At 55.1% G+C, this 112,960-nt stretch overlaps 3 protein-coding genes across 28 annotated transcripts; 2 read left to right on the forward strand and 1 right to left on the reverse strand.

Annotated features, from left to right (window-relative positions):
- Positions 1-27,010: 27,010 nt before the first annotated feature.
- On the forward strand, positions 27,011-29,574 carry ATP5MC2 (ATP synthase membrane subunit c locus 2). 2 transcript variants are annotated; one of them, XM_087771449.1, is made up of 5 exons: positions 27,011-27,094; positions 28,075-28,243; positions 28,763-28,840; positions 29,054-29,214; positions 29,297-29,574. In XM_087771449.1, exons 2-5 carry the CDS (start codon positions 28,205-28,207, stop codon positions 29,409-29,411), a joined length of 393 nt encoding a protein of 130 aa, XP_087627575.1. In that variant the 5' UTR covers positions 27,011-27,094; positions 28,075-28,204; the 3' UTR covers positions 29,412-29,574. The 2 variants fall into 2 exon arrangements, with proteins under 2 accessions (XP_087627575.1, XP_087627574.1); XM_087771448.1 differs by having other exon boundaries at positions 27,015-27,094; positions 28,170-28,243.
- A 642-nt stretch (positions 29,575-30,216) lies between these two features.
- LOC104017532 (cyclic AMP-dependent transcription factor ATF-7) lies at positions 30,217-100,031 on the forward strand. 20 transcript variants are annotated; one of them, XM_087771099.1, is made up of 14 exons: positions 30,258-30,303; positions 42,337-42,382; positions 45,593-45,669; positions 51,462-51,530; positions 76,856-76,952; positions 80,097-80,215; positions 82,876-83,010; positions 83,649-83,815; positions 86,429-86,528; positions 87,756-87,869; positions 89,015-89,161; positions 90,493-90,690; positions 91,677-91,785; positions 94,508-100,026. In XM_087771099.1, the coding sequence occupies exons 4-14, from the start codon at positions 51,483-51,485 to the stop codon at positions 94,726-94,728; spliced, it is 1,455 nt and encodes a 484-aa protein (XP_087627225.1). In that variant the 5' UTR covers positions 30,258-30,303; positions 42,337-42,382; positions 45,593-45,669; positions 51,462-51,482; the 3' UTR covers positions 94,729-100,026. The 20 variants fall into 20 exon arrangements, 18 of the variants coding, with proteins under 18 accessions (XP_087627231.1, XP_087627222.1, XP_087627232.1 ...); XR_015707743.1 differs by lacking the exons at positions 42,337-42,382; positions 45,593-45,669 and adding an exon at positions 89,288-89,361 and having other exon boundaries at positions 30,217-30,303; positions 94,511-94,541; XR_015707744.1 differs by lacking the exons at positions 42,337-42,382; positions 45,593-45,669 and adding an exon at positions 89,288-89,361 and having other exon boundaries at positions 30,217-30,303; positions 94,508-94,526.
- Positions 100,032-102,214: 2,183 nt separating this feature from the next.
- On the reverse strand, positions 102,215-109,170 carry TARBP2 (TARBP2 subunit of RISC loading complex). Of its 6 annotated transcripts, none has more exons than XM_087771121.1 (9): positions 109,062-109,170; positions 107,231-107,412; positions 106,186-106,291; positions 105,470-105,553; positions 105,222-105,294; positions 104,201-104,318; positions 103,928-104,112; positions 102,865-103,054; positions 102,215-102,694 (listed from the first exon to the last, which is right to left on the reverse strand). In XM_087771121.1, exons 1-9 carry the CDS (start codon positions 109,112-109,114, stop codon positions 102,363-102,365), a joined length of 1,323 nt encoding a protein of 440 aa, XP_087627247.1. In that variant the 5' UTR covers positions 109,115-109,170; the 3' UTR covers positions 102,215-102,362. The 6 variants fall into 6 exon arrangements, with proteins under 6 accessions (XP_087627247.1, XP_087627244.1, XP_087627245.1 ...); XM_087771118.1 differs by having other exon boundaries at positions 102,432-102,723; positions 103,985-104,112; positions 105,222-105,358; positions 105,470-105,536; positions 106,186-106,286; XM_087771119.1 differs by having other exon boundaries at positions 102,432-102,723; positions 103,985-104,112.
- Positions 109,171-112,960: the final 3,790 nt, after the last annotated feature.

Genomic DNA, 112,960 nt, shown 5'->3' on the forward strand with positions numbered 1-112,960 from the left:
TTCTTTTTTTTTTTTTACCCTTCCCATGTGCATTTTTCCCCCCTTTTCTTTCCAAGCTACAAACCCCACATGCTTTCTCCCCCCTCGCAGGGATAACCCCAGCCCTCCATCAGGGGTAACCTCCCTCCAGCCCTGCCCCAGGCGGTTCCCGTGGGCCAAAATGTCTTTTTCAATGTCACAGGGGTAGAAACAAGTCAGGACCCCAAATCTGCAGGCCACAGGGGTGCCCAGGAACCACAACATCCCCCAAGGGTCCCTCTCAGCCATTTCTCTCCACCCCAGTCCTCCCAGCATGAGTGGGGGGCCCTGGGTTGCTCAGGGTGGGGGAAGCATTAGGGAGCCATCCCCTGCCAGCAACCAGCTTGTAGTTTTTAAAAGAAAAAGCCTGGATCTCTCCTGCTCAGGGGTTGCTTCCCTGCTCAGATGGATTAATCTAAAGCAAAGAAAGAAATTAATAGCAAAAAGCCGCTGGGAAGGGAATAGAGGGTGGAAAAGCTCTGTCGGTGGTCCCATCTACGGCAGCAAGTGGTTCTCCAGGGCCAGGGAAGGGATGTGGGGCTGGAGATGGGCTCTGCGGGGAGGAGGGTGGCTGCTATGCAAGGACAACATGGGACGGCACATCTGGGAGGGACGATGCTGTCCCCGAGCAAACCCATCGCCTGCAGCCGCAGAGGTGGGAAGGGGCCGGGACCGCCCCGGGAAATGCAGCCGTTCCTCTCCTAAAATAAAGTAATATTGGGTGTCAGCCCTGATGTGAGCTGGGCAGGAGGGCGAAGAAAGGCCATTTTCTGTCCCAGCATAATTCCTCCTTGTCACTCGCCGCGAGGAGCCGCATTCCAGCACCACCAGCCGAGGCAAGCTTTCCAAAAATATCTCTTTCACGAGGAGTTATGGTTTTCGGTTTCCTCTCTTGGGGCAAAATCATTCCCTACCCCCATCCCTCCATCACAGCATCCCTTCCAGACAGCAGAGAAATGAAACACATGATATTTGCCCCAGATCTCTCCAGCTGCAGCCAAGAAAAGACACGGCTCCGTTGGAGCTGAATGTGGCCCCTTTCCAGCTCCCATGAATGGGATGTTTGGAAACCAGTTACATTTTTTTTAAGGGATTCTCAAAGAGCAGAAGGAGGGGCAGGAGGGCTGCGGGGTTGGGTTTTTTTTGAGAGACATCTCCGACGTCATTTATTTTAAAAGGAGAAAAAAGGAAAAGGTGAAGGGGTAAAAAAATGGGTATTTATGCAATTGTTCTCTGCATGCGAGTCTGTGTGTCACCTAATAACTTTGAACCTGGAGGCCAATACCAACTGGATTAGGCAGCGATGCTCACATCTGCCAAATTTCATTGAATCAGCAGAGAAGAAAGATCCCCAAAGGATCTCTGTGGATCTCCCTCGACCCTCTGTAAACATCAGAGAATCCACAAGGCAGCTCAATCTCCGCAGTCGCTTACCGTGGACCCAGCGCTGCCCCATCTGCCGTTCAGGATCCTCTTCTTTCCACCCAGGATGCCTTTTTCTGGCGGCTGAATTTCAGAGAGAATTCCCTTGCCCAATCCCCGCCGGATTAGCCCCAAATCGCTGCTCTCTTGCATAAGCTGCATACCTCAAAGATGACACCACCGCCAATTAGGGATCATGTGTTCACAATTAAGCACGTTGGTATCATTGTGAAATAAAATAAAACTAAAATATCAAATGGAGCCCATTATATTGGCTAATTGGCTGGCGGCATGGAGAGGGTGTTAAAATGGGTCTTTTAACTGTGCGTTAATCTCCCCAAAGACAAACTGTTTGTTTTCACGTTTTTATGACTCTTACTCCCACACACATTGTATATTTTGACCCAGATGATGGACAGAGTTATGGGAGAGAACTGTAAAAAAGTAATTACAAATTATGAAAAACATATATAGCCTTTTCAGCCTGGTGGATGAGGCAGTGTGGCCGGTGTCTCACAAAGATTTAATGCTCTTGGGCTTTATTATCTCTATCTAACCATCCATCCTTATAAAGCGATTGCGGTACAGTATGCTACTGTAATAGCCCCAAACACTACAGCCTGCAAAAGTGATAAGGCAGCCCGTGCCCGGCCAATACTCAGGCGTCATTTTATCCGTTATGTCCATGTGAAATGGCCGGTTCTCCAAGGTCAAGGCATTTGGGACGATACCAAAGCCCCATCAATCCCCCTGACGTTAACGAGGTGGGAGATGCGGGCGCTTGACCAGGCTGCTGTTTGGCTGAGGATGAGGAGCCAGGCTCTGCGCTGGGGAGCTGAGATACGTCCCCATCACAGGGGGCTGGCACAACCCCTGTGGGGTCCCCCAGGTCACCGAATCCACGATGATGGCTTGCGGCCACCAAGTCAACACTGTTGAGTTGATGACACTGTTGTGTTTGGTGCTGGGAAGAGCAGCCAGGATCACCCAAAGGTGACCATGTGCGTGGTGCAACATGCGTGTGCAATGATCCTGGCCCCTGGCACATCTTGGTCCCACCACATGTGCACCGTACCGAGAGCTACGTACGTCCTTGGTGGTGGTAGAGATGCTCTGGGACCATCCAGAAACCACGACTCAACCTCCAGAGCCTGCCCTGGCGGTATTTCTGCAAAAAGCAATAAAAAAAGGGCACTTGGGGGAAACCAGTCAGTGGGGCAGCCCAGGCTGGGAGGTGCTTAACAGCAGTCAGGATGATACCACCACCCACTCTGGCAGGTCTCTCCCACCCGACGGGTGCTCCCCCCGCAGTCAGCCGCTGCCCGAGAGCCAACGAGGCCGGATGCTGGCAAGGAGCTGACAACGAAATGAAAAACATCAGGTTGGAGACGCTCCAGCTCCTTGACAAGGCGACTACTCACACGCAGCGATGCCAGATGAGCCCCGGCCAAGAGGCGAGGGCCAGCTCCCTGCGGGGACACTGCTCCGCGCCGGCCCCAGCCGCAGCCGCGGGTGGGAGGGGGAGGGGTTGTAAAAACACTGCCGCGCCTGGGATTTTACGACTTGCTTCCAAAAAGATTTAGGTCCTCCAGGAGGAGGTCTGGTGGCAGGCAGCAGGATGCCGGCTCCCTGTCCGCTGTGACGTGCAGGTGAGTTGGAAAACCTTCCAAAATTGGCCAGTTCAAGATCAATGGTGAAGTCTGCTCCAGGCTGGAGAGGACATTATCCAAGCCCAAGATGCGTTGGCTGGGTCTCACCTCCCTGATCTTCAGCAGCGGTGTCTAGCCAAGGGCATCCTCCAACTTGTCCCATTGGAGGGGTGTCTTTGAAGCCAGGTCAGAGGAACCACCATGAAGGTCCTTGCACTCGCCATTGACTCTAGCCCAGCCTAGGTGCTTGCATGAGATAAGGAGGATGGGAGCCCTGGGGAAAGTGGACGAGCTCCATCCTTGGCATCTCCATCCCTGAGGTCTTCACACCTTGGTCATGTCCAATGGTCCAAGGTTGGCTGAGAGTCCTTCAGGGTCCTTTCCAGCCAACACCGCTGGTCCCTGCAACCTCAGCTGAGCCCAGTCCCACTGTGACACCCCAAAGAGCCTCAACTAGAGCCCAGATTTGTCTCCTAGTTGGCACAGAGGGACCAGAGGTCCCTTTCTACCTCCTGCAACCCTGCATTGGCCTGCAAACCCTGCGGCCGCTCTCCAGGCGATGCCAGAGCAATGCAGCCACAGCGAGGTGGGACCAGCCACGCTCCCCAGCCAGGCTCTTGGCCGTACTCAGAAACACGCAGGAAAATCTTAACTCCCCATCTCCCTTCCAGATTGCACCTGTTTAATTCGACGTCTGATTTCGATATTGATTTACGGCACCAGGCCCTGGATCTGGGTATTTTCAAATTGATTCGAACCTGCTTTCTATTGATTTAGCTTAAGTCGGTAGACGATCGCTTTATGTTAAGCAGCCGTAAGGCGCTTTTAAATCAACGCCCCTGGCCAATGCAGTGCTGGCACTGGCAGCTTAATAGGGAGGTATTCCCGTAAAGTGCCGGTCATCTGGAAGCCAGCGTCTGTGCCATTGCTGGGCTGGAAGCAAATGTAATGGGATTTCATTTTACAATTCAAGACAAAGGTGGGGTATGGAGGCAAAGTTTTGCAGGGAGGAAGGGGTTGTGGAAGCCTTTTGAATTTAAGGGAGTGAATCTGGGGGTCCAGCCCAAGCTCCGTTGCTTTGGGATGGGTAGGGGAGACCACTGTGGTCATTGCTGGGCTGAGAGGTCTCCCCACCGTGTCGCCCTGCATAAGGAGGCATGTCCCCATCAATAAAGCCGCAGTGCCCAAATGCACGGGGCCAGGAGGGAAACTGAGGCACAAAGACCCACATCCCTCTTGGCCAGCCACAGTCTTCTGCAAGATGCCACCAAACGTCTCCGGGAGGTGATTGAGATGGGTTAAACCTCCGTCCACGAGCCCTTGCTTCCTCACACAGGTGGCTGCGGTGTCCCAGGTTCCTGACTTGCCTCCTGCGACATCCCCTTGTTCCCCTGCGGCTGGAAAACCTCGCGAAATTGTCTTCATTGTGCGGCCTTTATTGCGCTATAAAAAGGTGTGGACCTTCCAGTCCAGCCCGGCAGAGGAGGGAGAAAAAGATAAATAACACATTCCCATAAATCATGCCGAGATTAATGGAGAGAGCTGAAGATAAAGCAAATAAGGGCACGTGCAGGAGCAGCAGCGCCACGGCAGAGCCGCCGTGTCCTTCAGGAAAGGGTGGATGAGGCTGTCGGTGATGGGATGCTGCTGGCGATGGGATGCCGTTGGCGATGGGATGCCGTTGGTGATGGGATGCTGTTGGCGATGGGATGCTGTTGGCGATGGGATGCCGTTGGCGATGGGATGCTGCTGGTGACGGGAGGCTGTTGGCAATGGGATGCTGTTCACAATGGGGTGCTGCTGGTGATGGGAGGCCATTGGCAATGGGATGCTGTTGGCGATGGGGTGCTGCTGGTGATGGGATGCCGTTGGTGATGGGATGCTGCTGGTGATGGGGTGCTGTTGGCGATGGGGTGCTGCTGGCAATGGGATGGCGCTGGCAATGGGATGCTGCTGGTGATGGGATGGAGCTGGTGATGGGATGCTATTGGCGATGGGATGCTGTTGGCGATGGGGTGCTGCTGGTGACAGGAGGCCATTGGCAATGGGATGCCTTCCAGCGCTGCCTGAGTGCTAACTGCTCTGTGCCTCAGTTTCCCCTCCCCACCTCCATCTGCATGGGAAGCTCTTGGGGCTCTTCCTGCTTCCTCATCCCCCAGCCCCCCCATTCCCATCCATCCCTGTGCATCTCCCAGTTAACAACCAGAGCCCAAATGCCCTTTGGCTCCTTTGAAGCACCAAATCCAGCGCCAGGAGCAAAACCCCCGTAACCTGGATGCTCTGGCCAGTGAGCTGCGCTCCCACATGCGCTGAAAGATTTATCCCTGGGTAGTTGGCTGAGTTTCTAATGAGAGCCGAGACGGATGCTCCACTCACCAGTTAATAGGCTGGGTCTTGGATTAGTCACACTAACTGGCATCAATGCACTGATTTTCTTTTTATTGCACATTATAACTCATGCCTGGGGAGGCGAGATAGAGAGGAGTCTCGCAGCACCAGGGAGATATGGCTCCAGCCGGTTGTTCAACGCTCACCACCAAGGATTCGCCGCTTCCCGGCTGCCGCGGGTGGATGGCAGGGAGCCGGGAGGGCTCGGTGCCCCAAACCGGGGACCCTCACGGCCCACGGGAAGGGGGAGATGGGGATGAGGAGGGAGGGGAGGGTGTGGGAGGGATGCTGGGTGCAAGCATCCCATTTGAGGTGCTCTGCGGTGCCTTCGCCATCCTCTTCACCTCCTAAGGAGAAAGGACATGGCACCGTGCTGCCACCGATCGAGCCCCCATTGCATCTCCTACAGCTTCTCCTGTTGGGTTTTGGTGTTGGGCCAGATGTTTAGGGGCTGGGGGGATCCTCCATCGTCTCCCACCCCCAGGAGCAGCAGGATCCAAGTGGCCACAGGGCCAGGACAAGCCCTGGACCACAAACCCCCATCTCAATGGACCTGGACGTGCCGGGATGTGGCCGACAGGTGCCCATTGCATCGGTGCGGGGGTGCTGGGATGCATCTCCAGCACCCATCCATCTCCAGCTCATGGCTGGAAATCCCAGCTCTGCGGGGCCGGGGGAGCTCCAGCAGCCAGGCAGGAGCAGGCAGCAGCTCCGTGTGCTCATGCTAAGCTGTTATCTCCCCATCTAGTGACCACAGCACGCATAGCAAGATGCACGATGCTGCAAATTACTTGGGATGCTCCCAAATTATTTCAGAGCCGAATCAACACCGGACGGAACAAGAGCTCCCAGAAAATACCCCCTCAAAAATCAAAACCTTTTGGGTGGGAGCTTGGATGTTGCACCCATGCAATGTCACCCAAAAGCCGTGCAAAGGTGGGGAGGTCGCATCCCTTGCGTGTCCCCAAATTGGGGACGCATGGGGCGCGCTGAGGCATCCCGGCCCCGGGAGGCCTTGAGCACGAGGCGGCTCCAACCGCAGCCGCCGCGGGGTTTTTCCTCTGCTTTCCCCACTCAGCAGCTGGCTGTGATTTACGGCTCTCGCCTAAACGCTGCCACGTGGCCGAGCTCCCGTGGGCACCCGCCCCGAGCCCCCGAAATCCCAGCGGAGGCCGATGGGATGCGCAAGGGGGATTTTTGGCTTATTTTTTTTTGCGCCGCGCATGGTGCTTTTTTTGGCTTTAGAAAGCAAGGAAAAAAAAAGCAAAAATTTGCTTTGATTGCAAGGGTTGCTTCTGTATCCGGAGGGTGCAGCTGGGCTGGGAACGGGCTGGGGATGCACCCACCAGCTCTGGGCACCCCGGGCACCTGGATGAACCCTGATTTTAGGCTCTTCCACCCCAGTTTCTCCCCTTTAAGGCGACATGGGGATCGAAGGAGTGGTTTTCCTCTGGGTTGATTCATCCCAACCCGCGTCAGCGATGCTTGGGCCTGGCTTCCCCATCCCTCTGCCCGTCACCGAGGCGTCAGGGCACCTATTTTCCCCCCAGAACCAAGCCTTGCCTCTCTCTCCAGACAAACCCCGTCCTTCCAGCCTCCCCCATCCCTTTCTGACCTCATGGGACATTTCAAGCTTTACACCCCAAGACACAAAGGCTCCAACTCTCCCTGAATGCAATGCGGCTGCCGATGCTGGTGATTCACGAATCCTTTTTTTTTTTTCCAGACATTTCCATAACTTTCCCAACCTTTCCAGAGGCAAAACGCGGCCGATAATTGTTTTCATGCAAATTAGAATCAATTAAACCAGGATAGAGTTTACTGGAAGGCGAGACAGACTTTCCACGGAGCGAAACCTGTTTGAATTTCATCATGGCATTAATTAGAGGTGATTGCGCGGCCGCGGCTCGGGCGCACGTTGACCCCTGGCAGGTTTATTTTCATTTTCTTTTAAGGTTTTTATTCATTTTCATGCAAAAAAGCAAGCCACAGGACTTCTCCTGCCTGCCCGATGCAGAGGGGCTTCCATCCTGCCTGCAAACGGGGCGTAAGATGGAGGCAGGATCTGGCCCCGCTTGGGGCAGGCAGGGAAATTTGGGGCCGTCTTTTGGCAGGAATGCTGAAATCACGGGAGCGAGGAGGGGGTAATTGCTTTGCAGCCTCTGGAGCCTCGCGGAGCCCCAAAGGGAGGCAGAACCTCACCGACGCATCCGTAAAATATGCAGGGAACAAGCCGTGACAGGCCGAGCCGCCCAGGCTACAGCCGCCCGCTGCGCCCGGCTCGCCCCAGCTCCGCTCGGGATGGAGCACAAGGAGAAATGTACTCTCCCCACAGTTTTTTCTCCATTTTTTTTTGTTCCCCTGGGCATCCCCATGCAATTCTTGCAAAGAATCGCCCCACAGAGCTCGTGGAGAGGTTGGTGCGAAGCGGGTGCAGGTCTTTGCTTGGGTGCTCCTGTGGTGTAAAAGCAAAGCCAAGATGGGGATGCTCCTGTGGTGCAAGAGCAAAGGCAAGATGAGGAGGCTCCCCTGGTGCAAAAGCAAAGCTGCAACGTGGATGGGTGCAAAAGCAAAACCAAGGCAGGGATGTTCCCCCAGTGCAAAAATCAAGTTGAAGTGCGGATGCTACAGCGGCGCAAGAGCAAAACCGAGGTGGGGGTATTCCCGTGGTGCAAAACCAAGACAACAACGTTCCCCCATGCAAAAGCAAACCCAGAAAGGTCCCACACCAGCCCCGTGGCCTCTCCGCACCCCCAGCCCTGCACGAGCCCAGCCAGCGCCCGCCGCCTCCCGCCCCAGCATTTCCACGCGGGGACTTTTCCCCGTATGCCCTCGCACGTTTCCCCTCGGCCCGGCCGCTTTGGAAGGTGTACAAAGGAGCCCAACCCGCCGCAGAGCCCGAAACGCCGGCGCGGCAACAAGCTGGGACTAGCAGAGCCCAGACAGGAGGCAGCTGCCCAGAAAATGCACCCTGGAGAGGTAAAACCCTCGCAGATTATGCAAACCTTCAGACGCCGCCTTTCCACCGACCGCCCTTACAAACCCCGCTCCCTCCTTGCCTGCAGCGAGTCGTTTTCCTTTTGATCAGCAAATAAAATATAATTAGTCGGGGTTTTTTTCTGTCTTTTTTTTTTTTTTTCACTGTCAGCACAGAGACCGACAGCGGGATTTCAATCTTTTTCATTTTTATTTCCCTCCTTTTCTCGTCTTTTCTCCACCCAAAACATCTGGGTCCTGCGGCCGCCAGCGATGCCCCTCTGCAAACGGCGGAGGATTTTGCAGGATTTGGCCCTTCGGAGAGCGCCTGCGGCAGGATTCGGCCAGGCTGCAAAGCGCCGTCAGCTGGGATTGCTGCCCTGGGGCTCACTGCCGTCTGCTTGGCTTCTCTAGTGTCTAATACGAGGTTGTGCTCCGGCCCTCTGCAGAGGGCATCGGTGCAGTGTCTCCCCTTTTCCCAGCTGCCTCGTTTGGCATAATTTAGAGTTTTTCTCCCTGCTATTAACATAGCTAAAAATTGTCCAAATTCAGTTCGATTTTGGCGACGGATGAGCTACCTGCAGGAATGCTTGCTCGAAGTGTTAAGAAATGCTCTGAAATAAGAGCTGGGAGGGGGAGCAGGGGACCAGGAGCACCCCAGGGTGCTGGGTGCCGTGGGGGTGCCGTGGGTGCCGATGGCCGTGGGTGCCGATGGCCGTGGCATGCCGGTGGCGTCCCCGCTGCGAGCAAGGACACGCAGGGCTGCGGATGCGCGGACACAACGCTCCCCCTGTCGAAGACGGGCTGGAAAACCGGGATCCATCGGCGCTGCCGCAGAGACAGGGCTGCCTCTCCCAGCCACCCCAGGAGAAAACGGGGCTGGGGACGGGGGGCTTCACCCCCAAAACCTCATCGCCTCCATCGTGACCTGCCGGATCTGCCCCCCCCCCCCCGCCCTTTGCAAGGTCAGGGAAGGAAAAAAGTAAATTTAAAAAATGCTGCTCACCCCTGGGGGCTTTGGCACGGCGTTTCAGCACCCCCAAATTTTCAGTGTTTCAACTCTGCCTCATCTCGTAGATTTCCCCCCCCCCCCCCCCCCAAAGAAATAAACCCCTGGGGAGAGGCTTGGCCCCGGGGAAGCAGCTTCAGGGTGGGGAAGAGCGGCTGGGGGGGGAAGCCAAGCCAGAAAAGGGGCATTAATTCAGCTGACGGCCTCTTTTGGGCTGCCTGGAGGGATGCAGGGCTGTTTCTCCACCGATGTGGGGTCCCCGCATCCATATTCACACAGCCCCATGGGTTATATTTAATTACTAATTACTAATTTTCCCTTGATACAACCATTTAATTGGGTTTTTGACCCAGGCAAGCCACCCTGTAGCAGCCAACCCTGGCAAAAACATCCCTCTGCCACTGCCACCACGTGCGGCCACGGTCCCCTTCCCCAGCCACTGCCACCGGGGTCCCCAGGGCAATGACCCTCCCAGGGGTGACATTTTTCAGCGCAGCCACTTTGTCTCAAATAAGAAGCTTCTAAGTCCGGTGAATCCATATTTGCCACGATGCCTCTGCCCCGCCAGCAAGGAGCATCTTGTTTCCTGCTTGAATTTATTTACCTGCAGCTCCCCGGCCTGATTGAAGAGCCTTGGGCTAACGGCTCCTTTCTCCCGGCACAGCTATTTATAGACAAGGATATTTATAAACAAGCCAGAAACGCTCCGAACGGATCGAATAACCCATAAAACCAAAGAGATTTGCAAGGTGGACGCGACAAGGGCGGGGGGTGAAGCCCACCGAGGTCTGCAGCGTCGTGGAGCATCCCCTGGCCGCGGGGCATCGGGAGATGGGGGTCTGCTCCTTTTCCCTAGGGATTTGGCTCTTCAGGCTGGAAAATGGTGCTTTTCCACCCAAAAATGCCCCCAAGGATCTCAGCAGTTCTTGGATATGGGTGTCCCTCTGTGGAGCTCGTCACCGCTGTGTGGCTACTGAAAGCAGAGCAGTGGCCACCAAAACGCCTCTTCTGCCGCCTCCCTGTCCCCAAAAGGGCAAGTTTCACCCCAAATGACGCCCCGGGACGCGGCGGCTGAGCTGACAGTTGGAATTGCACAAAAAGGAGCACGAAATGCAAAATGGGGCAATTCTCAGGGATTTTGGGTCGCTCCCGAGCAGGGTGATGGGAAAGCGCCGGTCCGTCCGTCCGTCCCATCGCGTACGCGTGTCCAAGGTTGGCACCGGACTGGAGGGACGGGGATGGGTTTGCGGTTTGATTCAACCCTCTCCGATTAAATCAGGTGCACAAAATCCCACAAATTTCCATAAAATGGGGCCAAAAACATGGATATAGGGAAAAAATTGCCAGAGGGGAGCATTGCAGGGAGCCCGGAGCCAACCAGCCCTTGGCAGCAAAGCTCAGCAAGAGCCATAGGACGATTTCAGACCAGAACAAAACCTCTTTTTTTTTTTTTTTTTTCATTTCTTTTTAGTTTTATTAACAATATTTTTTCAAAAGCAGCGGATTTTCAAGCGGAACGCAGCCAACACGGTTTTTCTCCGGGGGCAGATAAATAAAGCGGAATGAAACCTGCGGGAAGGAGCATCGCCTGACCTTTTCAAAGACAATTAAAATCCTGACGGAAACGGTGTTTTAAGGAGAATAATCAAAGCTTTGTATGAAGAAAAAAAAAAAAATCAGGGTTTTTTTTTCCCAAGGTGGGTTTTTTCATTTTGCCAGCTGAAACCATGCAGCGAGCGGTGCTGGTTTATGGGGAAATAAGTGGGGTTTTGGGTGCTTTTGCACCTGCTGATGGTAATTGGGCGCAGTGCGGGGGCGAAAATTTCCCCAGCGTTTTTTGGAGGCGATAATGGGGTTGGAGGGGGGAGATTTCTGCCCGGTGGCTTTTTATTCCCCCTCCTTCCCCATCCCTGCAGCCTTGCTCAGGTTTATAGAGCATCTCTGCGGTGCTCATTACCACCGGATCTGTTCTTTCGGACTATTTTAACTTTTTTTTTATTTTATTATTTGATTTTACAACTCTTTTTTTTTTTTTTTTCCCAGGTAATACCAAAAAAAAAAAAAAGCACATCCCGCAGCCCCTTTGCCTGGAGGGATCCGATATAAAATACAGAACAATTTGTCAGTTACAACAGGAAATAAAAATGATATATTAGAGGGACAGAGCCAACCTCCACCCCGCTCCCATCGGCAAAAGGTTTCACCTCCTCTTGTCGCGAGGAGCAGAAATGCCGGCTGAAAAAAAGGCTGGAGAAAATACACTTTGGGGTGAATAATTGGGATTTTTGGTGATTTTCCAGGCTGGGGAATGTAAAGCTGTTCGTGGTGGGGATTTTTAAGCCTGGAAAAATAACCCAAAACCCAGCAGCCAGACTCTGAGGGGTTTCAAAAGCCACTTGGGCAAAATCTAGGACCCTAAAATGTCCTTTAATTCTCTTTCCATCAATAGAAAATGTAGATTTTGGGGCTGAAAATACACTACAGGGATCAAGGCTGCTGTAACCAGACCTGGATCAGCGGCCAAATTATCTTAAATGTTCCACCTTGAGGTTGAAAGTGGCCAAATTTGGGGTTTCTTCACCAAAAATGAGTCTTCTCTATGGGAAACGATGCTTCTAATGAAAATACCCACACCCAAAAATGAGGCGGAGGGAAAAAATGGTTGAAAAATGATGGGAAAAAATGCTATTTTGCCATCATCCTCCTGGGTTTTTTGATCTTGGCATTTTCTTGGGAGCGTCGCTGCGGGAGATGCTGGAGAGGAGCTGGTGCAAGGAAATAAGGCTGGGTTTTTTGGGAGCAAATGGAGCATCCCATCCCAGAGAAGGGAGGATCTTCCTGGGAAACGGAGCCGGGCGTCCTGCCCAAAATCCATCTTGCCTCATCCAGGCCTCGCCCGTGCCTGGGGAGCACCCATGGGAGACGGCAGGGAGAAAGAAGCCCCTGTAACGCCTCTGAGGAGCTGCTCCCTCCTGGTTTGGGCAAAATGTGATTAAATCCGAAGCCTCAGGAGGAAATGGGATCTCTCGGCCTTCACTCCCCCCCCGGCACCCATCCCCTGGCGGGTGCTGCTCCATGGACATTTTGGCCAAGCAACCGTTCAGAAGCTCTTCTCTGCTGTATTTTGGGGTGTTTCTAACCCAAATTGATCCGATCGGACAGTTGCTCTGGGGGGATGAAGGGAGAGGTGTGAATTGGGGGGTGGAGGCGGCGGGCGCCCCTCACTGTGGCATCTGGGCTGCATCCCCACAGCATCCCAAGCCTTAAAACCAAGGTGAAACCCCAATCCCGGCGCTTTGCACCCCCGCGTCCCTGTTGTTCCCATCCGTGTTTCCCCAGGAAAGCTGTGGGAAAAGGAAAACCTCTGTGGGAAGAAGAAAAAAAAGGTTAAAACCCCCCTTTTTGGGAGCGCGGCGCGGACAAAGGACTGCAGCGCCCGTGTGAAACAAAGCCCTGGCAGGAGGCAGATGTCTCCCGAGGAGCCGCCGTTATTAAATCACGGCCGTGCCGGTGCGGCTCTGATCCCCGGGGCTGGAAGCACGGGGGACATCTGGGGACGCCCCAGCCCGGTGTCACCCCCTGCGAAGCACCTGCGCTCCCCGGGGTGGGGGGGCTGCGGCATCGGCCACCCCCGGGGTGGGATTTGGTCCCTGTCCTGGCGTCGCTGGGGATGGAGGGATTAATACGGGTCCGGGGGTCCAGGTCTGGGCTGTGTCTGTCCCCCTGGTCCCTTCTCCGGCCGGTTCAGCTCACTAAACCTGCAGGAAACTGGTCGGAAACTGGGATGGGGCAAAGCCACTGGGATAAGGATGGGGGCACTGGGAGGCTCAAACCCACTGGGATAAGGATGGGGGGACTGGGAGGCTCAAACCCACTGGGATAAGGATGGGGGGACTGGGAGGCTCAAAGCCACTGGGATAAGGATGGAGGGACTGGGAGGCTCAAAACTGTTGGGATAAGGATGGGGGGACTGGGAGACTCAGCCCCACCGGCCTGGGGCACCCCAAAGGGGGAAATCGCCCTCCGGGCTGGTGTGGGTGCTGGTGGGGGACCTGCGGGGGCAGCCTCAGTGCTGGCCTGGGGCGTATGGGGAGGGGAGAGCACAAACCGGAGGGTGGAAGGGGAGGGAGGACAGAGGGAGAGGGGCTGGATGAATGGAAAGGACAGACGGAGCGTGAGGACAGACAGACAGGAAGGATGGGTGGGTAGGAAGGATGGAGAGAAGGATAGGAAGGACAGAGGGATGGATAGGAAGGATAGACAGAAAAGACGGATAAATGGATGGAAAGGGCAGACAGACAGCTGAGTAGGTGGATAGAGGATGGATGAAGGGAAGGGACAGGTAGACAGATGGAAAGGACAGACAGACAGAAAGGATAAATAGATGGATAGAAAGGATGGATAGATAGACAGACGGATAGATAGGAAGGGTAGATGGATGGGTAGGAAGGATAAATGGATAGAAAGGACAGACAGATGGATAGAAAGGACAGATGTGGGTCGGAAGGATAGACAGGGAGGATACAGGGGTAGGAGGGCTGTATGGGTAAGGACAGATGGAGAGAAAGAGGGGGAGAGAGAGAAAGGAAGGAAGGATAGGTAGGAAGGACAGACGGGATAGGAAGGACAGACGGGATAGGAAGGACAGACGGCCAGAAGGATTTCTCTCTCCTTGGGCACCTCCTTGTGCATCTCCTTCCTCCCTAGCACCCGTCTCCTTCACCTTGGCCTCGACTGCTCCCACACCAGCCTGGCCACAGCGCCCAGACCCCTCACACCTCCCTGCTGTCCCCATCCCCATCCCCGTCCCCATCCCTGTCCCCATCCCTGTCCCCATCCCCGTCCCCGTCCCCATCCCCGTCCCCGTCCCAGTCCCCGTCCCCGTCCCCATCCCCATCCCCATCCCTGTCTTCCTCGCCGGGGACGGCACTAAATAACAGCGGGGCCGCGCCGCTCTCCCACCTCCCGCATAATCACCCGGCAGCTACGCTCCTGCCTTCGCCTTTTTGATTTTCTGCTTGAATTTCAAAGGCGCCGCGCGCCCGCCTGCATACAAATGACAGCCTTTACCCCCAAATGGAGAAATGTAGATTTTTTTTTTTGGCCGTTGCCATGGAAACCTTCCCTCGGCTGCTCTTCAACTTTCCAAGCATCTCTGGCCAACGTGGCGGCCGTTCAGCTGGAAAGTGGTCCCTGTGGCACCCGCAAGGACTCGCGGGGACAAGCGAGGACGTGCCACGCGCTGGGCGACGGATGGGCACCCAAGGGCAGCCCTGAACGCTTGGGTCCTCAACACAACCGTGACCGTGACCTTGGGTGTCCCCTACCCCGGGGATGAGAAACGGGGTTTTGGAGTGGAGCGGATCCCTGCAGCATCCCCGGAGGTTAAACGCCACCAGGCAGCTTTCCCGCAGGGAAGGGTGAGACGGCGGCGTGGGCACCGCTCCCTATTTTGCCTGGTTTTTACCCAAAATGGGTCTCCCCGGCCATTTTGCAGCTCTGCTCATGTTGGCTTTACGACCTGCCTGTGTTACCCAAAGTCCCGATGTTCAGCACCATAAAAGCAGCCGCGGAGCCGGTGGTACCGGGAGAGCTCTGCTTTTATCGGGTTTGGGGTTCAGGCCTCATGGCCTTGATGTTATTGGGGTTTTGGGGAGCCATTTCCAGCCCCAAAATGCAGCTCCCAACTCCGAGGCAGCTTCATCCCCGCTAACCCGCACCCCAATTTCCCCTCTGGGTGGGAAAACAGGGAGAGATGGAGGGAGCGGGGCGTCCTCCCCTGGGTTTGCACATGGGGAAACTGAGGCATGGGAGGGCGGGAGGGGCCACGTTGCCGCAGGTCTCCCCCGGCCAGGGCTGGTGGCCGAATTTGTGCCCCCCCAGTGTAGGGCTGTCTCCCCCTTCATCTCCCGCAGCCGCTCTGCCTCTGCCTGCCCCGGCGTTGATTTAATGGGCTGTAATGGGAATAAAAATGAAGCCGTTTTAATGGGTTTCCTTCTCTTTTAAATATTCATTTTCCAGCGGCTTTGGCGGCTCTTTTTCCCCTCCTTTTGTCGCCAGGGCTGGTGGAACGAATCCCATTTCCCAGCTCGCTTTGAGCACAGCCGGCTTTCAGAGGCAGCGCCGGGGTGGCCGCGGGACCCGGGAACTCACCGCTCCCCCCAAATGCCGCCATGGGGGGGGCAAAGCCTCCGCCCCAGCTTTGGGGTACCCCAACACGGAGCCAGGGCTGGGGGTGATGGCAGGAGGGGGGTCAGTGCATGACCCAGCCAGCCCCGCTCCAACCCCCTGACCCAAACCTCAGCTTTTTCCCCCCCCTTAATAACTTTTCTCCTTTTTTGGGCTTTTCTCAACCAAATTTGGGAGGTGGTGGTGGGGGGGGAAATGCAGAGTTCACCTGTTTGGCCAAATTTGGGGGGAATTTGGCAAAGAGCCGGCGTGACCCTGTGGGGAACAGCCCGGCGAGCACAGCCTTTATGAGACATCAGAGAATCCCCTGCGGCCGGGTACTGGAGGGGTTGCGCTGTGCCTGGGGTCACAGGGGTTTTTGGGGTGGGGTGGGGTGTTGGGGAGCCTCGCCGAGCCCTCGGCCCCCCGTGGGACCCCCCCGGGTGGGTGACAGGCCCCGGGTCCCGGGGCGAGGGGCGGCCGCCTCGCTGCGTTCCTGGACGAGCCCGGAGGGTGGAGCAATTGTCCCGAAAATGGGAATTGCTGGATCCTTCTCCCCCCTCTCCCCATTTCAGGGGACTGGCTCCAGCCCAGGAGACCCGGCGGGGAGGGCAGGGGCCTGGCAGCAGCCGAAATGTCGGCTCTGTCCTGCGCCGGGTCCTTGGGTGCCCCCTGAGCACCCCTGGGTGCCCCCTGCAGTGCCCCTGTCCTGCATCGCTTCCCCCAAGCACCCCTGGGTGCTCTGGTCCCCCCTGAGCTTCCCAGAGCCTCCCGTCCTGCATCACTTTGCCTGAGCACCCCTGGGTGCTCCGGGTCCCATCCTGCATCGCTTCCCTGTGGGGCACCCATGAGTGCCTGTGTCCCACACAGCCCCATCCCATTACCCACTGCGCTGGCCTGCAGGTCCCCTTCCCATCCTGGGATCCCGCATCCCACCCCATCCCACCCCACCCCATCCCATCCCCTGGCTCTCCCTATGTCCCATCCCATCACCCATTTTCCCACCCTGTGACCCACCACCCCATCCCGTTGCTCCCCACCCATCCCATGACCCACCACTCCATCCCACCACCCACCACCCCATTTTATCACCCAGCCCATGTCCCACCACCCCATCCTTTGTCCCACCACCCCATCCCATGACCCACCACCCCACCTCATGACCCACCACCCCATCGCATTGCTCCCCACCCATCCCACAACCCACTGCCCCATTTTACAACCCACCCTATGTCCCACCACCCCACCCCATTGCTCCCCACCCACCCCATGACCCACCACCCCATCTTATCACCCACCCCATCACCCACCACCCCACCTCATGACCCACCACCCCATCCTATGTCCCACCACCCCACCCCATTGCTCCCCACCCACCCCATGACCCACCACCCCATCTTATCACCCACCCCATCACCCACCACCCCACCTCATGACCCACCACCCCATCCTATGTCCCACCACCCCACCCCATGTCCCACCACCCCACCCCATTGCTCCCCACCCACCCCATGACCCACCACCGCACCCCATGACCCCCCACCCCATCCTATGTCCCACCACCCCATCCCATGACCCTCCACCCCACCTCATGACCCACCACCCCACCCCATTGCTCCCCACCCATCCCACAACCCACCACCCATCCCCGGGCTCATCAACCCCCATCCCTCCACCCCCAACAAGCTGTTGGCGATGGAGGATCCAGAAGGGGGGACAACTGCGGAAAATAATATCCCAGTTTAGGTGGAAACCCTTAAGGAGAAGGGGAAAATAGGAAAACCGTGGGAAAAGACGAGGACCTCGCAGGCGGGGCGCTGCTCGTCCCTGCAGCGGTGCTCGTTTCAAGACCTTCGTTAGGAGAACAAAGGAACGGCAGAAAATATTGGGAGAAAAGACGTCGGATTGATTCCCCCCCCCCTCAGTCTTTTGTCGCAGGTTCATGGTGGGAGGGGGGGAGCTTCGTGCTGATAAATCACTGCTCCTCGCTCGGCGGCTGTACCTGGGGGCCCTGACGAAGCTCTCCCCACGCCAGCACCCCAACACCCGGCTGCGGGCGCCCGATGGCACCCAAAAGTGGGTCTGGCCCAGGGAACGGGGTATTTATAAAGGGCCGGATTCTGCGGGGGCGGTTTTGGGGCTCTGCAGGGTTCCCGGCTGCAGGATGGGGGTGCGTGGAAAAAGGGGGGGTGACGGCAAGGCGAAGGGAAGGACCCGACTCCTCTCCCAGCGGCTTTGCCCGAAGCGGGCGACCTTTCCCGGCTCTGCCTCCCCCTCCCCTCCCTCGCTCCTCGTTTTTTTTCCCATCTTTTTTTTTATGTTCTCCCGCTCGTCGCTGCGGGGATATTATTTTCCGTAGCATCGTGGTGCAGTGCAGAGAGCAGCCGAGGAAGAAAAAGCCGAGCCCTCGCCCCCCTCCGCCGCCCCCCACGCTCCGCAGAGCAGCGCTGGCAAGGGGACCCCCCAAAAGCCCCTTTTTTCCCCCAAGAAGGACGGGGAGCACAGCTCCGCTGGGCTGCAGTGGGGGGAAAATCCCGTTTTGGGGTTCGCCTGGGAGCGGAGCTGGGGCGAGCGCCGTGGGGGCCCCCCGCCTGCCCCCCGCCTGCCCCCCGCGGCCCCTGGGAGCAGGAGAGGGGCCGTAAATTGGGAGGGCAGCACCGTGTGCGCGCACACACGCGTGCATGCACACACATGCACACCCCCAACCTGGGCATGCCCGTGCACGCACGCTCAGCTGCCTGCACACACGTAGTACGTGCACACACCTAGTACACGCACACACGGGCTTGCACATCACGCACACCTGCACACAGGTGCCTGTGCACGCACATACACACGCGCACACGCCTGCGTATATATGCACATATGCACACCCATGCCTGCATACACCCGAGCAGCGCGCACCCATGTGTGCAACCCGTGGGCACGCACCTGCCTGCACACGCACAAGTGCACACGCTCCCCAAGCACACGCTGGCGCTCAGCTGCACACCTGCACGCGCACGCCCATGTGTACCCCTGCACGCGTGCGCACAAGCGCCTGTGCTGGCCTGCACAGGCACACACAGATGTGCACATGTACGCACAAGCACACAGACACGTATGCTCTTGTGTGTACAGACGTGCACACACGTGCATGTACATGCACATGCATGCACACACACACACGCGCACATACGCATGCAAACACACATGCACACACACATGCACACACACGCACGCACACATATATGCACATGCACGCGCACATGCACGCGCACATGCGTTCACATGCACATGCTTGCACACGCACACACATGTACACACACACACAAACCGTGGAATCATTTAGGTTGGAAAAGACCTTTAAGATCATGCACATACACACACATGCACACACATGAACTTGCACGCACACACATGCACAGGCCTGCACGTACATGCACACACACGCATGCACGCACACAGAATCATAGAATCATTTAGGTTGAAACAGAATAGAGTCATAGAATCATGAGATTTTAAGATCACACACATGCGCAGACACATGCACAAGCATGCACGCACACACACACACATGCACAGGCATGAACACACACACACGCAAACACACATGCACACACACATGCACAGGCATGCACACACGCACGCACAGCCATGCATACACATGCACACACACACACATGCACAGGCATGCACGTGCGCGCACACACACGTGCACACACACACGCACAGGCATGCACACACGCCCTCACGCCCTCGCCCCGACGCCCCCTCCCGCCTCCCCAGCCCCGGCGCTCCCGGGGGGTCCCGGGGGGTCCCGGGCGGCTCCCGGCGCCGCTCCCGGGGCCGCCGGCGGCGGGCGGTGACTCCCGGCCCCCCCCGACCCCCCCCCGGCCCCTCCCGGCCCCCCCGGCCCCTTCGATCGCCTCGGGGCCGCCCGCATCTCCGCTCCCGCCGCTCCGGCCCCGCCGTCGCCCCGGCAACCGTCGCCATGGAGCCCGCAGCATCCCCCGGTCCCCGCTGGACCCCCGGCCCCGCCGGCCCCCGCGCGGGGATCGAGCTCGCGTGGGGGGGGGGTCAGACTCGCGGGGGTGGGGGGCACACTCAGATGGGGGGGGGGTCACATCACATGGGGGGGTCACACTCAATTGAGGGGGTCACACTCGCGTGGGGGGGTCACACTCAGATGGGGGGTCTCAGATGGGGGGGTCTCAGATGGGGGGGTCTCACTCAGATGGGGGGTCACACTCAATTGGGGGGGTCACACTCGTGTGGCGGGGTCACACTCAGATGAGGGGGTCTCAGATGGGGGGGTCCCACTCAGATGGGGGGGGGTCGCGCTCACGGGGGGGGTCGCACTTGCACGAGGGTTTTCACGCTCAGGTGGCAGGGGACCACGCTGGCACGGAGGGGCAGCGCGCTTGCACGGGGGGGAAAGGAAAGAGGAAAACGGGGGAAAAAGGAAAGAAAAAGGGGAAGGGAGGAAGGGGAGAACCCAATTCTGCGACGTTTTTAGTGCAGAAAAGCAGCAAATCCCCATTTCTCTCCACGACGGGGCCCGGCCCGGGACTTGTGTGATGAGCTGCCCGGTCTCAGCCTCCCATCCCGCTGCCGGCACAGCGCGTGTTTGGGGTGGAGACTGGGGTTTTGCCCCCGATTTGAGGGGGTTTAGCCCCAAATTTAGCCCTGCTTCCCTGGCGCAGCTGGGAAAGTGGGGGTTTCTGCTGGGAGCCTGGGGTTATTGTCCCAATACTGGTAGGTTTTAACCCCGAATTCAGCCTGGCTTTCCTGGTGCTGCTGGGAATGAGGCGGTGGAGATGGCCCGGACTGGGGGGGTTTGTCCCCAGATTTCACCCTGGAGCGGCTCTGGCTGCGATTGGGCAGGGCAGAGCAAAGTGCTGCGGTGGGATTGGCCCAGAAGCCACATACCCTTCTTAGGATTGGCCCGGGGCGGGGGGGGGGGGGGCTGCTGACATCACCGGCTTGCTCAGAAAACTGATGACATCACCGAGGCAAGCAGTGACATCACCTCTTCTACCCCACGGCTGCAGCTCTGGACCAGACGCGCCGGTGATGGGCATTTGCTGCTCGCTTTGCTGGCCAGGCGGCCTGAGCAGAAGGGGAAAGGCTGATCCGCCCCCACCCCTGCAGCACCATTAAAATCCGTCCCCCCCCCCCCCCGGAATATTTGTGCTCGAATGCAGCAAAAAAAGAGGACGTGGGGGTCCCCAGGAGGTCCCCGGGACTGCGGAGCCGGCGGTGGCGGTGACCTGCCTCCCACGCAGGGGAAATCTTCTTCGTTAGTAGTGGAAAATAACGGCGCAGGCACAAAAAGGCAGCGATAATATTTTATTTGTGCTTTTTTTACGAGGCGGGCTCTTGAAAGCCGCCCTGGCACAAGGAGGGGAGCGTGATATATGGGTGGCTGCTGGAGAGGTGGAGCGTGGCGGTGCCGGAGGAGAAACGCGTGGCCGGTCCGTCCCCCCCTACCCCATCACTACAAATCCTGCTGGTGTCCCCAGCTGTGAGATGTTGTCCTCAAATGTGTGTCCCCAAAGGGCTGGAGACACCAGCCCTGGGCCCCAGTGTGTCCCCAGGTGTGAGGTATTGTCCCCGTTCTGAGACAGCGTCCCTCACCCAAGGCATGTCCCCAGGTCTGAGACACTGTCCCCAGATCCGAGACACCATCCCCAACCCAAGACACCAACCCCAGGTCCTAGACACTGTCACTGGCCCCCAGACATGACCCCAGGTCCAAGACGCTGTCCCAAGACACTCTTTGAAGGTCCAAGACACTGTCCCTCAACCCGTGACACTGTCTCCTATCCCTGGATATCATTCCCAGGTCCGAGACCCCATCCCTTGACCCGAGACCCCATCCGCTAAGCCAAGACGTGTTCCCAGGTCCAAGACATTGTCCCCTGCCAGAAACACCATCCTCCAGTCCAAGGCTCTCCCAAGACACTCTCCCAGGCCTGAGACACTGTCCCTTGACCCAAGACAAGTCCCCAGCTCCCAGACACCAGCCCAAGACACCAACCCCAGGTCTAAGACATGGTCCTCAACCTGAGAAACCAGCCCCAGCTCCAAGACATGGTCTCCAAATCACGTCCGCAGGTGGAAGAGGTCATCCCTGACCCTGGGACATGTCCCCAGGTCCTAGATGCTGTCCCCAGCCCAAGGCACATCCCAGGCAGGAGGCACCGGAGAGCTGGGGGGCAGGCAGGGAAGCAGGAAAGCAGCAGGCAGGGGTCTGGAGGGCAGAGAGGAGCTGCAGGGCGACATGGAAAAGCCAAACCTCTCACTTTCAAACAGCAAAACCCCTCCAGAAAGCGGCGCGGTCACCTCAGCACAGCCGCATACCTGCCGCCGGAGCATCCCCACCAGGTCAGCATGGGCCGAGCCAGCCTGGGCTTTCATCACCTTCCTGACAACCCTTCTCAGGGGAACTAAAACAAGCCCCAAGCCCCCAATAAATCGCTGTCCTCTGCCTGCGGCGCGTCCCACGGCACCGGCGTCCCGGCCGGACAGACGATATCTATAATCCTGCCGTGCTGTCGGAGTAAATCTCACGGCTCTCCCAGCATCGCTGAGACCCCAATAAATATCTCCATTTCCTGCTGTCCTGGAGGGAAGATCTGATCAGCTTTTAAATGTCAAATGTAAAGTAAAGTTTGTCATAAAAAAGCCTGTAAAAAAAAAAAAATACCCCGTCGAGGCGGGCCGGGAGCCAGAGCGAAGCGTGGCGGCATCTGAAGGTGCTGGGGGATGTTTCGGGTGCCCCATCCCCATCATCGTGGGGTGTGGGGGGACCCATTTTAGCCCCCCCCACCCCAAAGGGGTCCGCCAAGCCCCGGCTCCCAGGATGAGAGGGGATGGGGACGGCTCGGGCGCGTGGCGGGGGGGTTAAGGGTGGTTTTGCAGCGTGATCTTGTTAGCACCCTAAATCCTGGAGGATAAATTTGGCACATCCCAACCCTTTACCGGCATCAGCAGGGAGGCCAAAAACCCCCTGAATCCCCCCCAGAAGATCCCCCCCAGCTTTTTCTCCCCGCCTGCCTCGCCAGCCACTAATTCCCCTCCATTTTAATGCCTCCCATGACGCCATCCCATTTGGGCTCTTCTGAATCATGTCGTTTCATGTACTAATTAAGCAATAAGACACAACAGGGCATGGATTTATGGGGCCGTATTTCACACGGAGGTGTGCGGTGGCACCGCGCGGCCGCGAGCCCTTCCCCATGGCCGCAGCACCCTCCTGGTGTGGCTGCGGCACCCAAGGGTCCCGGCTGCCACCCCGGGGGTCCCGGCTGCCAGCCCGGAGCTGGTCGTGCTCCGTGGTGCAAATATGGGTGGGGAAAGTCCCCCCGAGCGCTGCGGAGGGGGCAGGAGGTGGGAGATGCACAGGGAGGCAGTGAGCGCCCAAGGGTGCTCCTCTGCTGGCAGAAGGTGGGGGTCTCGGTGCGTCCTGGCTCGGCACGTGCCGTGTCCCCCCGCTTGGGTGCCACCCTGGGGACACCATCAGGTCCCTCTGCCCAGGTGCCACCAAAATCTGGGGACAAGCAGAGCCGGGCTGGGTGCAGGACCACGTACACGCACCACGTAGTGTCACCCGCAGGCCAGTGGCACCCCCAGCCCAGTGTCACCCGCTGTCCGGTGGCACCCGCTGTCCAGAAATGGGCCCAGTCCCGGCGTGGCTGGACCGCCACTGCCCTCTACCCTCCCACGGCAAAACGGCAGCCGGCCCCCGGCACCGCACCCACCCCGCTGCCCCCCGACTCCCCGGCCAGGCCCTGGTGGGAGCCAGGCGCAGCCATGCCTGGGATCCAGCCGTGGGCGTGAGGGTGACCCTCGCCATCCAGCTGTGGGTGTAACAGTGGTCCCTGGGATCCAGCTGTGGGTTAACAGTGACCCCTGCAATGCAGCTGTGGGTGTGATGGTGACCCCCGATCCAGCTGTGGGTGTAACAGTGACCCCTGGGATTCAGCTGTGGGTGTGATGGTGATCCCTGGGATCCAGCTGTGGGCGTAACAGTGACCCCCACAATCCAGCTGTGGGTGTGATGGTTATCCTTGTGATCCAGCTGTGGGTGTAACAGTTACCCTCATGATCCAGCTGTGGGTGTGAGGGTGATCCCTGGGATCCAGCTGTGGGTGTAACAGTGACCCCCATGATCCAGCTGTGGGTGTGACGGTGACACACACACACACACACACACCCCCACTCCAGCTGTGCGGGTGTGGCAGGCCGGAGGTGCGGGGGTGCCTGTGTGGTTGTGCCCCGGGTGTGTGTCACCGTCCCTCCACCGCCTGTCACTGGCCCTGCGGGCATGGGGGGGGGATCCCCCGGGTCCCCCCAAGCCTCCCCGGCCCCTCGGGGCGCTCCGTCGGGGTGCAGAGGCGGTGGGAGGCAGCCCGGTCCCATCCCCATCCCTGTCCCCGTCCCCCGGGGTCTCCGCGGGGCCGGTCCCGGTCCCGGTCCCGCTCCCGCCGCCGCCGCCGCCTCATTAGGATGCAGCGCGGGCGGTGACTGCGCCAGCGCCGGGACGGGGACAGGGACGGGATTGGGGATAGGGATCGAGAGTGGGGACAGGGACAGGGACCGGGACGGGATTGGGGACAGGGATCGGGATTGGGGACAGGGACGGGGACCGGGACCGGGACGGGGACCGGGTACCGGGACTGGGATTGGGGACAGGGACGGGACTGGGGACAGGGATGGGAGCGGGGCTGGGCTGGGGGCAGCAGTACCCGCCCCCCCCCCGCCCCCCGGCCCCGGCAGCCCCCGTGCCCACCCCCTACCCCCCGTTACCCGCCGTGTGCCCCCCCCCATCTACAGCCGTTCCCCCCTCCGGGAGCCCCGCAGGGGAGGGGGCACCCTCCAGCAGCCGCTCGGACCCCAGAGACCCCCCAGCCATGCACATGCACACGCATGTCCCGACACACGCATGTCCCGACACACGCGTGCCCCACTCCCCCTTGCAACTCCCCAACACCCACCCGCACCCCCACTCCCACCTCCAGCCTCCCATCACCCAATTTACAGCATCCTCCCCGGTCCCCCCCATTCCCCCCCCTCGTGCCTCAGTTTCCCCACCCAGCGCCAACCCCAACCCCCCCCCCCAAAAAAGCGGGACCCCCCCCCGCACCCCCCTCACCCCACACCCCGAGCGGCGGCCGCCGTCACACCGCGGCGGCTTTGCAAATCCCGCTATTAATCGCAAGGTCAAAGCCATTACGGTGATATTAAAACCATCAGAGCCCACGGGGGGGGGTGGGTGAGGGGGGGTGGGAAGGCGGGGGGGCGGGGGGGCGGGGGGGCCCCCCTCGACCCCCCTCCCTCCCGGCGCGGCGGCTTTGGAGGCGCGCACAGAACATTGCTTTTTAATTTAAGCCGTTAAGGTCAGTGGCAGCAAATGGAGCCGTGGTTTAAATCAGGGAATAAAAAAAAAAAAATGGGAAAAGGAGGAAAAAAAAAGAAGAGGGGGGAGGAAAGGCGGACAAAGACGGACGGACGGCTAGGCCGCGGAGGGGATTTGGGGGGCTGAGGGGTTTTGGGGGGCCAGGAGGGCCCTTCGGGGGTTTAGGGGGTTCGAAGGGGGCGCTGGGGTGGCGCTGGGGGGAGGACGCGCCTCGCCCCGGGGTTTGGGGGGCCCCGGGGGTTTGGGGCGCAGGAGGCCTGGGGGCTGCGGCCGGCGTGCGGGGGGGCACCGGCACAGGCCTCGCACACGTGCTGCTGCACGTCTGCACACGCGTGTGTGGCCCTGCGCAACCCCCGTGCGCGCGCGCACGCACGCTCACGTCCATGTGCACGCGTGTGGGGCCCTGCGCAACCCCCGTGTGCACACGCACGCGCACGCACGCACGCTCACGTCCATGTGCACGCCTGTGGGGCCCTGCGCAACCCCCGTGTGCACACGCACGCGCACGCACGCACGCTCACGTCCATGTGCACGCGTGTGCGGCCCTGCGCAACCCCCGTGCGCGCACGCACGCTCACGTCCATGTGCACGCACGCGTGCCCGCGCCCCCCGCGTCCGCGCCGCCGCGGAGCCGCCGCGCCCCCCCCGCGGCGGCGGGGCAGGGCTGATGGATGGCCTCCTTTCAATCCCGGCTCCTCGTTATTGATTTTCCTTTAATGAAAGTTAATTATAACAATGATTTAATTAATAGCGGCTCTCTCTGCCTTTATGGCTTCCCGCATTAGGGCTGCCCATAAATACGGCTGCCTGACAGCCCGCGCGGCACCGCCGCCCCGCACCCCACCCTGGGGTGACACCGTCCCCCCCGGCACCCTGGGGTGACACAGTACCCCCAGCACCCTGGGGGGCCCCGTCCCCCTGCACCCTGGGGGGCCCCAAGCACCCAGGGGTGCCCGAGTGTCCCCAGCACCCTGGGGTGACCCAGTCCCCCTGCACCCTGGGGTGACACCGTCCCCTCTGCACCCTGGGGGGGTCCCCAGCACCCAGGGGTGCCCCAGTCCCCCTTCACCCTGGGGTGACACCGTCCCCTCTGCACCCTGGGGGGGTCCCCAGCACCCAGGGGTGCCCCAGTCCCCCTGCACCCTGCAGTGACACCGTCCCCTCTGCACCCTGGGGGGGTCCCCAGCACCCAGGGGTGCCCGAGTGTCCCCAGCACCCTGGGGTGACACCGTCCCCTCTGCACCCTGGGGGGCCCCCAGCACCCAGGGGTGCCCCAGTCCCCCTTCACCCTGGGGTGCCCCAGTCCCCTCTGCACTCTGGGGGCCCCAAGCACCCAGGGGTGCCCGAGTGTCCCCAGCACCCTGGGGTGACACCGTCCCCTGTGCATCCTGGGGGGCCCCCAGCACCCTGGGGTGCCCCAGTGCCCCCTGCACCCTGGGGAGCCCTGGTCCCCCTGCACCCTTGGGTGACACCGCCATCCCCCCCGCACCCTGGGGTGCCCCCAGCACCCCGGGGCGACACCGTGTGTGTGTCCCCCCAGCACCCTGGGGTGACAAGGCCCGCCCCCAGCCTCACACGCGTGCACGCTCCTTGCACACACGTGTGCAAACACACACAGACACGCGTAAGCAGGCAGCCCACAGCGATGCAGACGTGTGCACCCCCACGCACCCCCACGCACCCCCTCTGCCTGTGCCCCCCCAGTCCCGCCCGCAGCGCCCCTCGCCGCCGCCAGGGGGCGCGCTGCGAGGCCACGCCCCTCCCCTTCAGACCCCGCCCAATCCCCTTCAGACCCCGCCCCTCCCCTTCTGACCCCGCCCCCTCCCCTCAAGACCACGCCCCCTCCCCTCCAGACTCCGCCCGCCCCGCCCCGCAGAGGGCGCGCAGCCCCCGGCCCCGCCGCCTCCCGTCCAGCAGGCGGCGCCGCGGGGCCGAGCGGCGCTCTGGGCGGTGAAACCCCCCCTCCCTCCCGAATGCCTCTCGGTGGTGCTTCCGGGCGGTGCTTCCGGGCGCGCCTGCGCAGTGCGTGCCGCCGCGACCTGCCCGCCGCCGGTGCGCCAGGTGAGGGGCGGCGGGGGGAGACCCCCGTGGTGGGGGCAAGGGGGGCGGGAGGGGGACCCCCTCAGGGTGGGGGAGCGGGAGGGAGACCCCCTCAGGGGAAGGGGAGGGCGAGACAGGTCCCCTGGGGGGTGGGGGACGGGAGGGCCCCCTCAGGGATGGGGGACGGCGAAGAGGGGGAACCCCCCGTTTGGGTGGGGACAGGGACGGGCCACCCCCCCAGGGAGCTGGTTGGGGTTGGGGCATCCCCCGCCGAGTTTTGGGGTGACACCTACACACACACACAGAGTCTTGGGGTGACAACCCCCCCCCCTGTTTTGGGGTGGCCCACACAGAGTTTTGGGGTGACCCCCCCACTGTTTTGGGGTGACCCCCACACAGAGTTTTGGGGTGACCCCGCCACTGTTTTGGGGTGTCGTCCCCCCCAGAGTTTTGGAGTGACACCCCCCCCGAGTTTTGGGGTGACTCCCCACTGTTTTGGAGTGACCCCCCACTGTTTTGGGGTGTCCCCCCCCCGAGTTTTGGAGTGACCCCCCCACACACAGAGTTTTGGGGTGACTCCCCACTGTTTTGGGGTGACATCCCCTCACGCCACCTTCTGGGGTGACCTCCCTCCACGCTGAGGTTTCGCCCCCCACGCTCTGCCCTCTCCAGCCCCCACATCCCCCGGCCAGGGCTGGGGGTCCCCAGGCCGTGCCCCCCCCCGGAGCTGCCCCGTTCTCTGCCCCGGGAGGCAGGGCTGAGGCAGGACCCCCAAGGTCCCGTCCTTCCTTATGGGGACCAGTGGTCTTGTGAGCTCCTGTTGCCCCCCCCGGGCGGGTGAAACCCCCCAGGACTCTGTGCTGGAACAACTCCAGGACCCCAAATTCCTTAGCCCCAAACTGCCACCGTGGTGGCACTCGGCCAGGAGCTGTCCCCTGGGTGACAAAGACTCATCCTGCCCCGCCGTTCCCGCATGGTTCAGCCCTCCCGTGTGTCCCCAGGTGCCCTGCCTGTCCCGGCGGCCACCCCGCATCCGCGAGGCCGGCTCCCACGCGCTGCGGCTCCTCACGCTCCGGTGTCTGTCTGTCTCTTCCAGCCGTGTCCCGCGCGTGTGTCCCTCCGTCCCTCGCCATGTACGCCTGTGCAAAGTTTGTCTCCGCTCCCGCGCTAGTGAGTAGTGACAATCCCCTCCTTCGCTCTCCATGTCCCTTCTGCCGGACGAGGCTGTGCGGGGGGTAATGCGTGGGGACAAGGGGAGAGGTTTGGGGACGCTTCGGCAGGTTTGGAGCCACCTTGGGCCGCACTGAAGGTGAACAGAGCCTCGAGTGCTCAGCGGCTCTGGTTAAAGATCGTTTGCCATCTCTTGATGGTTACTAATTACCCACACAGGGGTGGATACGGTGCTGGGAGTAAAGCGCCTTTGGCTGGGTGCTGGCCCCGGCGGCACGCGGGATCCGTACGGCAGCAGGGTGCCCACGGTGGGGCCGTGGGGCACCCAGGAGCTCCGCTTTGGTGCCAGGTGCTGGGACAGGCTCTTCCAGCTGGGTGCTGCCGGCTCACGGGGCGCCCCAAGGGGGTGCCAGAGGTGGCAGCAGTGGCCTTGGGGGACCCCCGGGTGGAGTTTTGCTGCCCTGGGGGAGCGCGGGGTGGGGCATCTCCCCCAAATCTGAGGGTGGCTGTGCTTTGCAGGTGAGGAGGAGCTCGCGGGTGCTGTGCCAGCCCCTCTCTGCCTCCGTGCTGAGCAGCCCCGAGGCCCGGACGGAGCAGGTAACGCGCCCAGCTTGGACAGGGGGGCACAGGGGGGCTGGGGGGTGCTGAGCACCAGCCCTGGGAGGAGCGGAGGGAGGTGACCGTGCCCCCTGCCCGCCCTGGGGCTCCCCGAGGGGCTGCGGCAAGCTCGATGGGGGGAAACTGAGACCTGGGGGGGCTGGGGTGAGGTCCCTCCCTCCCCGCCCAGTTGCCCACCCTCCCATCCCCCAGGCGCGGCCGGTAGCCCACCGGGCCATCCAGACGAGCGCAGCCCACCGGGATATCGACACCGCCGCCAAGTTCATCGGCGCTGGTGCTGCCACGGTGGGGGTGGCCGGCTCCGGCGCTGGCATCGGCACCGTCTTCGGCAGCCTCATCATCGGCTACGCCAGGTCAGGGGGGGACACGGGGGGCTGGAAACAGGCGGTCGGGGGCGGCTGCACCCCTGCTGACCGGCCTCTCCTCTCCCCGCAGGAACCCCTCGCTTAAACAACAGCTTTTCTCCTACGCCATCTTGGGCTTTGCCCTCTCCGAGGCCATGGGGCTCTTCTGCCTCATGGTGGCCTTCCTCATCCTCTTCGCCATGTGATGGAGCCGGTGACAGCGACGGTGACGGAGCCAGCGCCCCGCCGGGCCCGGTCCCATGGCCAGCCCTGAATGCCAGCCCTGAATGCCGGCGGGGGGACGGCGGAAGAGCCGCGATCCCAGCCCCGCCAAGGGCGGGAGGGGAATAAAGACGGTTTGATAACGGGGTCTGGGCTCCTCGTGTCTCCTTGGTGGCCCCATCCTGTCACTCACCCGTGGCTGGCACTGGGGATGGCACAGCGGGGCACCACGCTGTCCTGGGCTCGCTTTCCCCGCTGGGGGGGTGGCAGTGTCCCCAGAGGGGACACCAGGTGCCTGGGGCTGAGCCCTGACGCCACCCCGAGCCCTCAGCCACGTCCCCAAGGGGACGGGGATGGGGTTGATCCCTGGGGACGGCAGCCGGGGCGGACGCCTCCATCTCTCCCTGCCCGGGGACATCACCCCCTTGGGGACACCTCAACCGGGACCGGCTGCCTGGCCGCCGCAGGGCCAGGAGCTGGGGTGTTCCTGGGGATTGGGGTGTCCCTGGGGGTTGGGGTGCGGGTGTCCTGGGCTCAGGGGTGTCCCGCTGTCGGGGTGTTCCCGTCTCGTTGTCCCCGCAGGATGGAGGGCCCCCCCGGGTGGCCTCTCTGTCCCCCCCCCGGAGGCCTCCCTCTCGCTGGCCACCCCTGAGGAGGCGTGGTCAGCCCCGCCCCTCCGCGGCGAGGCTCCGCCCCCGAAGCCCCCCATTGGCCCCGGCGCCGTTACCTCCCCTCGGGTCTCGCGAGAGTCTCGCGCGTGGGGAGGCGCGGGGCGGGGGGAAGGAGGGGGGGGCTCGCGGAGGGGAGGCGGGAGTCCCAGCGCGAGAGGCAGCTAGCGCGAGGCCCCGGCGGCGGCCCGGCCCGGCCGTCCCTCAGGTAACCGGTAGCGCCCGGGCTCGGCGGGCCGCGGGGCCGCCCCGGGCGGAGGAGGCGGCGAGAGAGGCGGCGGGGCAGCCCCCGGGGGGGGCGGGGGGCGCGGGGAGCCCCGGCCGGCCCCTCCCCCCACAACTCTTCCCCGAGTTTTCGTGAGGCAGCCGCTCTCCCACCTCCGCCCCTTTGCTGATTGACGGCACCCTCCGGCCAATCGGGTCGCCTCCAGGCCCGGAGTGGCGGGCGGTGCGGCCAATAGTGACTTAGGGGGCGCCGCGGTGGGGCAAGCCCCTCCCAGGTGGGCGGGGCTGCTGCAGGCGGCGAGGGGCCCGGGCGGTGCCTGAGGGGGGGGAGCCCGGAGGCCAGGGGGGCCCCGGGGTGGGGTAGACCCGGGGAAATGGGGGGGCTTGGGGGGCTGGGGGTGGGCGTAGGGGGAGGTCAGCGGGATACGGGGCGTTGGGAGTATGGGGGGGCCCGCGAGGGTGGGGGCCTTGGGGGGTCCCGGGGAATATGAGGGGGCTTGAGGGATTGCAGATAGGGGGGCCTTGGGGGGTTTGGAGGGGTTGGAAATATGGGGGGGCTTTAAAGGGAGGGGGGTCCTGCAGTGGGATTTTGGGGGGTGGACCCTGGAGAGGTATTGGGGAATCTTGAAGGAATGTGGACGGGGGGGAGTTGAGGGCTTGGGGGGCTTTAGAAGGTGAGAGAGAATTGGGGGGGGTGTCTTTGGGGGTTGTAGGTATGGAAGACCCTTTGGTCTGCAGGTCCTGGGGGACCCTGAAGAGATATGGGGTGTCCTGGGGATGGCAGATATGGGGACCTCAGGGGTTAGAGGGGATCCTGGGGGGACCCCTTTAACTGGGACTCTGTCCTCTGGATGAAGAGGGGTTTGGGCTCAGCGTGGTGGCTCGTGACTCTTTTGGGGCAGCTGAGGGAGGATCCAGGCCTACGTTTTGGGGGCTCCCAGTGGCCAGCAGACGTAGAAAGGCTGTGGAGAGGTTGTGGGTGCCCATGGGGGTGAGGTGGGGAGCAGGGTGTAGGCTGGTGAGCGGCTGTGGGTCTGCAGGGTGTTGGGAGGCCGGGGGCTCTCAGCCCCATCCCGCCCCATGCAGTCCCAGGGCATCAGGGAACACTGAGTAAAGGAAGACACACAAACAGCAGAAATGAGAGAATTAAGTAGTTTCTTCTGAAGTCTGAAACAGCTGTTAATTCTCGCTGGGGGACTTTGGGAGCTCAAACTTCTGGGAGCTTGTTGAAGCGGTGAGGTTTCACCACGCACTTGCTCATATGCTGCTGGTGCCGTGAGATCTGTTGCCTCTCAGTAGCTCTGACTTTGTAAGCACAACCCGGGTCACGTCTCAAAGCTGTTTTGTTCCCGCTGCCAGAAGCGTTGGTATGGAGTCCCTCAGCCTAACTAAGGAAAAGAGATCGGCTGGTTCAGGTGTGAGATGAAATGTGTGTGACAACAAAAACTCCTTGTTCTGCTCAGCTTTCCCCCTTTTGCTCTTTCTGCCTCTTCCTTCGTTGCCTTTTCTTCACTTGAGTCCCATTGTTAGCTTTCTTTACAAAGTTATCACTTCTTTCCCTGCTCAGGTCCCTCTAAAGGCAACATTTCAATTTAACGTTCAGGAGGATCACGTAAAAGTGTCGTTAAGGCTTCAGTGGACTTCCCAATTTATTTTGCCTCGTTACAGTGCTTGTTGGGCAGGGACTTTCTTCCGCCAGCAGTGTTGAAGGGCACGGTCTGAAGGGGTTATCTAGTTCTTTGCAAACTGCTTTAAAAATAGTTGTCACTAAAATGCAGTCATTTCTGGAGAGGAATTCAGCAGCAGTTCTGAACCACTGGCTTTGTTGGATGGTTTTTTTGGATTGGGGTTTTCTCAGCGGAGACTAAGAATAACTTCACTGGTTGAATGTGGAGGAGAAATTTGTGGGAGGTGGATTCAACAGCCAGATTCCCGTTTGGAAAACGAGTAGGGTTAACATCCTTGCTCCTTGTTTCCTTAAAGCGAGAGATCGTATTCACCTTCTGTGACATGAGTGGGGTAATTATTGTTGCCAACTGTAATCGCTTTGCGGGCTGGAGAGTGCTGGAGCACTTGTTTGCTCTTAGCGTTAAAAACAAACAAATAAAAAAGGAGTGGGTTCAGCTGGAGGAAGCAGCTAGTCAGCAGCCGACCTGCGAGGCTTGTAATCACTACCTGCGGCCAGGATGGTCCTTTCTCAGAGGAGCGTTTTATTCCTGATCCTGGAAGTTGGGTGGGAATTGAGAAGTGGGAGACTGTTTTAGTATCCCGTAGACCTCACTGCTTTGAGAACTTTAATGCAGCCATGAATTTCCTTAATTGCGTGCCAGTCCTTTGGTTATACCTAATTGTAGTATGTTGAACACTTCCACTCCCTTGTGGCACTTGCCTGTCAACTAACTGTAAAAAATTACCATGTCCACCTTATTTACCGCTTAGCCAAACTAGGCGTCTAGTTATTTTAATCTTTCCTTGTAAATCAATCCCTCCAGCTGCTTAACTGTATTTTCCTGAATGCCTTCCAATTTGCCAACATCTTTCTGATACCAAATAGCTTGGAGTTGAACAGGGTTTGCATCAGAGTGCTGGAGGTCGGGACCTTCCCTCCTTGCTCCCTGTCTGCTCAGATTATAAGAAGGAAAAGCTTTACACAAACTTTGTGAATATGTTAAACCTTCCACTTGCAATTTGTCTTTCACTCTAACTTAACGTTCCCCTGTTGAAGGGTGTTTCTAACATTAATTTCTACTTATTCTTGCTCGTATTTCTGTTTTCTCAAGGGTCTTTATTTTCCAGTCTTCTCCAGCATTTCCCACCATATGTATTTAGTGCTCTGATTTTTTTTTGTCTCTGTGTGATTTATGGAGACGTCAGGTGAAAATGAACTTGCTGTTGAGCCTTGCTGAGTCCCGTTGTTCAGATGCTCAGCCCACCTTGGTAGGTTGCAAGTGTCGTTACCCTTTTTAAGCCGGTTGATGGGACTGTTGTTAGTCTGAGTTAACTTGGAAGCGCTGTACAATCCGCGTGGCACGACTGAGATGGTGATTGCATAGGTGTGCCGTGTGGGAAGATGGCAAAAATAAAAGGACGTGGCTTAAAAAAAATCAAACTTCTCGCTAATGTCTTTATTCCCATCTCTTCCGAAGCCCCTCGGAGCCCGGCTGGAGGAGACGCTGACTGTGGAGGACGTTCTCAGGGTGGCTTAAAAGGGGGTTTGTGGATGTGCCGTGGGGCAGGCAGGAAATTTCCCTCGCCCGTTTTGAAAGACGGGGAAGTTTGAGAGAGGAAGCGCGAGTGGATGAGTGTGAGAGGATGGTCGCGGGGAAGAAACCGGATCCTCCTTCCATCCTCCGGGAAGAGGCAGGAGCCGGCTCGCAAGGTCCGCCGCTTTCACCCGATGAGGCAGCCAGGAGGAACTGGAGCTCTTCTGAGGGGGTGCAGCGGAGATCAGGGCAGCTAGGACGCGTCTCGCCCAGAGCCTGTCGCTGCCTCGTCCTGGTGGAAACGCTTTTAAAACGGCTTAGTAAAATACGCTCAGCTTCTGGCAGGCCTGGTGGGGCATCTGTTGTTTTTTGCAGCATGTGTTAGTAGAGGATCTCTGGGTTGGATTTTGTTTTGGACTCATTTTCTGCTGCATCACATGTGATGCTTTTTCACGTTCTGTTTGGTTTTGTTTATCCTTCTGACTTTCTTGGGGTCTTTTTTTTTTTCCCTTCTTTGTTTTTTTTATGTTCCTAGCACCAAGAATTGAGGCCAGATTTCCAAAACCGCTCTTCTCCCAGTCGTTTAGCACCCAGCTACGATGCTTTTTGAGATGACTTTCCAGTGCTGGGAGAAAATATTTTTTTTTGTAACAGGCCTTCAGGATTGAGGACCTGTTGCTTCCTGTAACTTCTTCCCCCCCCCCTTTAAAGTAATCTTGTTTCTTGGTTTTGGTTTCAAGGAACTTGTAATACAATGGGTGATTGCTGAGTAGTGTAGGCTGAGCAGAGATGTAAGCACGGGGACTGGGTTTCCCTGGGGAGCTAGAAATGGTTTCCCTTTGGTGTAGAGGTGCGTAGGAAGCTTCCTATAGAGAGTAAAACAAAAGCACATTTATAGCCTCGCATCCTTTTGAATATAAAACGGAGGTTTTATATTCGTAATGCTCAGCCTTCACATCACAATATTTGTCACATCTTTTTGTCTGGCTGCTGAATTCCTGCATCATATCACTCGAAGTCCTCAGCGAACCTCTTAATTCTGCTCCTTCTCCGCTTCTTTGAATCGCTTTGCCCAGATCTGAGAAGTTAAGGCTTAACCTGCGCGCAGCCTTGCTCTGCCGGCCCGAGCAGCAGGAGTTTGAGGCTGGCCGCGCTCTGTCTGTGGCCTCAGCCCTCCAGGCGATGCGCACGCAGGCGGGTGAGCTGCAAGACGGGGCCACGGAGACCACGCGCCTTGGAGGACACCAGGATCTCCTGATATACAGCCCTCGGGGGCGGTGGTGTCCACACAGGTTCCTCTCCCAGCTGCTGGTTGACGTTCGTGCGCTCGGGTTTGTTCTCTGTCTTTGGAGCTGATATTTACAATGTGTTTTGCTGCAATTAGTCTTGGCTCGTGGGAGTTTGGCTTAATTGCTTCTCTGAAGTTCAATTTCATAATCTTCCAAGAGCTTCTTGCTTTTTTTTTTTTTGTTCCCCACCGCCCCGATACACCTGGTGGGGCACGTGCTGATGCATATGTCGGCCGTCCAGTAGCTTTTATATAGCACGCGCTGTATTTTAACGCATGCCAAAGTTTGACATTTGTTTTTGAAACATGATAAATTTGATGCCTTAACCAACTCCAACACAATGTGGTTTCACTGAGGCTAAACCTAATTTTAATGCTGGCTAATTATTTAGTGGAGCAGGATTTTTGGATTGCACTTCTTTCCTTTAAGCTCTTTGCACGCTTTGCTGGGGTGGCGGCGAGAGACCGAGCTGAATTTTCCTACCTCCGCGTCTCCCTTTTGCTGCCGTACGTGAGCAGGGGCTGCTGTCCTGCGTCGGGACAAGTGCAGAGCTGAGCTCCCAGGCGACAGCAGCCATTTATTGAAGTTTCCCGACAAAAGCAACGTGTTTGGCTCATGGGGAGCAACGCTGGGATTGCGAACGGCGCTGCCGCTCTCGTCGCAGGAGCGAGCCAGCCCGCGGAGAGCCTGCAGCGGTCTGGAATGCCGCTCTGCTGTCCCACCCTTGCGCGAGAGAATAAAGCGGCGGTGGAGACGCGGTGCCAGCCGTTGCAAGCTGGTTCATGAATAAACAAAGCTCCTCTGCCAGCTACAGGCCATGCTACCCACCGGGGGTATTTCTCTGTGCATGCTCGGCAGAGCTAGCCTTGCTTCTGAGCTCTCTTTGTGAGGCACGGCTACCAAATAAATCCTAAAAAAGCAGCTCTATGAGGACATTTTCCTCCTCTTCTCCTGAAAAAAAGATGTTCAAACTCCTTTAGTATGAAATGCAGGTTGTGCCTGGAGTTCAAAAGCGTGTAAAGCTGCGAAGTTCACCATTTCCCTGCCTTTTGGGGATGCGCTGCCACGCTTGCAGTGCTGCCTTTAGCAGAGCTCTTGCACAGCTTGCCTTTTTTTTTTTTTTTTTTTTGTGCTTATGGAGAATGTTTTCAGCCCTGGCTGGCAGAGACCTCGCTCTGAATACCATTGTTACTATTAAAAATAATAATAATAAAAGCGGTCTTTCACAGACTTCAGTGTTTTAAGGACTTGGCTAGACGTGGACTTGGCAGTGCTAGGGAATAAGCAGTGCCCAAATGAGTGTATTTATACCTGTGTAACTAACCGTACCGAGCTGTCTTGTACCCTTTAACTGTTTCCAAAGTGAGCGAACCAGACTTGGAGCAGAACACGGCTTTTGGGTTTTCTGCCAAAAACCTCTTGTTGGTGCTGAGTCTGCTGAGATGAAGGGAACAAATCTTCACATCGCTAAGCGGTTGATGCTTGCAATTATTTAAAATAGCTGGTGTTTAAAATAGACTTGTTTCTAGAGGTACAGCTGGTCATGTCCGTGGCTGAAGATGCTGGAAACCCTTAGAAGTTTCGAAAGCGAGGTTGAACTGCTGCTGGTGAAGCTGAAGTAGGTTGCGTGTGGGCAGGGGAAGCTTTGCCAGTTCATCTTCTCGCAGTGAAAGGTGGTTTTCTTCTACCTCGTGCTGTTCTCGTTGCAGCAGGATCTGAAGGTAGGCTTGGCAGCCATTCACGGGCCATTTTTCCACTGTTCCCGCGGTAGGAATACTCCCTTTTTTTTTTTTTTGAGTGTTGGTAAAATAGAGCCAGAGGAGGAGCAGCAGAGGGAGATGAGATCCAAAGGCAGATTGTCACCAGGGGTGAGAGCAGCTGGGTGCCAGGTCTCCTGGAATGAACTGTTGGGTCCCGAAAATGCGAAGGCAGAGACTTAGCTGAGCGTCCCGCAGCGCGGGGTAGATATACCGCATGATAACGGAGCTGAGGAAGTTTATCTACAACCTTAATCGGATTAGAAGTCTTTATATGACAGAGTGCGCTGTTACAAACCTGGCGAGTTTATGTCGGAGCGGGCATTGCTCATCGTCCAGATCCTCGCGCCGACCGAGCCGCGTGCAAAGCAAACGTGACGAAATGCGACTTTTTGAACATAACCCCGAGTGCGTTGGCAGCGTTTTAATGAGCAAGTACCTTGTTTTCTGGTGGAGGTGGTGAGAAACTTCCTGAGGGATGCTCGCTTTTCTTCGTGTGGATGTTTTTCATCTTTCTACCCCATGCTGCCTTTCCTTTGTTTTTGGAAAGCTCTCTATTTTTAACGTGTAGAGAGCACCTGTTTGTATGATCCACATTTAGGATGCTGTATCCTTCATCTGTGTAAGATTTCACATTTTGAATTATGTAAACTATATATAGGAAATCATTGCTTTGTTCACCACTAAAACGCAATCATTCCAAAGGCAGAATGCAGTTCTAGTTAAACAACTCACAATAATGTACCAGATTTCTAGACACTGCTTATATTTGGAATATTTCTTGCTCCCCTCTGATTTTAGGGCTCGCATATCAAATAATGATGCCATAAAATGTCTGTGCCTTTGAATGCTAAATAAATAAAAATGCCCACATGTGATGTAAATAATAACAGGTGGGACAAAATATTTTTACTTTATGACCACGCACACATACAAGAGCGTCGTGCCTTTCTGTCCCCTGTCCCGCTGGTGCTATTTCAGCTATTTTAATTCATCGACAAGAGTTTTATCCGTAGGTAGTCGCTTACATAAGAGGCTCTCCCGTTCTTAACTCCGTGCAGCCTTGACTTTGATCTTCCTTTAAAACTACTCACGCACCACTGTGGGGAAAATATGTTCGAGCTTGACTCGGGCTCTTACGTCCCATTTTCAGCAGCTTTTTTTCTCACTTTCGTTGAAACAAGGGCTCTTAAGCGGCTAAATAATTTCAGGAAATGGGACTCCGGTTTCTAGGTCACTTAGGCATTTCCTAGGTAAAATAATGCATTCTCTAAGGCTTGTCGTGGCTTTCTTATAATTATCTCTACTCAGTAAGAAGCAGTGGGTCTCTTAGGTTTTTCCTCCCTTTCTTAAACTTGAATTATTTCTCTCTCCTGTAGTAGATCTCTTGCAATATGTTGTCCCTGCTGTGAAGAAGTATATAGCCGAAGATGTATCACCGCTAATGAAGAAGCGCAAGGCGACCCGAGAGCTGTAGTGCCGAGATCCGGAGGCTGCCTGCGTGCGTCTTGGAGGCTGCCTTTTAGAGTGTCTGTTTGCTCAGTGTGCCGTCGTGCTACAAATTTGAGCCTGCTGGAAGCAACGCCAGAAAAATTTCCTACCTGGTGATCTCTGCTTAGAGCCTCTTTTTCTGCGGGCTGCAAGGGTTCACTCGATTGTGGTGCGAAGGAGGAAAGAAAAGCTTTTTCCTTGAGATTTGGGGAAGGTTTGTGCCGCGTTGCTTTGGGTAGAGTTGGACACGGGTGTGCTCTCGCCTGTTGTCACTCTGGGTTCACGCTTAGGTTGTTCCCTTGCTCCTGGTGACAGACGTACCTCTGGGTCTAGCCAAAGCCGCGGTGTCTGCTCTGATCTTGGAGGTGACGGCAACGAATTAAGCGGAGGCTTGTCTGACCTCAGTGGAGAGGCTCAGGGACTTCCATGAAGTTCCTCCCGTTTTGGAGGAGGTCCTGGAGCAACCAGTCGATGATAAACCGTGCCTGGGGCCTCGCTGCTCGTTGCAGTGTTGAGGAGGGACGCTGTATTTGATGGGAGCTGGCTAGATGCTCCCATCCATACCCTATCTATGTGCTGCCAGTCAGTCCTGCTCTGTCCACTGTCGGGGCCTTGCGGTTTGGTGTCTCCCTTGTGTCTTTGTGTAAATACCTTAGGGACATCCCATAGAGTCCATCTTTCCTCCAGAAATTGGGAGTGGAAGCACAGCTTTGGCATATGAGTAATTGGATGATGATTTAGAGATGGTCTTTCTCCATCTTCTTGCCTGGGGAAGTTGCTGACTTGCTGGTTTATGTTGGATTTTGTCTCATGTTCATCAAAGGCTTCGAAACCCTTTGGACAGATGCCTTTTCATATTAGAAATCTGATACTTGGCACCTAACTAGAGAAACCTTGCCTGCGTTAAAGCATGTTTTGCCAAGCTACAGCTGCTTCGGTGATGTTTGGCAAGGATTAGTTCAAGTAGGTATTTGAAGAGCAGCAGCTACTTCTCTCTCAGGAATCTGACTGTGAAAGGAGGAGCGGGAGGATGTTAGCGCGATGAAATGTGACCTCCTCGCACCTCGAAAACACCAAACCCGGGAAGTGCTCACAAGCCATCTGCACACCCGTGTCCCTCAGCTCCATGTTAGAGAGCAGACGGACCTCCTGAAGGCGGTTCCAGGTCATTCGAGCTTCTTGCGGTTGGTCTCGCTTGCTTTTTTTTGCCACGGTGTTCTGCATAGATTTAAAAAAATCACAGTATCCTTCCCTCTGTGCTGCCTGTGAGGTGCAGGCAGCCCCGTGGCTCGGCTGGGGCCCAGCCGCGCCGAGATGACACGAGACTTTCTCTAACACCTTGCTCCGAAGTCGGAGGCCAGGCCAGATCTGATCTGGAGGCTGGCCAGTGCGAGCAGGCTCTTGGACAGTGGAGCTTCTATAATGGTTTTTATCCTGCCAGGCCCTGATGTGGAGGCAACCTTAACAAATTACACTTTTTGTTATGGTAACGGTAAACTCCTTACTGTTTATAAGAGGGTTATAAACAGTGTAAGTTGCGTAGTTGGGAGGACTGGTGGAAGCTGTGCTGGGAAAAGCCTTCTGGCTGCCTGGAGCTCTCAGCCGAGAGGGTTTGTTGCTCTTAACTGCAGGGAAAAAGCTTTTCTGGTCTCAGTTAAGTCACTCGTGGCTGATGTGCTGGTTAGGGGCCCGTGTTATTCCTTTCGCTGGAGTTTGTTTTATGTTTGACAGGACGCTGACAGTGCCTCCCTATCCCATCGCTCACGCACTGAGAGGAGGAGAGCGACTCTCGTTCGTGGCTGTTGCTTCACGTGAGGTTTGACCCTTTTCCCAAAGCATGTGGAAATACTCTTTGCAGCCGGGCTGTTAATTTGCTCCTCTGTGAGCTGAGGAGAGCTCCTTTTTAAGTCACTTTAGGGCCAAATGTCATGCCTGGTAGGAAAGGTCGTTCTTCTGATAGCAGCAACCGCAGCTCGCAGGGGTGGTGAAGCTCCAGGGCTGTTTTAAGGCACTTGCAAGCAAGAAGCGAGGGTGTAGTGCATCTCTGATGCTATGGAGGAGATCATGTCCCAACCTTTTGGGGATGCTCTTGTGGACAGGGGATCCTCTACAAGCTTGAGAGCAGTGCTGAACACCCAGAAAGGTACAGTCAGATGGTAAGTGTTGGACTTTGCTTTCACCCTGCGCTGTAGGTTAACTCGTAATGACTTGTTAAATACTGTGTGTCTGTTGGAGATTTACTTCAAGCGAGTTCCTTGCCAATATTCCAGTTTATACAGTTGGGTTTGCTTTATCAAGCTTATAAAGCATAAGGGTGTTATGCCTCTAAAGCAGATTTTATAGCATCGGCTTTTGGCCTTCTTTCCCAGATGACAATTTTAAGCTCTCTTGTAGCTTTTTGGTTACAAAGCAAACATTCTCACTCCTTCCCTCACACCCCAAAATAGCTTTAAAGTCAGAGCCTAGGACTAACAGCAGCCTGCGCATTTTCACTAAGCTCGGTGGTGGCCTCTCCCTTTAAAACTTAAAATCTTTCGCAATGTCTCTGGGTGTATAATAGCTGGCGATAGTCAAAAGGAGATCTGGGCACCCAAAGGTGGAGAACAAGCTCTGTTCCTAAGTCCCTGCAGGCACCTAATTTAGGCTGAGAGTCAGCAGGCATTCACCAGTGGAAATTAGGTGCCAAATTGAGTTTACAAAGCACCTAAAGGCAGGTTGGGCACTTGGCCCTCTGTCTTGTAGAGCTAACCCCGAGCCAAGGAAGCCTAGATGTTAAAGTGGCTTGTTTTCTTGTTTGTTTTTTTTTTTTTTTAAGGAAGAACTTGACCTGTTCATTTTTACCCCATTTTACGATGGGTTATGGTGCTCCGAATCATCACGGCGGCGTTGTCCGTTAACCCAGGGTGGCATGGGGAATGCCGACGCTAAACCCCAGCCAGGTGCTGTGGAAGGACTGGGTTCCCCTCCATGCGTTTTCTGGGTGCTGCTGCCTCGGTGGCCCTGCTGATCCCAGCCTATTCAGAGCAGCGTGTGCTGAAAATCCATTTCGATGGTCAGGAAGTTCGAGGCAGAGAGCTGTTAATGACTGCACTTAGAAAAATAATAAAGAGCCTTTCCTGGAACGGTCTCAAAGCAACATGTTTCCTTCCTTGCATTTTAGTGGGAAATCTCTTACTATTTTTGAGAGCTTGGGGCAGTGCCTTATACTTCCTTCTCTTTTGGCTAGCGGAGTAGAAATGGCCGTCTTAGTCTGCCTTTCTTTCCCTCGTACTTACCAAAAAGCAGTTTGGTTTTTGATTGCAACCAACCTCTCTTCCAGTTCCAGCTCCCAGTGGCAATTACGGATTCTGTCTCGAGTCTGCCTGCGATCTTGTATATTCTCCTGCAGGAAGATGTACGCCGCAGCACAGATTCTGTGCAGCCATCTATAATAATCTAGTTTATTGTGGTTTTATCTCTTCTTCCCAGTAGCAGTGTACTGCCTGTCCTTGGGGCTTGGTCTAGTGTCTTGAGCCCTATTTGTGTTTGAATAGGCTTGTTTGTATCGTGGCTCTGGTTGTTAATGCTCTTGGCATGGCTCCCAGGTCTCAACAAAGTTACCCAAATTGATCTGGGATGGCCTTGCGACTCATTAGTCTCCGAGAATTAATCCCATGTAGCTCAGTCTCATAAAAAGTTAACTCCTAGCTCTGTTTTACCTTTTGCATTAAGCTGGCGTGCCAAAAGTAGAAGAGTAGTGAGGAGCACGGTGACTTCATCAAGGAGAAAACAAGCTTCGCCTGCCGTAGGTGTAGCAGTACCCAGGCTGTACCTTGCCGTAATCCCAGGAGACGAAGCCTTCTGTGGGAAGACTTCTTTCTCTTTTTTGGGGAAACATGGGGGTTATTCTCAGAACACCGTTTCTGATCCAGTTCTGCCTTTGCTCCTGCTGTCAGCTGAGTACTGTAATTTTCCTGCAAAAGTCACAGCCCTCCCTGGATCCTCCACCCTTCTTGAAAACTCTTTGCCCTATTTAATAGCCTGGGACAATTGCAAACAGGTTTTCTGTATTGCCTGTTGGTAGAAAGACATCTTACCTTTAGCTGCACCTTTGCTTGGACTTGTTCCTGCACGCCTGAGGCTGGTGTCTGTGATGGGTTTTACATCTGACTGTGAAGGGTGCTTTTTCATTTGGGAGAGTAAAACAGTTATAATCTCTGTGCCGGTACGCGTCCTGCCGTGACACAGGACGGGGCAGTTGCACTGAACCACCTGGGTGTCCTCTCTTTGCTTGCAGGTGGCATTCCCCGTGTCAGAGGAACTCCCTCGTCCTACACCCCCTGGTAAGAGCCTTTTTGGGGTGCTGGGTGCCGCAGTCACCGCGGTGTCGGCACTGATCCTGACACCGAGGCACCAACACAGTTATCCTGCGTGATACGTCTGCTTTTTCTCGCCACCTCTCCTCCCATCGTTGCCGTAACTTTTGGCAGACTTTTAAAACTGATGCTGAAATTCCCTAAATTGTCGCTTTTTGCAGTGCAGCTCTCAAGCAATTGTTTGTTCTTTTGCAGGCTGCAAATCTGAGGGGTAAGAGAGCGCGATGGGAGACTGAAGCCTTTTACTGGAATCTGAAAAATAACCGTAGATAAACTCATGCACAGACAGAATAGAGAGCGAGGGAGGCTTGATCGTACCTGCAGGCGTCTGTTCATCTCTTGGAAACTAACAGCCCTTTTGTTTCTGCACCGCACCTTTCCCTGACAATCTTAACTTACAGTCAGTTCCCTAGGTACGTCCTTTCTCTTGATGTCCCTGTCTCTAGCAATTTTCTTTCTTCTAACACATTTTGCAGCTCGTTCTTCACTCAGGTCTTCCTAGGCGAGTAAATCTTAGCAGAGGAAGACTTCTGTCAGCAGAGCGTGCAGTTTGCTTTTGTTTTCTGTTCTACTTTAAGCCTATTTTTAGGAGGTTGCTCTGCAGTTCTTTTGGTTTTGTTTCATAGTTGGTGCAAACTCTAGCTTTAATTTTGTGGTCATATTAATGTAAAGTTCATCCTTATGATTTATGGCAATAAACCATAAATGTGCTTGTACTGGTATACCAGTAAGCGCATTTGCGCTGGAGAGGGGAGCTGTGCTGGCAAATTCGAAGCAGAGCAATTTTTGCGTACGGCCAAGCGTTCATTGGGATCTGAAGTATTTCAGCTTGTCTTGCAAGGCACAGATGCAAGAGCGTTGGGCACAAGCATTCCTGCAATAACAATAGTCACATGCAAGTACAACAATAGAACCTTATTTTTAGAGCATTTTTCATACCAACTCTATCCCCCAACGCTCAGCGGAGTTAATGACCTGGGAGTTTCTTCCATCTTAACACTGAGGTTTAAGGAAAAGGGTTTTTTTTGATGGGGATTTGAGGTGATCCAGAAAAAAAAGTGCTTTCCAGTCAGTGGGAGCTGTGAGGGTCCCAGTGTTGGGTGCGGGAGATGTCGGGCCACCAACGTAGGCAGCTGGACATAGGAGGGGATGAGGGGCCAGTTGCTCACGACTTTCGCAAGCCAGAAGAGGCATGACTCAGATTTACAAATCTTGGCTTGAGACTGCTTCCAGACCTCAGCTACTTGTCAGTAATTCAGCTGGAACAGGTCCGTAAAAGCTTCACGAACACAAAACCCCACGCTGCTCGTACCTGGATCCCGACAGGTATAAGGGCAATCGAGTGTACTTACCGCTAGGGTGTGGGCTATTTGTGGTAACGTGCGCTTGTGAAAGCGTGGCTGTGGGTAACAATACTAAACACCATTAAGAGTCCGACTGTGGCCCTTTCTGTGGCATCAGGCTAACGCTGCCAACCAAAACCATGCCTTGTCCTGTGGCTACAGGCATACCTCGGCAACTCTTTTCCTCTGTAAAGCTAAAATAGTGCGTTTGAAAGGCTACAGAGCGTCTTGGATGAAAGGATCCATAAATGCCAAATGCGCTTTTGAAAGCGGGTAGTCTGCTTCTCGTGTCTCTTCCTACACCGTTTCCAAATGGAGGTTTTTAAAATGGGTTCCGTGAGGTGCCAACGCGCGTCCTGGGGGAAATCCTTTTCAGGAAGGCTGGTCTTTCATTGCTGCTGTTGATGCATGTAATATGTCTAATTCCTTTTAAGGGAGTTAAAATATTACCCCTAGGTGTCTGTCTAGGCTAGGATAACGGGCTTAGTTTTTTTCTTAATGGGTTAGTTAACATGCTTTGGGACCACTTCGGTTTATGGACTGGTATACCAGGGGGAAAGTAGCATATGGGCTGACTTTAATATCTGCAGGAAGAATTAAACTTTTTTTTTAAATAAGTGGAAATTTTGATTCTTAAGGTAAGCAAAACCAGCTTATCCCCAGACCAGTGTCCCAGTCAAGTTCTTCATCATCAGCAGAGGATCTGATGGGCAGCTTGGTTCATTCAGACGGGAAGGGGAGGCTTCAGCTTTCCTTGGGTACCTGCAGCCTTTTCCCCTCCAGCTCCTGCAAGTACCAAGAGCCTGTTCAGATGGGTAAAATACGTATTTTAATTTTAAAGATGACAACATCATCCTGTCTATATATGAATCCGGGCATCGCTTTTAACCTCTCTAGAACTTCACACCTAGATTATGGTTCATTGCCAAGTTTCAAATTATACCTTTTGTTAGGGTTTGATGTACCTGCCAGCTAACGCTCGTATCCAGGGAGGCGGTAGGGGATTGGGATGACTAAGGTGCGTGCGTGCGTGCATGGATGTTGGTGGGGGAAAAGGGATGATTGAGAAATTTGGCGGTAATGGTGGGAAAAGGCAGAACTTTCCTGTTAGACTGGGGAGACTTGTGTGCGCGAGAGGGAAGGCCTGTGCTGGGGGAAATGAGCTGTCTACTAATAGGACTCTCAAGCAGAAGGTCCTAGACCGGACCCCCTCCCCGCTTCCCAATCCCAGCAACTCATTTAGAATCACAGGTTGGTTTGGGTTGGGAGGGACCTTTCAAGGCCATCCAGTCCTGACATCTTCAGCCAGATCAGGATGCTCAGAGCCCCGTCCAACCTGACCTTGAATGTGTCCAGGGATGAGGCTTCCACCACCTCTTTGGGCAACCTGGGCCAGTGTCTCACCACCCTCAGCGTAACAAATTTCTTCCTTATATCCAGTCTGAATCTCCCCTCTTTTAGTTTAAAACCATCACCCCTTGTCCTATTGGCACTTTCTTCCTTCCTGGCAGGCTTCTGTGGAAGAATAATAGCAAAACAACTTCCAAAGCACCCATTTGAAAAAATATGTGGAGTTTTACGTCCCTAAAATGGTGGTGGTGGGAGGTTTGTGCATCTCCTCCAAATAACAATATGCTTTGTCGTCATAAAATTGGCAGAGGCTTATCCAGCTCCAACTGTGGCCTTACAGGGCTCTTTGGGAAGACCCTTCTCTTCTCTTTCCACCGTGCAGAAGGAGGCACGGCGAACATTGCGGGGTGTAATCTCTTTCTGCGCTGGCACTGGTGCTGCAGGCGAAACTCTTCACTTCCATCTGTCTGCCTTCCCTTTGCAGGGGCTTGCCTAGATTAGGGATCCTCACGGCTACCTTGGATTACAGTCGATCCTGTCTACACCAGGCGTTGCAAACAGGTTAGTTAAAACATAGTTCTAAATACGTTTGATCTAAGGCAATAGGTATATATTCTGAAACGTGGAGAAGACCTTCTTCCGTTAGGTTTAAACTTTGAGAGGACAAAACAATTCAAAAGTGGTAAGTAGTCTCTTCAGTGCAGCTGTATCAAAGCCTGTAGGTCTCCGAATGGCCGTCATAGGGGCGAATTGCCACCTTCCTCCTCGCTGAGAGCAAGCACTTGTGCCCAGGTTCAGCCCGTGATGGATTTTTCATTTATGAGCCTCCATGGTTCTAAGGGGATTTTCTATGGTTTTGAGTTCTGCAGGTGCTAATTTGATATTTTGATTTGTTTGAGGGTTTTCTTTTTTAATTCTCTTGACTCTTCACAAGGGAATTCTTCCAGCAAGTTTCAGGTGGGTCTGCTGACTGAATTATTTATTAAGCAATCTGCAGCGTGCTTGGTGTATTGCACACAAAATTGATGTGCCGTCTGCACCACCACGTTCACACTCTTGACTCAGATTTTCCAAAGCCTCCAAGTAAAGTAGATTGTCTCCAATTCTTTCTTCATCAGACCAATAATCATCTCCAAAACAATGTCTTGTAGTTCTTCTGAACTTAATAGAAGCTCTCTGCTATCAGTGAGGCCTCAGGCTGCCCACAAGGCTCTCTTGTTAATGGACATTTAAAACATGCTGCCTCATAGCACACGCAACAAAATACTTAATTTTATTACGCATCAGCTGTGACTTGATTATTTTTTTCCTTTAAAAACACATGCGATCCCTCCCAGCTAAGGACCTGAATTAACAAAAGGCTTTGCGCACGAGTTCCTTGTGGAATGAAAACTTTAAATATCTTCATACCCTACAAACGCAATTCATGCAGCAGTGGAGTAAGTGGAGCCTACGTGGGTGTAAACTTAATCTCTAGAGGGTTCGTTTTCTCTAGCCGCAAAGCAGTCGTAAGTGCGTTGCCCAAGATCACAGCACAAGGCAGCGACGGAGCTGGGAACAGGACTTGGGTGAACGTTGCTCTGGGGCTCTGCCTCACTCCGTTTGCAGAAGAGCCCCTCATCTCTCGGCCGCTATCGTGACACGCGCCTCCTGTGTCGGCTCGGTGTCAGCCCAGCGTCCTGGCACGCGCTGAACCACTCCACATAATATTTCTCATTTATCTCCATGCCAGAAGTAGGAAGAAGCAATGTCCCCAACAAATCGACAAGGAGATTAACTTCAGGAAAAAGTCGTCATTCCTCTGTCAGCGCTGACACCCTTGGATAAGCAGCGCTGGAGAAATGGTGGAAGTGTGGCTGTTGTCCTAGCTACGCTTGTCCGGCTTTGCAAACATCCCCTTGCGATGCTGCAGTTGCTTTGGTGAGGAGTTAAAGTTGCGGCTGAAGGTGGGAACGAGATCCGCTACAGAGCAGATGCACTCTTGGCTGCAAAGCTCATGTTTATTCTGTTTTTCTGCATGCTGTGCGTGCTCCGGAGGAGTTGCTCCCGTTGAGAGCGCTGCTCTATACGAGCTAGTCTTCAGAAAATTTGTACTCTTAAATACCCTGTGCAAACTCCAAGGGGTGCCTGATTATCAGCACAACACACACTCGAGACTGCTGCAAAGTGTGGCTTTGGGTTTACTTCTTTTTACAGCCAGCCTATAGGTTATTTGCATGAGTTAATAAGGCAAGAGAGAGAGGAAAACACAGAGAGACTTGGGGAGCACGGTCTATTCCAGTTGAAAATGTCTTTTCTGTTTTCCATGAGACGGCAGCTGCTTGTCAGGTCTGTGCTGACAGAACTTTGAAGCACGCTTCAGTAATCTGTCTGCATTTCTTCGCTTCCCCTTGCTGTTTCCAACATGCTAAAAATCATCAAAACAGTGAAATACTGTCCCGCGGCTGCAGGAAGAGGAATGAGAATGTGTTCCCAGTATCCAATCATCTGCTTATTCTGCCTGTTCTTAAGAATAGAATTTATTGAAGCAATTTATCCTGACTAAATGTGATATAAATCTGAGCACATGTATGTACATACCAGTCATATTCTGTAGTGAACGAGCAGCTAAATCTTTCTTTAAAGAATGAGTGAATCCTCCTGACACTTTGCAAGATCAAGTAAACTGAGGTTTTTGCAGTGTGTTGGTCCCGATTTTTTTTTTTTTTTTTTTTTTTTTTTTTTAAGAGCTGCTTGTTAATGCTATCAGAAGTAGCTGGCAGGCAGCCTGAAATGCCATTGGGTTTTTGTTTTGTTTTCCTGCTCTCCCTTTCAGTTAGTGTTCTCAAAGCCCCAGGAGTGACAGCTGATCCATTTCTTTAATTTCTGAAATAGCTTTTATATGCATCGGAAGCATAAATATGAGGTAGAGAGACCCTGAAGTTCTTCATATTGGCGAAGGCAGCAAGCTGCTTAAGCGACGGCAGTAAGGACAGATCTCTGACCTGTGTTAATTAAAAAAGCATAGGGTTGGCTGCCCTGTGAAATACAGCAGTCTCCCTCCATAATAATTATGCTGCATGTTTAACAATAAGATTTGTTTGTTGATGACATAAACACATCCCCAACCTCATCCCACACAACCGCGTTTAAATGCACGGGGGTGATTTAAACAGTCTTCAAACACTTCCAGCACCAGCCTGACTTTGACAGCAAGGGGCATTACAACTGTCCTTTAAAGTTTTGTGACTTTGCTGCTGTCTCAGTACCGCAGCTCTTCACTGGGAGCTGCTTAAGCGCTTGACAATTGCTGAATGCGGCGCTGGACTGGCAGAGGACTTGTGATTTTTGTGGTTAGTTTGAAAACAGGCTGTAAAAACCGATGCCCCAGGCTCCCTTTGTAGACCAGTTCACCAGCATACCTGGCTGCGAGGACGCCTGGGAGCAGCTTTCAGGCTCCCGTGGCCCCGCGCTTAGCTTGCCAGCTCTAAGGATGGTCGTTCCTGGCGCTGTTTACGTCGTCAAAGCGCCATTCAAACACGAACCCCTGAGCCCCCACGAGTGCCAACTTGTGCCCCTCGCTTTGTAAGCCGGTAACCAACTTGTCAAAGCGCGCACAAATCATTGACTAAATAGGGATTAAGAAATCTGGAACTAATGACTCTCGCATCTACCTTCAGCTTGACAGACAACACGGACTGCGGCTCCCGGGAGCCTCGGCTGTGCTGAGAGCTGTGGGACAGATCCTTGTCTCTTACGGACAAAGCAAGACTGGTGGGAGGGGAAAAAACAAGGTCCAGGCTGCCCAAGACAGCAGTTGTTGACTTTTTTTAGTCGGTCTGTGTCCTGGTATCGTAGTCTTTACCAGCCGCCATACTGCGAAGGTGATGGTAAAATAACTCTAGCAGTCCTCGAGTTCATGTTTCCTTTGTGTCTAGTCTGATTTCTCTTATTATTTTCTTACAGAACGAGTAGTAATTGGGCTGCCCTCTGCTAGGAGTGGGTGATGAAGGACTGAGCCCTGTGTCTCAACTCATTCAGAGCTGTAGCTCTTTGTGCAGCTAACTGGAAGGTTTAGGTGCAATATTTTTGGACCTCGAGGGCAGGTGATAAGAAGCGTTTAATCAGTTTTGTGCTTCTCTTCTCTGCAGTGTCAGGGAGTTGATCTGAGCAGTGGTTTGGTATTACGAGAAGGTTTGACCTCTTCATCCCTCCTTGCTAGAGACTGTTAAATGTTAAAACTTCTGAGGAAGCCTGGACTTCTCTGTGCCTTCAGAGCAGCTCGTCTGTCCGCTGTTAGGATGCAGCAGATGCATGTAAGTCAGCTGCTTCAGGGCCTGACGGAGATTCCTCTTGGAGGAGGAGGATCAGCTGGTTGTGGAGAGATGGAGGTGAGATCCCCGGTTGTTTAGCAGGCAGGAGCAATTGCTCGGTATTTGGGTTTGAGCTCCCAGTTTGGAGCTTTGGTGGAAGTTCAGAAGGATGGTACGAAGAGTCCTATCGTTTTAATATGTTCTCACTCAGATTCATCTTGCTGTCATCTGCGCCCACGTCACTTCAAGGCAAGCCTTCGCCAGGATTTAATCTTCCAATACAGAGCTGCTGTCGTCTCCTGCTGTGCCACCCTCCAGTCCTGCAAGCCCCCTTTCATTTCTGTGGGCTTTTCTGGGGGACTGCTGCGGTGGGTGGATGTTCCTGGCCATCTTTATTGCCTTTATTATTACGCTTGCCCTATGCTAGGGAGCATTTTGGCTGCTCGCCCGTTCCATTTGTGAGAGGGCTATTTATCCTTTGTGAGTTCGTGTTTGCATAGGCCCTGGAGTTTTGCTTAATAAATCCAAACATAGTCTAGTGTTGTGGACGGCTCTCCCCTTTTTGTGGGAGAAGAACTGGCAGCCACTTTCTCATAGCTTTTGGTTGTTGCCGTTGTGCGCTGCGGCTGAGCCAGCGCTCGGGGAGGGGAATTCCACCTCTTGTAGCCGCCTCTTATAGCTGCACGCTGCCCTAGCACATGGTAATAGAAAAATAATCTTTTTTTTTTTTTCTCATATTAAACAATAATTAATTCCCGTGTCCTTTCAATAAAAGCAAAAGGGGAGTGTTTTCTGTAGCGCATGCATTCACCCTCTGCTGCGAAGTCGCATTCTTGGAGCGCTTTCTCATATAGCTCCTAAAAATAACAAGTCTCCCCACCCTCTCGCTGCTGCTCAGTGTGTGTGTGCGTGCGCGTATTAGCGGTTAGAAATGCAAAAAGCTAACTAAAAGAGCCTGTGTCTTCGTGAACGCGTTTTGGCCGCGTTCTGGTTTCATTTCTGCTCTTGGCTGTAGCAAGCTGACGTGCGTCGCCGAAGCCAAGTGCCGAACTTGGAGTAAGAGATGCTGGAAGCAACATGAACAGCCAGAACATGTTCGCGCAGTAAACCCCCTGAAGAGATAGCATTTGCTTTATTATAGCTTTTTAAAATCCTGCTATAAAAATATCAGTGGGTGGAGGGAACCATTATTTCTTGAATTTGAGGTGGTGGGGGTTACTTTATTTACTCTTATTTTTTATTAATAAGAATAGCTTCACTTGTAGCATAATAGGACTGAGTGTTTTGTTATCCTTAGCTATAATCTGTGATAAACTACCCCTGCCATCAGCCTTGTAGTTTACCCACTAGGGAGCCAGATTATTGCCTTGTAAAACGGAGCACCACTCCTATAATCCCTTAATTAATTAAATGACAAATTTTAGTTCTCTCCCATTGAAAATATAACTTGTACATAGAGAGGACTTGGATTTATTTGATCGCTTCTTGCTCGCGCTTTGTTTTTTTTTTCCTGTAGATTGTCACTGTCTTTGCTTATGTGTCTGTGCTCTCTACTGTAAATACTAAGGGAGGGTGAAGCAGGCTGTGCCCTCCCTCGACACCCTTCGCCTAGGGGATGTTTCGCAGGTCTTTGCTGCGCCAGGCGGTCCTTTGCAGGAGATGAGCGTCGTCCTCGTCTTGCAGGTGGTGACACTGAGATGCAGAAAGTCCCTTGGCCCTTCAGAGAAGTGGTGGTGGGAGCCCAGGCGCAGAAAACTCCCGCTCCTTTCCCACCCGCTGGCCCGCGCTGTCTCACTGTCACGGTTCCCAATGAGCCCTGCTAGCTGCGATGCAGCGCTTTCTCTTCATATGTGAAAAATCGACTGGGCCCTCCGAAGTCTTATTTAAACTTGGGTTGGATTAATTTCTCTTCCCTGATTGTGTCTAGGGCACAAAGAGATCCTCCTTCCCTGCGAGCACAGCGTTGATTAATTACAGCCCTGCAAAGGGCAGCTTCTGCTCTTGATATTTTTAATTTTTTTAGCTTATTTAACAATTTCCTCTTCTCTCCTTTCTCCTCAGCTTAGCTCAGCTGCATGAAATATGGGAGACGACAGGCCGTTTGTGTGCAATGCCCCCGGCTGTGGACAGGTACGTTTACAGTATACTTTATTGTGAATGTGTCGTTGTGAATCAAAGTGGCTGTTTTATCACTGAGGCAAAGAGTTTAAAGCCGGTGTTTTACGTGATCACTGGAGGTAATCAGATCAGAGGATTTGCAGTGTGTAAATCCAGGTTATGAGCAAGTGCAGGCACTCCAAAGTAATGAAATCTGCCTTGCTTTGTGGCGTATTGTTATTCTGCTGGTGTTTTCCGTGAGCCCCACACAGCCCAGAGAAAACATGCTGATCTCCTGTTAATGTTTTCTGATAACATTGCTCATCTTCTTTCAAGGCTATTTAACCAAAGGACAGATACTCGTTCTCGGTCGGGATGAGTTAGCTGCTATAGCATATTCTGTAAAGCAGCTGAGAATGTGACAGTTGATGGTTTGTGTTACGCGAACCCCAAACTGCCATAGTCTATTTTGGGCTTGCAAAAAAAGAAAAAAGACCCATTGTGATTTTTTCCCCCACGGACGGGCATGCTAGAGTTGGCTACGGCCTTGCAAAACTTTTGCTCGCTTTCCTAGGGCAAACGATGATTGCTTTGAATGAGTCACATCCCCTTTTCAGTCATGCAACCGTTCTCGTAGGCTCGCCTGCCTGGGAAGGCACCTTTCCATTGCGTTTTGCGGAGTTTTGCAGTGAAGCTAGTGCTTTCCCAAAGCCGAGCTTAGGGTCTCTCTGGCGCTCGGCGGTGCGGCGTCTTGGCGGCTCACGCACCGTATTAATGGGAGGAACGGGGGATTGTGCAATTACTGCTGGGGCTGTTTGAATGGGAGCTGTTAGAGACTGGGCTTTCCGCAGAAGTACAGCCCTGCGCAGAGTCCGGGGAGAGCTGGGTTTGTCTGTCCTGAAGCGTTAGAGCCTCAAAATGCTAAGATGCTTTTTGCAGGGGAAGGGAGGGGGGAATTGTGGCTTTTAATTAGATATTAAGTGATGCGCACGCACTTTGTTTTCCTGGCTGCCACTGTTGGATGTCGGGTTGCCAAACTATTATGGCTGTGACGCCTTTGGGAGCTCTAACCGATCCCAGGGTACTCCCCCTGTCGTTCCCCCCAATTCTTCAGTGTATTTAATATCTTAATGCCTCTTGTGGGTCTCTCAATTGAAATTAAAGATAATTCTGCATCCCGAGGGTGCGTCCTTTGAGACTGCAGGTGAATTCTGTGACGCATTTATTTTTATAGTGCAGAAATGGGTCAAAAATCTCATCTGGGAGCTCTTGGGGACGGGGGCTCTTTAAAAATACGCAGTTAGGACTTCTCAGCTTCTTGGTCATTCTAGCGCTAGTCTCTTCTGAAGCGTTTTCTATCCACTTGCAGGTGATCTTCCTCTTTCCCCCCCCCCCTTTTTTTTTTTTGTAGGCTGCTTTTTATCTTGAACTTCTTTGCCTGTGAAATTGTGCAAGTCATTTATAAAATGTATTAGCTGTATTTGAGCACTTAATGATGTGAGGACTTCAATCATACAACCTTAAAATCGGATTCAAACAAGCAATTAAGGCAAACAACAATGTATTTAAATTTAATCTCCCACAATCTCCCACAAATGACATATAAAGGTGGTTGCTTCCTCCTTTCGCTGTTCCAGACTGCTGCTTATGGGTAATTCTGACAATTCTTCATGTTAATATTGAAATGTTAGAATCCGGGTAATTCATACCGGTATGATTCATTGTGATCTAACCTGACCTCGTGCACAGTTTCCTAGAACGTCCTTCAATACCTGTTCAAACCAGAGCATGTATTAAATAATGATGATCCAAGCTTGATTTAAAATATTTCCAGTGATGGAAAATTCACCGCAGCCCTTGGTTAAGTTGTTCTAATAGTTAATTGCTCTCGCTGGTAAGGAAAAATTATGCCTTATTTCCAGTCTAAACCTGTTCAGCTGCAGCTTCCAGGCTGTGGATCTCGTTAATTTTTGTTTGTTAGACAGAAGATCCTTCCTATCAAATTTCTGATGTCTGTAGGTGTTTACTGACTGATCAAGTCACCTCCTAACAGTTCTTCAGACTAACTAAATACACGGAGCTCCGAGCATCTCCCCGTAAGTCCTAGTGTCTTACATGCATTTTTTTTTTCCTGTCCTCTATTCTGTACATCAGCTTCACGTTAAAGGTCTTTAAGAGCCTTTACAAATCCTGCTCACCACTAACACGCAGCAGTACTGCTGTGCAAGCGCAGTGGTACCCGAGAGCCGTACAGATCATCGTAGCAGGATCATTGGCTAAAATTAATGGTCGGTGAGCTGTGCTTTCTGGGGCAAGTGGAGTAAAATTGGATCGCTGCGATGAGCTGGATAGGGTAGCGCGATTGGTAGCTTTGAATCTTAAAAATAAATCCAGATTTGAAGTTGGGGGGCTGATGGTGGCCAGCAGCTGTCTGCCGGGCTCGACCTCTGAAGCACGTGCTGCGTTGTTTCCCCAGCACTTTGTGTTGCCTTTTGGTGCTAAACCCCGACCCGTGACAAGCCGCCATGGGTCATCCCATCAGAAATGGCTTCTTCCTGTGGACTCATGTTAAAGTGAAGCCTTAACGAGGGTCAGAGGGGACTGCACCTATCTCAGTTCATTCCCTCATTCCTAGAGATCGAGAGCCTTGTCTTCAAACATGGGGGACAAAACGGGTGTGTGATCTGCTGCAGAAACATCCTGACCTTCCCACAGGTGCTGAGTGCCTATGGCTCCCATCAGAGTCTGTACGATCCAGAGTTTTGAGCTTTCTGGAAGGTAATTTGATTTTTCTTTTTTTTTGTTTCCCCCACCCAGGCACACAAATCCACGCCCAAGCGGTGCTGTGTTATTGCTTACAGCACGGGAAGCTTTTTCCCAGCTCAAAACCAAGCCAGACTGTGGCTGGGACTGGAGAGGGAGACTGCCTTGCAGGATTCAGCCTTTTTTTCTGATTCTTTAAGACCTTTGGGTGCATTTTGCTTAGGAAAAAAGCCATTTGAATGGGAGAGCATCGGTGGCTGTTGAGCCTCTTTGGTTATCAGGGTTAACGTTTTTGGGATAACGCCCGGCTCGCTGGGTCCTTTCACCGCGGTGGCTCCAGAGTCTCCGTTCCTTTCTCTTATTTCTAAACCTTTGATCCCATGCCCAATCCATTGGCGTGTTTTTATCCCTGCAGATTCCTGCTCTTTTGGGTATTCCCCTGTTTGAGGGGTGCGTTCTGGTTTTGGTGAGTTGCTCCCATGGGAACAGGCTGCTTTGGTCCTGAGTAAATTGGGACGGGCTCCTGGATTTCGCTGTCAGCTGGGGCAGCGGGCATGGGGACAAATCGCCCGGTCCTTTTCCGCTCACTAAAATTAGCGCTCTGCCTCTTGCAAACGCTGCGTTGAGACACGCAGTAGCACGGGAGGTCACGGGAGAAGGAGAAGGGAGAGCAGAAGCAAACTAAGTTGAACAGGAGGCTGGAGACAATTGCTGTGAAGCCAGTGGTGATTTTCCCCCTTTAGTTTAAAGGCAAAAAAAAATTATTTTGCTTCCCGGTGTAATTTATTGGAACCATTAGCTGCTTCATTCCCTCTGTAGCTCATCTTTTACGCTGTATGTCCTTTTTTCCTCCTTTTCCTTCACTGTTTCTATGTAGAAAAAGGCTGCAAAGCTAACTTTTCAGGGAAGTGAGGAGAGGGAAGAGGGAATGGCCACCGAAAATAGATGAGCAGATCTTGCTGTTCCCCCCGTATCATCCCAGCTAGTGGGCTTTCAGTGGCTATGTAAACATGTTTTGGTTGCTAGGTCTTTAATGGTTGTTATTTTTGGATTCTGTACACGATCACTTCCCAACAGCGAGTCTGCTGCGACACAGCTGACTTCTAAATGTGCTGCATATACTGCTTTTAAAAAAGATTCTTCTCAAGGTCATTGATCTGGTTTCTTCTCTTAAAGAGGACAGGTGACACGTTTTTCCCCGACCCCCTGGCCCTCTCTTGTAGAGGGAGAAGAGCTTTTCTCCAGCAGGGATGTGCCCCCCTGTGCCACTGCCTGAAGGCAAGGAGGGAGGTAGAGGCAAGCCCCTGCCTCCGAAATGTCTGCAGAAGACGTAGAGCCATGCCTCAAGTAAGGCTTTCATTGAATCTGCTAAGTGAAACTAATCTGGGGGTGGTGTGCGCTGCTAATCATTATTAAAATCTTCTAATCCCATTTAAAACATACTGAGTGATGAAAGGCAGCCTTAGCGCAACCAAGTGTTAGCCGTAAACTTTAGCGTTGCCATTAAAGTTGAAAGGTACTAACTAAGTCTGCATAATGAGACAGCTCTGACTCATTAACGCAAGGTAATTAAAACTTTGGCCGTCCTGTCTAAGGCATCTAGAGCAAAGGTCTGACGGGAGGTGGGGGCTTCGGGTGCTCTGGTGCTGCTTCGTTACCGGGAGCTAGCGGTGGCAGAGGGAAGTGGCTCCGTCTGGCTCTGTATCCTCCCTTATAAAACTGCGTTAAACCCTTCGCAGGGTGATGGCCGAGTTGGGCCGGCGAGCTGGCAGCGTGAAACGGGGGTTGGCGGATAGACGTGCCTCTCCGACAGCCCTGCCTCTTCCGCTCCTCTCCCGAAGGCTTCGGGAGCGCTGGATGCTTGAGGCTTTATGAAGTGTCATAACGGAGGAACATCTTTATTAATAAAACTGGTTTGTCCACTCCTGTTGCCCAAACTAATGGAGGGGCCATAATATTGAATATATTCTACTGGGACCAAGACTTTCCCTAGCCCCTGCCCCCCCACTCCACACCATTTCACTTTTTATAAGTGACACAAATCATCACTCAGGTCCTAATTCCAGGGCTACAGTTATACAGGCCATTTCCTCAAACAATCGTTTGCTTTTTAAACCCACCCTTAATTTAACAGTTTATTCCCCTTAAACCCATGCCACCGAGGTGATGCTCGTGCAGTGTCCAAGAAACGCGAAGCCCAGAACTTTCACGAGGCCAGAAAATGATTTTTCTTCTTTGTGGTTTATTGTATCCTCTTATCTTGTCATATAATAGAAATAATGTTTATGGCATTGAGGCCTCAGCATCACTTGGCATTTAACCAACCTCAAAAGCAGTTTATTGCTTTGTATACTCTGCCGCCATGACCATTATCCCTTAAATCTCTATTGCTTTGTAATATACGAGGCAACAAATGGCTTCTGCGATTGGTTAAATGTGGAACTGAAGCTAAGGTGTGTTTTGTAGCTTGTATAATCCAAACGAATATAGATTATTCCTTTTATATGAGTGCTGGTGTAGAGAGGAAAAAATGGTCCTCTTCTCTTTCCAAGAAGTGGCGAGCTCTCCTTGTCACGGTTCAAATTTCCACGCGGCCTGGGACGTGCACGGTGCCTTGGCCTCTGGGAGGTTTGCCGTGGGATTTCCAGCCACGGAGTTATCCCTGTCGGCAGCCTGAGCTGCGATTTGCACCCGTATATCTGCATCCCAGTTTTGGGTAGGGACCAGCTCCGCCAGTCCGAGGAATGCGTCTTGCCCCTGTCTCTGCAGGTCTGTCGGTGGCTGAACGTCCTCGGTGGAAGCAGATGGTTCGGGACAAGCTGTTGTGATTAAAAGAGGCAGAATAATATAGTGAGGCAAGGAGGTGGGTGTGTAGAGCAGCCCAGAGGCGAGAGGAAGAAAGTGCCCGTGCCCGTTTGCTTTACAACAAAGCATCTTTCTTTTGGTATCGTTTCAAAGGTTGGCTTGGTTACTGTCCTCCTCTCCTTCCAGTTACGGGCTAAAGCGAAAGATAAGAAAACATTCCCTGTCTCGAAGCTGCCAGGAGCCACCTTTACCCATACGAGAAAATCCAAAGGGATGTCTCAGCCCTGCTGGAGCTTGCTGCCAGCCCTGACCGGGACCACGCGTGCGCAGGACACGAATGTGTTTGGTTTGAATATGAGCGTGTACAGAAAGAAATGCTTGTGTGTTGATTTAACAGCCTCCTTAGGGTCTGCCTCTTGAGACTTCGTTCCTGAAGCTTATGAAGGGAAGCCAGACAAACTGCCTAAGAAATTCAGAGAGGTAAAATCGAACCTTTGAGAAACTTCAGCCCAATTGGCTACCTGCTGTTAGAGCAAACAGGAATTTAAATGGTTATTAAGCAGAGTTATGACACCCTGTCCTCCAGTAGAAATTGTTACTGTCCTGGCAGGGGAACTGAGTGGGACTGGACTTGGACACAGGCGCAGGGTGTTTTTCCTAAAGAATTCAGGCTCCTAACAGCCACTGATTTAATGAGGTAGGAGCTGTTATGTCTTTGGAAATCTGAGCCTTATTAATCAGGAGAATGGCTTCTGTGGAGCGGGGTGGATAACGCCAATCGCCAAAGCCGGATAGGGCTGGTGAGAGCGGCAAGCCAAGAGCAGGACTTGCAGCTGCCCCTTCCAGGGTTACGTGGCACGATCGAGATCGGGCCTCAGCTCCAGGGGCCTGCGGGTGACCCGGACAGCGCGATGCCGTGGGGCTCGATGCCGCCTGTCACCGGGGGACCCAAGCGAAGGGCTGGATCACACGGGAAGCAGTTCCCATCCGACCCCAGGCGGTACGAAGACTTCCCCTGCGTGCCCGAAAGGGTCGCTCGCCGTGGGGGCTGAGCTGCGGCTGACGCCCCCCTCTACCAGTCAAATATTAAAATGAAAAATTGTGGATGTTAATGATGGAGCGAGAATAAAATCCTTCTCCGAGCTTTTTGTTATGCCTGGGCACAGATACCCCTTGTCTGTAGTTAGCATGCAAAGTCACGTCTATGTTGTGTCCCTACTGCACCCAAGTGATTTGAAGAGCTGAGCCATAAACTAGAGTTTCTTTTCTGTTTTTTAAATTGAAGGAAACGTCTGAAGCTCTGTGGCGAGGAATTCCTAGCTGTATACGCCTGCTTGCTTCACAGCTGCAGCTTTTTATTTGAAGCTGCCACAGCTGAAATAAAATTCTACAGAGAAACATCTTGGTTAAAGGTCTTCTATTATTTTACAGGAATGCAGGTTTCCAGAGTTAATTATTTATTTCAAATTAAGGCCTTTACAGCTGCAGTACCTGTACATCAAGCACAAAATGGCAGATGCTACACAAATCTCCAAGCGTTTACAGTATGTAGCGGGTCTGCGTAAAAGTAGTGGTTGGTTATAGTAACTCTTTAGGTTGGTAGCATCAAAAGAAGTGAATTAATTTGAATTGTAACTCATGTATTGTCAGCAGAGTAAAATGATGTCTTCCCACCTCTTGCTGAAGGTATTTTTGGAGGTGGGGAGGAGAAAGCTAATTTTGAATAATAATAAGCTTGAGAAGGCATCTGAAACCAGTAAACGTTTATTTTTTACACTCCTATAACTTAAAAACGGCCAAACCAATTTAAACCAAATTGGATAATAAAAAATATTGCTCCTAGGCTGAGCCCCTGTATGCCAAGTTCCAGTCTAGAATGAATTTTTATGACCGAATTACAAACCCCCTAGAAATGAAGGTTTAAAATGGAAATGTTGACAGACCTTTAACTACAAAAGCACTATAATAGAAGTTCTTTTTTTTATAAAATGGCTGTTTTAAAATATAATTAAGACTTAAATATTATTTAATAGCAGCATTTCCTGTAAGTTAAAATCTTTATCATTCCTATGGCTGGGATTCATTGCCAGTTCTGAGAATGCCAGCTCTGCTTTGCATTTGGAGCACGTGTGCAGTGCTGAACCGACACAGACACTTGTCTGTCAAATGGAAATGGGTCTGGACAGCTTTCCAAATTCCCCGTTTCTAAATAAGAGCCTGGATGCCAAAGGACGTGCTGGACCTCCACACAAATCCCGCGGCTCTGGGAAGAAACTGCCGCGTAAGCCTCTGCCAAAGACTCAACTTTTAATAACGTGAAACGCCGGTGGCGCGTTCTTTGTAGGCAAACATGTTTGCATCCCCTCTGGCTGATTAGGTATTAATTAGGAGTTGTGCTTTTAGCGCGATGGCTGCTTTGGTGTTCTCGGCACATGCTGACAGCCTTTCAGGGCGCTTTGGAAAGCCGTGGACGGAGCAGCCGGTCTGGCCGCGATGAATCTGGAAGCCCCTCGTGCCGCAGCAGCGCGGTGGCTCGGAGAGCCGTCCTCGCAGGAAAAAGAAAAGGCTTTTCTTTTGCAAGGGCTTTGCGCAGGCTTCTCCCCGCTCCCGGAGGGGTGCGCTTGCTGCCGCGGCTCCGGACTGCAGCCCTCCCCGGTGCCCTTTTTGTTAGCGCCGGTGCCAGGCTGTGGCCTCGTGCCACGGGCAGGAGGGTGCTGTGCAGCTGTCGCACCCCACCCAGCGTGGGGCTTGGTTTTCATCCCTGCCCCCTTTCTTGGACTTGCTAATTCCTCTTATTTTCCTGCCTTCCTTTCCCCCCCATCCCCACGTGAAATGCTGGTGTTTAAAAATAACCCCTGGCTGGTTGCTGCAGTGCCACAGATGCAGGGGTTGTTGCAACACTCGGTTCCTGTACTGCCCCATGGCTGGCTTGAAAGTGGAACTGGCAATGAGAGAGTCCCAGTTGCTGCATGGTGTCCTCTCCGTTTTCCTGCCGGTTTTCTTGCTCTCTGCTCTCCTTTTGCAGGTGAATAAGCTTCCTGCTGCCAAATACCCTTTCAGGACAGCCTTTGTCATCGGGGATGCTGATAGCAGGAGGCAGAGACCCGTGAGATCGTCACCTTAGTCTGTTGTGTTTTATATAGGTTTGGTTTTTTAAAGTCTTCATGGGAGGACGACACTAGGTAGAAAGCAACGTAACCTGGAAATTGGGCACGTTCGTAGGTGAAACTCTGCGATGCTACAAGCGCACTTACAGGTGCAGGCGCTGTTGCTTGTCCTGCTCCTTCCTTGTGGGAGCCGCAGGCGTTGCTCTCCCTTCTGCAGCCACGTGTGAAGGGCTGGGGGTGTAGGAGCAGCTTTTCCCTCCTACGCAGGGACAGCCACACGCTGGGACATCCACCCCTAAGGCCGTTCTGGGAGGGGGCTCCGTTAAAGGGCAGGCATTGAAGCCAAATTTATCTGGAAACCGCTATTATATGTATTTTAGGCTGTTGCAGTGTCCTCCTCTTGTGTATACCGCACATGCAGCGCTGGAATGTGATGGGCGAAAGGTCTCTGGAAGCTGCAGCGGACACGCTTGATAAGGCTTTGCTGCATATTTCACTAGAAACCTCCCAGATCTGGTTGATGAAATATATCTGTGAGGTTTTTTTTTTTGCGTGAAGTAATTGCTTGCTAACACAAATTGGTTTAACGTGTACGTAGAGGAGATAAGTAACTTCAACTCCTGTTAGTTCCTTTCTAGTGCGGATTTTCTAAGAAGCGTCTGGGCTGCGACTTTGGCTTCTTGCTCTGGAGATGCAGTGAGGTTTGGCAATAGCTTTTACATTTCTGTTCTGGTGAATGCCTGTTCTAGAACAAGCCCTCGTTAGGATTTCTTAGCCATATTGGCTGCTGCAGCAATTAAAATGAAGAAATAGCACCCCTGGATTTGAAGAAATAGCTGCATGGTTTCCCCCTCTATCGTCTTAGAGATGCTGTGCCAAGGCTGCAGAATACCTAATAACGCCTTAAAATATGCAGAAGCCAGCTTTAATGCAGGTCCTGTCAAAGAAAACGCTATCGGAGGATGAGCCGTGCTGCAAAGCATTGGCTCGCCGTCCGCTGCCGCCGTATCAGGCACGCTCTCCGATCGCTTCATTAGCATACTTGTTCATTTTGGCGTAAAAATGGAGTATATGAGGCGGCACACAACCAGTAAACCTATTTCATGTAGCAATAGAATAGCCAGTAATGGATCTAATTGCCCTTTTGGAGCACCTCTTGTCCCAAAGGATTCTTCAACCGGTCACAAATCACATCAGAAACGCACCTACCGCTGAGCCGCGGCGCTGGGGAAGGTGCGTCTCTGGTCTCCTGTGCCAAGGGAGCCCCTCCTGCCAGCGAGACGGGGGTTGAGAGCTCCAAGGCAGCGGCACGGTTTTCTTCGGAGCCGCTTAAAACTTCGTTTAACCTTCCTCGTTTCAGGGGAAGGGCGCTGAGTAGCGCAGCGGGGCGTCAGGCCTTATTTCCAGGGAAAGCTGGACTGTTAAGCCATCTGCTTTTCGATGGGTGACTTGCAGACTCAGCAACTATAGATATATATATAGACAGAACACACGCCAGGATCCGTTCCTATATAAACAGTCATATATATCTCTCTCTACATGTATATTTATATGAATATGAACATATCCTGGCTGCCAGACGCCCTTTATTGGGGCTGCTTGATGCCACGTACTTGAGGGCAGCAGGAAGGAAAGCCAGCAGCAGTCGTTACTCTGGATGTCAATGTAGGAGAGCATCCCCCGCTTGAAAAGCGGCCTCTGCACGGCGCCAGGGGATGCAGGTTTTGCAGGGTGTCCGGAGATGCGTGCGCTTTACTCGGGGCTTGCCGTTTCCAAGAGGGTATCGCCGTTCTCGCCGAGCCCCCGCGCACATCTCGCACCTGCAGCACCGGTTGGTCGTGCCGCTCGCCGGCCAGTGAAGCCCGGCAAACCGGGTCTGGAGTTTCTCGAACGCTGCCAGGTTTCTAATGATTTAAATTTCTGTTTTGTTTTTGGTTTTTTTCTTTAATTGAGCCATATCCTCGTTGTTCCCAGATTATGGGATGGTTTCCACTTTCTGCAGCGGGGGGGGAACGAGGAGGGAGGGTTTCCCCTTTCTTGGGAACGTGATCAGGGCTGCAGAAATACCCACAAAGGAACATGGCCGTGCACTTGCCGGGGATGGTTTCTTCTCTTTTTGATTTAAGGGAGTTTCACAACCACAGAGTTTCTGCTTGGAACGAACTAATCTCAGCCCAGTCCTTACCTAAAGCTCTTGCTCTATATCAAAAATGCAAACTGCGTGCGCTGCTAGCACGAAGCCATAAATTGAGCCAGGCTCTTTTATTAACTTGAAATTAGACTGATCTAAAAGCTTGCTTGTGGTCTTGAGCTTAATAGGAGCAGAAAGCTGCCGGTGGCTGCGCGTTCTTGCAGCCGAATGCCAACCTGCGAGTGTTGCCATGTTGACCGTGGCTTGTGAGTTTAACCTCAGGTGATCTTATCTCAAGAACTGCAAAACCTGTTTTTTATCCGTGCTGTATGGCAACCGCCGTCCCTCATAAAGCAAATGAGAAATAGGGCACTGGGTTTGGAGGTTTTAGAGGGAGGAGGGTTGGGTAGGAAACGAGAAGGTACAATCAAAGCCTGCCTTACGCTCAGTATTGAATTTTTCCTGCCTCTTGTGAGCTCTGGGTTTTTTCTTGGCCAGTAAAATATTTCCTTATGTTAAAAACAGTCTTTTGAAGACAAGGCTGTTTGGTTTTGTGGGTTTTTTTTGTTGTTGTTTAAAGCCTCACTTGCTATCTGTCTGCTCATCTCTGAGAAAATTACGAATGCTTTTTGTATTTCACTGCATGAACAGATGACTTTTTCCCCAAGTGCGGCTGCAGCACGTAGCTTTGACGAAGGCCTCGTTATCATGCCGTCACGGATACGTTTAATTTTCAAAAAGGTGCATGAGTTTGCAGGATTTTCTGTAAACTTCTTGCATAAAATCCAGCCGCGTTGTTGTTGAAGGACAAAAAACCAAGCAGGGGGGACTCTGCCTGGGACTTCCATCTCCTTCCCCAGCAAAAACGATGCTGAGGAGGCTGCTTTGGGTCGCAAGGAGAAAGACAGGCATGTTTTCCTTCGGCTCCTTAGACCCTGCACGGAGTTAGTAGTAACCAACAAGCCCGTGACTTGGTTTTATTTCAATATCTAAATAACCAGGGGATTTTTTTTTTTTTTTTCATGAGCCCGCTTCCCCTGTTCAGTTCTCTAATCCCAGAAAGGCGCAACTGAGCTTTGCAAAGACACGAGGAGGCAGCTAGGGATGGCTCTTGGTAATTGGAAAGGCAGCTAAAATCCTCTCTTTTTCTCCCAAGGATGCTCGCCGGGCATTGTTGGATGGCGGAGGCCGCTCCGCCCCTCTGCGGCAGCCGGGCCGGCACGGCTGCTGGCGCAGAGCAGCGCGTCGGGCGATCGATGCGGCTCTCCCTGGCCGCGGCGGCGGCGGTAGCGGCGATGCCGGAGCAGAGGCGAGCAGGAGATGCCGTGTCCTTATGCATGTGGTGGGGAGAAAACCCCCGAGCGTCTCATTGCTGGAGAGTAGCGTGGAAAAAAACCTTTAAGCCGTAATATCTGAGGTCCTTTCTAGAGATTTCGTGTGAGATCTGAGAATGAAAGCAGAGCTATTCATAGAAGTGATTTCTAGTCATGGGTTTTTTTTAAGCTTTAGGGGGTTTTTAGCTAACACTTCTCTCCCCTCGGTGGTTTGCATGCTTTGCATGAGAACCTTCCTTAAAGAGTCAGTTCTCGGGTTGAGGTGTAAAAGCTCACAATAAATACATTTATTTCTAGTAGCTCTTTTGATGCGGGAGGAAACGTGAGATTTATAAAGGACTGATGGATTTGCTGGGCAAACACTGCGTTATCCTGCCGCTGGGGGGTTGCGATGCTGTAGCTGCACAAAGGACTGGCGTGTGCGTGTCGGAAAGAAAAAGAGTACCTTTTGGGCTTTTTCTTCTCCGTGCATAAAGGAGAGGGCACGTGGCCGATCCGCAGAAATCCCCTTTGTGTACGGAAGGCAGCAAGGGGGGATTTTTTTCTTTGCCAGGGTTCACCCCTTCCCTGGGTTAGTGGTACTGTCGGGAGGAATTTAGGCTAAAGCAGGTCTGGGATGCGTTGGCAGAAAAGCAGAGGTCGGCGCGGGAGAGGCCGAGCTGTCAGCTCCGTAACATCCCTGCCGTTCTTGAAAGATCCCCTGCAAATCTCCTGCCGTGGTAAATCTCGGGAGGAGCGTGGCATCGTGTTTATTTAACACCTGCTTAATGATGCAAGCTGAGAAACTGCACCACCACTTTCCAAGCACTTGTACCAGCTGTTTTGCTCAAATAATTTTTTTATATGCCGGATTAAAACAATAAAAACATTAAAGTCCTAAAATTCCCCCTGAGAGTAAACATCTAGATAATAAAGAATTGTGTGTGTATAGGGGATGGGGTGGGAGAGTTTTGCAGCAGTGCAAAACAAGCTATAAATTAATCTCGGCAGTAAAGCCTGCTAAATTAAACCATTTCATAAAATGAAGTTGTTGCAAAATGTTGAATCAGTCTGTCTTTGGGGCAGTTAAAGATTTTTGGCTTCTTCACTTCTTCATGTTATTTATAAATGGTAAATGTGTCTTGTGTAGCTGTGTCAGTCACCGCTTTTAGGCAGAGAAGTGGGGTTTATTTTGGGGGATAGGTGGGGAGGGTTTTATGGTCGCTAGAATAATTGACAGGAATTCAAAGCATCACCCGTCCTGTTTATCTGCTTAAACCCCCTTAATGTCAGCTTCAGACAGGGAGGCGAGCGGTTCCGTCTCAAAAAAAAGCCCATTTATAAGAATAAATATTCAAAGGACTGGATTTTAAGCAATCCAAGCTAAGCTTAAAAGTAAGGAGCAGATGATTCCACTGATGCCTTGCTCGCGTGTGTCTTGCTGGCTCTTTTCTGTGCTTTTTTTTGGTGCGAGACTCCTGCCTTCCCCACTGCTTCTGCTACCCCAGGCGTCTGCAAAGTCCCCGCGCGATGCATTACCAGCTCCTCGCGGTGCTGGAGTTACAGGTGTGAGCTCTTCACGGCACGGCATCGCTGGCGACATCTTAATTCTGGCTTCTGCGCTTGTAAAATCTCCTAATTCACCTACTCGCTGGGGTATTAATCCAAGCTTTTGTTTCTGTGGCTGGGGGAGGTGTTTCCTGCACACGTTTTGGGTATTAAAACCAATTTGTGATTGCTGTGTTAGCTTGTCTCCCTTTTAAGAGGCTTGTGCGATGTTTGCTATAAACCTCAAACATTTGTAAGCTTTAGAAGAAAATTTAAATGCATTTTGCTTTGACTGCATGTGAAATTTTATTATCTGCAGCCCATAACGTAGGCAGAAAAATTGTTAAGACCCTAAGGATGCGAGTAAAGCAATTTTGGTGACCTCAGCTGTATATTTCTGCATCGCTGAATCATCACCCAGTTGGCACCTCAGCGGGGGTAATCTCTGCTCGCGAGGCTGGGAGCACAGACGGGGCTGGGAGGAGGGCTGTAGATCAAACAACGTGGGGAAAAGCTTATGGGAAAGCTGCTTGCGTTATGCTTGGCTCTATCTCGTCTGATTTTTTTCTTGCACTTAAAGAGTTTATCCACTTAATTTTTATTAAGGGCTGCAGGTGGAAAGTAATGTTAAAAGGGTTTACCATTAGCCAGGAGCGGCTAAGGAGGCAATTAGACGCGAGCGAGAGCCCTGGGCTGCTGCGAATTGCAGCTGGGGAGTCTGCTTCAGACGCAGAAAGGCTTTTGCTGGGGATTTTGTCGGGTCACTAAGTACGCAGACAAGCGCCGGAGAGCTGGGAGCGCGTTAATGCGCTCCTCGAACGTAATCCTGTTGTGTAGACAGCTGAAACCTCCCCGTCGTGAGCTCCTGTAATGGCAGGCCTTGGGAAACGAACGTGAGAAGAGCAAGGAGACTCGCTTCCCCATCAACCTGACCTGACTTGCTGGGGAAAACTTGGCACCTTTTGAAAGGTGGTGCAGTTGCGTAATGATTGCAGATGATTTGGGGGAGGGAGAAAAAAAAAAAAAAAGGGATCCAGATCCTGGGTGCGGGAGATTTCCCGGCACTCTGGGGTGCAGGATGGAGTCGGGCAAAGAGCTTGGAGTTAGACCCCTCTGCAATTGTCTGCTCTGAGAAATCATAAATCTCGAGAGAGAAGAGGGTCACTGAGAACCTCATCAGGGTGGGAGCAGCAGCGCCGTGTTAATATGCCCATAAATCTACCTGTTACGATAAAACAGGTGGCTCTTGCAAGAGGCAAAAAATAGTCCAACGCCCGGAATTTTTTTTTCTGCTGCTGCCTATCTCCTTTTAAAAGCTTAATTACTGCGGCGCGCTGACATCTGACGACTTATCACAGGCAATCATGGTTTATATAAAATGCAGGACTTAGTTTTGCGTCTGTGTCTGGAAAGCAGGGGCAGAAAAAGAGCGAAGGGGCTCTGCGGGTTGGCCAAAATCTCCGGGAGAAAGGTGCGGAGAGGTACAAAGAAAGGATGCGCTTTCGTAAGTGGTGTTGGTGAGACTGGTGCTGGAAAGCTGTTTGTGCTTTAAGGGCTCCTTGGAATAAAGAAGACGAAGGGAGCTACAGGATGGGTTAGTCGTGGGGGGAAATCATGCCCTCACATAAAACCTGGGAGCTGCGTAGGTACGGATGGAGGGAAGGGATGCGAGGGCAGGACTGGCTCTGGCCCGACGGGAGTCGCTGCAGGGGTTTGGTGAATTCCCTGGTCTCTCATTTCACATCTTGTGCTGGGACGTGTGTGGAAATCGGAGCTGGGCGAAGCCATCTCCGCTGGGCTGTCTTGGTATAGACAAAGGGAGCCAGACCCCTTTTATTTCTACGGCTCGTTTCCAGAATGCCCCAGTTGCTTCTCAAGATGGCCAAGGATCCATAAATCTCAATTTGCCTCCTGCGTTTTGTCCCTCTCCACTTGATCATACCCCATCTACCACCCTCGGTAATTACCCTCCCCGTTTTTAGACTGCGTGAGTGTATTTAAGTCGTGCCCGTGCTCTGGTTCTGTGGGTTTACGCTTCCTAACAGCTTGTTCCCTCTAAGTAGCAAATGCCAACATAAAAGGGGAAAAAAAAACAGCCTCTAAGCCACTTGAATTCTGTCTTCATTTAACATGATGCCCTCTCCCAGCTGTTGGAGCTTCCCCAGGAGAGGTCCCAGCTCAGGTCCACAAAAAACACCCCTTTTTGCAGAGGTTCGCACACCATGAATGGGTGGGCGCGTACCCAATATTGCAAATGAATTGAAGGAAATCAACCTTCCAGTGCATTAAAAAACTGAATGGGGACCATGGCATCCTTTTTCTAATTGTAGTGTTGTTCAAAGGTCAAGGCTGAGTCACGTCGACTTTTTCAAGCTGCAGCACACTGGCACAATGAGGGCTTTTTTCCATTGGAGCTAACTTTTTTTTTAGGATCGGCTTTCTCGTAGCCCTGAAACAATAGTGCAGCAGAGAGGATCGTGTTAGCCTGGTGCGGGGCATCTTCCGAGAGGACAGCCACCAAACCTCTCGGATGAGACCAAATTTAACCTCCGCTCCTTCGGCGGAGAATTTGCTTTGGAAATGACCGTAAGGGGGTTGGACTGGAGTTGAGGGACCGGTTGTCCGGAGCAGAATCCGCTGCTGGAGTCCCGCTTTCCCAGCGCAGCTTTCTCTTATGCTCTTCCCGGGGTAAGTACAGAAAGGGAGATATCACCACCCCGCGCCGGGGGCACGGCAGCTCCCTGCAGCGCCGTCCTGCTGCTCGAGGACCCGACCGCAGACCCTTGCTCCGACACAACTGCGTTGGGTACCTCAGGTCCAAGGGACACATCTGAGTCCTGGTTTTGTCTCAGTTCTGCTGGCTCAAACCACTCGGTTTCCCTTTACCTACATTTCTAAGCTCACCTTCCCGGTGCCGATAGCGCTGCCTTGCTGGGGGAGCATCACAGCATCCCCGCCAGGTGCCGGGGACGTGCAGGCTGCGAGGCTCCCCGTTGTCACCCCGGGCTTAAGGGCTGCGTTTCCACCGAGGCCGAGCGTGCGGCTGCGATGTATGGCTTGGCAGGGAGCAGGGAAGCTGGAGCGGTTTGCACCGCGGCGCTGCCGGAGCTGCATGTGCTCCGGCACCTGCTGCCAAAGCCTCTCCTCGCCCGTGCGGTATTGACAGACTTGGCCACCGTCCAGAGACTTTTTAAGATCCCTGTGCAGCCTCCCAAAGCACAAATCCTCAGCCCTGTAGACAAATTAATCGACTCCAGTTCGGATTTAATTATTTTTACACATACATTCTTGTTTCTCGGGGTATGCAGAGAAGGAGTTTCCTGTTATTCTTTTATTTTCACTCTATAAATTATCTCTCGCATGCATGCGTCGCGCGGGACTTGCTGCCGATGCTGTTTGTTTGCCGAGAAAGTCTTTGCTCCCAGATTATTCATTCAGGAGCTGTCGAGCGTTCAAGGCAGGAAGGGTGACTCACTTAGTAAACAGCAGAGGCTTGCAGGGGAAGGCAGGAGCCCAGATTGGGTTTCTGTGGTAGATCTGAAGTCTTGGGGGGTGGGGGTGTTTTTTTTCCCTCCTTTTTACCCTTTCTTCTCTACCACCAGCACCGGGGGCTCACGATTCTTTCTCTGCGTGGCACGAGGGCAGGGTCTTACGAATAACACAACAGCACGGCTGCATAATTCACCCCTTTTCCTCCCTCGATGCCACACAGCTTCCTAAACTGCTCAGCCCCAGCAGCTCTCTGCAGTAGGGCAGGGCAGGAATTTCACTTAGCCCGAGCTCCCTGCCCTCCGCTGTGCCTCTGCCCATTTTCCTTGGTCTCTATTCCCCAGCTCTTGCGACGGGAAGAGATGCTGAGCTCCTAATGAATCACCGAGCGCCCGCGCTTGAAATACGGTTAGGGAAACACAGCTGTAATTGCCTTTGTTAATATTTTTTTTTTTTTTTCCTGCAGTGCTTCTCACATGGCTCCTGGTACTTGCATGCGCGGTCGGCTTCCTCTCCTAACGCCCTTGTGAAGTATGGTGCCTTTTCCCTTTTTATTTGCTCTGTCTGGTAGGTAGGGGAAGAATTGATGGCTTGCCCAAGGTCACACTGAAAACCTGTGGTGCTGCTGGGATTCGAGCCGGGGACGTAATAATGATTCACATCCACACTGGAGCTATCTGGGGGTTCCCATGGGGCAGGCGCGTATCCATAGGCACAAGCTGTGGAGTCGCTGACGCTCTGCAACTCCACCCCCTCGCTCACCTCCGTTAATTACCGCTGTGCCTCTCCTCTTAAGTTATGTGGCAGCGGTAATTAATACATGTATTTTAATAACCTTCACTTTTATCGAAACAAGGCTAAAAATGCTCCACCGTGTGGAAGTAAATAATTATTGCATTTCCAGGTTCTAGCCGAGTGCCACGGGCTTTGTGCGACTGCGGGCAGGTTCCCGCATCGCTCGCCTGCGTCTGGCTGCAGAGATCTGCTGCCGACGGGATGGAGCAGCCGATGCCTGCGGACAGAGAGCTCGGGAGGAGCGGACTGACTCCTCGAGGTGTCCGTCCCTCTCGAGCATCGCTCGAGCAGAGGAGGAGGGTATCGGTGTCTTAGAAAATCCTGCCTGCTCTCACGTAGTGCAGACTCGTTGGAGATTTAGGAGCCTGATCTTCCTGGCTTAGGTTGGCATCCCGGGGTCTGGGCTGTAATTCAAGCAGCCATCCCGGAGGAGCTGTTGCCTACGAGGCACTGAGGGCTCCTCGTCTGCGGAACTGGGTGTACTTTGGGCAAAGCAGCCCCTTGCTTTGCTCCCAGGTGCTCCATAAACCACCTCAACCATCTGCTATTTTTCTATATATGCCCCATTTTAAAAAGGAGAGAAGGTTGGTTCGTGGTCCTTTGGTGTGCTGCGGAGAAATTCCTTGGTAGCTGGCGGGTTGGGTTTGATAGCGAAAGCAGCCGGTGTCCAGCCCAGGTTAAATCCCGCTGGGATGAACGAATGCCTTCCTGGCCGAGCAGGGTGCTGCTGCCTGCTCCGGAGGGTTGGCGGTTGTTTTTGTCTGCACCCAGATGTGCTGATGCTCAACTCAGGTGCGCTGGAGATGAAGGAGAGGCTGTCTCTACCATATGAGACTTTATTAAAATTAAAAAAAGAAAGAAAAGAAAAGTTGAATACAGAGTTTATTAAAGAGTTTGCCCCGTATGTCCTTGGCCGAATGCTTCCCTCCTCACCGCTACATGGTGTGCTGTAGGCCAGATGGTTGCTGCCTTCCCCCCTGCTGAAACACCTGCATTTCAGCGGAGGGGCATGTGTATGAGAAGCCCTCTGGGATAAGTGAAGCTATAGAAATGTAAATTAAATTATTTACCTACTCCGAGTTAAATGCTCTGCCCTTCTGGCCAAGGAGATGGGATGGGATGGGACGGGCTCCAGAACCTGGTTAACTCTTTGTTTAAATTGCAGAGAAGTTTGTGGAGCAACCTGAGTATCTCAGCCCTAATTACCGGTGATTTGGTAGGAGGCGAATACTGAACTGCCCATAAAAATCCGCTCCCTCCGGCCTGGTCCTCGCTGCCTTATAAAAAACATAGCTCGTCTGTCGCCTCCCAGGTGCTGATCTCAGGGAAACCGAAGGGTCCTGTGTCACGCGTTGGCATCTTAACCTTGTTGCTGCTCTCCCTCCGCGCGCCGGAGATGGGAGAAGCCTGACGTGGAGCCGCCTGCATTTAGAGGGCAGATTATATGACACAGAGAAGGTGCTGCTGTGCAGCGCTGATCTGTGATAACTACCTTAAAAACAAAACACGCGGTCCCCTGGAAAAACAAAATCTGAAGGCAGATGGTTCTCTCTAAGCAAAAAAAAAAAAAAAAAAAAAAATTACAAAGGCAAATTTTTGTGGTTTGCACAATGTTCATCCCAAACAAAGTGCTTGTTAAAGGGCTTTTTGGCTGTTGGGTCGTGGCTTCCTACCACCAGCACTGAACGCTGCCTGTGAACAGGCTGAAGTTTCTGATTATTATTCTTCTTCTTTCTTTTTTTTTAAACAAGGAAAGGAACGTGAATTAATCACAGGGCAGGATGTAAGCGGATTTTTAAAGTAAAAGGCATAGCCACATGGGTCCCTGGAGCTGCCTGAGCCAAAAATAACATTTCAAGGTTTAATCTCCATGCAGTTTTAATGGGGGGGGGGGGGGGAGCTGCAGGGGGGGCATTGCACAAAATGCATCCAAGCCCGCTCCTCTCCGAAGCGATTGAGCTGGCTGTGGCCTTTCTCATTTTCACAGGACCTGCGTGAGTAGAAATAAGCTTTTCCTGCTGCCTCCAACTTGGGAAGGGCACCAGGCACGTAATGCCCGAACATTTTGCAGACGAGCATCCTGCTGCAATGCAAGAAACAGCCCCGCTGCAGCAGCGACAAAGCAGAGCCCTGAAGCGGACGCTGAGCTGTCGTCCCCTGGCTGATACGGCCGTGGAGATTACCTCTCGCCCCTCTTTCAGGTTTTAGTTTCTCCCCCGCCTGGGCTGGGGTGAAATGACCTTGGCTCAGGGACGTTCTCAGTATAAAGCCTGTGCTGCGCTCGCAGCCCACCGAGCCGCCGCTCCCCCTCCTGCAAAAGGCTTTGTGCTCGAGCGGGAGCGGCAGAGCTCTCTTTGAATACCTATACGTGCAAGACACAATCTGTTGTGGTGTGGGTTTTTTTTTTTTTTTTGTTCTTGAGCTGATCACTCATAAACCTTCCCTCTTCTCGTTTATCCTCGTTCAGGCTCGCGGAGGTGCTGTCTCTTCCCTCCTCTAGCGGAAGGATGCTGCCACTGAAACCAGCTTTCCAGAAGCGCTCGGTAACCATAGCTGCTGCGGCCACCTTCGAGCTGCACGGACTCGGTGCCTTGGCTGCTTTCGAACATAGCCACGAGCTTTCCAGTGGGAGCAACTGGGCTCCGAGCTCTTCTGAAACCTGGCCCAGTGAGCACCGCCTTTCGGGGAACCCTCCAAGAGGAAACGGGTCCGAAATCTTTGCGTGTCGGCTCTCGTAAGTGTAAAAATAAGACAGCTTGGCCGTGCTATTGTTGCATTCTTTCAAACCAACAAGTCTTTGCGGCGTTATCTCCTCGTCGTCTCGTGACACCTCCTTTCCTATGGAAATGGGCCCATCTGGGGATTCACGTGGTCCCGGGCAGATAATTGTAATGGTCCCCCCGGCCTTTAAAATCTATGAATCACTCCAGTATCGGGGCACTTTATGCACATTAGCGAATTAATCCTTACAGCCTCTCTGCAAGGGAGGGAATTATCGTTGTCATTGCTCAGATGGGAAATGGGTGAGATGGAGCCCAGATCTGCGCAAGAACTGGGGGGTCACATCACTCACAGCCGTAACAGCTAACCTTTGGGCACCCAGCCCTTGGGGGCATCCGTGACCCTGCATTAGTTACCTCTGCAGTTGTGCCGAGTGAACGGGGAATATCTATCCCGCCTGCCATGCGACTAGAAATCCATCTGAGCCCTGTCACGGCAAGATGTATGGATGGGGCGTAGGCAGCGGGTCTGCCGCAGCCGGGAAGCGCGGGGAGGATGTGCTGCGTCGGATGCTGGGTGGGCTGGGATGCGTGCGGGAAGTCCAGCATCTCCCCGTGGTGTTGGCCTTGCTCTCCGCACGCTGCGTCTCCCGGCTCACGTGGGTGTCCTGCCCACCGGGAGGTCCCCAAACGAAGGAGGTAGGTGCCCCTCGCCCGAGGCAGTGCCAGGAGAGCAAGGTGGACCCCAGGGCATCCCCCAGCCCCTCGTCTTGGGCTGATCGCACTGCGATCGCTCGCTATAGGGCATCACAGCGACCGGACGGACTCTGGAAGTGAAACCTGTTGTGGCTCCTTTTAAAGTCGGTGACTTTGAGCGCAGCTTATCCACGCCGGAGCGCTTAGTGCAGTCATTTACCTCTAGCACTGCGGTTGCAAGACATGTGCTTATTTCTTTTGTTTCCCCTGGTATCCAGGTGTTTTGACCATGTCACAGCAGTACCGTGGTGTCCGTGGGCGGAATAACACACCGCTGTGCTGGAGTTAAGGTTGGAGCAGCGTTTCGGCTTCCCCGTATTAATGACAGCTTATTAATTCAGCCGTGTGATGAGCTTGATGGAGACAGGTTTGGCTCCTCACCCCTTTCGGGTCTGGTGAGACTGTACCAGAGCTCGTGCTTTCAGCAAGGTAAAGTCTCTTTTTCACAAGTGTGCGCCTGTGGAACAGTTTGTGCTGTTGCAGCCTACACTTGGTCTATATTAAAACTGAATTTTAGCCAGGTGACTGGCTTGGTGCACAGCCGGTGTTTATGTTCTCTGAAAATTACTGTCAAGGTTAAAAAATAGCCGTGCAGCTTGTGCGCTGGAGGTGCTGGGAGAGCCAGCGAGCGCCTGGGCTCCTGCACGACTGGAAGGTTGGATGCGGTGCGTTCGGCGCTCGCCTGACCCTCCTTTTGCATCAAATGCACTTGTAGGCTTTACAAAAGCAAGGAAAAAGCCCTGAGCAACCCCTTGTTTTTCATGTTGTGCTTATTAAACCAATGGAAAAATCTCCTTCTGACTAAAGATCCAGGCTTCAGCCTACTGCATTTATTCTCTGGCACTTGCTTTAATGGAGATGGCACATTGGTCCAGCTGGAAGTATTGTGTCCTATTAAGTAAAGATTTTTAAACGAGCACATTTATCCATCGAGCTGTCACAGCCTGTTGAGTAAAGAATGCAGACTGGCCAGCCTTAGTCTGCCTCAAATCTGTTTTCTCCAAAAAGCTGTTACCGTCTCTGGGATAAATAAACCCAGCCCCGTGTTTACCCAAACCCAAATGCCATCCGCCTGCTCCGTCCCCTGCACCAAAGGCAGCCGTAGGGCCATCGTGGGGGGAGAGAAAAGCAGAAATCGGGGCTGCGTGCAGTGTTTAAACTCTTATTTTACGCAGCCCTTCGCCATTGCAGCGTGAAGGGTCGCCGCCGCTTTCGGGGCCGATTTGCAGCGCGGAGGCGGCAGCGTTATCCCAGCGCCTGTCCCTCGCCCCAAAGAGTTTACAGTCTACGTCTTCTTTTTAATTCAGACACCCGCAAAATAGCAGGCTGAAATAACACTGCTATATGTCAGCTGCTGATGGAAGGAGATTAAATATTAAAGCCAGTGCTGTGGCTTTAACTCATTTGATTTTTTTTTTCCCCCCTACTCTTCCCCCTTTCTCCCCCCCTGCTTTCTTCTCTGTGTAAAATGACATGATTTAGAACTGAAGTGCCAGACTCAGCCTCTAGGTTTCGGCGTTTGGAAATGTATGTAGAAAGATATATTGTGTCTGTGAGCATTTCTGTGCAGAGAAAGAGAGAGCTCCCAAGCTAGCGAGACCACATAAAGATGTTAAATAGAGCTGTAACGCACACCGAAAGCAGGAAAATTGCCGTAGAAAAAAAAATGTAAAAAAAAAAAAAAAATCCTGCGATGGAGCAAAATGAAAGATTAAAATAAATTCGGAGGTACCAAGGCCGGCCTGAAACGTGCCCCGTGTGGAGCCAGGGCTGGCGGGGGGAGCGTGGAGGGGAGAGAAATGTGACCCCGTTCCCTACTTCGTCCTCTTGCTGCTTCCCTCATTGACCTAAAAATTCCCCATTTCTTTACCCAGTACAAAACGGAGTCGGAAAATTGGGAATTTTCTTCCTTGTCCTTTTTTTCCCCCCTGTCTCTGCATGTTTAGTATTTCAAGACGCCGCTGGAGCAGCGGCCGCCTGCCTGCTAAATATTCATCTGAAACCGGCTGCTCCTCTGTCCTCACAAAAAACCTGATTTATTTTTCTCCGCTTACCGTAACCCACCTATTTTCCTCCGCTAACGGTTCGTCACCGCGTCGCAAGGGGTGAGCGGGGTTGGCAGCCGAGTACGTTAAAAGCCAGGGTGGTTTTGGGCCAGAAATATGACAAAGTGCCGGTGCCCACCCTTTCTCCTCGGTCCCCCCTTCCGCGAGCGCTTTATGGCGCGATGCAAAACGATGCTGCAAATTTTGTCTCCCTCGGAAAACGGCGGCGGTTCGCTCGCTTCTCCTTTGTTCGGTGGCGTTTTGGCGTCGCCGAGATTTGTAACACCGTTTGGAAATGAGTCACGTTTGGGCTGGGGCAGAGCTGAGGGTTTCGGAAGCTGCGGGGAGGAAAGAAACCGAGAACATGTGTATTTTTAGCAAAAACGGTTGAGAAATTTTATTTAAGGTTTAGTTAGGGACCAGATCGGGCAGCAGTGGCTGGGAAAGCCGGAGCGTGTGTGCCTGGGGTTATGTGGGCAAAAACCTGTTTGGTTTTCTCCCACCAGCTCTGATTTCATTTAGTTTGAGCCCCAGTTACGAGTCGCCACCAAAAGCACCTTCTGATACAACGTCTTTGAAGGATGCTTCGCATAATACACTTGTTATTGCACCGAAGGGGAAGATGGATGGGACGTGTGCGGATGCGCCCGTTGTCTCGGCAGCGCTGTCCCTTGCCTCTGCTAACGTCCCCCCCCTGCCGCACAGCTCCCGGGAAGGCGCCGCCGTGGCTTCCAGCCTGGAAAATGCAGCTTTGCTCGATAAAAAAAATTGAGTCATAAATAAGCATCGGGAAGAGCGAGCGAACCCGGGGTGTCATGCTTGAGCTAATTCGCAGAAACAGGTGGCTTTGGGTTGGTTTGTTTGTTGGTTGGTTTAAAGAGAGAGAAAAAAGGAAGGGGAAAAGGGCAGAAAGCCTTTGCTGCAGCAGCAGCTCTTTCTAGAAACAGCAAGCCCAATGCTGCGTGGCTCCTGGATGCATAAAAATCCTGCAGTACGGCCCGTGCAGTGCCCTCAGCCTCCCGCTTTGTCGCAGTCTATTAGGAGAGGCGCAATCCATCCTCGGGTCTTTATGATTATTTGCTTTAACCCCGTCCCTGCCTCTCCCCCTGCTTTCCTCAGTCTCGATGCTCGGGGCTGGTGCCGCTGTTGAAAGCAGCCCCGCGGCGGACGATGCTGCCCTTTTGTCTGGGTATCGATGGCCCCGTGCACCCAGCCCTGCCTGGCAGGGGGGGGATGCGAGCCCCCCACCCGGCACATCCCTAAAGCCATCACGGGTGGGTGTTTATCCTGCAGTTCTCCCGCAGGTGGAATTTCAGACAGCGTCTTTACGGCACGTGAAACGCATCCCTCCCCCCCCGGGTTCGACGGCAGCCGTGCTTCGGGCCGCTCCGTGCCGTCGCAAAGAGCCACAGGCAGGGACGTTGGGCAGCCGCCTCCGTCCTGCTCCATAAAACCACGGCCTGAATTGCCGGGCGGGTGCCAGCTCTGTCGCACACCATCCAAAAAAAGTTGCCTGACCCCTAATAGCGCCTAATTCATCCCTCCATTAGCCAGCAATAAAGCGGCGCATCTCACCGAGTGGGGCGATTTTGCATTTCCTAGATTAGTTGCAGCCACCGCGTGGCCCCGCCGCTTAAAAAAAATGGATTATTAAAAATATTTGTCCCCTGTTCCCCAGAAGCCCCGTGTAATGGCTTTTTCATTTTGAGCAATGTGTTCACACACCGCTTCTCAAACAATCTGTCCCGCTCTGGTTTTGCTTAATGCTCGGCAGCGATTGTGTTACAGTTGCTCTCCGGGCGGCTCTCTCCCCCACCCTGCTGCAGGATGTACCCGTAAAACACAAAATGCATTTATTCACGATTTTCTAAATTGTTTCATTTCAGAGGTTTACAAACGAGGACCACCTGGCGGTTCATAAACACAAGCATGAGATGACATTGAAATTCGGCCCTGCTCGAACCGACTCAGTCATCATAGCAGGTATGTGGCGTTCAATCCAGGCCAGCTCTGAAAACGGTGCACATTAATACAGCATGACTGCAAGATTAATACCGGGGACCAGATGCACTGAAAAACGTCTCTACCTCCCATAAAAAGCTCTTGTGATCTGCATTTAATCAGGAGGAAAGGAAAGCCAGAGGCTTCCAAGTTTCTATTTTTTTCTTTTTTTATGGTAGTATCAGGTTTTGTGGGGGGTTTTGGTTGGGTTTTTTTTTTTTTTTTTTTTTAGCTCTCACCCTTTTTATTAAGACTGGAAGATTTATGGACAAAAGGTCTTTCACATTTCTGCATGTGCTTTGAGGACGATGAACAAAATCTGACAAACCCAGCTTCCTCTCCTCAGCCCAGGTGTCAATTTTCTTGAGCTTTTAGGCTAGCAGTTAATAAATTAAAACGCCATCGAGTGCACTGGCTACTGCCGAGAGTGCATTTACAGAGCCCAAATGAGGCGCTCTGGCAGCACACGGTCAATGCAGCCTTTATAAGATTGGGGAAAAAAAAAACATGTATATTGTTGTCTGGCAGCAGATCGTTGCCGGTTACAGATACTCCCCTGCCTTGTCAGTCCCCTTTCCTTCGGGCTTCTTAAAAGGGCGTGAGGTTTGTGTTACCGCTGGATGAAAAGGCTGTTGCTGAGAACAAGAAAAGAGGAGGAAATGCTTTCTGAAGCCTTGAGAGTTCATAAGGGGAAACAAAACATCTGCTGCGGGAGCCTGGCACCCTTTTCCCAGGTTCATCTCCAGCACAAATTCGGTGTTGAAGTAGGAAATAGCGATTCAGTTGGTTTCTTAAAGCCTTCAAGTTAATTGTAGCTGTGGGTCGGATCGTAAGAGAGCTCACACAGCCTTTGCTGCAAGGGCAGAAAGCTTCTCCCAGGGGAGGGCTCACAGAGACGAACCAGCCTCCTGGAGGGAGAATTAATTTCAAATGGGATCAGGCTAATGGGACTTGATGGCGAAGAATTTGGGGCAGGGGCTGAAAGAAACCTTAGATTCCTAAAGGTTGTTTTTCCTTCAGTTCACCCCCTTTCTAAACAGGGTGCACGGCGGGAGGGTTAGCTTTTGCTTGATAAACCCAGGGTGTAAAGTGGCCAGGCGGTGACAGGGGAGCAGAAATGGGGTACGGTCCCGTCTGCAGCCGAAGTCCCACTTGCTCTGACAGGGATGCAGCATGAAAAGCCCCCGTCTTCGCAGCTCCCAGAGGTCTGTACTCCTCCTGCACACAAACTCTCACGGGTAAAACCGTGGGTGGGATGAAACGCTTCAGTTTTAGCACAAGGAACAGCAGCGAGGGCGGGTCTAGCCCCCTCTCCCAGCTCCTCTGGGCTGATGCTCAGTGGGTTGCTCCGGGCTAAACCGCAAAGCAAAAAAAACCCCAAACTTATTTAGCTGTGGTCAGTGCAAGACCAGCCTGTTTAACACAGGCTTTCCCTGGCTGAGCTCTTGATGGCAGATAGAGCTGCCGGGGGGTTTGTGAGGGCTATAAAGCGTGCTGGCTTTGAGCAGTGAGATCTAGGGCGTTATTGCCCTACATTCCTAGTGTCCTTTTATTTTTTTTTTTTTTTTTTTAAGCCACCATTTTGTCTCTGGGTTCGTTCTCTCCCTCCCTCTTGCTTTGTGCTGAGGCCAGGGCAGCAGCCCGTGTGTTAATGAGCAGGAGGATTCAGCGTACATCTCTTGCCGTAACTCCACGGTTAAGCTAAAGAGAGTCGTAAAGAATTGTTCTCTCTCTGCCGGTTATAGCTGGCAGCAGAGAGACTTATTTAAATGGGAACGTGCACTTCTGGGGGGATGCTGTGGGCAGAAGAGCTGCTGCAGTTCCTGGAGATACGAACTGGGGAAGGGTAGGACGAGAGAGGTTATACGGCTTTGCTTTGTGGCATTGTGAAAACTTCTGCTGGAGATTTGGGCCCCGGGCTGGCGTGCGTGGCTTGGAAGGACATTGCTAAATGGGGAATGGTCCGAAAAGAGCCCTGAGAGCCATTAAAGCACTGGAAAAACAGCCTCCTGCTGAGATCTTTAGTTGACAAAGTTTCTTGGTTTAATGAAGAGAGATTTGGGAGGAACCAAAGTGTGCTCAGAGGAGGCCTTTGCTTTATTAACAAAACCAATAGGTAGGGTTTGAAGTCGGGCTGGAAATAAAGTGTAGTTCTGCGACAGCAAGGCGAAGTAATCGCCGGATTTGCTTCCCGAAGGCTGCGGGAGACTCTCCACCACTGGCCGGTTTGAAATCAAATGGGATGCTTTCCGTAGACACTTCAGCTCGAGCACAGCTACTCCGCTCGAACGGGGAGCATCCGTGCCAAACAGCCGATGTTTTATGCAGGAGGTCAGGCTAAACTATCCCAGGGATCCCCTTTGTGCTTAAAAATCTATGTAGTTTTCTGCCAGATGGATTCTTTTGGTGTAATGTGCTCGTGCCGGGCTCCCACTAGTACCTGGACTCCTGACCTAACGTCACACAGAAAAACGAGGCTCGCTGGGAGCAGGGAGATTTCTTTCTGCTTTATAGCCTGGGTGATGGCCAGAGAGATCATGACTCAACGTGTTAATATGGTGGAAAACGGGCCCCAGAGGGATTGCTTTGGACAGTGGTGGTAATTATTAGCACTCCCACGTAGCCGTCTGTCCTAGGATGCGTATTAATGTACGGAGCCGGCGCAGGGAGGGAAGCGACTCTGCCCGGCTCTGTTCCACATCAGCAGTGGAGCTGCTCCGATCAGCCGTTTCCCCTCGCATCACTCCGTATTTTTGAGATCTGCTGTTGCAGGGAGATCAAACCCCACTCTTTTCCTTCCTTGCAGCAGCAATTCAGATGAGGACAAGCAAAACCCTGGGGTGGGAGGGACAGGGCACGACCCAAAGGCAGGAATTTCACAGAAATCACTGCAATGATTATTTTTTTTTTTAAGCAGCGTTTACCAGAGAAACAAAATCAACATGAAATTATTTTCCCCTTTCTGACTTGTCAATTGCTTTGCAAACACGACACACAGCGGAAAAGCATCCGGACTTTCACAAAACAGAGGCCACATTTGCTAGGGGTCCCCGGAGAGGGCCGAGGTGGTTCAAATGAATTCTCTAGCCTCTCTTTAACCCGTGCTTGGTGTTACAACCCAAACAGATCAGACTCCGACCCCAACTAGGTTCTTGAAGAACTGCGAAGAAGTGGGACTCTTCAATGAACTGGCCAGCTCCTTTGAGCACGAGTTCAAGAAAGCTGCGGAGGATGACGAGAAAAAGGCAAGAGGCAAAGGCCACCGTTGCCGTAAAACTGAGCCGGGTGCATATTGTGGGGGCTGGCGGGGGGACGGTGCCGTTCTGATGAAAGGCACATGTTGTAGGGTAACTAAGTGTGGGCTCGGATTTAATATGCTGGCTTACATGGGACTTTATTTTTTTAACTGGGGTGACTTTGGCTGGCTATCCTGCAATCCGAGGCCTGGTGAGAGCGGATTTTAATGGCTTATTATTCCTTTGGCTTTTCACTTCAAAAAAGGAAAAAAAAAAAAAAAAAAAAGGCAGTACCCAAAATACCTCGCACCTTGGGAAGGAGATGCAGGAAAAGAGCAGGACTCTGTGAAGTGTTCAGGATCTGAGCAAAAATTCACTCAGAGCCTCCTTGGGGATCAAGATCTGTAACGATGGTGCCTTTAAGGTGCAGGGAAGGGACGGAGCTCAGCCGTGTGCCTTTAGCATTTGAAGGGTGTCACCGTAGGTGCAAATAGAGAGAGGGTCTCTGTGGAGGAGTGAGGCTTTTTCTAACAAAGAGCTCCCTCATATGCAAGCGGCATCGATTCAGGCTGCCCCTGCCAACCTCAGGAGCGCAAGGGTCTGAAGGACAACGGGATCTCGTCAGATAGCAGCTAATTAAGGACATTTCTCCCCCCCTTTGCAGGCTCTGAGAAGCAGCAGATGCGTATTGGGCTCTTAGACTGGCACATACATTTACTAAATTGATATATGTATGTACATACGCTCACAGTCAGCGGCGCTGCTCGGAAATAAACTGCAGGAGCACAGCCGCGTAAATCTTCACCGAGATGGGGAACGGAGGAATTCAGAATTAAAACTGAAAACTGTCTTTCACCCGCTCTCCTAATAACAGGGCTCTTTAAAGCATAAATTGATCTCTCTCATTGGTATGCTGCAGGCCCTTGTCGGGGCTGCGTGGCATTTTATGCTCTGAATTCCCTGCCTTTTGTTCTCTGCAGCCCAGACCCTGAGCGCTGGGAGAAGGTAGCTTTTCGTTTGCGGTTTCACATATAAATGGTTGAGCAGCCCACAGTCTAGCCAGTTGTTTTATATGTAAGACCACCCATCTCCTGGGCTGCGCTACCTAATAGCTGCAGCTAAGATCCTTAGGCTGTTCGATGTTTTCATTTTTTGCCTTAGGATGACTGCAGTCTAAATATTTCTGCCGGCAGCCAGGCGAATGGGGCGGCGTGAAGCTTGGGGTGGTTTCAGGCGTTTGGGAAAGCATTTATCCCTCCTAGAAAATCTCTGCAGAGGCGAGGTCCCCAGGCCCAGATGGCTTGTCACTCACCGAACCTGGCCAGAGCTGCCTGCTGCATTTCTGAGATGCTTTCAACATTTGGCCGCATTGAGCCCAGTTGCTGCTGTTGTGTTTTGTCCTCCAGTTCCAAGGGTGGTCTCCACACCAGCATGTTAATTAAAACCATAGGCACAGCAGGAGCTTCCCTGGAGGCACTTTAAGTGGTTTGAAACTTTCCTGCATGTTAATCCTTTCTCCTTTGTGATTCCCAGTGCAACATCTCTGCTTAAGAGGGCAGGTAAATGGTTACTGCACGTACCGCAAGCAAAGCTCCTGCGTAAATCAGTGCAGAGCGGAGGCGTTGGAGCCGCACCCCACTCGAGAGCATCTGTAGATGCCCGGATTTACCCTCTTGCCGCAATTTTCCCTCCCTTGAGGGGACTTAAAATGCAGCAAAGGAGGAGGTTTAGGTTAGATGCTAGGACGAACTGCCAGCAGTCGGGCGAGGGAAGGAAAGCGCCGGGATTGATTGTGGAGGGAGGGAGACCAGGTTGGACAAACAGCCGTCAGGACTGATTTAGGGAGAGTTTCTCCTGCCCCGGACAGAGGGAGGGACCGGGTGATTTGCGAGGTCTGTTGGAGCCCAGCTGAATGCAGCGTCCTGCAGTCGGTGTCTCGCTCCATTGCATGTTTCTCCGGTGCTCCCGTACGCCATCTTCTCCCAGGTCTTCTCTTCCTCCAGGTCTGGGGAGGGGAGAGGTGGCCGCGCAGTTTAGTCCCCCTCCCTTGTTGTCACCCTGCCCTTTTCCCATCCCCAGCAAGTCATTAACTGGTTAAAATGGGGCACGTGGCACTGCTGGAACCCAGGGTGGTGGCAAGTTGCCAGGTTCAGGCATATGGTTGGGTTTTATTTTAATGGGGCGCTCATAGATATTTAATAACTTGCATGGCTCTTTGTTTGCTTTTGATAATCGGGTAATAAAATAATTCAGGCTGATTTATACAATGCTTTACAGCTCTTCTGTGAATGAAAGTGCCTTCTGTAACTCGCAGGCATTTGGCTTTGTTACCTGTTCTCCTTAGCAAAGCCCTTTTATGAAAAAAAAAAAAAAAAAACCAAACCAAAATCTAACCCATGGAAAGAATTGGTGTGTGTTACTGAGAAACCACAAAATGGTGCCATCTGGGGCAGAGACCATCTTTCCTAGGCCTCCGTCTCTGTTTGGATGGGGCCAGCGCGGCGCGGCACCGCTCTCCGCCTCGGGCTCCCAGATGCTACTTCAGTACAAATAAATAATAATAATTTGGCAAGAACTCAGAGCTGTAGCTCTTCCTCTGGGAGCAGCCGAATGTTTCACAAACAATATGAGCTAATTGTCCTTTCAATCCGTGGCTGGTTTTCCCGTAGAGTGCTGGAGCCCTGGACATGTCTCTGCCATCCACCCCGGACATCAAGATAAAGGAGGAAGAGCCGGTGGAGGTGGACTCTTCTCCGCCAGACAGCCCTGCATCTAACCCGCAGTCGCCACAGAACAAGGAGAAGGTAGGTCTCCCTGACTATGCCCTGTGGAGATGTTGGTCTCTCCTTCTCTGGATGAGAAGAAGCTTTTTCTCCACTTGGGTGCCAAGGCCTGATTTGGGCTTGTGAGGTTCCCCTCATTTTGGAAAGAAAGAGAAAAGCTTATTCGCTAAAATACACATTTGCTGCCCTTAAGTCTCCGCATGGATTTGACTAATGCAGAAAGCCTTGCTGTTCACCCTGGGAATGCTTTTCTGGCAAGGCAAAAGTGCCAAACAAGTAACGCATCTTCTCCGAGACCGGCTCCCTGTGTCCTGGGGGAGCTGGCTGGTGATTCAGAGCAGATTAGTCTGGGTGACACAGTCTCCATCTGAGTAACTTCCCACTCTAGAGACGCTGGCTGGGGCTGGAGCCGTAATTTGGAGAGGGGGATTATTTCCCAGTGGCTGCTGCAGGCAGCAGGAGTCTGACATTTGTGCCCCCTTCCCTGCACTGGTATCAAATCAGTGTGGCTTTGGGTAAGTCGCTCCCCTCCATGCCTCAGTTTCTGCAGCGAAGGTGCCTTAATTTTCACAAAATTGCTTTTAAGCCGTCGGAAGGAAGAGACAGCCAGGTGATTATGAAGCTAATAAGTAACAGCGTCTCTCCTTTTGTCTGTTGAGCCTCTTCAGGAGATCACCTCCAAGCCTGTAATCATTTCTACGCCTACTCCAACCATCGTGCGGCCAGGCTCGCTGCCACTACACTTGGGTTATGACCCGCTCCACCCTACGCTGCCTTCCCCAACCTCTGTCATTACCCAGGCTCCCCCTTCCAACAGACAGCTTGGGTAAGTGCGGAGGAGGGACACGTGCGCTGAGGTTTTTCTCCCGTACCGTCAGGCTTCCTGGGCAGTAATTAGGTACCTAAATAAGTTCCTTGATTGTCGGAACAACCGAGGTGCCGCGATTCCGGCTGCGGCTGCTTGGGCATAAGGGCCTCGTTGCTGCACTGTCTACGAAAGCAGAATGGGGTGTAAGTGCAGAAAGCAGGAACTAATTGTTGCAGTGTAACGAAACGAGGCAAAACTCACCGCGGGGAGAAATTAAACCCAATCCCCAAACACGTTGACATGCCACTCGCTGTCTACGATGGGAGCGTGGCCTGACTGGGGACTCCCAAGTTGCTTTTGCAGCCTGATGCGGTGGAGAGAGCTCAGCTAAACCGATGGTAGGAAATTGTCTGGATCTTTAATGGCTTTGGGATTTTCTCAGACAGCTGTTGCCTCTGAAGTGTAACCTCTTCTGCAACCTGCTGGCCTCCTTCATGGTCAGCTTCTGCCTCGGGAGCTGTTTGTTTCAGCAGATCTAATGACCTGCTCCTTTTTGCCCCTTTAACAGTCTGGATCCGAGGCTCCAGAGCACTCGCTGCGGTGGTTATGAGCCTGCCACACCGTTAGGTAGCTCTGGCCTTGCACATAAAAGGAAGGAGCCTGAAGGATGCAGGAAACGCATTACAGTGAGCCCTCAGGAGATGTATATTTACCCCCACTTCTATTCTTTGGTGTCAGGATGCTTCTTTTTCGCTGTGGTCCTGGCCTCTTTCTAATTACCCTTGTTTGAGGCTGGCTCCTTACATTAACCAGGCCATTCTTTTTGGCTGTCAGTTCATATTTTCGTGTGTGTTTTTGCTTTGACCCACTGGCACCATCAATCCAGACTTCCTGACGGAAAGTTTTAAATCCTGTCTTGAGGCATTAAGGGGTTAAGTGATTGTCCTGGGGTTTTGAAAGGACATTATATTCCTCCTGTAACCCCGCACAGGCAGAGACACGCGGGGCTGTTTGGAACCGAGTCCCCTTGCGCTTGAAGACATGAAAAAATCAGAAAGTCTAGTAAGCTAGACTTTAATATGATTTTATGTGCCCTTTGCAGCCTACGGGGGTAGATCCCGCCTAGGGCATGAGAGTTGAACGCGTTCTACGGAGAGGTTGGGCTGCAGCTTTAACGAGGGTCCCTGCGTTAGGGCCACTGCGGTTGTGGTGGGGCTGTCAGCGTGACAGAGATGGAGGGGAGGCTGTGACCTCCCTGTAACTCGGCTTGTTAGGCTGGGATTTTCAAAGCAGCCTGGAGGATTTGGGATGCCCAATAGAAATGAATGAGAGTCGAGCGTTCGCGTTCCCAAGGCAGCCTTAAAAATTCCAGCCTGAGTTATTGGCACGATGAACTCCCCCCTCTGACCCACATCCCCTGCTTCTCCCCACCCTGCCATTACTCCATGCCAGCGCGGCTTCCTCCGAGGATCCCAGGCAGCCCAGCCTCCTCGGTCCCCTTCCCTGAGCTCAGCAGAGGAGGCAGCAGCAAATTTTTTTTCTCCCTCCCCCAAAGTCAGGCTCCCAGCAGCTCTGCTCTTCTCTTCCCGGCTCGTCTCTGCCTCCATTCGGCTCCTTGCTGCGCTGTCACAAGCTGAGAAGGAGCAGGAGATCAGCCCTTGCTGGCAGGGATGGTTTCCTTGCTTTCCCCATCGGCCGGAGCAGATCAGCTCTGGCTTTTCCTCCGCTCTCCTAGAAAGGCTGAATCCAGATGGTCAGAGCCGGAGCACGGTGAGGTTTGTGACACTTCGAAATGGAGGCAGGGATGTGTGTGCCTGTTTGTCACCACATGCAGAAACACCGCCTTTCGCTGCAAAGTGATCTGCAATGGAAAAAGTTCTTGGTATTTTTAATTTGTCACAATTAGGCTCCGGCGCAATCACCGCCTCCCCCAGCCTGCAGTGAGCGGGGCCGTTCCCCGTCTCCCGGAGCCATTGTCTGGGCAGACACAAGCCAGCCCTGCATCGACTCCATATTTAGGAGGTTTTCTCTGGAGTCAGAAGCGCTTGTTAATGGAAACCTAAATCCTTACGAACCCTCCCGTGGGAGCTCAGCAGAAGTGGCTCACAGGCCAAGAAGTTACTGGTAGGCAGGAGCAGCTGCCCAGGCCCCCCATCTGCCCAGAGCCAGGCTCAGCCCGGGAGGGCACTTTTAATCTCCCCGAGGAGGAGCTGCAGCAGCCCCTGGATGTGCTTCTCTGTCTGTTCAGGTGGGCATCGTGTCTCGGGGCTTTGGCAGCCATGGTGTTTTGGCCGGCCGGCGTATGCCCAGGAGTTAACCAGGGCGCATCGTAACGCTGGCCATCAGCGCCGCTGCCAGCCCCGAGCGAGGAGCGGCAGCCTGGGTCACCTCGGCGTGACGTTGGCACGTGCTGGCTGCCGTGCCGTGAGCGTGCGGGAGGCTGAGTTACCTTAACACGTGCCCAGCTAGGCTTTGCACCTACCCTTTCAGAACGTGCCGTTCAGAAATGGGAAACTGAGCCCAAATCCACTAACCAGAATTAATTCGCCCTTCTGCCCTTGAGCTCGTGGGGCTGCCGGGTCAGCATAAACTTGAAATAATCCATGAGAACTTGAATTGTTGTTTCTCCAGGTCTCCCACAGGTTCCCTTCCTCTTGTCGTGCAGCTTGCAAACGGACAGACCATGCCCGTCCTCCCAGGCCCTCCCGTACAGATGCCTTCTGTTATATCGGTGAGAGAAACTTCCAACACAGCTCCGCGCGGCAGAGGAGGGGACTGTGTTTTTCCCCTGCCAAATATATGCAGACACTTCCATTTTGTAAAAATTAAAATATATCTCCCCCTCTGTGCAAGATACGACTGGAAGAGGAGGAGGAGGAGGGGGCCCAGCTCTGGCAAGGTAGTAATAACATGTCGATCACACTAGAGGGCAATAAGTCTGGAAAAAAATAAAGCCTTGCCTGGACAGATGGCTCATGCCATTGATCCAGGGCTGGGAACTGTAGGATCCCTGATTAGCTGCTTCCATTTGGAACAGCGTGCCTCAATTGAAACCAGTCGAGCTTGCAGAGAACATGTTGGTCTTTGCAGTCCAGGAAAGCCACCCTAACCTTGCCAGTGTGCTAAAGAGCTGTTTGAATATCAGCCTTGCGGGTTGTGCTTTTTGCATACGGAGAATTTGCCGTGGTGCAGACTCACGAGCAGATTTGCATGGTGGGTGGCTTGTACGTCTTCCGAGCGCTTCAGCTTCCGACCAAGCAGCTCGCGTGAATCCTGTCTGTCCTGCTGGGCATGTCTTTTGGGTTTTGAGTGAGTAACGGCCAAAACCTTCTGCCTCAGGTAACAGGAATGTTGACGTCAAAGTAGGCAGACTGCAGGCAGCTCGGCATAGCTTGGAGGCACGGAAAGGTCTTCGTACCTTCCTGATCGTTTGAAACACGACTTGCATTTGTAGTGCTTTGCAACAGCGTACCTGAGCGGCCTATAAAAGCAAGCACAAATCCTAGTTTTTCCCCTCTTTGGTGAGGGAGAAAGCTCTCCGTGTTTAGGAGGGGATGCTGTGACTTACCCTTGGTGTTGCGGCAGCTTTGCGATAGAGCCGGGCAGAGAACCAGAGGGGATCTCCTACCCTTCCTCTCCATCTGGTCTCCTCTACTGGTGGGGAAAAGCCCTCTGGGAGGGAAGGGAAGGAGGGGGGATTTAGGGCTGCCCTCCTCCCTGTCCTCAGCGCTCGGCTGGTATGGCTAGGTGATTCCGAAACAGCCACCGTGGCCACCAAAGGAGTGGCTGCTGGCCTTCAGTGACAGCAGGCATAATTGATGGCAGTAGTTAAACGCTGAACGTTTGTCAAGATTTATAAATGTGCTTGGTCGGGGAATTATTACAGAGCCGCTTCGTGGAGCGCGCTTGCGAAAGCACCTCAGCTTCCAAAACCCATGTGTTGCTTCCTCCCCAATAGCTGGCTCGGCCGATGTCCATGGTCCCGAACATTCCCGGTATTCCCGGGCCGCCCATCAACAGCAGCGGGTCCATTTCACCATCAGGACTTCCAGTGCACTCCGAAGCCAAAATGGTAAGTGTCCAAATACATGCTGGGAAGGGTGTCACATCCACGGTGTTGTCCCTAAGCCTTCACTAGCTCCTCCAGAAGAGACTCCGTCTGGAGGCTTTTTCCCTGCAGCCTTCGCAAAGACCCACTGCTTCTCCAAAATCCTGCGCAGCCATCGAGGCGCCGCCCCACACCGAGAGCAGGTGTTACAAATGCCACCAGGAATATTAGACTAATCAGCGCTGCAGCTCTGGCAGGCAGAGCCGGCGCGCTATTGTCAAGACAAACCTCAGCCCCATCCTAAACGCGGCTGTTTTGTAAAGCTGGCGCTTCTAGTTCCAAGATAACAGATGGGTTGGAGGTGGGCTTGAGGAAGGCAGAGCCAAGAGAAGGGATGTTGTGCTGTAATCCAAGGATCCTGGTAATGGTTTTCATGTAGACCTCTTTAACATAAAAGCTTACGAAAGAATTTTCCTCTCCTGGCTCTTCGTGACTCAAACTGGGTGCACACAGTGGGGGGAAGCAAACCTAAGTTTGCAGACAAATTGCAGCGAAACCCCCTGTCTTTTTGGCTGCGACGGGGTGGAGACGTTTGCAAACCCACCTCTTCCAGCGGCGCCGCTCACCTTTGTGGGTGCGTTGTCACTGCTGCCATTGCACCCTGCTCAGGTGTCTGCAGGATTCATGGGCAGATCAGAGCTACAAGTGGGGTGAGAGATCTTAAACTCTTGAGGCATGAAAAGCCACCCTGCCCTGCTGGCCTGTGCCTGGCTGCCCAGAGGAGGAACTTGGAAGACACGGTCTTGATCACACGTAGGTCCTTCTCCACCCCAGAAGGACCCCTCTGTGGGTGCTCAAGGACAGTTGGGCTCTGCAGCCTGTTCAGTCCGTGGTCTTTCTGCAGAGCCTGCCAGCTGGGGAGGGGACCGGTGCCAGTTGCAGTAGCAATTTTGGGATGCGGACACCTGTCCGCTTGGGCCTAAGTTGGAAGCCGCTGTCTGTCTTTGTGTAGGCCAGATGGTGATGGCTTGCAGTTGGATTTGAATCAGCCGCGGTCCCTGAAGAGCCTGTTTCCCCACGGCCTGTCTCCTTGGATGACAGAGGAGCTGGTTAAAGCCTTAACAGCATGGAGAACAAGTCCACTGATGTCCTTTTTTCTCCTTTAACAGAGGCTGAAGGCCAGCTTGACGGCATCTTCCTCACTGAATGGCAGCAACTTGGTGGTGGGCTCAGCCAGCACGATGGTGACCGCACGTCCAGAGCAGAGTCAGATCCTTGTCCAGCACCCTGACGCCCCTTCCCCAGCTCAACCACAGGTCTGCTGCTGCTTAGCCTGCGAGGCTGGGCTGGAGGTGCTGCGGGTTTCTGGGCCTCGGGCAAAGAGGAGGAAAATCTTGCAGCTTCCTGGTTTGCAGAATGGGTTAAAAACCTTGTTTTTTCAGTGCCGTTTCAGCACTAATGTTCTCAAGCACCACCAGGCAGAAAACTTCAGCAACATGTTAATTTGCTTGACAAGGTCTGGAGTTCCGAAAGAATATTTCGCTCTCTTCTCCCTGCTCAATTACTGGGGTTAAACGCTCCCCTCTTAGGCAATCAACTCCACCAGCTCCTGCCAGCTAACCAAATGCCAGCCTTCCATCAGGATCGCCACCTGCTCCGTCAGTTAGATAGGCTTCCAAAAGTTTAATATCCATATGCTGCCTGACAGCGAGTACCGGAGTGTAACTGCACTCCCCGATTGTGGCAGTGTAATTACAGAGCCCTCGCAGAAGCGCCGGCAAGGCTGTGTCTGCGGGACTTGTTTGCCCTCACTGACTTTTCCTTTGTTCTCCCAAATTAAAACTGGGAAATGTGCGGCGTTACGAAATCTTTTTGTACCAGTTGCCTCTGAGAGCTTGTTTAGCTGAAGACATTCAGGGAAAATTTAACCCAAATTAATTTTTAAAGCAGATTACCCACTCAGAAACTGTAATTTGTGCTCTGCCAGTGATTTACTGAACCCAAATGGAGTTACTGAACCCAAATGGAGACGGCGCTTTGACCATGCGTGGTTACATGCGTCAGAGCGGGATCAAGCGCTCCCAGCCCTGCAGCTGGAAGTTACCCTCTGTCAGCTGATATGTGGTTGCTGGCTGTGTGGGAATCTCCTAAGTCATTGCAGTGTGAAGTGCTTTTTAAAGTCTCTTAAGTGAAATTAAAAGGAAGGCGTTTTCTCTGTGCTGCCCGTGGTCATTTACCATGTTAGCTCCTCGTCATGGAGGGGAGGAAGCTTCTGCTGTCAGTTACTGCCATTAGCTGACTGTACAAGTTTGGGATTTTACCAATTCCCCTGACATTCACACGTTCACCGGGTTCAGGATCTCGGAGAGTCCGTGTGGATTCACGCCTGAAGTCTGCAGGGCACTTCAGGCTCAGCTGGGGAAGGGCTGCCAGAAACGCCTGTGAAAGGGACTTTGTCCCAGCCAGGGCTGCCCCCGCTCCGGCCCCGTGGTGTGCGGTCCTGGCTGCTCTGCAAAAGCAAATCCCTTTTTGCCCCAGGCGCATGAGCTGGCATCTCCTCTGCCAAACCCTGGTTTACGCTGGTGTGTGTCTGCTTGCCTGCCCCAGAGCTTCTTTTCAGCATCTCTTTCCTGTGCCCCATCTGCAGGTTTCCCCTGCCCAGCCCACCCCCAGCACCGGCGGGCGACGGAGACGCACGGTTGACGAAGACCCGGATGAGCGCCGGCAGCGGTTTCTGGAGCGGAACCGGGCTGCCGCGTCCCGGTGCCGTCAGAAACGCAAGCTCTGGGTGTCTTCCTTGGAAAAGAAAGCCGAGGAGCTCACGACCCAGAACATCCAGCTGAGCGTGAGTATGTAACCGTGGAGGCAGAGCACAGCCCTTTGCCAGCGTTAGGACCATCGCTCCGGAGGGAACATCTTCCCCATGCTGCGAGACAACGTGCATTTGGACGCTGCTCTCTGGAGCAGGATTGCTGCCTCTGTGCCTAGATTTCACTCCCTGCTTTCCATCCTGCTGCTCTGCCTTGAGCAGGCCATGGGGGAAGAGCACTTCAGTGCTCTTGTTTCTCTCCCTGTCCCCCTCGAAAGGGCTCTGCCTCTGCCCATCACGGCAGTAGCTCAAGGAGCGTTGGCCAAGGATTGAAGGGTCTGCAAAGACTGAACTGGTGTCCGTTCTGGGCTTTTTCTTTCGCTGCTGGCTAGTGGCTCATGCGGTGGGATTTTTTTTCAATAGCACTGATCATGGTATTTTTATTCTCTTCCCAAGATAATTATAGAAACTGTTTCCTCAGGCAGTTTTGAAATACAATTGACTGGGTTTCAGCTGTTTCTCCAAACATTTCAATAGAGGAACAATATGCTGCACAAAGTTTTCAGGGGCGTAGGCCTGGTTTACGGAAGAAGCTCACAGAGGTACCAAGAGCTTGGAGGAGCTCTGATGTTCCCCACAGCCTGGCGTGGGCTTAGCTGGTTGTACACTCAGCTTCTCGCTCCGTTTAGTTTTCCTTCGGAGCCAACGGCACGCCGGAGCGTCTGACTCAAGCAGTTGGCATTAGCAGGAGGGCTCAGGCAAATCTGTGTCCAGGATTAGGTGATTAACACAGCAAGGGGCTTTCCAGGCAGCGGTGGGGGCTGCTGGAGGGAAATGCTGCAGTCCGTGTCTGCATTCCCCAAACCCGGAAACTTTGTTTGGTATTCTTGTGCCAGAGGCATCTCAAATTAGACAACAAATTGTAAGTTTGCAGGGCACATAAATTAACGTCCTGCTGTTGCTAGAGGCTGCTGTCAAGAGCATGAGTGATGCATACGTGCGTGTTTGCTTTTCAATCTCAGAATGAAGTTACGCTACTGAGGAACGAAGTTGCTCAACTTAAACAGCTCCTGCTGGCTCACAAGGACTGCCCCGTCACTGCACTACAGAAGAAAACACAGGGCTATCTGGGTGAGTGATGAACTTTTGCTGGTCCTTACTACCCTTTAAGTAGGTCTAAGCAGATGAAACCTGAGTAAAACGTAAAGGAACGGAGTTTTCATTCTTAGTCTCTGCTCCATCACCCTCAGCGACTGCACCTGGCAGGACAAGGACAGACCTTGGTCCTGTGTCTTCTGCTGATAACGGCTCCACAGCCTCCACAGTGGGGAGGATCACCCAGGCTGGACCTGCAGATTTGCACTGCGAATTGGCTCTTTAGCGTGGTTTATAAGATCTTGCAACCAGGCAGCGAGGGCAATCGCGGTGCGAAAGCACCGAGGGAAGGAGGTAGTGCATCTCCCTCCGCGTCTCTGTGGTGTGAAATATTTGACAGCGATCCATATCTCCGCTTCTCCCTGGAGTGCAGGCCAGCGTCTCTCCACCCGCTCCCAGGCAGCTTGCCAAGCACTTGATATTCTCTTTGAAGTTAAAAACTATTGCTGCTCTGAAAGTGAAGCCGGAGTCAGAAAAGGCCAGACTCTATAAATGACATCATGGGGCTCTATATCTCAGTCTCTGCAATTCACATCAAATTGGCTCAGGTTTGGAACCAAGAAGGCTTCTTTTTTTATCTTCTTTTCTTTCTTTTTTTTTTTTTTTTTAATGCTGCCTATTCCATTATAATCAACCTGGGAGCTAAACATTATGTCTGGATTCTTATGTCATCTCTGCAATAACAATTCCACGCTGTGGAATTTGCGCAAAGACTTTGGGAGGATGCTGGAGTCCCCTAGCGTTGCCTAGATCAACAGGACGAGAGGCAGGGATGGATGGAGGAGAAGGAAAGGGGAGGAAACAAAAGCCAAGCAAGCAGGCACTGTCTGTCCTGATCGCCTCCCGCTTCCCACCTCCTGGGTCTCTGAAACGCTCCTCGCCTGTGCGGCGAGGCACGAATACGTGCTGTACGGGGCCTGGCACAGCCAGTTTATTTTCACTCATTACAGTGACTCAGAGCTTGAGTAATGTGGTCGTGAAAATCCTCGCTGTCCCCCAGCCCTTGCAGACAGGTGTTCGCTCCGCGTATAATGCAGAGAGGCGACATGATTTTTCCTGTTAACTTCCAAAGTTTACAGTTCCTATTATTATTCCTCGCAGTCTGTCTACTCCAATAATAGGAATTCATCACACATCTGAATAATAAAAATGAAATTCACACCTCCCTTCCCGTGCCCCCCCTCCCCGGCTGCCTTTTTTATTATTGAGATTTGTGACTAAGCAGGTCCTTAAACAAAAACGCCAGATTCCCTTGATGGAATTACAGCTGCCTCATGTACAGTTGGGTTGTTTTATTTGTAATACCTTGTAAATCTCCTTTTTGGGATGCCAAACTATTATATTGCTCTGCTCGACCTTCTCGCTCACCGCCAAGTCAGTTTTCAAATCTGCTGCGCTAGCCGCATCTTTCAATACGCTGGCGAAGGCCAAGCCAAGGTTTCACAAGGGAAGGTAAAACCCGTTTGGGAAAGGGGTACGATATTCAAGCACCTGGTAGAAAACTGAGCCCTAAAATACTTTTGCCGGTGCCCAGTAAGGTTGTAAACGTCTTCTCTGATTTTTTTTTCTGTTTTTTTTTTCTCCGCCCCGCCCCCCCCCAGTGTCATGGGGTTTACCCTCTTGACGTGGAAGAAGTATCCCAGCTCATGCCATTATTTTGCTCTTTTAAAGGAAGGTGACCGCATCTTACCCGTAATTCATCTAGCCAAGTGCACAGGAGGGAATTTCCTCCTGACATCTGTAGATAATGAGTGTATACCCCCAAAGAGAGAGGTCTGATTGCTCTCGCCTTGGCATTTGATAGGTCACAAATTATCCTCTGTGTTAGAAGCTCTGCCTGGGCGCAGTGGGCTGTTTGTGGGAGAGAATCCAAAGTTTTGGAAACCAATCTGCGTCGCTCAGAAAAGCACGGAAGAAGGTCTCTGCCTTTGTTTGCCTCCCAGCCCTTCAATCATATTGCTTCAAGTTACCGAACGAAATCGAGCAAGCAAACAGTTTGTAATGGGCTCTAATTGATTTTAATGTTCTAGAGAACAATAAAGAGCAAACCAGGTAATTTATATAAAAAATGGAAAAAAAAAAAAAAAAAAGCCTTTGCAGAAGGGTTTCTGTTGCACTTTCCTGTGTGCTCACCCAACAGATGGTGAGGACTCTGAAGGAACTGTTCAGTCTCTGGGCTAAATGGCCTTGAACCAAGTACCACGCCAGGAAACAACATGTAGGGAAGTTCATTTGTTATAATGAGGAAACAGATTTATTACGATAAAGGTTACGCTGGGTCTGCCATCCTTGGTGTGAAGCCTGCGCTTTATGCCTTCCTGGCCTGAATTCAGTAAGATTCGGTGGTGTTTCTCCGAGGGACGGGGCCAGCCAGACCCGGTGGGTCGTTCTGTCCCAACTCTAATCAGTTTTATTTCCAGTCCTCACTTGCTTTTGCCAAACAGCTGCTTGAGGGGGGGCCCAGCCTGGTGGGGGGAGCTGGGATTCCTGTAGGGATCAGCCTCTCTGCTCCAGGCTGCTTTGGCTGGAAAGGTGAGCGTTAAGTCAATACCTGACTAATTTCTGCACGCCCTCCGAGGCAGAAGCAGTCGCCTTTCCCATCGCCTCGCTGCTAACTACCGGTAGCAACATGCACAGCCTCTCTCTAACCTTGTTTTCTTCTTTTTTTTCCCCATCCCCTTCCCCTTCTCTGGTCAAGCAGAAAGCCCAAAGGAGAGCTCTGAGCCCACCGGCTCCCCTGCTCCCGTCATCCAGCACAGCTCCGTGACGGCCTCCCCCAACGGGCTCAGCGTCCGCTCGGCGGCAGAAGCGGTTGCCACTTCGGTGCTCACTCAGATGGCGAGCCAAAGGACAGAACTGAGCATGCCGATACCGTCACACGTCATCATGGCTCCACAGTCGCAGTCTGCTGGCAGATGATGTCACAGCCTGGGCGTGTGACATGGAGCTAACCGCGAACTCGCAGCCGGAGAGACTGACCCTAACTAAGTCCCTGACGAGTGGGGGCCGATAAGGATTTTATTTTTTCTTTTTTTCAAGTGAGTTAAGGGCAGCTATGGCGCTTCTTACACTGCATAGCCTGTACAGATCCTGGCCCCCAGCCGCTGCCCTGCCATCGCCCGTCCCCGCAGGACGGCCGCGGATTGAGCGCTTTTCTCGATCCTTCGGTTGACGATCCGTCAACTCGCAGAGTCATCCGAACACACAGAGCCTCACTTTGAAAAGCACCTTGAATGGTTCGCTTTCAGGTATCAGTTACATTAACACTAAACCTCCATGCTTGGTGGATCCCCTTGGCGCTTTCACTCTTCCAAGTGCCCCCCCTCCTTCCTCCTCCACTCTCGGCAAAGGAAAACATAGCTCTTGGGAGGCTGTGACATTTAGTCGTGCTGTCAATGTATTTTATTTTTAACAGCATGCTGCTTCCAGGCATCTGCTCCCCCCTCTGCTCTAGCTACCTGAAACATTGCACCTTCGCACAAGAAGCCTCCTTGAGCTCTGAGGTTAAAGGGATCGAGGTTAGTCTCGTCACACACGAGCTCCCAAGATGCCAACGACAGATTTTGGACACGATGGGAGCGTAATCGCTATAAATCGGTTTGTGCCCAACGGGAGAGGGGGACACGGGGCCAGGGGGTGACACACGTGTTCCTGGTCACTTGGGCCGCACCGGGAGCTGCAGACGTTCGCGTGCTGCGCTCGTAACGGGACGCAGTGGTTGCTGGAGAAAAGGTACCGTCTGTCCTAGCAGCGGAGGGGCTGCTCTCAGTCTTCCTTACAGTAAATTGGTGCTGATCCGCGTCGGCTGGGACCGGTGCAAAGGCGCTCTGGGAGGTACAGGAAAGGATGAGCCGGCCTAGCAGGCCGTAATAATGTGAGTCCCAGAATTCATCATCTGCTCCCAACTCCACTGTACACCTTAGCAAACCAACCCCTCCATTTCCAAGGATCATCTCCTTTACACATAACCTCGATGACCTTAATAATGGTGGCCTTAAATCACGAATTAGTTGCTTGTTCCAAGGGGAGGGAGCATGAAGTCGTGCTTCTATTTGCCTGGTCTTTTACCTCTTCTTCATGATTATCTTCCGCTCTCGGCGATGGAGCATCCGTTGCTTCCCAGAGCGAACGAAGGATTCGCAGAGCTTCCAGTTTCATAGGGCAGGTTCAAAACCCAGCCTCTCGATGTTGAAAGACACTTGGAATCGGGGCCGCTTCCTTGCCGGGCGGGCGTAGCATGCGTGCGTGTCTGCGTGTGCTTCCCGGGGCTGCCGCTGGCCCTGGGCAAGCGATTGGAGTTGGTAGTTTGGAAATGGGCAGGGGTGCTGCGTGCGGTCGGGCTCTTCGAAGGAACCTGGGTAAGGTCCGCGGAGCTGCATCAGCCCTTGGTCTTCCTCTCCTCCTCGGGAGGTCCCTCCTCGCCCGAGCTCTCGCCCACCTCAGGTTGCACTCGCCACTTTCGAGCCAAGTTTGTTTGTCAAAGTGATTTCGTTTGGCTTATCCAGACTTGGAAGGTTTCCAGGGACAGCAAAAACCCAAAGCAAAGTCTGAGCAAGGAGCCGGATCCCATTACGGATGGGGAGGTTCAGTGGTTTAGTTTTTCTGTTGGTGGGATCTGTCTTCCTCCTCTCTTTTTCAGGTTTTCCTCGACTTCAGTATCGACCGCGGCGTTTCCCGGGTTTGGTTTGTCCCGGGTTTGGTTTGTCTCGATGCGGTGCTGCTCTCGTGCTCTCATGGCTTCTCTTGCTCATCTCGAGAGTCGTCTTGTGCGTGCTCAGGGTCACTTTGGCCTCGGCAGTTTGCACGTCTGGTTCGGGTCCTGCGTAGCCCCCCCAGCCCTGCCTTCTGCTTCTGTAAAGCTCTTTCCGCAGAGGCTGTAGGCAGGTGTTTCTGCTCTTGCTATCCCGACACAGTATGTGTTTCTGCAGCGAGAGCGAGCTGTGAGAAGAGGACACGGGGGTTTGGGGCGCGTCTTAAAGCCGTGCGACCTGGACAAAAAGGGGTTTCAGCCAGGTGAGGCACCGCGGGGGATCAGGACCTTTTTGGGGGGCCAGGATTTAAGGCAGAGGGTTCGCAGGAGGTACGAGATCCAGCCCGGCTCTGCTTTCTCTTGGAGCTGCTGCTGGATGCGGGTTGTAGAGCTGCGACGGGGAACAGCGGAAAACCCCGCGCTCCTTCGTGTTGCCCAGAAAGGTGTAAAAATGACCCGTCTTGCAGCAAAGGGGCTCGCTCTGGTCTTCGGATCTGCTCGCTTTGCTTCAGGGGGCTTTGAAACAAATCTCTCTCTTTTTCTTTGTCCGGGAATAGCAGGAATGACAAAAATGTGTTGTAAACATATTTGCTTCGTCACCCGGCAGCCGTTGGGTCCCTGTCCCTTGGTGCGTAGTGCTCGGAGCTGGGAGAGCGTGCGGGAGCCAGCGGTTGTGTCCGCCGGCAGCTCACCAGCTCCTCCTAGGCTCGCCGAGCGTGCGGCTCTGCAGAAAAAAACCCGTCTGTCGAGGAAAAGTGTTGGTTGAAAGAAGAGGAAAGAAGGAATTGAGCTCTGGGCTGATCCCACCGCTGGTTCCTTGGTTGCTTTGGGGCGTCAGGGTCTGGTGGATGAGGCAGAGGCGAGGAGCAGCCGGTGGCTTTGCTGGTGGGGTTGGGAGGAGGGAGTGACGGTGACAGTGGAGAGGCTACGAATCCAGGACAGCGAGCACGTTGGCATCGAATGCAGCACCTTCCCCGACCCCTTGTTTTTACCCTTAGGGACTAAAAGTGACCCAATTTTGTGTGACCGGAGAGCCGAGATCGCCCAGCCTGCCTGCGACTTGCCTGCGTCCCACGAAAGGGCTTGCGCTGCCCTGCCCGCTCCGACCCTCGAAGCCTCGTAGCACCATCGGGCATCGCGAGGTAGTTCTTTGCCGGTGGCGAGTGGGGCTTTTCCCCCCATCCCTCCGTGCCTCGGTGCTCCTGATGCCGTCGGTGCTGCCCCGCTCCAGCATCTCCCCGCCTCCGCTCCGCCTGCGAGTGCTTCGCGTCTCGAAAAATCCCCAAACCCATGAAAACGCCGTTGTAAAGCTCCGAACCTGGGCAGCAACAATCCAGGAACAACTGTTTGACCATCCCTTAACATCTGATTTTGTTTCATCGACAGGGTTGCAGCTTTCCCGTCTCCCCTTTGGCTGTGTTTTACCCCAGTTCCTGCACCGCTGCTGCGAAAGCAGATCCCGGAGCAGGTTTTAGGTCCCCGTTTTCTCTTGCCGACAGCGTCGCTGCTTGCAGGGAGGGAGACGGGTGGCGCGAAGCAGGAATCCTCCCCAAGCCCGCGGTGAGGAAGGGAGCCGAAAAACCCAGCGTCGCCCTTGGCTAACGCATCCCCGCCACCGGCCTCGGGCAACGGGGGAATTCTCCGCTCCCATCCCAGTGCGGTGGGTGGATGGCCCAAGCCATAAATGTCACTTTGGGGTGCATGGGCGAGGTTCATCCTCCCCGGCAGAGTCGGTCTTAAACCTCAGAAGGAGCTGAGCGTCAGAACGCCGGGGCGGCTGCGACTTTTCTGGCGGGAGCGACAGGTTTGGTTTGTAAGGGATGACTCCAGGCTCTCTGGAGAGGAGGCTACGGAGGGAGCGCGTTTTCCACCAGCGCTTTTTCCAGCACCTGCACGCCGATGGAGCGGCTGCGCATGGATGCGTCTGCCTGCTCCGGTAATTAAAAGCCGGGATCAGTGTGGTCTCCTCTCCTGGAGCTCCGAGGTGTGGAGATCCCCGCTGAGCGCTTCAGGCGGCTCCGACGAGCCGCACGGCTGCTGGGTTTCTGCCCCACATCGTCTCCTGCCTCATCGCCTCTCTCGGAGGCGGTTTCTTCCCTAGGCCAGCGTGGCGGCAGCTGTCGAGGCCGGGCTTTGGTTTTGGGGGCCGGTTTTGGTCGGGAAGTCGGCTTTTCTGGGAGGTTGGTGACGCCGGGTCCCGTGAGGATGGGCGAGGGTAAAGGTGGCTTTTTCTTCTCCTCCTTCCCATGCTGGTTCCACTCTTGCTTGAGGACTTTGCGGACATCTTTGGATGGGGCAAAAGAAAAAAATTATTTCTGCTCTAGGATGATTTCTCCGGCTTTTCAGAGGCTCCCGGCGGATGGCGGCCGCCCGGCTCCGCTCGGCAGCTCGCCGGGCACCTGCACTTTCCTCTGCCAGCCCTCGGGCCTCGGCTGCGATGCCTTAACCCAGACCCTGCTTAGTGCCGGTGTCGGCCCCGCGGCTCCCCCGGCGCCCAGCCCTGCCGCAGCGGTGGTCAGATCATCAGAGAGCTCCTTCCCTCCTCCCTGGCCTGACTGCGGGCCGGAGGGTGATATCTGGGCTCCCCGCAGGAGCGCAGAAAAGCTTTTCAGGGTTTAAGGGCTGCGTTCAGGCCGTGACTGGGTTTGGGAGAGCCCAAGCGGTGGCATCGGCTGCGGGGAGTCGGGGTTTTTATCGATCCGGCTTCGCTGTAACGTTGAATAGAAGCAAATGGCTGAAGAACGCGGCCCAGGGCTGCCGTCCCCCCGGCCCGGGGCAATGCCGAACCCTGGGAGGGCTCACGATGGCGGGGAGCTCGCCCTCTCCCTCCTCGCCAGCCTCCAGATCCCTTGGGATTGGGGTCTGGGGGGGGGTTCGGTGCCGCCTTTTCCCCCCAAACTGGCTCCTTGGTTCCAGATTCCCATGGCTCAGCCAGGAACTTTGTCATTTTTAGACTTGCGGACCCGTTTCTGTGTGGTTCCCCCCCGGTTTTGTGCACAGGCGAGCTCTGGCAGCGGGGACGCTCCCCGGCCCCCAACCCAGCCCCGGAGGTGGCGGAGGGACCTGGTGGTCCCCGGGGACGCGGCCCCCGGCCCCCCAGCTGCTTTGTACGGCCAGCTTTGACCATCGATAACGGAAGAAGCCAAGAAAAAGGCAATCCCCCGAAAAGCGTAACCACGAGGGTGTAGTATCTATAAAAAAAAATACATATCTATGAGTATATACAGACCTATATAGACATATATCGACTTCCTGAACGGATGCGCAGCTCCTTACGCAACGAAATGGTTTTTCTAGCTGTAACCCCTTCCCGCGGCCCCCGGGGACCCCGTCCCCACGGCCTCCTGTGAGCGGGTCCTCACAGCCCCCGCGGGGGCCCGGGGCCGCCCGTCCCAGCCCCCGGCCGCCTCGTACCAAACATGTAATGTGCCTTTTATTTATGCTGCAAATATAACATTAAAATATTACCCAGGAGCTGGTGGCTGCCGCCCTCTGCTTCGCGGGGGTCCCGGAGCTGCCTAGCTTGGGGACAACCCTGGTGTCACCTGGCCCGGGGACCCCCGGTGTCACCCGCCTGGGGGACGCGGTGTGGTTGTCACCGGGGGACGGTGGTGGCTGTGCCAACCCTCGGCCGTCACCTGGGTGCCACCGGCGGGGCTGTCACTCCCCCCCCCACCGGGGACACGGGGAGGCCGCAGTGGCCCGGGCCACCTTCGGGCTGAGCGTTTTGGGGTGATTTCAGCCGGTTTTGGGTGGGAGGGAGCGGGTGAAACCCGCGGCCGCCCCGTCGGGGCTGCAGGAACGCGGCGCGGCCACGGGGTGGCAGCACCGAGCCGCGGCGGAGCGGGGGGGGGTCCCTGCCTCCGGGGGTCCTGGGCCGGGAAGGGGGGCCCGGGGCGGGGTGGGGGGGCCCGGGGGTCTCGCTCCGGCGGTGCGGGCAGCCCCGGTGGTGCCGGCTGAGGGTCCCGGGCGGGGGGGGGGTGTGGGGGTGTGGGTGTGTGTGCGTCTGTCCGTCCGTCCCCGCGGCGGGCTGTCGCGGGTGGTAAATGGGTTTCATTAACGGCGGCGGCGGGGCCGGGATTGATCCCCGCCATCTCCCGCTCCCCCGGGACCCCCCCGGCGCCCCGGCCCGGCCCGGCCCGACTATAAGAGGCGGCGGCGGCGGCGGGCGGCGGGGGCGATGGCGGGGCGGCGGCTGCTGCTGCTGCTGCTGCTGCTGCTGGCGGGGACCCTGCGCGCCGCCCGCCACTGCCCCGGGACCCCCGGCCCCGGCCCCGACCCCGGCCCGGCCCCGGTGAGCCCCGGCCAGCGCCGCGCCGTCGAGGCGGGGAAGCGGGATGCGCCCGGGGCGGGGGAAGGGGATTTTGGGGTTTTGGGGGGGGGCGCCCCCCGGGCCCGGGGCTGCCGTGACCCCCCCCGTCCCACCGCCCCCTCCCCGCAGGCCGCCGCCGCCCTGGGCGCGCTGCTCCGCTCCCTGCAGCGCCCCGGCCGCAGCCCGGGGTCCCCCCTCCAGCCCCAGAGGTGAGCGGGACCGGGGGTCCCGGGGGCACCGGGGGTCCTGGGGTACCGGGGCGGTCCGGGGGTACCGAGGGGGTCCGGGGGCACCGGGGGTCTGGGGGTACCGAGGGTACCGGGGGTCCTGGGGGCACCGGGGGTCTGGGGGTACCGAGGGGATCGGGGGTCCTGCGGGTATGGGGGGGTCTGGGGATACCGAGGGTCCAGGGGTACCGGGGGGTCCTGGGGGTACCGAGGGTCCGGGGGTACCGGGGGGGTCTGGGGGCACCGGGGGGTGCGGGGGTACAGGGGGTACCGGGGGGTGCGGGGCGCTGCGGGGCCGTTGGGGCCCTGGAGGGACCCGGGGGTTTGGGGACACGGGGAGGGACCCGAGGGTGCGGACGGACGCGGGTGGTTTGGGGGCACCCAGAGGGGACAAGCGGGTGGCCTGGGCGGTGCCAGGATGGGGGGTCCCTGCCAGTGTCTGTCTGTCTGCGAACGGCCCGTGTATGTCCATCCCCATCTGGCCACGCTCCTCGGGCCGTTCCCATCTGTCCCATCTATCCATCTGTCTGTCTGTCCGTCCCGCTCTCCCCCTCCATCCATGGCACTGAGTCTGTCCCCTTCCGTCTGTCTGTCCCCATTCACCCATCCCTGCCTGTCCCTGTCCGTTTGTCCATCCTCTTCCATCCCTCTCTCCCCTTTCATCCCCATCCGTGCCTGTGCGTCCTTGTCCGTCCGTCCGTCCCCGTCCGTCCGTCCGCACCGGTGGGTGCCAGCGCTGCCACGTCCCCGCGCCAGGTTCGGGCGGGGGCCGCGGGGGGGGGCCCAGCCCCAGCTCAGCCCCCGCAGCTGGGACCCTCCGGCCGCCCCGTTCTGGACCATGGCGACGCCGCAGCGCTTCGGCCGCCGCCGCTGAGCGGCCGTCCGTCCTGCCGTCCGTCCCGGGAGCCGTCTGTCTGCAAAGCCATCTGTGAGTCTGTCCTCGAGTCCGTCCAGGAGTCCGTCCGTCCATGGGTCCACCCCTCAGCCAATAAACTGGTGCCACTCGCCCCTGAGCGCTCGCTCTGGTTTTGCCCCCGGGGCGGGGGGGCGCCTGCCCCCTTTGGGCCCCCCAGCCCCCCTCAGCTGCCCCCCCCAAAAAGACACCGACGCGGGGAGCGTACAAACCCCCCTGCTTTATTCCCGGGGGCTGGGTGGCACCCAGGGACCCTCCTCGCCCCCGGGGGAGCCGGGACGGAGGGAGCCCCCGGGCCCTGAGGTCTGTCCGGGCTCCGTCTGGGGGGCCGCGTGTCTGTCCGTCTGTCTGTCAGCAGGTCCGGGTGCCCACGGGCTGTGGCAGTGGGGCCGGGTGTCTGTCTGGGTGTCCGTGGGTGGGTCTGGGTGTCCACCAGTGGGTCCAGGCATCTGTCCAGAGGTCCGTGTGTGAGTCGGTTGAGTCCAGGGGTCCGTCTGTGGGTCCATCGAAGTGTCCGTGGGTCTGTCCGGCTGTCGGTGGGTGGGTGGGGGGGCTCATTTGCCCCCTGCCATGATGCGGAGGTACTGGAGGGCGTTGCGGGCGGCCTGGGAGCGGGCGCCGTCGCGGGAGGTGGCCGCGCCGTGGCACACCGTGGCCGGCTGCGTCGACAGCTCCACCAGGCACTGGTGCAGTCCGCTGAGGCTCAACGCATCTGGGGGACGGACGGACGGACACGGGGACGGGCCACCGTCACCCCGGACCCTCCCGAACACCCCCAAGCCCGGGCTGGGGCACCCGTGGGGCTGGGGGGCGCCCAGAGAAGGGGGTGGGTGCCCGCGGGGCGGGGGCTCACCGATGTCGAGGTAGCTGATGGCGAAGCTCTGCTCCTCGGAGAGCTCCTGCAGGAGGGCGCAGGCCCCCGCGCCCATGGGTGCCAGCGGGTGGCTCCGCAGCTGCACGATCTTCTCGCCCGCCGAGTTGCGCAGGGAGTCCCAGGTGCAGCCGGGTGCTCGGCCCCGCAGCCCCTCCAGCCTGGGGCCCGCCTGCGGGGACGGGGCGCTCGCGGACCAGTCTGACCCCCCGCCCCACGGGGACACGGGGACCATCCGGACCCCGGCGTGGGGACGTGGGGGCTCAGGGACCACCCAGCGTCCCAGGCAGGGACGCCCAAGGGACACGGGGGCTCAGGGACCCTGCGGACTCCCACGCAGGGACGTGGGGCTCAGGAACTGCGAGGACCCCGACATGGGGACACCCATGGGGGCTCAGGGACCACCAGGACCCCCATACAGGGGCACCCTTGGGACACGGGGGGCTCAGGGACCCTACGTGGGGACACAGCGGCTCAGACACCCCCATCTGGTGACGCGCTGGGAACAAGGGGGCTCAGGGACCCCCATGTGGGGCCACGCCAGGAATGTGGGGGCTGCTGGGACCCCCATGCTGCGTCCCCCGGGGGACATGGGGGCTTGGGGACTGCGGGACACCCCCCCCTCCGATTCAGGGACCCTGCATGGGGACCCCAAATCCACAGGGTCCCCCCCAGGTCACCCTTGGGTGTCCCCCTGCCCCTACTGTCCCCCAACTTTAATCACTGGGGGTCCATAAGCCCTGAAATAGGGGGTACAGAGGTGCCCGTGTCCCCCATTGACCCCTCAGGGTGGCTGTGTCCCTCCCATTAGCCCCTCGGGGTGCTGGTGTCTCCCGTTAACCCCCCCGGGGTGGCCTTGGGGTGCCCATGTCCCCCCCGTTAACCTCTCAGGATGACCTCAGGGTGCCCGTGTCCCCCGTTAACCCCCTGGGGTGGCCTCGGGGTGCCCGTGTCCCCCGTTAACCCCTCAGGGTGGCCTCGGGGTGTCCATGTCCCCTATTAACCCCCTCAGGGTGACCTCAGGGTGCTCGTGTCCCCCGTTAACCCCCTGGGGTGGCCTTGGGGTGCCCGTGTCCCCCGTTAACCCCTCGCTGGCCGGTACCATGGAGAACTGGTCCTCCTCCACCTCGGCCTCGCTGCCCTCCCGTGGCTCCATGGGGACGTTGTGGATCCGCACCAGCATCTTGGCGGCCGCGTTGCGCTTCGCCAGCTTCTTGGAGGTGCCGCTGCCTGCGGGGAAGGGACGAGGGACACCGAGGTGAGCCTGGCACCCTGTTGTGTCCCCCCTCCACGCCCGGGGGGTGCCCCGGCCCCGTACCGATCTCCACGAAGCGCTCGACGCGGCAGGTCATGGTGAACTCCTTGCGATGCGCCGGCCCCGACTCCTGTGTCACCGTGTACTCGGGCAGGCGCCAGCCCTTCTGCACCACCAGCTCCTGGGGCGGGGGGACAGAAATGGGGGGGTCCGGGGAGGGCAGGGTCACGGGGTCCCCCCCCGAAATGGGGAGAGCTGCCCTCAGAAAGGAGCTGCCATCCCCGAAACGGGCACTGCCAGCCCCAAAACAGGCGGGGCCAGCCCCAAACTGGGTCCACTGCCTCCAAAATAGGGATAACCATCCCCAAAATGGGAAGAACCGTACCCCAAATGGGGATAACTGTCCCCAAATGGGGATAATTGTCCCCAAAATAGGGATATCCATTCCTGAAATGGGAAGAACTGTACCTAAAATGGTGATAACTGTCCCCGAAATGGGGATAACTATCCCTGAAACAGGGATAATTGTCCCCAAAACAGGGATAACTGTCCCCCAAATGGGGATGACCATCCCCAAAACAGGGATAACCATCCCCAAAATGGGGATAATTATCCCCAAAACAGGACAACTGTCCCCAAAATGGGGATAATCGTCCCCAAAACGGGTTCAACCGTCCCCAAAATGGGTCCACCATCCCCACAACAGGGATAACTGTCCCCAAAACAGAGATAACCATTCCCAAAATGGGGATAACTGTCCCCAAAACAGGGATAACCATCCCCAAAACAAGGATAACCGACCCCAAAATGGGTCCACCATCCCCAAAACAGGATAACCATTCCCAAAATGGGGATAACTGTCCCCAAAAGGGGCAAGAGCCCCCCGCCAGCTGGGGTGAGGCAGCCCCCAAAGGTCACCGCCACCCCCAAAATGGGCCAGGTCACCCCCAAAGGGGCATGCCCCCCCCTCCCCCAGATAGGGATGGCCATCCCCAAAACAGGCTCATCACCCCCAAAATGGGGACGGCCACCGAGCCGGGGCGGGGGCACGTCCCCGTTTGTCCCAGCCCGTGGTGGCACCCACCTGCAGAGCGCCCACGGGGTTACATTCCGACTGGGGGGGGGACACGGGCGTCTTCATCTCCAGGGGGGTGCCCCTGCGTGGGGCAGACGGGCACGGCGTGAGGGGGGCATGGCTCCGAGCCCCCCACGCCAGGACCCCTGGGTTGGGGAGGCGAGGAGGGGTAATGGGGTGCCGGGAGCTGAGGGTTTGGGGGGGATCGGTGCCCCCCCTGCCCAGCCCCGGCACCTGGGTGCCCCCCACCCCGTTACCTGGGCGAGGGTGGGGGCACGGCAGGTGCTGGGGGGGCGGCTGCGGGGCCGAGCTCAGCCGGGGGCTCTGGGGGGAAAGGAGAGCTTGGGGATAAAAGGTGAGACGTTAACACCCGAGCCGGCCCCCCCAAACCTCCCTCCCTGGCACCCCCAGCCCCCCAGGTGCCCCAAATCCTGCCAGGCACCCCCAATTCCCTTGGGACCCCCAGGCATTCCCAATTCTCTTGGCTCCCCTAAGACACTCCTCACCCCCCTGTACACCCCTAGACTCACCCTGGGCACCCCCAGACCTGCCTGGGTACCCTCAACCCCGCCGCAGGCACCCCCAAACCCAACTGAGACCCCCAACCCCCCCCAAATCCCTTGGGATGCCTAAGGCCCCCAGCATCCCCAATCGCCCTGGGTACCCCCAAACTCCCCTGGATGCCCTCACCCCCCCGCAGATCCCCCAAACCCACCGGGCCTGGGTGCCTGGCACCCCTAGGGTACTCCCAACCCCCTGGGTACCCCCAGACCGCCTGGGCACCCCCTCCGCCCTCCCCAGCATCCCAGAGCACCCCAAACTCCCCCCAGCACCTCCCAGATATGCTCAGTGCCCTCCCCTGTGCACCCAGCACCCCCCCAGACCCCTCCCCAGCTCCCTCCAACGCTATTTTGTGCCGCGCCCTGACCCCCATCCTGAACCCCAGCACCCCGGGGACCCCGTCCCCCCTCACCTGGGCTCCTCGGGGGCGGTGGGTTCCAGCATGTCCCCCCCTTTGAGCAGCTTCAGGGCCACCTCCGCCGCTTTGTGCTTCGCCGCCTTCTTGCTGGGCCCCTGCCCTGGGGGAGACACCAGCTGAGCGGGGTGGGGGGCACCCAGGGCCCCCCCAGAGCCCCGGCTGTGCTTAGGGCTGCCACAGCCCCGGTGTCGGGATCCCGGGGGATCCCTCTGCCGTAATACCGGCAGTGGGGTGCCGGGGGTCCCCAGGTGTTCCAGGCGTCGGGGTCCTGGGTGATCCTTCACCAGGACCCACTTTTTTGGGGTCCCAGGGGACCTCCATGTGTCCCAGGCGTTGGGGTTCTGGGTGATCCCCCACCAGGACCCACTTTTGGGGATCCCAGGGAATCCCCATGGCACATCCCAGATGTTGGGGTCCCCAGGAGGATCCCTGTGTCACAGCACAGGCTTTGGGGTCCCAGGAGATCCCCGGGCATCCCAGGCATTGGGGTCCCAGATGATTCCCTACCACAACCCACTCTTTGTGGTCCCAAGGGATCCCTGAGTGTCCCAAGCACCACGATCCCAGCCCATCCCCCATTAGGACCCACTTTTTGGGGTCCCAAGGGATCCCTGATTGTCCCAGGCATTAGGATCCCAGGTGATCTCCCACCACAACCCACTTTTTGGGGTCCCAAGGGATCCCTGAGCATCCCAGGCATCAGGATCCCAGGCCATCCCCCATCAGGACCCACTTTTTTAGGGATCCTAGAGGATCCCACCACCACAACCCACTTTTTGGGGTCCCAAGGGATCCCTGAGCGTCCCAGGCATCAGGATCCCAGGCCATCCCCCGTCAGGACCCACTTTTTTAGGGATCCCAGGGGATCCCCCCACCACAGCCCACTTCTAGGGATCCCCCAGCACATCCCCACCACCTTGGGGACAATCCCCGTGTCCTCACTGTCCCCTCCACACCCCAGGTCACCCTCTCCAGGCACCCCGGGGGGGCAGGGTGAGAGGCGGGGACAGCCTGGAAGCGAAGGGTGTCGGGGACCCACCGGTGCAGCTGATGTCCCCGACGGTGACACGGAAGGTGAAGTTGGGCTGGTGGGCTTGTCCCTCGGCCTTCAGGAGGTCGTAGCCGGGGGTCTTGCCTATGCGAGTGCCATATTCCTGCAGCAGGCTGATGGGCGTCTTCCCGGGGTTGGCGGCCAGCATCTGCTCCAGGCTGGGGACAGGGCTGTCACCAGCCCCAGCAGGGGTCAGAGGGGACCGGTGGGGACAGGGATTGAGGGGGAATGGGGTGGTGGGAGAGGCTGGCATGGCCATGGGGACGTGGGGACAGGGGTGGCATCGCCACGCAGCATGAGGATATGGGGACAGGGGTGGCAATGCCACACCACACGGGGATACAGGGACAGGGGTGGCATCACCACGCAGCATGAGGATATGGGGACGGGGTGGAGACACCACATAGCATGGGGACATGGGGACAGGGGTGTCACCAGCCCGAGCAGGGGTCAGAGGGGACCGATGCGGGTACGGATTGGGCGGAGCGGGGTGGTGGGAGAGGCTGGCATTGACGTGTAGCATGGGGACACAGGGACAGCGTGGCACTGAGACGTAGCGTGGGGACATGAGGATAGAGGTGGCACCGCCATGTGGCATGGGGGCACGGGGAAAGGGGTGGCATCACCACTCAGCGTGGGGACAGGGCTGGCATTGCCACACGGCATGGGGACATGGGGACAGGGGTGGCACCAACAAACAGCACAGGGACATAGGGACAGGGCTGGCACCAACAAACAGCATGGGGACAGGGGTGGCACCACCACGTCGCATGGAGACATGGGGACAGGGGTGGCACCAACAAACAGCACAGGGACACGGGGACAGGGGTGGCATCACCACATGGCATGGGGACATGGGGACAGGGCTGGCACCAAAAAACAGCATGGGGACATGGGGACAGGGCTGGCATCACCACGTCGCATGGGGACAGGGCTGGAGCCCCCACACGGCATGGGGACAGGGCTGGAGCTCCTCTGCTGCGTGGGGACAGTCACAGGGCACAGTCACAGGGGTGGCACCAACAGACAGTGTGGGGACACGGGGACAGGGGCGGCACTGCCATGTAGCATGGGGATGCGGCTGGCACTGCCACACAGCATGGGGATGTGGGGACAGGGCTGGAGCCCCCACACAGCATGGGGACAGGGGTGGCACCACCACGTCGCATGGGGACATGGGGACAGGGGTGGCACCAACAAACAGCACAGGGACATGGGGACAGGGCTGGAGCCCCCACACAGCACAGGGACATGGGGACAGGGGTGGCACTGCCGCACAGCACAGGGACATGGGGACAGGGGTGGCACCAACAAACAGCACGGGGACATGGGGATGGGGCTGGAGCCCCCACACAGCACGGGGACATGGGGACAGGGGTGGCAACAACAAACAGCACAGGGACACGGGGACAGGGGTGGCATCACCACATGGCATGGGGACATGGGGACAGGGCTGGAGCCCCCACACAGTGTGGGGACATGGGGATAGGGGTTGGCACTGCCGCACAGCACAGGGACATGGGGACAGGGGTGGCACCAACAAACAGCACGGGGACATGGGGATGGGGCTGGAGCCCCCAGACACCGTGGGGACAGATCCGGAGCCCCCACGCAGCGCGGGGACACGGGGACAGGCCTGTACCCTCCCCCCCCCCCCCCCGCGGAGCCCAGTCACACAGGCCCGGTGTAGGCCCCAACCTCCCCCTCTCCCTCCGGAGGGGGATAACCGCGGTTTGGGGGGGGGATCCCGGTTTAGGGGGGGGGTATCCCGGTAGGAAGGGGGGGGTATCCCGGGACAGGGGCTAGGGGTGTCCGGTACCTGGGGAAGCCGCCGCTCCGCCTGGCCCCGCCGCCCGCCCCCTCCTCGCTCATCCCCGCCGCGCTCCGTCCCGCCGCCGCGCCGCCCGCGCCGCCAGGGGGCGCCCGCTCCCCCCCGCCGCGGCGCGGGGGGCGATGGGAAACGGGCGCCGCGGGGGATTGTGGGAAGCGTAGTCCGCCGGGGGGGGAGCGGCAGCGGCAGCTGCCGCTCCCCCCCCCCGGTGGACTACGCTTCCCACAATCCCCCGCGCGGGGAATGCTGGGAAGGTGGAGGACTCGGAGGGCGGGGCCATGCGGCGGCGGGGGCGGTCTGCCTCTGTTCGCCCCTCCCCTGGGGGGGGGATAAGGATGGAGGGGGGTGATGGATGGGGACAATGGGGACAGACGGACAGGGTGGGCCAGATGGGGACAGACGGACAGCATGGGACAGGGGTGAATGGATGGGGACGGTGGGGACAGACAGGGCGGGAGAGGGATGGACAGATGGGGTGGGAGAGGGACAGACAGACAGGGTGGGACAGACGGACAGGATGGGACAGGGATGGACAGATGGGGTGGGAGAGGGATGGACAGACAGGGTGGGACTGGAACAGACAGGGTGGGAGAGGGATGGACAGACAGGGTGGGACAGGGACAGACGGACAGGATGGGACAGGGATGGACAGACAGGGTGGGACAGGGATTGGACAGATGGGGTGGGAGAGGGACAGACGGACAGGATGGGACAAAGATGGACAGATGGGATCAGGCAGGGACAGACAGATGGAGTGGGACAAGGATGGACAGACAGAGTGGGACAGGGACAGACAGATGGAGTGGGACAAGGATGGACAGACAGAGTGGGACAGGGACAGACAGATGGAGTGGGACAGGGATGGACAAGGCGGGACAGGGATGGACAGGGAGCAAGAGGGGCTGATGGATGGGGATGTGGGGACAGACAGGGTGGGACAGGGACAGACAGACGGGGTGGGACAGGGACAGACAGGGCGGGATGGGGATGGACAGGGACAATGGGGACAGAGGGGGTGGGATAAGGACAGACAGACAGCGTGGGACAAGGACACAGGGGGACAATGGGGACAGACAGGATGGGACAGGGATGGAGAGGGGTCCCTGGGTGGGGACAGTGGGGACAGGGAGGGATGGGGACCCATGGGTGGGGTTGGTGGGGACAGACATGGTGTGATGGGACCGGTGGACAGGGAGCGATGGGGACAGACAGACACACAGACAGGGGGACAGACGGACAGGCAGTGATGGGGACAGGCCAGTGGGTTGGTCAGACTGGGACCAACTGGGACAGGCAGGGTGTGGCAGGGACGGACAAGGGGCCATGGGGACAAATGGACACCTGCACTGGGAGCAGACTGGGAGTACTGGGAATAGACTGGGAGCAGTGGGGACAGGGATGCCTGGACTGGGAGCACTGGGGACAGAATCACACTGGACTGGGAGCACTGGGGACAAGGACACCCATACTGGGAGCACTGGGGACAGACTGGGAGCACTGGGGACAAGGACACCCATACTGGGAGCTCTGGGAACAGACTGGGAGCAATGGGGACAGGGATGCGTGGACTGGGAGCACTGGAAACAAACTGGAAGCACTGGGGACAGAATCACACTGGACTGGGAGCACTGGGAACAAGGACACGCATACTGGGAGCACTGTGGACAGACTAGGATACGTGAGGACAGAAGGACACTCATACTGGAAGCTCTGGGGACAGACTGGGAGCACTGGGACAGTGACACCCAGGCTGGGAGCACTGGGGACAGACTGGGAGCACAGGGGGCAGAAGAACTCCCATACTGGGAGCACTGGTGTCAGACTGGGAACACTAGGACAGGAACACCCATACTAGGAGCACTGGGGACAGGCTGGGAGCACTGGGGACAGAGGGACTCCCATACTGGGAGCACTGGGGTCAGACTAGGGCAGGGACACCCATACTGGGAGCACTGGTGTCAGACTGGGAACACTAGGACAGGAACACCCATACTAGGAGCACTGGGGACAGGCTGGGAGCACTGGGGACAGAGGGACTCCCATACTGGGAGCACTGGGGTCAGACTAGGGCAGGGACACCCATACTGGGAGCACTGGTGTCAGACTGGGAGCACTGGGGACAGAGAGACACCCATACCGGGAGCTCTGGGAACAGACTGGGATCACTGGGGACAGAAGCGCACCCAGACTGGGAGCACTGGGATTGCACTGGGGCCCCCCTGTGGTGCTGGGGCTGGCGGGGGTCCCAGTCCCGGTATCGGGGGGTCCCGGGGGCACCGGGGGGGTCCCAGTCCCGGTGCTGGTGCCCGTGGGGGGGTCCCGGTGCCGGTGGTCCCGGTAGGGGGGTCCTGGTGCTGGTGCCAGTATGGGGGTCCCAGTCCTGTTGCTGGTGCCAGTATGGGGGTCCCGGTGGCGGTAGGGGGGTCCTGATGCCGGTGCCGGTACGGGGGTCCTGGGGCCGGCTGTCCCAGGGCCGGTGTAGGGGTTGCGGTGCCGGTGCCGGTGCCGGTGCCGGTATGGGGGTCCCGGTGCCCGTGTAGGGGTCCCACTGCCAGTCCCAGTGTAGGGGTCCTGGTGCTGGTGGTCCTGGGTGCCTGTATGGGGTCCTGGTGCTGGTGTAGGGGTCCCAGTGCCGGTGCCGGTATGGGGGTCCTGGGCCCCGTGGTCCCAGTGCCGGTGTAGGGGTCCTGATGCCGGTGGTCCCAGTGCTGGTGTAGGGGTCCCGGTGCCAGTGGTCCCAGTGCCGGGCGTCCTGGGTGCTGGTATGGGGGTCCCGGTGCCAGTGGTCCCGGTGCCGGTGCGGGGGTCCTGGGCCCCGTGGTCCCAGTGCTGGTGTAGGGGTCCCAGTGCCAGTGGTCCCAGTGCCGTGGGTCCCGGGTGCTGGTATGGGGGTCCCGGTGCCGGTATGGGGGTCCCGGTGCCCGTGTAGGGGTCCCACTGCCAGTCCCAGTGTAGGGGTCCTGGTGCCGGTGGTCCTGGGTGCCTGTATGGGGTCCTGGTGCTGGTGTAGGGGTCCCAGTGCCGGTGCCGGTATGGGGGTCCTGGGCCCCGTGGTCCCAGTGCCAGTGTAGGGGTCCTGATGCCAGTGGTCCCAGTGCTGGTGTAGGGGTCCCGGTGCCAGTGGTCCCAGTGCCGGGCGTCCTGGGTGCTGGTATGGGGGTCCCGGTGCCGGTGGTCCCGGTGCTGGTGCGGGGGTCCTGGGCCCCGTGGTCCCAGTGCTGGTGTAGGGGTCCCAGTGCCAGTGGTCCCAGTGCCGTGGGTCCCGGGTGCTGGTATGGGGGTCCCGGTGCCGGTATGGGGGTCCCGGTGCCCGTGTAGGGGTCCCACTGCCAGTCCCAGTGTAGGGGTCCTGGTGCCGGTGGTCCTGGGTGCCTGTATGGGGTCCTGGTGCTGGTGTAGGGGTCCCAGTGCCGGTGGTCCTGGGTGCCTGTATGGGGTCCTGGTGCTGGTGTAGGGGTCCCAGTGCCGGTGCCGGTATGGGGGTCCTGGGCCCCGTGGTCCCAGTGCCGGTGTAGGGGTCCTGATGCCGGTGGTCCCAGTGCCGGGCGTCCTGGGTGCTGGTATGGGGGTCCCGGTGCTGGTGGTCCCGGTGCCGGTGCGGGGGTCCTGGGCCCCGTGGTCCCAGTGCTGGTGTAGGGGTCCCAGTGCCAGTGGTCCCAGTGCCGTGGGTCCCGGGTGCTGGTATGGGGGTCCCGGTGCCGGTATGGGGGTCCCGGTGGCGGTGTAGGGGTCCCGGTGCCGGTGGTCCCAGTGCCAGTGCCGGGGTTCTGGTGCCGGTGTAGAGGTCCCGGTGCTGGTATGGGGGTCCCAGTGCCGGTGCCGGCGGTCCCGGTGCCGGTGGTCCCGGTGCCCGTGCGGTGGTCCCGGTGCCACTATGGGGGTCCTGG

Source organism: Nipponia nippon, unplaced genomic scaffold (genome assembly GCF_047370975.1).
Source record: "Nipponia nippon isolate SJK-2023a ecotype South Korea unplaced genomic scaffold, ASM4737097v1 scaffold_35, whole genome shotgun sequence".
NCBI classification, from domain to species: domain Eukaryota; kingdom Metazoa; phylum Chordata; class Aves; order Pelecaniformes; family Threskiornithidae; genus Nipponia; species Nipponia nippon.

Bases quoted from the DNA above. Each gene is read 5' to 3' on its own strand.
- TARBP2 (XM_087771121.1), bottom strand. From the start codon at position 109,114: ATGAGCGAGGAGGGGGCGGGCGGCGGGGCCAGGCGGAGCGGCGGCTTC. The intron at 106,292-107,230 runs GTGGGTCCCCGA...TGTCTCCCCCAG, and splicing joins CGGGGACATCAGCTGCACCG to GGCAGGGGCCCAGCAAGAAG. The intron at 104,319-105,221 runs GTGGGTGCCACC...CCCCCGCCCCAG, and splicing joins ACCCCGTGGGCGCTCTGCAG to GAGCTGGTGGTGCAGAAGGG.
- ATP5MC2 (XM_087771449.1), top strand. From the start codon at position 28,205: ATGTACGCCTGTGCAAAGTTTGTCTCCGCTCCCGCGCTA. The intron at 28,841-29,053 runs GTAACGCGCCCA...CCCATCCCCCAG, and splicing joins CCGAGGCCCGGACGGAGCAG to GCGCGGCCGGTAGCCCACCG. The intron at 29,215-29,296 runs GTCAGGGGGGGA...CTCTCCCCGCAG, and splicing joins CTCATCATCGGCTACGCCAG to GAACCCCTCGCTTAAACAAC.
- LOC104017532 (XM_087771115.1), top strand. From the start codon at position 51,511: ATGCCCCCGGCTGTGGACAG. The intron at 80,216-82,875 runs GCAAGAGGCAAA...GTTTTCCCGTAG, and splicing joins CGGAGGATGACGAGAAAAAG to AGTGCTGGAGCCCTGGACAT. The intron at 90,691-91,676 runs GTGAGTATGTAA...TTTCAATCTCAG, and splicing joins CCCAGAACATCCAGCTGAGC to AATGAAGTTACGCTACTGAG.